At 40.8% G+C, this 144,179-nt stretch overlaps 7 protein-coding genes across 9 annotated transcripts; 6 read left to right on the top strand and 1 right to left on the bottom strand.

The window, feature by feature from the left end:
* Window positions 1–9,152: 9,152 nt before the first annotated feature.
* smtnl (smoothelin, like) lies at window positions 9,153–36,069 on the top strand. Of its 2 annotated transcripts, none has more exons than XM_078246812.1 (10): window positions 9,153–9,264; window positions 9,621–10,560; window positions 28,217–28,298; window positions 29,423–29,677; window positions 30,030–30,086; window positions 30,169–30,229; window positions 30,320–30,466; window positions 30,576–30,699; window positions 32,535–32,686; window positions 35,169–36,069. In XM_078246812.1, exons 2-10 carry the CDS (start codon window positions 9,886–9,888, stop codon window positions 35,293–35,295), a joined length of 1,680 nt encoding a protein of 559 aa, XP_078102938.1. In that variant the 5' UTR covers window positions 9,153–9,264; window positions 9,621–9,885; the 3' UTR covers window positions 35,296–36,069. The 2 variants fall into 2 exon arrangements, with proteins under 2 accessions (XP_078102938.1, XP_078102940.1); XM_078246814.1 differs by having other exon boundaries at window positions 9,153–9,268.
* A 1,118-nt stretch (window positions 36,070–37,187) lies between these two features.
* sebox (SEBOX homeobox) lies at window positions 37,188–41,038 on the top strand. Its single transcript, XM_078247116.1, has 3 exons — window positions 37,188–37,290; window positions 37,964–38,184; window positions 39,128–41,038. Exons 1-3 carry the CDS (start codon window positions 37,188–37,190, stop codon window positions 39,827–39,829), a joined length of 1,026 nt encoding a protein of 341 aa, XP_078103242.1. The 3' UTR covers window positions 39,830–41,038.
* Window positions 41,039–43,519: 2,481 nt separating this feature from the next.
* On the bottom strand, window positions 43,520–46,180 carry vma12 (vacuolar ATPase assembly factor VMA12). The gene is made up of 6 exons (XM_078246811.1): window positions 45,746–46,180; window positions 45,180–45,253; window positions 44,739–44,828; window positions 44,460–44,502; window positions 44,236–44,348; window positions 43,520–43,984 (listed from the first exon to the last, which is right to left on the bottom strand). The coding sequence occupies exons 1-6, from the start codon at window positions 45,924–45,926 to the stop codon at window positions 43,889–43,891; spliced, it is 597 nt and encodes a 198-aa protein (XP_078102937.1). The 5' UTR covers window positions 45,927–46,180; the 3' UTR covers window positions 43,520–43,888.
* Window positions 46,181–49,764: 3,584 nt separating this feature from the next.
* On the top strand, window positions 49,765–63,534 carry poldip2 (polymerase (DNA-directed), delta interacting protein 2). Of its 2 annotated transcripts, none has more exons than XM_078246810.1 (11): window positions 49,765–50,016; window positions 57,601–57,676; window positions 58,102–58,199; window positions 58,312–58,411; window positions 59,691–59,766; window positions 60,682–60,789; window positions 61,612–61,748; window positions 61,989–62,015; window positions 62,200–62,325; window positions 62,760–62,839; window positions 62,961–63,534. In XM_078246810.1, exons 1-11 carry the CDS (start codon window positions 49,829–49,831, stop codon window positions 63,073–63,075), a joined length of 1,131 nt encoding a protein of 376 aa, XP_078102936.1. In that variant the 5' UTR covers window positions 49,765–49,828; the 3' UTR covers window positions 63,076–63,534. The 2 variants fall into 2 exon arrangements, with proteins under 2 accessions (XP_078102936.1, XP_078102935.1); XM_078246809.1 differs by having other exon boundaries at window positions 57,595–57,676.
* Window positions 63,535–66,020: 2,486 nt separating this feature from the next.
* On the top strand, window positions 66,021–108,229 carry lrrc75a (leucine rich repeat containing 75A). Its single transcript, XM_078246808.1, has 5 exons — window positions 66,021–67,072; window positions 76,404–76,532; window positions 88,480–88,592; window positions 105,764–106,037; window positions 107,130–108,229. The coding sequence occupies exons 1-5, from the start codon at window positions 66,824–66,826 to the stop codon at window positions 107,733–107,735; spliced, it is 1,371 nt and encodes a 456-aa protein (XP_078102934.1). The 5' UTR covers window positions 66,021–66,823; the 3' UTR covers window positions 107,736–108,229.
* A 5,801-nt stretch (window positions 108,230–114,030) lies between these two features.
* On the top strand, window positions 114,031–124,462 carry crk (v-crk avian sarcoma virus CT10 oncogene homolog). The gene is made up of 3 exons (XM_078246806.1): window positions 114,031–114,578; window positions 115,530–116,116; window positions 119,786–124,462. The coding sequence occupies exons 1-3, from the start codon at window positions 114,359–114,361 to the stop codon at window positions 119,921–119,923; spliced, it is 945 nt and encodes a 314-aa protein (XP_078102932.1). The 5' UTR covers window positions 114,031–114,358; the 3' UTR covers window positions 119,924–124,462.
* A 1,921-nt stretch (window positions 124,463–126,383) lies between these two features.
* On the top strand, window positions 126,384–137,807 carry ywhae1 (tyrosine 3-monooxygenase/tryptophan 5-monooxygenase activation protein, epsilon polypeptide 1). The gene is made up of 6 exons (XM_078246807.1): window positions 126,384–126,607; window positions 130,760–130,959; window positions 131,680–131,786; window positions 132,157–132,363; window positions 133,705–133,841; window positions 137,447–137,807. The coding sequence occupies exons 1-6, from the start codon at window positions 126,544–126,546 to the stop codon at window positions 137,497–137,499; spliced, it is 768 nt and encodes a 255-aa protein (XP_078102933.1). The 5' UTR covers window positions 126,384–126,543; the 3' UTR covers window positions 137,500–137,807.
* Window positions 137,808–144,179: the final 6,372 nt, after the last annotated feature.

The raw sequence follows: 144,179 nt of genomic DNA, 5'->3' as shown, positions 1-144,179 counted from the left end.
CACATCCTCACAGAGGTCCAGTATCCTCTCTACTGTTGACATTAAAGGCCTGTCCACTTCCACGCCTATCTAATCCTGACGCCGTCCCACAGAGGACACCCAGTCCAGATTCATTCACTGTGTGTCTCCCTCAGTCTGCTTACTGTCTCTCTGATATCACTCTCCTCTCTGCAGAGTGCATCATGTGAGCATATGAGATTGGGTTGAAAGGTTAGCTTTCATGTTTCACTCACGATGCCACTAAACAAAAGTCAGCTGCACTTTATTTGTTTTTCCTACTTTAAACTTTGCACACTGGTTTCTGCTATGCTCATGCTTTACAAACTACAGAGGATAATCTTGGTATATCTTTTTGTTGCTCAGAAAATAGTAGTCTTCCAATTCCAATTTCAGTATTTTTCACTTTTCCAAGAGAATTTGAAAATGAGAAGTAACCAATAACTTGTTACCACCAATGCAAATTTGACTGCAACTGATGAAGTTTAAACCAAATAGAGAGCACTTTAAACTCTGATAAACTACTTTGGCTATTTTTGTAATATAACCTGTAATTCCACATAATAACATGGTTAGCTAATGACAGGCAGACCCCTTGCATTTGGTATTAATGGCAGTAAGATAGTCAGCCTGCAATGCTTACATTTGCAGCGTACATTAGAGCAGATAAGCACTTACACTTGTGATGTTGTGTTTTTTGGTTTCGGAAAGATAATTAAAAAAAGATACCTTCTCTACTCTTCAGACTCTTTAGATACTGAATGAGAGATACTCTCAATACAGCCCCATGCACCTTATTTTGACATGTGGAGAAAGTTACGGTTGCTATTTCTCAAAAAAATTGTTTGGGAATCAGTAGTGGCGTTTAGCAAATGAGCACTTTCACAGCAGCATCCCTTTACAATATCCTTTTATTCTGACTATTGATATTATCTTCCTCTTTCTCCGGGTGGCCTTACTAGCACTAACTCTACTTTCCCAAAACACTTGTGGAACTCAGTATAAACATGACACATTACATTAATAGCAACTTTGTACTAATGCATTTCTTTCTCTTTCGTTCTCCCTCTCTCAGCTCCATATGCAGTTCATTAAAGTTGTTCTTTGAAGTGTCAATGACATCATGACTTGGCTGCCATCCCCATGGCCCTGTTTAGGCCTGACAGGTTCCCATGGAAACTCTGATGTCATGCGGGGGTCGAGGTGAGTTGGAGTGGAGTGGATGATGTTTTTAGGCTTGTTTTCGGGTAAAATGTGATGTCTGTTACTGTAAAACATGGAACAGCGCTGTATGTCAGCAGACTGGGATCAAAGCCAGCAGGTAGCCTGTCTGTCAACACCATACAACGGACTGCCTGGCACGAGCTGCTGTGTGTTATTTTGTCTCACTGTTGTCCAGGCAGACAAGTCAGAGCCAAGCTGTCCTGAATTTACAGAGTGTGATTCGAAGACTGATGTAAAGAGCTTGATTCAACAACTAATGCTGTCAAGAAATTCATTTAAAACATGGTGTTGTTTCTATTTTCAAACTAAGCAAAAACGATGATAAAAAATTATGTTCCAGCACTTTTAAAAAGGAATATTTTGTTAGATGAGAAGATATATTTGTAAGTACAGAGATGGATACAGGAGGTGATTAGCTTGGCATGTAGCATAGGCAAAGGCAAACTTGACAATTTTCCAGTCATATTTAGTTTAGGTCACCCCACATAGAACAGGGACGTGAGATCCGATCACAGGTGGTCACTCAAGACTCATGTGGAGATGCCAGGTGTGAACTGACGTACTTAAAGATGTCTACCTGAGATCTGATCCCCCAAGATGCATCTTACAGTAATGCCAGGTCTGAACAGGGACTTCACGAAGAGCCACATCAGCTTGAGATAAAATACGTAAGTAGCTAATGTGGTATGCTAATGGTACATTGTTCCTGTTAAACAGATGGTTCTCATTTCAAAAGGTGTTAGTTTTCTCAGTGTCCATAGCAACAGTAGCTAGTTTAGTAATAACCTCAGCACACTCACACAGCATAAAAACCAAGAATTACTTTTATAAATTCTTTCATAAATCTTAATTTGCTTGCTCGCCGACCAGATACTGTGTGTGGAGCGGACCAACCCGGACTCCCTTGTTATTGTCCTTGGAGACTTTAATGAAGGGAACCTCACTCATGAACTCCCTAAATATAGACAGCATATTAAATGCCCGACCAGAGAGGAGAACATTCTGGATCACTGTTACACCACAGTCAGGGATGCTTATCACGCAGTCCCCCGTGCTGCACTGGGTTTCTCTGACCATGTAATGGTTCACCTGATCCCCGCCTACAGGCAGAAACTAAAGCTCTGCAAACCTGTAGTGAGGACATCAAGGAAGTGGACCAGTGAGGCTGTGGAGGATCTCCAGTCGTGTTTGGATTCTACTAACTGGGATGTGTTCAGGAATGCTACCAACAGTCTGGATGAGTACACAGAGGCTGTGACGTCATACATCAGCTTCTGTGAGGACTGCTGTGTTCCATCAAGCACCAGGGTGAGTTACAACAATGACAAACCCTGGTTCACAGCCAAACTCAGAAGGTTAAGGCTGACTAAGGAAGAGGCGTTCAGGAGTGGGGACAACGATAGATTTAAAGAGTCAAAGTACAAGTTTAGCAAGGCAGTGAAGGAGGCTAAACGACGGTACTCTGAGAAGCTCCAACGACTCTGCGACTGTCAACGACCTGAACGAGTTCTACTGTCGATTTGAAAGACAAAAGGACAGTCCTGACACCATCCCCCACGACACCGCCCTACAGCTACAGCCACTGTGCTTCACCTCCACCTCCCCCACCTCAGCAGGGTCCTGGGCCTCCCCACCAATTCCCTCCATAAAGGTCCCCCCCTCCACCCCCCACCCGCCTCAGTGACGACTCTCTCCATCCACGAGAGGGACGTCAACAGACTCTTTAGGAGATAGAACCCCAGGAAAGCTGCTGGACCGGATGCTGTCTCTCCATCCAGCTTGAAGCACTGCGCTGATCAGCTGTCTCCAGTGTTCACAGACATTTTTAACACCTTACTGGAGACATGCCACGTGCCAGCCTGTTTCAAGACCTCAACCGTAATCCCTGTCCCCAAGAAGCCAAGGACCACAGGACTTAATGACTTCAGACCCGTCGCCCTGTCCTCTGTGGTTATGAAGTCCTTTGAGCGCCTTGTGCTTTCACACCTCAAAGACATCACCGACCCCCTCCTGGACCCCCTGCAGTTTGCCTACAGAGCCAATAGGTCTGTAGACGATGCAGTCAACCTGGCCCTCCACTACATCCTCCGGCACCTGGACTCCGCAGGAACCTACGCCAGGATCCTGTTTGTGGACTTCACCTCTGCCTTTAACACCATCATCCCGGCTCTGATCCAGCCGAAACTCTCCCAGCTAGGTGTGCCTGACTCCACCTGCAGGTGGATCACTGACTTCCTGTCTGACAGGAAGCAGCATGTGAAGCTGGGGAAAGACTTCTCCGACTCACAGACCATCAGCACCGGATCCCCTCAGGGCTGTGTTTTTTCCCCCCTGCTCTTCTCCCTGTACACCAACAGCTGCACCTCCAGTCACCAGTCTGTCAAGCTTCTGAAGTTTGCGGACGACACCTCCCTCATCAGACTCATCTCTGATGGTGACGAGTCCGCCTACAGGTGGGAGGCTGAGCACCTGGTGAAGTGGTGCAAGCAAAACAACCTAGAGCTCAACGCTCTAAAGACAGTGGAGATGGTTGTGGTCTTCAGGAAGAACCCAGCCCCACCTGCCCCCATCACCCTCTGTGGCTCCACAATTGACACTATGGAGTCTTTCCACTTCCTGGGAACTACCATCTCCCAGGACCTCAAGTGGGAGCTGAACATCAGCTCCCTCGTGAAGAAAGCACAACAGAGGATGTACTTCCTGCGGCAGCTGAAGAAATTCAACCTGCCAAAGACAATGATGGTGCACTTCTACACAGCCATCATTGAGTCCATCCTCACATCCTCCATCACCATCTGGTACGCTGCTAGCACAGCCAAGGACAAGGGCAGACTGCAGCGTGTCATTCGGTCAGCAGAGAAGGTGAATGGCTGCAATCTGCCGCCGCTCCAGGACCTTTACGCCACCAGGACTCTGAAGCGTGCTGGAAAGATTGTGGCTGACCCCTCCCACCCCGGACACAAACTCTTTGAGACACTCCCCTCTGGCAGGAGGCTGAGGTCCATTAGGACCAAAACCTCACGTTACATGAACAGCTTTTTCCCCTCCGCCACTAGCCTTATTACCAAGGCCCGGAAACCACCCTGACACCCTGACACCTTCATGCCACTGTTCTCTCTCTGCTGTAATGCTCTTTGCTCTTTATTTTTTATTTATATCTTTATTTATTCTTTATTTTTAACTTAATACATACTGTGTAAATATACTTATACTTATAATGTTTGTACCTATACTTATATTGTTTAATATTCCATCTAAAGAATGTGTGACGTGCACCAACAACACCAAAACAAATTCCTTGTATGTGTTAAAAAACGTACTTGGCAATAAAACCCTTTCTGATTCTGATTCTAATGAATTTATAGATGCCTATTTACTGTAGTATGATGCTTAAAGTAATACACACTCACTACATTGCATGTTTATCTTTATGAAGTTGGAGTGAGTAACAACTGAATGAACAAGCCATGTCTAAAAATGAAACTATTTCATATGTGTTGATTATCAGTAGCAGTATTGTTTTAAGCTTCCTCAAACCTTGTCTCATTTTCATTTTTAGACAAAGATCAGTTTGGCAGTTTGCTCTCGAACAGTTCTGGTGTGTGTGCATGTGTGTGTTTATGGGAGTTTGAGGGAGCGTGGACATATTTGTGTTCTGTTTAAAGTGGCAGTGACGTACACTGTTCTCTGTGGTCGAACTCAGAGCCCTCTTGTTAATCTTTACAGTCAGTGTGTGTGCGTGTGTGTGTGTGTGTGTGTGTGTGTGTGTGTGTGTGTGTGTGTGTGTGTGCGTGCGTGCATGAATTGAATGGAGTTTGGTGATATGAGGGTAACGCTGACGCAGAGAGGATATTGTGTGTGTGTGTTTTATGTGTGTATCCTAACCCCCTTTATAATATACTGTATATATAGGGGGATGTGGAAAATAGCGTCGGGGAAATTAGAGAGGACCAAGGCAGAATGTGGTTGAGTTTGGCATCTTTAGCTGTACAGTTTCACCATGTCCATACTAACATACCTATAATTAACAACTTAATTATAAGCAACTAATTCCCTAATGACCTTCTATCAAACATTATTCATTTAAAATACAGTACTAAATTTTACTTCATGTTGCCAGCTGTGAACTGATGCCAAGAAATGTGTTGAAATAAAAGCATTGGTGAACATAAAAAAACAGAATCCAAAAAGAGACATAGTTCTTCCTCCTTGATAAAAGAACAATTTGAATAAGATTTACATCTGGCATTTCCATCCTTCCTGACAGCATGTAAACTCTAATCTAATATGACACCCAAAACAACCTATTGTAATTTCAATGACAACCCAACGTTATGACCATTCTTTAATGCATACCTTGATCAGAGGATAGTTTGTGATGATGTAAAATCATAAATAGATATTCCATATCTCAACTCAATCTCATTACCGTGAATACAAAAAGGTGAGTTGGATTCTTTTTTTGTCATACGTATGTTATCAATTTATGAACTGTATCATGCAGTCATCATATTTCCTGTAAAAGACACAGAGAAAACAGTGTGAGAACCTTCAGTACATCAGAATGTGTCATCCATTCCACCCCGTGTTTGTCTGTTCTTGTTCTGACTTATTGTACCACATTTCATGCAGCTGCGGGCATCCAAGATCTGTGTTTGGAATGATTATAGATATGTGTTCTTTCAGTTTTGTTTAACTGTTGAACCTAAAACGGTAAAGTTGCAGGCCATAAAACCAAAACAATGAGCTGAAAGATGTTCAAAAAATGCTCTGTTTAAGCTGAGGGCACCTGCAGAGTTGGGTGGTAATGCTTTGTGGCTTTGTCACTAGGACAACCTCTTTCACGTTACAGTCATTTATTCCATTGCTAATTTGAAAATATTTATTGGTACAGCTTTAAACCTAAACTGATTATGGACGTGATCATGAAGATGATAATTACAAATACTTGGGTTTTATCACTTTACAATGAAAGCAAGACTCAGTCAAAGAAACTGAGCTTCACACCAAGGGTCTGGCTCAACTAGTTTCCACTTCAGTGCCTTGTTCATGAGCACTTATGCAGTACTTTTGAAGACATGGCAGAATGTCCATTATTTACTGGCGTATTCACATTTCCCCAGCTGGTTTTGGGATTTACATAGCTGGTGATTTTCTGCTCACAGTCTGCCTCTGTAGTCTTTAAAGTGCTCATATTATGCTCATTTTCATTTTTTAGAGGTTGTACCAGGATAGGTTTACATGGTTTAATTTTCAAAAAACACTATATTTGTGTTGTACTGCACATTGCTGCAGCTCCTCTTTTCATCCTGTGTGTTGAGCTCTCTGTTTTATCTACACAGTGAGACACTTCTGTTCCATCTTTGTTGGGAGTCGCACATGTGCAGTACCTAGGTAAGGACTACTAGCCAGTCAGTTGCAGAGTATGAGGGCGTGCCACGCTAGCAGCTAGGCAAGCATTATAACGTGTGTTACAAAGTGACGCACGCTCGTCACAGAAGTAAAGGCTGGACTACAATAGAGCTGTTTGGAGCAGTTTGTGAACAGTGTTTTCTGTTGGAGATGGTAAGTCCCTTTGTGGTGGACTTTGGGCTTTTTCACTTTGTAAACCTATAACATGCACAAAAAAGGAATAATGGATAAGGGAAACGCCAAAAAGCATAATATGAGCACTTTAAAACCTGTTTCCCCCAGAACCGTTAGGATGATATATAAAGGCATATATGAGGAAATAACAATGGCTTTCTTAACTTTTTGCAGATGTTTGGCTCTTGACAACTGTGATATATTTTTGCCCATAAGTGTGCTATATATCGCAAACCCCAAATGTCTATTCCAGCCTGCTACGTGACCTAATCCACACTTAATCAGTTAAGGCAGACACCCCACACAGAGGAATATGTTTGTTTGCAAATGTCTCTGCAATATCAACACATGGTTTTACTGGTTGAAGACCAGATGAGAAGAAAATCACAGTGTGTGACCTCTCCTCCTCAATAATCACACTGGACGTTTACAACCTCAGCTCTGCACGGAGGGAGCCAGCATCGCAGAAGTAAAACATATTCAGTCATTATCAAAACAATGAAAACCAGGATTGTGGGAAGCAGTTCAGCGAGAGAGCAAAAGCTCTGTTGTTGTGACGACAGCTGAAGTTTTTCGTTACATGCCACTCTGATTCATGCGGATCATTCCACGTTACCTGCTGACTCATTGTTACTAGAAAGCAGTGGTTCTCAAAGTGGAGGCTGAAGGGACTTTCAGGGTGCCTTAAGCAAAATTAAGAATAGTTTCATTTAATTTTATAACTATAATCTAATGAGCCACATATTGATGTCACACACTTAATCATGCTTTTGCTCTGCAAACACAGGTACTGAAAAAGTATTGATATCTTACAGCAGTATTAATTGATTTGCTTTTTTAGCCACTTGGGGAACAAGAGGTAAACACAGCTTGTACCTTTACTCTTTCACTTACATTTGTCGTATACCTGTGAAATTGTCACTGTGATTGGCTTTATTTAAAAATTAGGAAGCAACAGGAAGTTGGCTATGTAATGTTGCTGCTACACAGAAACATGCATGTGAAAGGTTAACAACTACATATCAGTATTAGTGTTAGATTTTCAAAAAGCTCAACTTTCAAGGATGGAAAACAGCTTCAATAGAGGAAAACATATATTTACAGATTATCAGCATTACTGTGGACATAATAAGATACAAGACCAATGTCCTCAGGAGGCTGATGAAGCTTATACTTGTGACCACTGACCTCTACAGTGGTTTGTTGCCAGCTGTATCTTGGACAGCCCCCAGCAGACTCACATAAAACCCTGAGGGGCATGTGTGTGTGTGTGTGTGTGTGTGTGTGTGTGTGTGTGTGTGTGTGTGTGTGTGTGTGTGTGTGTGGGAGAGAGAGCGAGAGAGAGACACGGAAAGGTGGGGGGACAATCTTCCACTAAATCACCTCACCAAGCCCCCTCCTCATCTCCCAATGCTCTCTGTTGCACCGCTGTTACACACATACACACACACACACACTCACATACTGTTGACAGTAAACAGAAGGGTGGAATGTTGAAGTATTTGCTTGAGTCTGTTGCGTGCGCACACACACACACACACACACACACACACACTCTTGCTATCTGGTGTTGAATGTTTGCTTTGTTGGGGTCCAGTTACCAGGGGGAGGGTGGTGGTCCTCAGCAGCTTGTCCGTCTCATCCTGCCATTAAGCACACAACTACAATAAAATAGAATAAAAAACAAAAAAAACTATTTAAAGTGTACATCAAGGGAAACAGTGGAAGGTAAATCTGTAACACTTTCTATAGGCATTGACACGGTTATGTTGTACGTCTTTGGTATACATAAGTACAATAAGTAGTATAAAACTCATATGAACATACAGCCATACTGCGTTTCTGTAATAAAAGTGTGTTTGGATTGGCTGTGTGAAACAAGTTGATGCAGAGATTGAGACATGACTAATCTATAGTGACACTACAAAACTGAATCAGATTAGGATTATGATGAGATTATGTGTCCTGTCCATGATTCTGAGTTTTTAATTATGTATTTCTTTTGAAATAAAAGTAGGGACAAGAATGAATTAGAGAGAAAAAGAAAAAGATGGCACTAGGCAGGGAAAGGCATACCTTTGATAGAAAGGAGAGGAGGAGGAAGAGGTGCAGTGAGAAAGTAGGAGAGAGAAGGAGTCCTCCTTCCAATAGTTTACACAGTGCAAGAATATAAAACCTACCCGGCCCGCCTCCTTCCCCTCCCCTCACATTTACTACTCTGTCCATGTTGTTTCTACACTCCTCCACCTCCACTGCCCTGCTCCTTTATCCCTCCCTTTCTCCACCCTCCTCCAGGCTAGAAGAGAGGAGGGATCAACCTGAAAGTTTAAACAAACCAGAGAGCCGGCAGCACAGAGCAGAGCTCACACACACACACACACACACACACACTCATATTCATATAGCAGTTTAGCGCTGAGGAAACTCTAGTGAGCTGGACCGGAGAGCGAAGCTGAGGTAGGTGTGTTGCAGCTGTGAGTAAAGATTACCTCACTGCTATGTTTAATGGCAGTTATGAATTGCTTGGAGATGTATGCTTTCTTTCTGTTATTCTGACTCCTTTAAAAGAGATTGTCCTCAGTTCAATGCTGTCAGAGCAGTTGTGTTTGAATTAAGTTTGTAATGGTTTGTTGTAGATCTGAATTAAATCATTTAAGCCTTGATTTCATTGTTACTATCTTGCATATTTTGTAATGTAGCTGCATTTTTTTGCACGGGACATCCCATTGGCCTCGGGTTCGTTGGTTCTTTTAAGAGTTTGACAGCTGTTCACTCGCTAAAAGTCAAAAGGCTTGCCCCTTTTGTGCTTTCAGACAGAGTGAAACATCTGTACCTGAAAAGCAGAGATAATAGAAGGAGAACCAGCCCGGGACGTCCCAGGACAGAGCTGGAGGAGTGGGGATAAAACAGACCAGACCTTTGCAACCCCCTTTCACCTTCCCAACCTTTGTCTGTCCAGCCAAAACCTGACTGAAGCTACTCATTTTCCAGTGGCTAGAGGATCTCACTCTCAGACGTTAGCTCACAGACTGAGAGGCTGTCTTATCTGCTTCATCACCAGTGGCTACAGCTGCACCAATGGAAGCCCCAACCCTGGCTGAGATGGGAGACTTGTGTCACCCCCGGTCTTCCTCTCCAGAGGGGGAGACAGTGTGTGCAGCTCTAGCCCGTTATGAAAACACTCTGCGGGATGCCATTAGGGAGATCCACGTGGACGTCAGCGCTTTTAAGCTGGGCATGGAGCGTCGTCTAGAGGAGACAGCCAACCTGAGCGGGCCTCTTGGACGAGCTGTGGCTCAGCTCCAGCAGGAGAACCGGCAGCTCAGGAGTCAGCTGGAGGCTCTCACCCTACAGGTGGAGCTCCTGAGTGGGATGATGTGTGACAGGAGCACCTTGCTTAACAACAGCCACAATCACAGTCATAATCACAAGAATCACCTCAGTGACATTCAGGAGAACCATCAGGAGATAAAAGAGGTGATCTATGGGAAGGGTGAGGCGCACACTCAGAGCCAGGCTCTGGTCCACATCCAGCCCTGCAGCCTGGGGAGCAAAGCCCAGACCTACAGTGGCCTCAGCAGTCAGTCCAGTCCTGAGTCTCCACCTGCCTCCTTCTCATCCTCCCCCAGCTCCAGCAGTCCTCCTGTTGGCTCCAGAGTTTCCTCCATGATGACGGGCCCAGTGTCAAGCAGCAGCCCCTCCACTGCCCGCTTCTCCAGCCGAGCCACATTCGCCGTCTCCAGCAAGACTAACGTGAGTACTGAGTACTTCATTTTTCTGCATGCGTTTGTAGAGAAGAGATGGTGGATGCTTTCATCAGTGTCTCCAACCTTTTTTGTCTGACGTACCCCCCCCCACAGTGTCAAATGAACTCAGGTGCCCCGTCATCAACACCACCCATCACATGTATTAATTTGCATTGATTTTAAATTGAATGCTGTTTAACGCTATTGATTATATAAAAGTGTTTTTTTTTTTTTTGTTATATTTTCTTTTTTATAGTTTGGTTTCATACTCGCAGCGCTGTGGAGATAGGTCTGGCAATGCGAGACTAGTTTCGTATTAACTTTCCAGTTTGCAATCCTTCTACGACCACTGGTCGTAGAAGAAGCAGGATGTTTCAGCCATTTTTCTAGGACTTACCTATTTCAACTGTTTATCATTTTAGCTGTTTCAGCCGATTACACAATTATAATTACCAATTATAACCGTTATTTTTAGCCAGCTATTTCAACCATTTATCCGTTAATTTAAGCTAACTATTTTAACTATTTATCCGTTACTTTTTCAACTATTTAGCCACTACTTTTATAGTGACTAAACTACTACTATTTCAACCATGTATCTGTTACTTTTAGTTAACTATTTCAACCATGTATCTGTTACTTTTAGTTGACTATTTCAACCATTTATTGGTCACTTTTAGCTATTCCAACCATTTAATCATACTTTTAGCTAACAGTTTAGACTTCTCTTCTCACTTGCTCACCAGTTTTCACACACTCAGCACGTAATGTAGTTTGACTCAATATGTGAATATAATAATTTCCCTTTTTTTTCAAATTAGTTCAGCTACATCTTTTCACGTATGCCCTGGCAACTGCATAAGTAGCCCCTCAGGTACAACCCTGCTTTGCATGTCAAAAACTACCTGGATCTCAAGTCTCAAGGAAGCTCATCCAAGACAATTTGTAGTTTGTGTCCTCTTGGGCAGTTGCACACAGACGCTCTTGACATATTTGTACTGAACGACCACTTAACACAGTGCCAGATACTTTGTAACACGGATGGAAATTGAATATACAATAGCAGAAGAGATAATCCAGTAATTGTGATGTAATTGTTTTATGTTGGGTAAGGGCCACTGTGGTAATGAGGCAGAATGTGAGTTTGACTGAAGACGTGTTGCATTGTGGCTGTGTGAATGTGTCATACGAGGCACTGGCTCTGTCACTGCGGTTGCACAATAGACCTCCACCAGCATATCTAATGGATTTATGAAGTACAGTAACATGAGTCGAGCAGGCGCCTGGGAGGTGAGGTTAGTGTGGTTGTGTGGTTTTTAGACCTGAGTCAAATATGTGAAATCAGCATTGTGAAATTCAGGCTTTGGTTAGTCATTATCGCTGTTGTCCTCTTCAAACCTTGTGGCTCCGTGGCCGCGTTGACTCAGTGGGTAGACAGGCGCACATACACATAGAGGTTTATGCCTCGATGCAGAGGTCCAGTGTTCGAGTCCGACCTGTGATGATTTCCTGCATGTCTTCCCTCTTTCTCACCTATCTTTCCTGTCCATTAAAGGCGGAAAAGCCCCAAAAAATAATTAAACAAAAAAAAACCTTGTGGGTCCAGTTTGGGAGAAGTTTCAGCTTCACCTGAACGATAACATGGTTCTGGTTTGAAAAAATTCCAACCACTTTACTGAATAAAAAAAAAAAAAAAAAGGGGAGATGGGGCGGGGGTAAAGCTGTTTTCTCAGTTCCTGGAAAGCTGACATTTTTATTGATACTAAGGGTGTGTCAAAATTGGTTTAATGTTGTGTCTGTGTTACATCATAGTTAATCACTGCGTTGAGGGTGACCAGACGGCCCGTATCTGTGTTTTAGTCCTTAGAGGTTTCTGAGTTATTATCAGCAATACATTTTAACTGTCATCTTGGGATGCTGCTAATGGAAGTATGCCCTGTGGAGTTGGATTTTTAACTCTTCTTGGAGTCCCTTAAAGTAATTGTTGCATATTTGAATTTGTTTCTTTCTCCTTTGGCTTGTCTTGCTTCTGGTGAAGAGAATCTCTGGCCTATATCCATCCTGTGGTTGCTGCATCACTCAGACAGTTGATGATAAGGGGTTTTCAGAGCACAAAGGAAAAACTGTCCCATCTGTCTAAATATTTAGAAAAGTATAAACAAGCGGAAGACAATCAAGTCTTTTGTCTTCCCATTCTTAGGTGATTGAGTATACATGAGTGTGTTTCTTTGTTGTAATTCAACCCCTTCAGGAATTGCAGGAATGTTAACCAATCTCTGCATTAATTGCATGAACTTTTTAGCATGCTTGCTATGTTTTCCCAGAAACCTTGTTAAGCACTCTTGCAGTACAATCCAATTTTCTGCTCTCCATCAGTATGTACAAAACAGGAGCATTTAAGCCAATATCAGCTAAATACAGTGCTTCCATCTCAATGATGGAATATGCTTATCTCAAACCTAGTTTGGTATTTCTGTACTGTAATTTCTTGTTACCTATCAGTATCAGTACACTGATACATATGCAATAAGCTGATATTTACCGATATATCAGCCTGGGGTGTTTTCCACCAGACCGTGAGTAGATTGACCACATGTCAATCAACAGTGACTTTTATTTTATGTTATATTTATTACTTAAAGTAAACAGTGAATCCTTAGACATGAAATCACATGTCGAGCTGCTTTGCCTTACAAGTACTTCAAGTGGTCACAGTGGTTAACTCGAATGGCAGGAGGAAGTCCACAGAGGATCAAGTTATTTACTTCCAGGGCGCTCCGTCCTGCTGTGTGGAAAGTATGACATTTATGAGATATGTTGAGATTCTCTTTTTTTATTTGGAGCAGAGTTGTTCCTTGGTGAAGCTCTGTATTTAGACACACACACCTATATCCTCGCACACATCCTTTACGCATACAGAGTGTGATGCAACTGGCAGGAAGTTGCGTTCCCAATATTATACGGCACAGTTTGAAACCTGTTTTAAATAAATTAAGGTTCAGTGATTTTCCAAAATGGTACAGGCTGCAACAAAAGATGACTCCATGCACTATGTTCAGTGTTATGTACCAGCATCTATTCACTATCAAAAGTCTTGCAAGGCACAGTACATGCACACATAGTCATACAGATACAGATAAGACTCACGAAAAAATGTAAAACCACATGCACGCACATGCACACATTATGCAAATAGCTGTTAGTCCTGTAACTGTAATTACCAAACGATGTGGTGGATACAACAGAGGAATTTTATCTTCTGTGAAATCATGTGGTCAGAGCTAAACAACACAAGGGCACCTTTGTTTCCGTGTGTCTCTACTGTGGGAGATCCCCCGCTGTCAGCCAAGCACACCACTGCAGAAACAGATCAGATCAAACATGAGAACATGCTGTGAAATTATATACAAGTGCACAAAGGTTCACTGTGTGTATCCAGTTTTTTTGCTCACATCATGGTAATTAGCTTCATGGGATTTTGTTTTGGGTCTAGATCTTGACACACTGCAGTTTGAATCGTAATTGCAGCTCGCTCTTCTTGCCACATCCTCACCTGTCTGTCAGAGATAGACGTGAGGAGGAAGACACAGTATATAAAGATCAGTTGACTGTTCATACAGGCCTGATTGACATGCTACACCCGACAGTTTTACACACACACACACACACACACACACACACACACACACACACACACACTCACACACACACACACACACACACTGCAGGCTTGGATCCAAGGTGATGCTATCTGTGCTACAGAGATGTGTATAGGCGTGTCTGTCTTCCAGCCTGCTCTCCAGCTGTTGCTGTGCACATTCACTGTGACCTGCCAAGCTGCCACAAGAGGACACACACACACACACACACACACACACACACACACACACAGACACACAGATCTCTGAAACACACCTGCAGCACGTCAGCATGATCTTGCTCATAAAGAAAACACACCTGCAGCACGTATCTGCATGAATTATGAATACTTACTTTCTTTTCTGATCTGTCCGTCTCTTTTTTTCTCTCTGCTCTTTAAACAAGAAAGATGTTGTTCTCTTTCTATCAGCTGACTTGAAATATATTTATATATAGGGGTTGTAGGTTTCTTCCTCTCATTCTGCCTTTATTGATAAAAACCTTGACAGTGAATGCTTTGCAATATTTGGGATACTGATTCAGTACATCGGAATTCACATAAAAATACTTGAATGAAAACCCAGCTGTGTGTGTGTGTGTGTGTGTGTGTGTGTGTGTGTGTGTGTGTGTGTGTGTGTGTGTGTGTGTGTGTGTGTGTGTGTGTGTGTGTGTGTGTGTGTGTGTGTGTGTGTGTGTGTGTGTGTGTGTGTGTGTGTGTGTGTGTGTGTGTGTATATATGTGTGATGTTTCCATCTGGAAGGTTTTTTTAAGGTCTGTAGAGGCAGCTGTGTGGCTCTTTTCTATCCTCTAATGGTTCTGGGAAACAGGAATTAGTCAAGATTAGGATTAGACAAAAACCTAAACCTCCTCAACAATGTCTCCTCTTCCCCCTCCATTACACACACACACACACACACACACACACACACACACACACACACACACACACGTGTCAGCAGACAACGCCACTGTTGCCAATTACAGTGCCAAAGCAGCCGTCTCAATGGGTAATTGTGTGGGTTCTTGTGCTTCATTGGGAATACATTGAGTATGGAAGGATTACAGTATCAACCCTTCTCTCTTCCTCCCCCTTTTCTGACTCATTCCTCTCCTCTTCTCCATCTCTTACCCGCACCCTTATTTCACTTCAACATCTGTTTAACCATAGGCTCAGCTGACATTTTGTGCAGACATGACAAATTTTTTGATCAGTTTTGAGGAATACGTTTAAGCATCGAGCTTAAAAGTTCAGTCTTAATAGTGAAAATAGTAGTTTGACAGAAAACAACATCTTAAAATAAACGTAAATGAATACTTCACCCTCAAAATGACCATTTGTATGTGAATCAGGATATCCCGACCTCTGCTGCTTTGATTTCGACCATTCTTGTTTTAATAAGTCTGTTGTGAGTCCTTTAATCTTATGAAAATGTAATGCTATATTGCTGGATTTCACTTTTTTATACAAATTAGGCCACCGAGGCCACAGGACACTAAAACTCATTCATATTTATATGGAATAATGCATTGAATTCCATAGACAACAAATGTATCAGGGAGAAGATTTATTAGAGGATCAAATGAAAACATTATACATACATTAATTAATCATTTACATACTTACTGTGAGATTTCTTATATATTTATCATTCTTTCTCTGAATCTGTTTTCTGTCACAGAAACACACACTTTCATTGTCCTTACCTACAAATCCTTGCCAAACCACACCTGTACCACTCAAGACTCCACTGCTGCAGAGCATTAGACACAGTACATTCCTCTTGCACCGCGTGCCTGTGTTCATTAGTAGATGAACAGATCAGATTAGCGCAGTCAGGTCAGAAGGTTATCTACTGTTCTCTTTCTTTTTCTTTCTTGAGATTGAAAAGTTGAGTTTGGGGCAGTTGTGGATGGGTTTCTTGTATGGGCTCAAAGGACTTCAACGCATTAATGCAGGAAGCAACAGGATTTATGGGAAATGTGGTTTTAATTTTGAGAAACGTCTGTCCTCACAACACCACTTCTGGGAGACAGAAGCTCCCCATTGTCCAAATTGAATTACACTGTGATTACTGGCTGCTGGTGCACACGTTTACATGCACGGACCCTCCTTTAGCATTAACTTATGAAAAAGGTGAAACCACTATCGTGTGCTTGCTGCAGTGTACACACACATACTTGTTTTTGTACATGTGCAGGTACATTTTCCTACATTCTGTGATGCAGCAGCTAGCCAGTGTTATTTTGGCCCATATAGAGATGTTGCTGTCCTGTCTGACTAGAAGTGTAGCAGATTTTTCTCTGTTTAAAAAATAAATTATGTTATGGTGTGTCATGCTGAGTGGTTGCAAGTTCGCCATCCTGCAACAATAACTTCCTATTACAATAATTGCATTTGAAGTACGTCAGTGTGATCTGGTGTGCCTCACTGTGTAGTTTCTTCCATCATGTCGTTGTATTTATGTCTTTTTCATTTGATAGAGAGCTTTGCATAATGTGTCTGACCCCTTTCTCCTTATCCTTCATCTTCTTTTCACTATCAACCATCTCCACTGGCATCTGAAACTTGTAGGAGAAAACACAAGCAGCCCAAGCTGACCAATCGCAGTTCTTGTCGTCCCTCCGTGGCGTAGTCAAAGCCACCTTGGCTCCAACATGTAGTTACATTTTTAAGGAGGGGCATAACCCCTGAACACAAGAGTACAAATCCCACTGTAGAGTACAACCCAACATTTATATTTCTTTATTGATCATTGTTCATATGAGGTTAATCCTTTTTCAACAGCCAACTTAATGGTAAACTTTCTCACATGCAGTGTAATAGCATAACTAAAAAAAATGAAAAATAAAAAGATTACGTAATGGCATAAATGCCAAACTCTTTCAGATATTGAACAAGAACAGACTTACCAAAAATGGCTGCACACATGACCTCAAATGTCAAATTGATAGAAGAGGCAGTAACAATTATTTGATGTTCCACAAAGACACTAAGACTCTTTTTTATCCACCCTGTAAAAGAATGCGTTGATTTGGTGTAAAATGTAACCTCACCACACACTTCAGTCAGCCTGATCAGTGCTCTTCAGAGACTGAGACTCTCACAGTACGTCAAGTAATTGAATGAGCCGAAAATAGGATTCTTGTGCGAGAACTAATCCCCCTTTATAAAATACACGAAACATGTGAAATGTGAAATGATAGATACATCAACAGTACCAAAAGTATAGCACATATAAAGAAGGTTGGCATGAATGTATTGTATAGAGAAGTAATTAGAAGTGTCAGGTTATAATGGCAGCGCTGCACACCTACATGAATATGACTGGACCTTCCTAATCAGCTGAACCACGCAGCTGATGAATGATCCAGCGATGGTGAAGCATAAATGAAAGATCTGATGTCAATCTGGTAATTCAAGCACAACTTTCATGTTCTGCCTGAACTAACCAACACGTTCAGACACCCAACTCGTCACGTACGGCAGCTTGGTCAGGACCCCTTGGTGTCACATTTTTATCACTCTGGGTTCCCCCTTTGGCATCTTTTTTTTCAACGTACAGGGTATGGTTAGGTTCAGGAAAAAAAAAAACTTCTTGGTTAGGTAGAAAATAAGTAATTTAACTGCTTCATACTGACTATTTGGTTTGCTTTGTTTCATTGTTTTAATTTTCTAATTTCTTTTGTCTGTCACTGGCAAAGATGAAGGGAAAAAAGGCATAGACATGAGTGTGTGTCTAGATCCAGCAGATGACTTTTACAGATAATTGAATGGGTGAGAGTGTTTGATTCTGTGTGCTCAGGGTTACACTGCAGCGTAAAGAGAGCGTAGTGTAGTGTTGTTTATCTCCATGACAAAGACCTTTGACATTTACCCGCTGTCTGTGGAAACTCCCCAGGCTGAGCCAGCTCTGACTGTCTCTGATACTGTGATGTACGACCTCTGATCTCTGTGTGTACACAGATTCTAGCAGCACCCATGCATCCATCCATCTATCCATCTATCCATCCATCCATCTATACATCCATCCATCCATCCATCCATTTATCCATCCATCCATCTATCCATCCATCCATCCATCCATCTATCCATCCATGTACTCCTCCCTGCCTCTGTGGCCCCTTCCTCACCCTTTTACCCCTCCCCCAATCTCCCCCTCAGTGCTCGGCTGCATTTTAAGGCTGGATTCCTGGCACCAACCCCCCTACGTTGCTATTAATACAGCCATGAGCAGGACAGAAAACTGAGCTTCAAACACTCACACTAAAATGGCAAATATATGAACTGGCTTTTAAATCATAACTCTAATTTAAAAACCTGTCATAGATTTATTTATCATTTCACCCAATATAATTTCAAAATCAGCTCTACACTATTGCTGGGCCCTCTTCCTGTTATTAATTTGCATGGGTGGTTTGGCAATGCAAACTGTTTATCAAGGCTATTTTGAATGCTGGTTTGGCAAATATATTTTTTTTGATTAAGACATGCTTTTAGCAAGAAGTTTAAATGGATTTGGACTGATATAGAAGAAATAAACTGAAAACAGGGCACAGTTGAAGAAAAAAGCAAGTGTGTGTGTGTGTGTGTGTGTGTGTGTGTGTGTGTGTGTGTGTGTGTGTGTGTGTGTGTGTGTGTGTGTGTGTGTGTGTGTGTGTGTGTGTGTGTGTGTGTGTGTGTGTGTGTGTGTGTGTGTGTGTGCTGGGGGGTTAACAGAGGTATGCAGCCACTCCCTGGCTACCCCTGGCTCTCTTAATGACTTCCAGACAATAGGCCGTGTTCCCGTCATCATCTCTGTGGAAACAGGTTAATAACTGACTTGCCTCTTTGGCTACGTCAGCTCCATCCATCATGGGAATACTTTACAATTTAATTTAGCTGCAGTCGGATCCAGTGTTTTGGGAATAATGCCCAGAAGGCACTTTAAGAATTTCTTTTTTTTTTCAGACATTAAGTCTCCCACCACAGGAGAGTGACCCAGATATACCTGCTACTTTGGGCATTTGGGTGCTCAGGAGAAATAGGAACATGACCCAGAGTAAATCTATCGGCCCGTTAATCACTGTGAGGATGAAATTCAAAATGTAAACCCTCCAGAGGTTAAATGATGGTGTGTTGGAGCCGGTGAACAGATGTAGATGTTTCCCCAACAAGATTAAAACTATTAGTAGCCCTGCAGGAAAATGGAGGCATTGCAACAGCTACAATAACAGCATACAGTGAGGAGTAAAAAATGTAAAATAATAATATGGAAAATGGATAATATTTAGATCAAACACAGCGGGTTAATTCAACACTACAACATGGTCTGCGGAAATGTTTGAATGAAGATAATAATAGGAAATAATAAGAACAAATAGTGTTAAATATCAGAGTGTGTAAAATAAAGGCACTGCAAAGAAAACAACGGAATATATATATATATATATATATACATATACATATACATATATATGATATGATATATTATGCATTATTAATATTATTATTATTATTATTATTATGAAATACATGCAACCTAAAGTTTTCCAGAAATAAATTTGTAATTTAGTTTTTATTATTTAGCATATTATTATTATTATTATTATTATTATTTTATTTTTTTTGCATTTTTATTTAGTATTTTAGCACCTAATAACATTTTAAGTTCTGGATGAAAAGAGATTAGAGCTCGCTTCCACTCCTTTCCTCTGCAGGAGTGTGAATCTATACTCTCACGGTGATAAGATCTGGTTATGCTTCTTCTCCATCATATGTGTGTGTTTATATGTTTTGTTGCCAGCCAGGCCAGCCTCAGGACCAAGTAGAAACATGATACAGGCCATGACGTGGGCTGCCTGGGTAGTTTGTATGATGGAGATGGTTATAATAATGACGTCTGCTCCATCCGGCGTCTGATTACTTTGAAGTACTTCTCATGAGTCATCAGATCATAATGTCTACCATGTTCAGGATCTTAGTTTGCTGAGGCTGATGGGAATGCCATTAGTTTTGCAGGTTTTTGGTCATAAACCAAAGTATTGGATAGATTAAAAATGTTAATCAGTGCCGTCCCAACCCCCTGAAGTTCCTGTCTCTTTCTGAAGCTGTATTTAAACTCATGCTGGAGGCATTGCGTTTAGCTGAAACTTTAAGGTAAACAAAGATATTGCAAGCGCCTAAACACAGATGGTAAAGCCTATGATTCAGCCTATCTCTCTCTCTCTGGGAAGTATGCTAAAGTGTGGCTGGCCCTCCGACATCCAAAAGGAGACAGTCCTGAAACAAAACATGACCTTATCAAGCAGCTGTCTACGTAGACTCCTTGAAACTGTAGAGAGACAAACATAATTATACATGGTTTGGTTATTAGAGACCGACCGAATACTCTCGTCCCGTGACCTGTGACCTATGATGACCTGATGTTGTCTAAGTCTACCTTTTAGTCTCATCATACCACAACATGGTGTTTCCGTAAATTCTACCACACAAATCATTTACCATTTACCCCCATGCGATAGTCTAATCCTACCTCAGATTACTACTGCAGCAGGGATGTCTCTCACTCTACACACACACACACACACACACACACACCACCTGTCCAGTGTAGAAATGGGAGTGAAGGAAGAGGGGATACAGACCACAGCTTCTTACCTACAGTACTAAAGGATCTGCATGTCAGACTCCCCTGCGCTGTCTTGCCCTCCTCTGCCTCACTGCCAGGAACTGAGGAGGAGAGGAGGATGGAGGAAGGTACGTCGATAGGGAAGAGAGGGGAGTCACTCTCTATTGTTGCCATATGTTAGAGCTAGACGTTACAGACGAGGGAGTACAAGATTGAAAAATGATCTTTTTCCCACAGCTAACAGGACCTGTTTCTCATAGATAGTTAGCCTGGAGGAGACTGAAACCATACTGTTCTTCAATATATATATATATATATATATATATATATATATATATATATATATATATATGGTAAATGGAGAACATTTATACTGCCCTTTTCTAGTCTCAGCGACCACTCAAAGCACTTTACACACCAATGGCCCAGCATCTGGAGCAATTTGGGGTTCGGTATCCTGTCCAAGGACACTTCAGCATGTAGACTGCAGGGGCCAGGATTCGAACCTTCCGATTGGTAGATGGCCACTCTACCTCCTGAGCTACAGCCCTTTATAAAGTGTTATATATATTACATAAATACTGTGCATATATATATATTTATTTTTTTTTTTGCCAAAAAGTCACAGACTGTCATACGCAAACGTATTGTATTTAACTATGTTTTATAGCTGAGCTCTCTGAGACCCCAAACAGAAGTAATGTGTCATTTTCCAGAGTGGACTTTTTAAACATCATCAGTTAAACATTTTACATTTGCAACTTATCAGCAATTCTCATAAAGTTAGGAAAAGTCATTAAGTATTAAGGTGAAGAAACAATAATAAGCATGCTATATGTTGTTTGCAAAGCTGACATTTTGGCCATAGGGTAGCACTAGAGCAAAGATAATGAAGTGTTCAAAATAGAAAGTCTTCCTCTTCTTAGAGGCATGAATTTGTTGTTGTAGACCAAAAGAGACAGGCTGACCGACTGGCATCACCATCCATTGTCTCTGCCAACAGTGAAGAAAGAACTGTCTGTATTGCTCACATAAGCAGAGAATGCAATAGATTGTTACAGACCTCAAAAACATCACAAAAGCACACATACACTGCTGGTTTTAAGATGCTGTTTGCAGAGGAGCACATGTGAAATCATGTCTTGTCACCAGCCAAGACTGTAACCTGCATTCAGAGGTACTTTGTCTATGAAGAGAACATTTCTCTGTACAGTGGTTCTCACCTGCAATTAGGTTTTTATATCCTCTCAGTTCAAAGGCTGTGCATATTTTCCACTCTCAACCCAAAGTGGTATTCCCTGAGATTGTTCGAGCAGAGAAATTGCAGGCTGCATGAATTTATTTGAAGAACAGGTGGTTTGACTGTGTCTTTCTTCCTCCGAGAGGATTCCTCTGTAGACTCCCAGGGGGAAATTACAGAGCGGGAATCCTCTGTCACTAACTAAGGAGAACCCAGCTGATATCTTTACAGTAGCTGTGCGTACACCAGAGCATGCTTCTTGCTCCATATGTTACATCTGCTCTTATACTGCTGCTGTGTTTTGTGCTGTTTTATGTGTCCTATAGTAAAATGTAAAGTCATTGGCTGTCAGTCATTTATTACAGTTGACAGTGCTGAATGGCAGTTTACAAGCTTTGTAATAATTGATATTGTGTAACATACTCTCAGCCTGTCCTGTTACCTCTCTCATTCAGCCATCTTTTTGTCAGCACAAAGGCATCACTGTGGAAGCATGTGTGTCCTGATGGTAATCTTTGTGTTAGTGCATTTGTTTTGCAAATTAAAAGGAGTACTTGTCTCTGTACGACACACTGTCTGCAGAACAGAATTGGCAAAGGATTACAATGGACAAAGGATTTATGAATACAGTATGTAAATCATGACTTTGGTTGATGTTAAAAATAAATAAATAGACATATCACGTTATAAGAATAGACATTGCTTGCTCTACTTTACTGTCTCTCTTTATCAGGCTAAATGAATGACCATGACTAGTTAAGTGTTAAAACAGTCAGTAATATGGAATACATGTACACCATTAGCTCATAAATTGACATTGTGACAGAAAGCAGAAGTAAGGAACACCCTTAATTTACTGTAATGCCGAAAGTCGGCACATTACATTACACCTACATTGTTTAATTTCAAATGCAACGTGCTGCAGTACAAACCAACACAACAATGTGTCACTGTTCTGATACATTCTGAGTGTTTCCCAGCAGACTACAGCGTACCCTCGTCAAATAGTCACCCTCCAGCAGCCAAGTCGTCACGTCCACACCTAACCCCTACCCCTACAAAGTCTTTATTAAGGTGTCAGTGATGAAGATGCCTCTGACAGCTAAACAATGTCCTTCGACTAAACACAGGACGTGGTGCTCACCCAGCACCCTCATACCTCATGAATAGACGGGTTTCCCAGGACACGTTGTCCCAATGCACACAGCCAATACTGTGGCATCTGCAAATATTCTGGTGTTTTGTTACTATTACAAGACCAAACTTCCACTGAGTTAACGCTGGAAGAGGATTGGGAATTGACTTTAGTTTTAGTATGGAAACACTCAGGATTCAGGCGTATATATCACAAACATCTTTTTAATTGATTTGTGTGTAACATATTAAACATAAATGTTGCCATTTGATGTGTTGAGCAGAGTACAACAAAACAATACTATAGCTAAAGTACATTATCAATACCAGTTGGTAGGCCCAAGTCCAGTTTACTCCACATGGAAAGTTAGCTAGCAGCTGTTTAGGACATGTTTTGGTTTATCTTGTCTTGTTTGGTGAAGAAAAGTTTTTTTAAATCAATTTTAGTGCTTCAAGTTAGAGTTTGCAAAGCTGTTAGTGACAGAGGGCAAACAATTACAGGTTCAAAGAAACCTGTCGCCAATGCTATGCACCTGTAACCCAGTTAAGGACATTTTATTTATTTATTTAGTTATTGTTTACACCTCATTATCATTTCATTTGAATCTGGTAGTCCATAAAGGTACATTTGTAGTTTTTTCATAGGTTCAATATTTTTGCATTTATCCTCTGTTATAATAATAAATACATATATTCATTGTTATCCAGTGAAATTACTGATTTAGCCGGGGGGGTGTTAACACTTTTGCAAGGCACTGTATCCGTGTCACATTCTCATTATGGTGCTGAGCCCCCCTAAAGGTCTGATCCTAGAATCGCCCCTGCCTCAGTGAAGTACAGGTTGATATGTCCCGTAAAGATGGCAACACTTGTTGTATGATCAGTTGTAACACTTGTTGTATGATTAGTATGATCAAACTCCTTCTTTGCCTTCCTCACCCTCCTCTTCATCTTCTTCTTTCTTCTTCTTATTCCTCTGGCTCTGCTCACATGCATACCGAGGACTTTTCCACACATTCCCTGCTTTCACTGTTTTCATCCAAACATTTCATAGTTCCCCACTCATGAAGCAATGACGCACTCTCGGGGAGTAAAGGATTTGTTGTTCCCTGAAGAAAGAAAAGGGAGCTTTTGTCTGCTTACACTTCTATCACTCCATTATGAGACTGCTATGAGAAATATTGTGCATGAATTCATCGGTTGTTGCTCTCCTATTGTGCAGTAGTGTGCAGTAAGAGAGTGACAGCTGCTAATGGCAGCCCAGACTAAACAACCGGTCAATCAACTTTGTCTGATTTACTTTATAGAAGTCAGGGACAATAAGGATGAAGCTGAATGTAAACAAACCTCCTATATGCCCATTCAGGGTTACCTACACAGCTCAGCTTGGTCTATTTTAGTGTCATCTTTGCATGTTGGTTTCTACTTTTAGCCCCTTATCAGTAGGCAGCAAACACTCTAATACACACGTGTCTGCCAATAAAGAGAAACGTGACTTGTATTGTAGCTGTTTGTGAAGCTGCCACCAGCTGATGATATCTTTTTTTGATTGATCATTTAGATTGATGATTGATCATTTGATTCCTAAAAAACCCAGGGCTTTTTTTCCTTCTAGCCCAGACTATATCTGGCGTGGAGCCAGACCTTACTCCACAATGCTTTGGAGAAAGGTCTGGCAATGCGAGACTACTGTCTTGCTGACATCTACATTTTAATAAAGGGTGATAATCCTCAAAACAATAAATCAGTCCATGAAGTGCAGGGTAAATCCAACAGATATCACTTGATGTGTGTGTGCATACTCTTGAGGTTCTTGTGCCAAAATGTTTGTGTGCTTGTTTAACCGCATGCGTGCACAAATTTGATGGGTGCAGCATGTCCTCAGGTCCCTGGTCAGTACTGTGCCATGTTAAGTGTTGGGCACCAATGTGTTCTGCCAGCAGAAAAGACCTCAAGATACCAGAGAGTTTACAGGAACCTCAGCAGCTCCGCTATCATGTTTCCCCCTCTGACCCACCATGGACGGTGATCTGAGTACTTAAGCCGAGAAAGCTCCCCTCCCCAAAGTCAGACATTCTGCAATTTGTCTCCCTCCTCCTGCATGATAGCCAGCTGTTTCCACCCCACTACCCCGTGCCTCTGCCTTCTTTCCTATCATGCAATATACAACTGCTCCCCTCTACCTTTCTCACCTTTTCCCTTCAAGGTGTGTGTGAAGAGAGTGTGTTTGGGGGGGTTGTCATTTCATAAACAGTCGGGGGGGCACTGTTTATAAAATTACAACCCCCTAAACACACTTTCTTCTTGACTTGTTTTAACATACACACCCCACCGGCATTCCTATATGATGAGCTCAGCCAAACACACACACATTTACACACTCCCAGCCATTTCCTCAAGTGAGCACAGCATGCTATCTCACAGCAAGAACAGCATCTTGTTCTTTATGTGTGTGCATGTGGGTGAGATAGGAAGGGATACAAAGGTGGTTTTTGGCTTCTGCCATGCTAGAGACTTTATCTTTTGCTGGCAAAAAAATTTGTTCAAACGGGTTGATTCATGTAAACTGCAAAACGTTTTTTTCCCCCGTACCTGTAATGGTATCTAGCCATGCAGATAGTTTTGATTTATTTGTAGAGGTTTAGAGATATCCATCTCTGACATTTTGTGCCTCCAACCAAAAAAAATGGAAATGTTTAAATTGATTAAACATCTCCTTTAGAAACAGTTTCCCTGTTACTATAGATAATCCACAGAACTCACTGCTAACTGTTTTGACTTCTTCTTCAGTAGAAAGTAGATCCAATGCAAACTGTTCAAAATGAGGTCTGTGAATTATCAAACGTAACCAGGAGCCAATAGTGGTAAAACATGCTTCAACAAATACTTAGCTGCTCAAATCAACATAGTTATTTTATCAATGGATCAAATGACTAAGTATAAAGTGAAAAGGGTCGCTTGAAGTGATGAATCTGCAGCTTTAGCATCTTTTACCTCATTGTTTTAGGGCATGCAGCTTCACTGTTTTGGTTCAGTCTCACTGCAGCGATCAGTGTTGTTTCTAGTAGTAGTAGTCAGTGTTAGCTGTGACACGCCCACTGTATGCTAACTGCCCAGTACTAAACAGCAGACACAGAAAGAAACGACTAGCTAGTGTGGAATGTTTAGCAGCTCAGGAGCCAGATATCTTCATCAGGAGGCCAAAACTGAGCTAAAAGGAGAGTGAATATTGGAATTAAATTCGTTAGATGGACACAAAACCACTCCTGCTAATGTTGCTCTGTGTCTGCTGGATGTGTGAATAAGCAACTGTTTGCTAACTTGTTAGCCATATACTTTATAAAGTAGTAAACGTGTCAAAGTTGTGGTTACACCTTGTTTTCCTGCCCCTTAATGGCCCCAAAAATCTGTTACATCAGGCTTTTAGAAAATGTTACATGCTACATAGTGCCCACGTTCTGCAGACTGAACAGTGTAAAAAATGCTCAAGAACTTGTTGCTACAATGCACTTATTTGAAAGGGCCCTAAATTACTACTTTTTCATACTTTCAAGCGATTGCAGATACATGTGAAGGGTTCAGGTTGTTTATTTTTGTATGGTCCCATCTTCTGTCTGTTCGTGTAGTGGTTTCTGACAGCAGAGACAAGCTAACCAGATGCTGCGGCTCTGCTTCCAAACATGCTGACGTTATCCAAATACAGAAATGATGCATCAGATGCACCAGTGGTGAAATAATGTTCTCGGTTAAACACAGTGCAGAAATCGGCCTTGTCTATTTAATTCCACTGTGACAGCCAAGTTTGAAACACAACCAGCTGGTCAGAGTTGTTTGTTGCCAAAGAGCCGAGGATCTCCAACTTGGCTGCCTGAAGGTCTCCTGAAAGCCTCTTTTAGGGTCTGCTAAACCAACACAGATATAATGTGACATTCAGTTTGATACTAATCTGAAAAAAATGTGCACAACTATCAGCGCTGCACTATTGACCTCAGATGTGTTGTTCTGTGTCAAAGGGGCCGACTATCAAGACACTAAGCTCCATCTATCTGTCTGACAGGGCCACATGGAAAGTGACAGCTTGACCCACAACCTATGTGGGTCAGCAGCACCATGTGGTAAAGAGTTTGAGATAGAAGTATCTGCTCAGGATGGTGATTAGCTGTTTCCATGAAGCTGGTTGTGTTTGGAGAGAGGAAAAAGAGCCATCTCTGCAGGTCTGTACTGATCTCAGAGACAGGAAATAGACAGAGTTACATAGACATTGAAATGTGAACTCAAGATTGCTGATCATGTTTGACATTAAAACTTGATCGCGCAATCACTTTAGCAGTCAGGCTGCCAGATCATTCAAAAAGATGTTGGCAGTTCTCCCATCACTGAGTGTGTCAGTGACAGTGGTGCCTGATTTAAAACAAAGACTTCTTAAGTCTTATCACAGGAGGGGAGGCAGACACACACTACACACCAACCCGGTGCCTCCGACGCCTACAACAACCAGCTCATTTATCCACACACCGGCAGACTTGGAAATGCGTGGAGTTGTCTCGTGCCTCGTCGATTTATTGTTGTGTTTTGTTTTGTCTGAAGTCGTGTCAAAAAGGCCCACATGTTGGAGAAAAAAACAAAACTTGGAAAGAGTGAAATGGTCCAACAATGACTCAATGAGCAACGGATATCTGGATTTATTTTTTTGTTCAAACCAGAAGAACATGATGCCCTGAATCCAAACACAACATATTGGTTTATAAATGGCTCCAAACAGAACATTACAGGGCAACAAATACAATTATGGTAAAAGCAAGAAATACTGTGGCCAATCAGTCATTACAACTCATCAATACCACAATGATTAATTCACCTGGTGCTTAAATTGCTGGCTTTCAAAGCTCTAACTTCCCAGCTTGTTCTTTGTTTTGAAGGTTAAAAAAAACTCCACCCGGGAGCCCTCCTACTGCTCGCCAGTAAAAGGTCAAATATGACTTCAAGCACCTTTTAAAAGCAATGAAGGGTGCAAGTGTTCACTACGATTCTATGTGTTTCAGAGTATTGAGCGAGAGGAGCCAATAGAGGTGGACCCCGCCCCAACACATGCTGGATTGGAGAATGGACATGCTGCTACCACAGGTAATCACGTCACAACTGTAGCAAACAGTGAAAACAGTTGCATAATGTCTTCTGTGGCTCTGGAGGAGCTTTGTCAAGTCTGAGAAAACAACCCTGATGATGTCATCAGGGATTATGGTTAGTTAAGGTTTTTGGAGCTTGTCTCATGCCAGGGACTAAAAGTCTGAGTATCTTAGCTTCTGCTCCGTCCTTGTTGACCATTATTTTTTTAGAACCTGTCTATTGCAAGTCCCCCATCTTTATGGAGGTTCAACACAACATGACTGAGGAGAGAAACTTTATATTTGTGGAGTACTTTGTTGTTTTTAGGCTGATTTAATTATTATAAATGCATGAGGTTGGAGAGGTTGCCTTGTAATTAAGACGTTTTCTGACGCTTTTTCATCATGATGATTACAGTTGCAGTAATTGAATGAGTTTTTCTTTCTGCTGGGTCATAAAACACAGGGCTTTCAAGCAGGGAAGCAGAGCTTGTGTCCCAGAAAAACCAAAAGACTTCTACCTAGGAAATGCGTGTTCTATGCAAGTACTACCTAAGGAGACCGGTGTTTTAATTCAAACCACAATCTTTTTTTCTAATTTTAATTTAACTTAACTCTTTGGTGCCAAAACTTAACTGTCGTTGCTGCATGACGGCCACCTTTTGTCGGATAAACTCAACTGCAACGGCCCCTGAAAGGGCCATCACCTCGAAGTGCTCTGTAGCCGGCTCACAGCAACCTTTTCTCAGCTAAATTTAAATATGAAGACCGCTAAACGTAACTGTCATGTGACCATGTAAGATATGAAGGAATTGTTGTGCATAAGTTTCCGTACGTTATCGTTAACGAGAATGCGTTGTAATGCGTCACTATGTTCACCAGTTATTCCCTGACTTTGTCTGTCTGTTTTTGTGGGGTGGACACCCAAAACAATGAGCTGAAAAAGGAAAAAATGCTCCATAGAGCTGAGGGAATCTGGTGATTATTCTCTGTGGGTTTGTCACTATGAGCAACCCGTTTTACATTACACATTGTCATTTGAGCCAGTGTTAGTATAAAACGTAGATATCTTATCAAACGTTGATAAGAGCAGCTTTAAGAACTTTCATCAATGAACAATTTTACATCTTTATATCCAACCAGAACATTCAGAGTTGGTACACGGAAAAATCTCTCCACCCAATGACTTCCCACACGAGCACACAGCCCCTGTCGCCATGCGGATGCCCCACCTCCCTATCACCGCTACCACCAAGACGGCAGAAATGAAGGGCCCCGACTCTCCCAGCAGCACTGTTGGTTCTTGCTCCTCTCCAGTCCCTGAGGCCTCACTTACCAGCCAATCAGCTGCTAGCACCAACCAGACCCAACCAATAGAGGAGTCTTCAATTCAACCAGGTGGCTGATGGTCTCATTTCTAACTCAGCTTGTCAAGACATCTTTGTTTTTACTGTAAGATGTTTTATTGTTGTAATGCTGCATTCATTGTATACGGAGAACAAGAAAGACACAAGCTTCCTATTAGAAAACACAGTTTACCAAGCTTTCAGGTAATGAATTGAACCTGATTTTCTCTAATGTCCAACTTTAGACCTGCAATTACGTGGCTTTAAATTTATAAAAAAGATTCATTTGCAAGATTTTTAGAGATATTTTACATGTAAAAAAATCATCAATTTGCTTTCACCTGTTTTTGTTTTTTATTATAATACTGACAACTTTCAATTTACTTTTTCTTTGTTGCTTTTAGTGTCTTCTACATGGACCCCGACACCTATCAGAGCTCTGGGATCTCCCCGCCTTCAAGGTGAGCCATACTTTCAGACACACACATGCTATCCTGACTACAATATCATGGCTATGATTTACTGACTGCTTGTCTTTTGCAGATAAAGCAAATTCAGCCCCAGCTAAGTCTGTCACCTACTCAGGGTTATTGCAGCATGACAGGTGAGTGAAAGGTGACTTACGAAGAACATCTTTTAGGATGGGTAAAATGTGTTTTGCTTTGTCTGACCCTTCTGTGCTCCGGTCATGCAGAGACGGTGATGTAAGCGGCGACAGATCCTTTGGGCAGGTCGGAGAGAGGAGGCGGGAGTTGGTGAGGTCGCAGACTCTGCCACGCAACATTGGCGCTCAGGCTCGTCGCTCTATCTTTGAAAGGCTGGACTCTGAAGCCAGTAACAGGTAAATGAAATGTAATGCTGCATTCGATTCATGTGGGAATTATGGTAAATAGTTTCCTAAACATTGTAACTCTCTCATGTATCCTTGCCCTGCTTCTGCTTATGTACAGTCGCCCCAAACCAGTGGACTCTAAACCCAAACTGAAGCGGTCTCAAAGTTTTGGGGTGTCCAGTGCCAGCAGCATCAAACAGATCCTTCTTGAGTGGTGTCGCTCCAAGACCATAGGCTACCAGGTAAAAAACAAAGAAATTACAAACGCTGTAGACACAATTCCAATCTGGCAATGTTATCCTGTCAGCCTGTTGTCCATGTTCAGTCTATTTAGAGCCATATTTTGTAACATTTGTTATTATGCTCTTTATGTTATGTCATAAGTTGCTTTTAGGTTCCACACAAGTTCAAAGCTTTTATGACTATGCCTGTTTTTAGCTCATTTGCTACAAATTGCAGAAATATTGCATTACTGCTGACCATTTTCCAAAGCAGATCATAGTTGATTACATATCTTTTTTCTAACTCCGAGATGGTCACTGACATCAGTTGATTTCACATTATAGCATGAAAATCAACTGGCAAAAAACTTGCTTGAGAGAGGTAATCCAGTGTGTCTGGTTATATGATTGTCAAAATGATGTTATTGTTGCACAGTAATGTAGTGGAAACTGACGCTGTGCTCATGTCCTGTGGGGAAGTTTGAACTTCTGAGCTTTAAAGTCAGTAGCAGATCAGCAGCAGCACTGTTAATGCAAGAAGATAATAAACTCACGTTGTTCTTTTCGAGATGTTTTTCAGCTGGTAGTGTTTTGGGTTTGACTTTCTAGAAACATAGCTTTGTAACGTAATGCTGTTCCTCAAATTTAGATAACAGAACAGAACTTAGAGAACAGAACTTTGACAAAAACAGACAGCCAGAGGTTTAAAGATAAGTTTATGATTATAGTGATGGATTGCCTATGGATGGAATGAAACTTGGTATGTAGATTTTCAGAGTACAGAAATTATTTTGTAGATACTGATTCATTTCTTTCCGATGGGATGAGAAGATGAATATCAATTTCACGTTTGTGCTGGAGCTGGGAGCCAATGTGGTAAAGACTGAGCCTAACTCAGTGTCTCGACCACAAGCCTTTCAGACGTGTTTTTCAACCCACATCTCACGGAACTGATACAATCTCATTTTAATCTATACAGCTGTTTGCACTAGCTCTGTCAGGCTCGTGTTTCAGCCCCGTCTCACAGGGCGTAAACACGGCCTGAACACATTATTTACGCTTCAAGTCTATTTTTTCAACAAGATGTGTGTAAGCGCAAGGTCAATGCCCAATGAAGAGACCTGAATGCAGAGGTGCAGTAAAAAAAAAAAAAGTAATCTGTTTTAAATGAGCCCAACTGTTTTTCTGTTTTTCATATAACTTTGACATGTCAGCACACTGTGCAGTGCTAATGTGCTAATTATCTACAGTACCTCTCAACCGTGGAGGTGAATGTGAGTGAGGGTCCCTGTGAATATAGGGGTGCGTGTGTGTGTGTGTGTTTTGGGGGTTAAGGTAGTTTGAGTCATGGTTGAGAAGATATTGCTGCACTCTGGTACCCTTTTCCTCACAGCAGCTTGTGCCAGCCGCTCCATGTGGCTTTGGTTATAGACTCTTATTAACTGGGAGCACACACACACACACACACACACACACACACACACACAAGAGAGAAAGATGTTCATCCGATGACTTGACATGTTGTATTTCATTCAAAGCAAACTCCAGACTAATAAAGGGCAGCCTTGAAATTACATGATTTCAAAAGCATGTAACAGACCGAAAGCAGGAAAGTGGAGGAGAGAAGAGGGGGAAGTCTGTTTTATCCAGCATAATTAGGAGCTAGACAGTAAATGGGGAGATGGCTTTATGAAGCCACAGCAAGCTTCCATTCAGTTTTACAAGTCATGTTCTTCCCCTGCTTTTAATCTTTCAGCTCTTACTGCTTTCTTCCATGCACACAAAGGTCTGAGATGACGCAGTTAAGTCACACACTGCCACATCATCACCAAATCTTTTTCTCTGTTTCTCTGTAGAACATTGACATCCAGAACTTCTCGTCCAGCTGGAGTGATGGGATGGCTTTCTGCGCTTTGGTCCACTCCTTCTTCCCCACTGAGTTTGACTATAACTCTCTATTGCCTGCCAACCGCAAACACAACTTTGAACTGGCCTTTGGAACTGCAGAGTGAGTGATGGCAATATCAGAATATGAAGACAAGGCAGCTTTTTAGTGTGTTTCTGATATGATGGATATGATGCAGTTTCATTCATTACATATTCATTGTAGAATTGATTGAAGCTCTAACATTAGAACATGGTGACACATTTGGAGGGCTTTCCCAACCTGACAAGAATAAAAGTCTGCACATCAATAGTCTGTTGTAACATTACCTAGACATACTGTAACCATAGACAGTCAAATTAATTCATGAGTCTTATTGTTCAGAATTGTATAGGCTTAAATCTGACCTACATTTTTACCTTTTGTTTGTTTTGTATTCCTTTGAATGCTCATTAATACTTTGCGTTACAGACTTGGCTTTTGTTTTATAGCCCTCTGCAAAGTTGTTATTCTATATGCCAGAACACACACATTTTATATTGGAATATTTACTATTACTCGATTTAAGAATATATTATTCTACGACTGCTGCTGCAGAATTAAGCTGATTTGACTAAAAAACAATATTCCCTTGGTCACAGAGTCAATCCATGTGTAGTGGCGGCTTCAGTTTGACCTCTTAAAGAGATCACAGAGCAGAGACTTATAGATTAATTATTACATGCATAGTATCGTTCTTTAACGCCTCAAAACATGTTTGTTAGGATGTAAAGGAACAGTCCGTGTTTTCATCAGGACTATCCAAGACACCATTAGATATTAGATGCTGAAAATGGCTTGGACTGATATTACATTTGATAATCGACTAATTGTTGTTGCAAAACCACCAATCATTCAATGGTTCCAGCTTCTCAAATGGGAGGATTTGCTGCTTTTGTCTGTTCTGTAGCATTGGAAACTGAATATCTTTGCATTTTTGACTGCTGATTTTAATATGTCACCTTGTGCTTTAGGTAATTGTGTGAATGCTGATTCAGCAGCATGTACAGTATTGTTATTCGATTCTTTTGGTTTTTTGGTCGTCTAACTTCTGCATACGTTCAGCTACAAAAAACATTCAAATATCAAAATGTTCAGCTCTTTAAGCACATGATGGGACTTGTGTTGCTATTTATACTTTTTAAAATATGGATACTATATATATATATATATATAAGCTAAATAGTAGTTTGACACAGACACACACACACACACACACACACACACACACACATTTTGTATGACAGGTGTCGAGAATCAATCAGATTGGATAAAATTTAAATTTTTTAATAACATTTATTCTATTCTGATTCGTCAGTGACATAGCAAACTAATCCCAGAGGAGAAACCAATCAGAGACCACTTCAGGTCACATGGTTGCTTGAAGTTGAAATATGTATATACACATTCATTAATCCAGCGTTGCTGACCCATGAAACCACATTAAACATGATGTAGGCTACACATCGTATGAGTAAACAATTTTAATTTCAAGTTGTTCAACTAGGTCTATACATGTGTTTTTCTAGAATTGTGATGGGGGTGGCGTCCTAGCACCCTTTAATAACAAGCCGCCACTGGAGCTAAGAAATTCTGTGTATGAAATGGGTTGAGAAATGGAAACATTATAGTGATAGTCAAGAAAAAATACTGCTCCCTGTTTACTTGTTGCCATTAAAACGGACTTACTGTAGCTGTGATTGGCCTCGCTCGAGATAACAGAACCGGATTTGTTCAGGTCCCCTGTTGTATCCCCTGACCAATCGGCTATCCTAACTTTAACTATACAAGGTCAATGCCTAACTTCAACCAATCGGGCTTCTTCTTAGGGCGGGACTTGCCTAAAACTGCTCTGGGATCCATAATAACGCAAACCATGCATACTTATCTTGTGGGTTTTCCGAGGAAACCCAATTTCTGATTAGTTGACGACGAATTGAGGCAGGGTCTCTCAACTGCCGACAAATTGCCACCGTGGTGCCGCGATGTGTGCCGAACGGATGTCGCTCGTTTGCCACTGCTGTGCCACTGTTGTAAAACCTACAACTTTCATAGAATATGGCTATTATTCAACTTTTTAAAGACATACATCTAACTAGAACAATTATCACCACATTTCCTACAACTTCACCTTCTTCTTACACATTTTAACCAGCAGTCCAGTTTAGCTTTAGCCCTAGCTTTTCAAAAAAAACTTTAATTATTCCATATCTTTTTTTACATTAGTGATGTTATTCAATTTGTCAATGAAATGTATACTAAATAAAACCATTCCCACTTTTCCAACTATTCTCACTACTTAAATTTCTCACGGATTTAGGCTGTTAATCCAGTTTAGCTTTAGCAATTTAGCTATTCAGCATTCACAAGCATTTTCTGCAGGAAATGCATTTTCTAGTTGTGTTTTTTCCACGATTTCCTGACATTTTGTAGACCAAAGAACCCCGAAATGGATTTCAGCCTGACAGCAATAACATTCACATTAATGACTTTTCACAATGCCAAATCCTGTTTTGTTTGGGTTATAAAGCGTTCCCTTCTGACTTGCGTTTCTCTGTGTCTCCAGAGTAAAGGCATGCTGCGACCGGCTGATCGAGGTGGAGGACATGATGATCATGGGTCGTAAACCAGACCCCATGTGTGTCTTCACCTACGTCCAGTCCCTCTACAACCACCTGCGCAAGTTTGAGTGAAGCTCAAAAGCAAAAGGATGTAATTTCCTGCGCTCTTCTCCTTTTAGACTTCACCTTTTTGAACCTCTTCTTCCTTCTTTGTACCCATCTGTGAGCTGATTAGAGATCCAGAGCAGGCATGGGAGCACTTTGAAAAGACTACACTGCCCCCTGGTGGTAGATTAGTGAATAATCCTCCACATGCTGCAGGAAAAGTGCTCACATACACAGTGGACATTGTCTCATGGGGATAATTGTGTGTGTGTGTGTGTGTGTGTGTGTGTGTGTGTGTGTGTGTGTGTGTGTGTGTGTGTGTGTGTGTGTGTGTGTGTGTATGTGTGTGTGTCCTCTAATGTTAACTGTATACGAAGATGAATTTACAAGTAATGTCTGGGTTGGTTTGTCAACAGTAGTTTCTGTGTGTGTGTGTGTGTGTGTGTGTGTGTGTGTGTGTGTGTGTGTGTGTGTGTGTGTGTGCATGTATGTTTATATTATATATTAGACAATTGGACAAAGGTTTCAACTATTGTGTTTTATAAATCTTTATTGTCACCACACATGCACGTTTGAAAGTGAGTGTCCATATTAATCTTTAATATTTCACCAAAGGAGAGGATGTGTGTTTCACAAATGTAACTGTATAACTAAACTGTTTGTGGGGCAGAATAGCTGACTTAATAAAATGATATGTTGCTGACTGATATTTACATCCACATATGCTGTGACATTGGGTTATTGAGATAATATTGAGATATGGAAAATGACATCAATAAATTGTACTGTGTGACACCTTAATGTGGACATTGTGTATCCTTACTGGGAATGAAGTAGACACATTTCTGCATTGTAACAAAAAAATTCAAATCCAAAAACTATTATGTATAGGCTATATATTCTTTTTATTTAATAAAGAAGTTCTTTTATTATATAGTAAATACAAATTGAACACTCTTTATGATACGGGGGATCAGTCCACCATGCAAATATTATTGAAGTTATTGGAATTAAGTGGCATTATCTCTCATCTCCAGATTAAACTTGACCTACTTGGAAACTTTTGTGGAATAATTCGATGGCCAGTATCTCTAATAAAATAGGCTACAATTTTTTGTTGAGTCTGACAGACAGTTATACAATTGTTTTTATTATTTTTGATCATAATATATTAATACTGTATGTGTCATCGTGACATTTGGCTCAGAAAGCATGGGCTCCTTTTATTGATTCCAACTGATTCTCATACACTTACAACTTCAGTAGTTGGTTGATCTCATAAAACATTTAACAAATCCATTTCCTAAGCAAATCCCAGACAAAATGAGACATATTTTCAAATGAAGCAGCACAGTCATCGGCTAATTCATGGTCTAAATACCTACATTGCGCAGGTTTTCATACACCAAATATATTTTATTGGTTTTGTTTTAAAAAAACATGTTTTTATGGCTGGTCTGTTTTATTTTGTTGTTTTGTGAAGCACTTTCTAACATGGATTTTGAAAAGTGCTCTATAAATAAAGATTATTATTATGATTATTAAGTATTATTATAAACATATACAAAATAGGCCAATATTTTTTGGAATTTATGCTATTTTCCTCTGATTTTTATCTGTTATTATAATGATACACTATTGAATGTTAGAGTGTTGGCCTATTAATCACAACACCATATCCTCAAAAACTCTTCAAAAACAGCCAGAGCAGTTGAAGAAATAATACAATGCAGCATGAAAACAACTGGTGTGCTCCATTCTCAGATGGGGATTAGAAGGGCAGAGGTGAACAGCACCTAGATTTGCAGGGGTGGGTTGTGGGTGTGGGGTGTCACATCTGGTGATGTGGGTATAAGAAGCGGTCACTCGTCCTCAGCTGTCAGCACAGAGCAGTGGATGTGTGTGTCTCTGTGTGAGTCATGGCTCTATTCACGGACTCAGACTTCTCTTTACTCAAGCAGAACCAGCAGAGAGACATGGTGGATTTTAAGGCGTTATTTGGAGAACCGGACCACTGTAAAGGTGAGTGCAATATCATTTAGAATTGTCTCTTCAATTGATCATTTTCATGTTTTGCTTCCTGTAATCAATTTCCACTGGAGAAACCACACCAAATGTAAATTAAGCATCAATCAATTAAATAGGGCGAGCCAATGAAAACACCGTAACTAAGACAACATTCTCAATGAAAAAAGAATCCGAAATTAGGAAGAAAGAAATATTATCTAAATTAAATAATTAGTTAAAAACAAATGCGCGTGTTATAGGCTAAGTCAATATAAACATCGAACACAACCTCATAAATATCAGGCTATAGTAAGAAAACTAGCCTATAGCCTATTAGTACAACATGAAAATAAAAGAATTATGCAAATTTCTTCCAGGTGTAGCCTATTTGTTGTTGTTTTTTTTTTTTTTTTTTTTTTTTTACAGTAGGCTATATTTAAAAAATTAAAATAAAAATGTAGCCCTGAAGCTTGTGATTTCGTTTTAATGGCCTACAAAAACGTTACAACTCGGCGCGTTTCGACCTTAAACAATTAAATCTAAATTTAAATGATTCATTTTTATCTTCCTCATTCTTATTTATATAATATATATAGCCCAATATTTTATATTAGGCTATATAGCCTACATGTCTTTTTATTTTTATTTTTATTGTTTCACCTCCCTTTTGGATTTTCTTTATGATAAGATGCCCGGAGTGAGTGCGCGCTGTCCTCTCCGGAGCCGGACAGAGCCGCCGTCGCCGCCGCCGCCGGTTTGATGGAGGGCCAGAGGAAGAGGAAGAGGACCATCTTCAGCCGAGCCCAGCTGTCCGAGCTGGAGCAGGCCTTCGCTGTGACTCCCTACCCGGACATCACCCTAAGGGAGAGGCTGGCCGCGCACACACACCTGCCCGAGAGCAAGATCCAGGTGAGTCTGCTGCTGCGCAGGGGTCTCTGTTAAGCTTCAAAACTCCCCATAAAACCCCGGCTATAACTACTCTTTCTATATTATGAATGGATTAAATGACCACTTATGTGTGTCTCAAGTGTTGCCTGCTTAGGCCTATGTCGAGCTGTTTTTGGTGAGGAAAACTACAAAATATAATTTTGCTCCACAAAGAATTGACCCAAGTAGGATTTGAACAGGGGTGGTTCTGCAGAGGTGGGGGGTCCCATCCATATTTTTCCTCTAGTACAGTTAAAGAAAAGTGTAATTAATATCAATGGTGGAATATAACTAAGTATATTTACTCAAGTACTGTACTTAAGTACAAATTCGAGGTACCTACTTTACTTGAGTCTTCTACTCCACTTCATTTCAGAGAGAAATATTGTCCTAGTTACTTTACAAATTACGATTTTTGCACACAAAACACATGCAGTTTATAAAATATGATGTTTTATTATAAATTAAACTGGCCAACAATATTTAGGCCTACAAGTACAGCTGAAATGATTAGCCGATTAAACACAGAAGTGTTTTGATCATTTCCAGTTTCTAAAATTTGAGGATTTTTCTGCATTAAGTACTTCTACTTTTAATACTTTAAGTACATTTAGTAACAGTTTCAATGCAGGACTTTTACTTGTAACAGAATATTTTTACAGTGTGGTATTAGCAGGGGTGTCGGACTGGGGGTGGAAATGGGACTGAGTACCCAGGGCCCTCATGTGAGGAAGGCCAAAAAAGATGCTAGAATGAATAGCTGTGGATGTGGGGAGGGGCCCATAGAGAATGCCTTTCTACAGGGCCCAGAACTCTGTGCTACGCCCTTGGGTATTAGTACTTTTACTTAAGTAAAGGATCTGAATACTTCTTCCACCACTGATTAATATGACCCAGGCATTACAAGTCTTTGTATTTCCCACAGGTGTGGTTTCAAAACAGAAGAGCCAGAAGTATCAAGATTGTGAGACACCCCAAGTCCACCAAGCCTGGCCTGGGAGGTAGAGAGGTTGTAGATCCCCCCCCTGGACCTGTGAGCTCTGCTTTCCTTACCTCAACCACCCTGACAGACATATTCAGGCAAGAGCCGAACCACTCCTGTGAGGATGTCCCACAGATTTATTCCGACTGGATCCACATCTACAGCAACCCAGTGTCATCACCGCCGCCATCTTCCTCATCTCTCCACCAGCAGCCCACACTGGGTCCCTCAAAACCTTCAGAGTGTCGTCTCTGGGAGGAGGAGCCCCACCAGCGGCAGCATCTGGGACCAGCACTCCCCGGTTTCCTTCCTGGTTCGTTTCCTCAGCCTATCAGCAGGCAGCCTCACCACTCGGCCTCCGCCCGCTCCTACCAGTCTTTCAGGAACTTCAAACCCCAGACTATGGCTCCATCTGGGACTCATCAGGCCGTGTACGGAGGCAACGCTGCAGGTGGAGGTCACACCTCTGTAGACCAGGTAGTCCCCTCCCACCCTCAGCCGGTGTACTGGGAGGTAACTCAGGGCCAAGGTCCCCACCACTCACACCCCCATCACCACCCACAGATGGGACCGCAGACCTCCATGGGCTACATCTCAGACCTGATCTACAACGCTGCTATCGTCACCAACTTCCTGGAATTCTGATTAGTCTGGATGTGGAGCATGAACGTGGAAGTATTAATACTGTATAGTTACTATAACTGATTCTGTCTCCTTCGTATTTCCTGTTACAACACCTCCTGTGTCTCCATCTGTCATGTATGTTACCAGAGTCAAATGTTCCTCAAACCTCTATATAGGCTACTACAGAGTTATTATCAAGTTGTAGTTTTTATTTTATTCTTTTTTTAGTATACGCCAGTCATGTTTAATATGTTTGGGATTTATTTGATTTATATAATCCCACTTCAATTTACAATATTTTACAGTTGCTTTGGATCCGTTTTCACAACAGAGTTACTAGTGCAATGCAAAACTTTAAATGCAAATAGCCAAACTGGCTCACTAAAGTCTTCAGAACACGTTTCAGTGCTTATTACTGAGCGTACAGATCACTGCATCAATTGCGTCATCAATGTGTTTATAAGCATTTCTCCTTATTCTAACAATAGCTGGTGAGCAGCATTACAACATAATGCTAATGACTTCACCCCGACTGCCTCGCACGTCAAAAGTATGAAAGTGGTGGAAAGAAGAAAAAGGGAAAATAAATGTTTTGAATACTATCACATTTTGACTGCTGGTAGTGTAAATTGGGGTTTCATGTTATAGCTATGAATTCCAGCATTACCGTAGCTTTAGATTAGATTTATGTGTGAGTGTAATATTTAAGGTTTGGTGTCTTGAATAGAAACAAGTGTTGTGGTGGTCGATAGTAACAGTACAATCATGATCATTTTGTCTTTTATGAATATAAGATCTACTGTAGTTTAAAATTTAGACATCATCTACTGTCTATTTACAGCGATACCACATATGAATAACATCAGAGTCATTCTTACTTTTATATTATTTCAAATACTGACTTCTGCTAAATTTGCACATGTATTTCTCATTAATTGCTAGTTGTTGCTGTTTGTTGAGCAAATGCCCACTGTAGATGGTGTTTTGATGAGAACTGGCTTCTGTTTGACAGCACTATTTTATTTTAAAATGCAACAATGATTACAATTCTGCGATGGGCATTTACATACAGTGTTGTAATGCCCTGATAAATGCACTGGTGTGAAATATTACCTAATTTGATTTGTGTGCAACGTGAGATTCTGAGTACAGCATTTTGTGTTCAGAGTCTTGCAAATTGAAACTCTTGTTGTGAAAACTGAGTCAAAGCAACCGTAAAATATGTCAAGAGTCGTGCATATATAGACTTGTTCTAGTGTGTTTCTAGTCTGGTTTTGATTTTCTCTCAATAAAAAAAGACTAATGGAAGGATGCATAGAGCAGCTCACTATCCCACCAACTTGTCACACAGGTGATTCACTGATGTACTTGACATGGATTCTTCTCACAGATGCCAGCTCCTGTTTTCCTGCTCTAAGCTGAACTGTGGCTTGTTTAATGCTTCAAGTATTATCTTTCAAAACATCCTGATTAAAATGATTCTTTGTGGTAAGATACCATGACAGGAATAATTATTTTCTAAGTCAAAATATATTGTTTTCATATCTCTCTGTACTGTAAGTATCAGGAGGGTTAGGTGGACAGAGGGACGAGGAAAAGAATGAAAAATAAGAACTAAATTAAAGCCAGAGCTCAGGGGTCTATCAGCTTACAGGCTCTGTAATACTGCCTGGATTTACGTTTTGAAATATTACATGAGCGGTATAATACAGAGGCAAATATGACAGTAGTGTGCCCTGTCCAGCACTGGACAAAGATCTCTGCATATCATAATAATCTTTAATACCAAATAATCTTTCAATAAACCTTTAATCCGGGTGTCAAATCTCAGATCTTAGGAAGATACTTTTTTTGTATTCCAGATGTAGTTACAATTTTTTAATCTTCCCACTGATATGACAGGACTTGATAAGAGGAGGATGGGATAGTTTACAAATAAATATGAATTCATATCTCGAGAAGGGATCAGAGAAAACAGATCTATTGTGTCGTATGAAATAAGATACATGGTGTTACTGCTCGCAGGATGATGAGTCTTCTGTAGCTCTGGTGTACAGTAATCGTTTGTTTTTGATGCAGCCATAATTCACTTTAAACCAGATACAGTAAGCACAGATCAGAAGACAATTATTAGCACATCTGTCAGGTGGAGATGGATGATGAAATAATTCAACAACAGTTCAGTAAACAGTATTAGTAACTGACGCTACAGCTGGTGGGTTACTTATTAGAGTCAAAACAAGGGCGACTACAGGGCAAAATAAAACCAACAACTTGAAAAAAATAACTCAATCTTTTTCCAGGGATGTCAACCTTATCTCATGGTCTTCATCTGTAGATAGTTTGCTCTGTTAAGAATGACTGTGAACCACTTTTTGACAAGGTCAAGAATGAACATGCACGCTCAGTTTTTAGTGAGGTATAAAGTAGGAGGCTAACACTAATGAAGCTCAGCGTAAGTTCATTAAGGAAGACTTCTATCCATCACGTTTCTCTCTCTCTCTCTCCCAACCTAATCAGCTGCATTGTCAGCTGAATGTGGGCGTCCACTCTTTCATTTACACCAACCAGATTTTGCCACAATCTCTGTGAGATATTGCGATCAAACTTTAAATGTGTTCTACTCTTTGCTGCTGTCAGTTGTCATTTCAGGCACAATTGATGCGACCCTCCTTCACCACATTCACCTCCAGTTCTCATCATTCCCAGCTCCCAGGGTTCCCCCCCGCTTCACATCACATCCATCCAGATCTGCAGGCTTCCTTTATCCCTTCGTCATCACCACCAGTGTCTAGACTCCATGTGGGGAATATTCCTATTAGTCTATATCCTCTACGCTCCACCTCCGGGATTGCTCTGTTGCCGATGGAAATTCTGCCGGATTTCACTCATTTAGGCCGGATATCCGTTGCCTTGGGCTTTCTTTGTGTTGACATTTTAAACTCCGGTGGATTTATGAGGACTATGGTTAACTGCTCCTCAGATCTCTGCAGGGTAAATCCAGACAGCTAGCTAGACTATCTGTCCAATCTGATATTTCTGTTGCACGATTAAAACAACCTTTGAACGTTTGGTATGTTCCACCAAAACAAGTTCCTTCCCGAGGCTATTTTGCAGGATGCGCCATTGCTCCATACGGCGCTTAGTACCGTCCAAGACGATTGTGATTGGTTTAAAGAAATGCCAATAAACCAGAGCACGTTTTTCTCCAATCCCGGAATGCTGTGTGGACTAGAAAGACCCTCCTCAGCAGCTCTGCAGCATGTGGAGGATGATCTGGCAAAGCAAGACTATATTCCTATACACCCATGCCCTCTAACCCCTATAATTTAACATTGCGATGGAGTCTAATCGCCAAAGACTCTAACATATCAACCTATTATGCACCATGTTCGTTAAACTTACTGTATTTCACTCTTAAATTAAGTCTCTCCTGATTGAAATACTATTCAATATTACTTTCTGAAATGGACAGAGTACTGATACAAAAACATTAAACTGTGTCAAATCTGAAAAGTCCTCTAACCCATATGACCACTTAGGTTGTTTGTTCCTATCCTCTAACATGACCCACAGGAGAGTAAGCACAAAATATGATCACATCTAAGAACAGAATGGAAAGAATCATGAGTAAATGAGCCTTTATGTCCGGGCTGTGGTTTTGGGAAAAATCTAAAATACAAAATAGCTGTAAATAAATAAGGAATACGATTCATGTTTTAATGTAATTTAATTTAAAAAAGAAAAAGTCTGGGCAGGTGGAATGTCATGTAAAGCAGGAGTAGTTAACAAAGTCAAAGAACAGATATTCAGTCATTTTGAATTTGCTTTCTTGTAATGTCCCAGCTTCCGTTTAGTGCTATTTGTATCACTTTTTAAATTCTCAGTATCTTAAACCGTATTTAAAAAATCCACCAATTTTCCTGTCAAATAAAAAGCAAAAAGTCCACGAGCTTTTCATGGCAAAGTGAGATGTCTGTATTGAACCAGTAGGCGCCTCGGTGGGGTTGCCAAAGTTCTGCTTTGAGGGCTGCTACAGTTCACTGGTTTTGTGTTTCCCTTGTTCTTTTTGAGTAACTGCTATGGTTCCCCTAGTTCCCCTTCCATGGTCCGGACCAGCACATAGAGCTCCGCCAGGCCGACAACAGATGCAGCAATCACAGCCGATATTACACGCTGGAAGACAGGTGACAGAAACAAAAAAAAAGCCCAAGTTATGTAACCATTAGGTGGATACAAACAGAACTTAAAGAAGAAAACATCAGACAACTTTTAGTGTAATGCAATCCAATACAAAAACATCACAAAATACAGCCTCCAATATCCCCACCACATCTCACTATGATTAGTTTTATAAACGCGGGGGTAGTTGCATGGCTTGTGAACTGAACTGCACTGCCAACTACGTGTATAGCATACTCTCTTACCGCTGCAGTGTCAGTGAATAGGTACTGACTCGCCATATATGAACAGGCAAAAGCAGCAACCACGGTGACCAGGAAGTTGAATATGGTCGCCACCACTGCTTTGACTGATCGCACTGAAGAAAGAGAGGGGAAAGCATATATTATTCAGCCTCTGATTGCTGGAAGGGTGATAATATAATAGTAATAAGATATTAAACTGTACTGTACATGTGTACCAAACTAACCTTGCCGTCCAAAATCTGCTAATGTTTCATTGTGGTTGATTTTCTGAAGACAAAAAAAGATATTTATCACATGAGCAATGTACATTCAAATGCAACATGATATGATCCAAAAAACATCCTATTTTCTACACCGTTGGAAAAATTCTGTAAGTCTTACACCACGATTAAAAATGAGACAATTTAAGCAGTCAAGTACATGACAAGATCTCTATATTTATATATACATACCTCATAGCAAGACCTTCATTATTTTTAATGTTAACATATACAAAAACGTACCTGAGTGTTGACATTACGTGTGATTCTGTTGTATTCCTCGTTGGCCAGTTTGGCTTTAATCCTCTCAAGACGTTTGACAAGCTCTGGGTTCTGAGAGAGAAAAGTCACGGTTCAATTTCAGTTGTTTGCAGCAGAGATTTCTTCCCCGGGTACTGATGATATTTATTCTATTTTCTCCATCTCCCTTGGAAAGGATAACACTTTGCTAAATATTATGGAGGGATATAGGGATAAGTTGCAAAAATTGGGCTCCATCATCAAAAGTCTCTAGTTAGTTTCTATCACATCAATTGTATTTCAAGTTGTCAGCTTGTCTCTGCCTTGTTTCCTGCATGCTGTCAATGCACCATAACACTGATTGATGTGTTAGAGGTTAAACAGACAAATATAATACCATATATATATATATTCAAACTTGGGCATGTCCATGGTTTCACTTACCCTGGGAGGCTTCACAACCTCAGGCAGGTGCAGCGAGCTATCCTCCAACAACTCATGCAGGTAGAAAGGATGCCCTGTTGCAATACAGCAACAAGAAAGTGTTACACAGTTACATATTGCTGCCATGGTTTCTAGTATGAATTATTTTATTGCAGAACATCACACCACAACTTCGGCACGTGTTTGCAAAAGCTGGAAGACAGAATGTTTTTAATATTGATACATCTAGTCTCATGATTACATGAGACTAGATTAGATTCAACTTTATTGTCATTGTGCAGAATATAAGTACAAAGACAACGAAATGCAGTTATATCCTAGGGTGTTTAATTACATAAAATGATATATTGTAGCTTAAATGTTAAGTTTGTCTGGTCTTTAAGGACAAATAACAATGCTCAACTGTTCTTGCTGAAAGAAATGATTAGCATCAGAAACATATTTTGTTATAACCACCAATTCGTAATTACGAGATAGTAACTAATAATTTTGAGCTAAAGTGGTTTTTTTCTTTTGTGAATGCAACGCACTTCCTTCCATTAGAAGTTATTCTATAAAAAGTGTACCGTTGTCCTGAAGGTATTTCTTCAGTGTTCTCGCTGTACTGAAGGAGAGGGTTGGTTGTGGTGCTCCAAGAGTCTCCTCCAGTTTTTCTCTCAGTCGCTGGGGCAGAGATGAGTCCGTCTTTTCTAATAACTCCGTGACCTTATTTCTGAATTTATCTCCGACAACAAATGCAGAGGCCATGGTTTAAATCCCAATGACTCAAGACAGGATGGTCGGATTTAATGCGATGCAGCTATCTAGATAAAATATACCGTTTGTCTCAATAAGGCACGAGCTGCCAGTGAACATATGTCTACAGATAAAGGAGCCAAAACTATCCCTACCGGTCTTTATTATGATTATACACTGAAATTCGGCGTTTAAACTAACTGCCAGAGGTAAATATCTCCAAGTGAGCAGCCATGTTGTGTTTGTCTTGTGACACGATGACGTACTCGCTCACATGACCAACGAACAGCGTGAAGACGTATTATTATTAGTGCGCATTTTGGAAAATTGTCAAAACATATTTATAATCTTTATAAACTGTTAATGTTTAATCACCAGCAGACAATAATGTTTTATTCCATATTCAACTCAAATGTTAATCGCTACAGCACACGTGATTTCTTTTGGTGCATTCATGGTCTCCTCATAAACTCCGAAAAGCAAGAGCTGAGGGTTTTAACCTCAACAGACTTGACGTGAAATAGGCCTACTAAGTGTTTTGGTAGGAACATTTAAACAAAGCTACTTTTTGGAGCCAGATGTTCCACTTAAAGTCTGCACGACACATTAATACTGGTTGGTTTCCCCCTCTAATTCAATTCAATTCAATTTTATTTATAGTGTCAAATCATAACAAGAGTTATCTCAGGACACTTTACAGATAGAGTAGGTCTAGACCACACTCTATAATTTAAAAGGACCCAACAATTCAGCAACAATTCCCCCCAAGAGTAAGTGTGTGTCTGTGCGACAGTGGCGAGGAAAAACTTCCTAGACTAGAATTAATAGTAATAGCGGTGTAGGGCATTGAACAGGACCACAGCAGCAGCTGCAACCAGGATTCAGTTGCCACCCCAATTCAAGGAAATCTGCGAGGCGGAAGCGAGGGAAGAAGCTCCCCGGAGCTAAGTTAGTAACGAGCATTATTGGGACATGAATGCACACAGATGGAAAGCGAGAGGAGCTCAGTTTGTTGTAGGAAGTCCCCTGGCAGTCTAAAACTATAGCAGCATTACTAAGAGTTGGTCCAAGGCAAACCTGAGCCAGCCTACAAAAGGTTGGTATGAATCCAACAACTATGAAGAGAAGCAGAGATGAGGGGGGCACCATGTCTGCAGCTACAAACCCTCCCCCGCCGGTCTAGTTTTCTGCTACTCCTCACTCCCTAACTATATAAGCTTTATCAAAGAGGAGAGTTTTAAGCTTACTCTTAAATGTGGAGATGGTGTCTGCCCCAGAAGGTTCCATAGGAGAGGAGCCGGATAGCTGAAGGCTAACTCTGGGAACCACAAGTAACTTTCCATTCTGGGAGTGCAGTGCTTTAGTGGGGCAATATGGTACTATAAGCTCTTTAAGATATGATGGTGCCTGACCAGAAAGAGCTTTGTAGGTCAGGAGAAGGATTTTAAATTGAATCCTGTATTTTACAGGAAGCCAATGCAGAGACGCTAAGAAATGTGATCTTTTCTTAGTTCTCATCAGTACATGCACTACAGCATTCTGGATCAACTGGAGAGACCTAAGGGACTTGTTTGAGCAACCTGATTATAGTCCAGCCTCTAACAGTCCTATGATGGTCCACTCCCTTTCCATATCTGTCTTTCAGTCTCTCTTTCTACAATTAACTTCCCACCACCTATCAGCACATGTTAAACAGTTTCCCTGCAGTTAGAAGAAGAAGACATGCCTTTATTCTGCAAGGGGAAATTCACATTTTCTCAGTACAGTTTTTACACACAGGCCTGAAAATACACACAGCACACATGCTCAGGACCTATAGATGCACTAATGAAGAGATGTCAGAGTGAGGGGGCATCCCATGTTTGAGCGCTCAGAGCAGTTAGGGGTTTCAGTGCCTTGCTCAAGGAAACCATGGCAGTGCCCAGGAGGTGAACGGGCAACCCAACTCCCTACGGACTGAGCTACTGCCACCCCACAAGTCTCACATTTATCTGCCGCTGTCTATTTCATTCAAAATGTTTATTGTCACACCGGTTATACAAGTACAAACATGTAAGGTTATGCTGGGCGGCTCCATTAAAGAAAAACAGTAAGTAGAAATTGTAAGGGACATTATATTAAAATATAATAAAAAAATAAGTAAATAACAAATATAAAAGGCAATGAAGGAAAACAGTAAATATAAAAAAACAATCATAGAATAAAATTAAAGCTGCAAGCAGCGATGACTGGCCCTCGTTCCTTGCCCAGGGGGTACTAGCAGACGCAATATCACATGAAGACCACACATTCTAAGTTTCATGTAAATCGGATTAACTTTTGCCAAGATACAACCGTTCCTGTTTCGACACCCACCTACAGGAACTTGGTCCTCCATAACTTGCGCACTGTTTTAGCTATCACAAATCTTTTGATAACTTTTTGTCATGAGGGTCCTCTGGGTCTATATGCAAGTTTTCGTGCCGATCGGACTCACAAGTTAGACAAAGTAGGTTTCCCATATATCGATATTTTGCTGATTATTGAAAAAAAAATTAAACGGCGCCATCTAATGGTCGATTGCAGCCAAGTTTGGCACAGATGCTAATGCTAAACCGACCACGAGGAACAACGTGTTCAAGTTTCGGGGCAATCGGAGTAATTGTTTCCAAGATAACGCAACTTCCTGTTTAGACAGGAAGTTGCTGTAACTTGTGCATTTTTTCAACTATCAAACTTCTTTGGATAACTTTTTGTCATGAGGGTCAACAGATACTACCTGCAAAGATTGAAGAAAATTGAAATCACAGCCTAGGACTAGTTCGAAAGAATGTGAAAAATGAAAAATTAATCATTAATAATGGCCGCCTTCCAGTTGGGCGGAGCTGATGAAGGTAAATGGGAAATATGTCCGCAATGATTAGAGCAATATGTGTATTAAATTTGGTGAAGATCGGAGCAACTATGTCCAAGTTAAGCCCTTCCACGCCTTAGGGGGCGCTATGGAGCCCACTTACAGGTATGGGCCAAATTGCTGTACAGTCTCGCAAAACTCCCACGTGTTTATGTGGGCCCCAATTTTTGTGAGTTTTCCTCTAGCTCACCCAGTAAGAGCGTGCGCCCCATGTTGGCTGAGTCCTGCAGCGGCGCGGGTTTGAATTCTTTGGATAACTTTTTGTCAGGTCCGTCTCGAGATGCTACCTACCAAGTTTCGTGCAGCTCGGTCGCACGGTCTAGGAGGAGTTCGGCAAAGTAGGGTTTCGATAAATCGCGATTTTTCACGCATAAAAGTCTAGGCGGAAATGGGCGTGGCCTATAGCAGGAGATTCAGCTGGATCCAGGGAACGCGAAGATATATGGTTTTTGAATGTGCGATATACGGTTTGGGAGTTATAGGACCAAATGCGTTTTTCTGGAATAGCGCCACCTAGTGGTGGATATGTGTACTTTTTTTGAATCTTTGCAATGTTCACCAGCTGTGACATGTGTGCAAATTTTTGTAAGTTTTCGTGCATTCTAACCCCCTCAAAAATGCGACGAAGGACTCGGAAAGATAATAATCTGACCAAAAACAATAGGGTCCTTGCAGTTTCACTACTCGGACCCTAATGAAATAACATAACATAGCATTAAGAAATGTATACATTCAGGGCCTATTTATGAAACAGTGACTATTGCACACAGAATGAATATTGCACAGGGGGTTGAATTATATTCAAGACGTTTGGTAAAGTAGCATTGAGTCATGTTGTCACAGAAAAAACTGCAACGTCTTTCCTATATTTAGCTCTATTACTTCTCGCAAGTTTATCTTAAGCATAAAGTTATCGTAAATACGACTCTTCAGTTGTTCCATGAACGCGGCATCAGTGCCCTGCTAGTGCATGTTGGGTTGCATGTTAGCTAAGTGAGCTGAGCGTGCTATAGCTGGAAAGATGGCGGCGTCTGCGTTACGCCGAGGCTTGCTGAGCACTGTCAGTAAATACAACAAGAAACACACCATTAGAATACTGTCGAGTGTCGTTGACAGCAGCAGCGGGTTTGAGGTGTTCAGACCGCGGGTACAATGCCGAGCCTGCGGACTGCCCGGCGGTGTTCAGCAGAGGAGGTTCATGTCCTCACGGTAAGAGACGCAGCCACTGTCCTCAGACTTTAGCTAAGTAACGTTACAAACTCTTCAAGATGGCACCGTAAAGACATTGGCCACGTTGTTGTTGAGATGATGGCAGATGCTTCGAGATTGTGTTTGCGTTATGAGCGTGGTGGGCAAACATGAGCTGACATTTCGTATCAGAAAAAGAGAAAAGTACGGTTGTCCTCTGCTGCCCATTAGCTAGCAGATAACTAGCCAGCATGGATTGAGATCCCTGATTTGACTGCCTGTCTGCAACCAGCTGAGTCAATACATGTTAAATCACTCAGTTAAGTTATCATCCACAGTGGACATTTTTCTTTAATTATTTGGCATGTTTTAGTAAGATTGACATTAGTGATGTCACGGGATTTATAATCCTGTAAAACGGCAACACTTTGTAACATAACGTTACTGGTTATCCGTAACAGAGTCTAAATTAATTCATTGTTTGTTGGCGGTTCGTTGGGTCAGATTATGCCGCGTTCTATTTACCTCGCAACTCGGTTTTAACGAGGTCAAAGTCGTAAACACGCCCCCTTACCTGGGATTTACGAGCTCGGAACTCGTACAACCTCGCAGTAGCCCTGGCTGCCCCCTGTATCAACAGTTGTGAAAGGCTGCAGTAACAAAGTTATAAGCACTTCTGTCTTATTTGTGTCACTAAATCAGTCGTTCACACAGGCATGTTCAACTTCTATCTGTGGACATGTTGTTACGCTGTTTGCATGCACAAAAATACGGCGTAATGCGTTGTTATCAACTGGTATTGCTAACAATAGCTAACCGGGCTAGAGCTAATGAAAACAATGAAAATGCGACTTTTAAATAGAACGCATTCAACTCGGGTATAAAATGCATTTAGCATATTCAGCATTTACAGTTTGTCAAATCAACCCTTCCGAAACAGTACTGACACAAACTGCAGGTGTACTGTGTTCTACAACATGTGGGATGCGGTTTCTTTCTTACGTTTTTGTTGCTGCTGTTTTTCATAGCATACAGTAGTAGAACATATTCAGAATTGGTATCATGAATCCAAATTTCATGATTTTAAAATGTCCATATTTTAAAGACGTAATTTAAATGTAATCAAGTAATTCTTGGCAATGTAACTATAATCTAATTACACATGTTTTCAAATGTAATCTGGGTTGATTAGGCTATACTGTAGTTTCTAATGTTTTGTAATCTGATTGCGTAATCCCGATTACATGTAATCTGTTACTACCCAACACTGTTTACTGGATGTGGACGGATGTTCTTACTTTATTTTTGTCTAATAAATGTTGTAGTATTTAATCACTGTTTTTATATCATAACAAAGCACGAAAAGATAACATATTTGTGTCAATGCTGAACTCATGAAATATTGTGTCTAGTTAGCCTACTTGCTGCCACTTGAACATCAACTGATTATCACTGATTTTATGTTAATTAATTTCAGTGTTTAACGTCACAGTCATTGATACAGTCGATGCCAGTGTCTTTTGAAAATGTTCCAATCCGCATGCCAAATAACCTCTAGCCATTGGCAGGAGCACAGCCTTTTATTTACAGTAGTTTGATTGACTTTTTCCCTATCCGCATTCCGCGAAGACCCGCCCTACTCTGCCTCTGATTGGCTAGTACTCGTTGCCTTCTTCACAGAATGTGGCGCAAAGGGAAAAAAACAACACTGCCTGTGCTTGCTTGGTAGATGATGGCATGCTTAATGCTGAAATGACACACTGATTGGCAAGAACATTTTAAAATGTCTTCATAATTAAAAGGTTGCCTCCTGGTCTATGCTGGGGCATGACTCTTAAACCGCCTACACACGATAAGCGATTTGTTCTCTGCGCACCGCTAGGTAGGGCGCAGAGCAAAGCGCAGAGAGCAAAGTGCAGCGCAGGTATTCGTCATTAAGGGTGGCAAGGAAGCTATTTCCCGTTGCTAGGTAACGATAGCTGATATCTAGGGCTGTCAGCATTAACGTGTTAATCGCGATGCGATTAAGGGCCGAGCATAACGAGTTAATTTTTTTTAATCGCATGCCGCCATTTATTAATTTATTTTCACTTCACTCGGCTTTGCGTCGTGCCTAACAGGCTACTGTTTTGCCGTACTTCCTCGTAACACATCCTGCTGCTGCAGGAATAGCAACGCGGATTTCGGCGCCTCATTCTGGTGCCACTGGTATGCCTGCACTTCTCTCTGATGCTCTGAAACAGACGTTACAGGCAACAGAAACATTGCTGCACGTGACGCTAGTTAACACTATACTCGACAGCAGCTAACGTTAGCCTACCGCTAGCTAGTAGCTGGATTAAACACGGTTACAATGCTGACAGCTAACGCTAAACGGTGTAAAGTTTGTCTGTATTTCACTGTAGAGGATTCCGACACCGGGATATAACAATCTGCAGCTGCTGTTGTCGGAAAAACACAGACGGTGCGTTAAATGAAACTGGTAATTTACAGCCTCGTGGTGCATTCAAAGTTATTGTTAAATGCCCTTTTCCCATCTGCTAGTGAAATACGTTATTGTTATAGTGATTACATTATTATTAAACATTTAATTTTGACGATATGGCCTTAGCAATAAACAAGCCATTCTTTAATGTCGCCAACTGTTGTTTAGTACCCTTCTTTTTTTTAACGTTCTTAAAAAGTATCGGTTAAGGCGCCGGTACCGTTTTAAAAGTAGAGCTTTAGCACCGGTATCCAAACCAAACAATACCCAACCCTAATATTGACTCTAGATTCAAATGTGTGACTAGATTAAATATATAATAAACAAATACAAATCTTAAAATCAAGTTCATAAAGTCATTTTCTTTGCATTCATTTGATTCCCAATTAAGATACACTGGTAACAATTGCTTTCCATTGTTAATGTGTACTTAAAAACAGTTCTGAAATGCAAAATAATAGAATTTTAATCATGTGATAAAACGTGATTAATTGCGATTAACTATAGAAATTCAACGATTAATCGCGATTAAGAAAATGTAATCGTTTGACAACCCTACTGATATCATATAGGTCAGCGGCAACTAGGTCAAAGTTGAAATAATTGAAGCTTTGAGCGCACCGCAAAGCGGCAAATCCGAGTGGTGCGCAATGCCAGGGGTAGCGCAGCGCATAGTTGGGCGGCACCGCTCTCCCCATAGGAAATCAACCGAACGGCCAGCGCAGGGCGGTTTTGCCGCCTACACATGATAGGCTGACCTTTCAAAAGCACAACCAATGAGATAACAGCTGTTGTTGTTACCTTCCCTTAGGTATTGAAATTGGTATTAATTGACGAGGCATTTTTCGATACTCGATACTATGGAGGCAATTCTGTCGGTGCCTAAAAGTATCGAAGTTACCCAGCCCTAGTTATTGTGGAATGCTGTTGTAACTAGCACTTAACACAATTAGCACGAGCTCCAATGTTAACCCATGTAGTTTTGACTCAGGGTGTTTCATGAATGAAACTTACCTCACACAGCATGACCAAGCAGTTTTTGCTTCCCTCATCCTGGACATATGATTGGAGTTTACAGACTTAGTGCTCTAATTATCATGGGGAACTGGTCGGATCAGACAGAAAGTGAGCGGCAGAGTGTACTTGTAAAATATAGCCACTGTGAGCCACATTAAGGTGGGTGTGCAGGTGGGTGAGTGTCCTCTCAATGATTGGATCAGCAGCAGTGATTCAGCACCAGCTTGTATCTCTCACTTTGGTTTATGTAACCTTTGCATTGTGTAATCATATCTCCTGTCTTATTGCTGTCATTGCCATCTCTCCCCCGACATGGTGACAGCTCAGTGGCTTCACTGCAGTACAGAAAGAAAAGAGTGATGTGAAATGTTCCTGTGCTTATTGGCAGGACAAGTTGTTGACCAGGGTTAGCTGTTGGCTGAGGCTGGTTCCAGGGTTTTCAGGGTTGGCTATATTTAGATCTGATTATCTCCAGCCACACAGTGTATTGACATGTCTGAGATTGTTGCAGAGGTAGTAACAAAAGAAGAGCCCGTGTTAAAAATGTGTTTAAGAGCTGCTTAGGCCATGTGCTCCGTGTGCACATACAGTGCAGTACAAAGATAATTACACTCCTGGGGAGTTTTCATCATTTATTGATATCTAATATAGTGTTTTCTATTAGAGCAATGAGTAATAATTAAATCATTTTGATGTGAATATCATTTTGTGAAAAGTAAGGTGTGTTAAGTATGTACAAAAACACTTAAGTAACAAATGTGTTTGGGGTAAATTCAAGTAAACTGCAGAATTTTGTCAAAGTTGTCATTTGTATTTATATTTATGCAATCACATTCATATTTCCATAATTCTGAGATTTGTTGCATCAGACAAAGTGCTCCTAATTCTTCTTTAGGTTGCATCAACGCCTGTCTTTATTCAGTACAATGGAAATGATTCACAGCACCGCTTCAGGGGAGCACACAGAGTTATGGCGCTTACCCACTGCTAGCACCAGCTCTACTCGGCTTGGCTTGGCCGCGGTGCCCCGTCCTCCATTTCCCATTGCAGATTTAGTACCGCCTCATGCATTAGGGGAGCGTTGCTGGTCGTCATAGCGCCGCCGCAGGAAACTGCCGTGACACACACACACACAGAACGTCGAAGGTGTGTTGTTTTTGATTCTCGGCATGTGGCAGAAGACGCATTTTGTTTCAGAAGAAGCTGGAGGCAGCAAAAAAAACACCGCTAGCTAAACTATTTAAAAATGGCGGGTTTGTTCAGGACACCCGCGTCTGTCTCTATAGCAATAATAACGCAGTGATTAGTGACGATTCTCTCCGACCAGTCAGTAGTCTGTAGTCAGTAGGTTTTCACGTCACCTTTTGGTATCGCCTCAGCTCGCTTGGAACCTCGACGGAGGTGAAAAAGTACCAGGGACTTTTTTTCATAATGGAAAACCAAAAATGGCGAGTCGAGCAGGTACCATGTAATGGAAAAACGCCATTACTTTTACATCCTATGAATAGACACACAGATAATGATGCATTAAAGAAATATTGGAAACTCTTGATTAATTTCAGTAGAAATACAAAAAGCATGATCACTCAACACCAAAGACGTTTGACAGAAAATATCTGCCGTCTTTCCAACAATGTTCCTTTTTAACATGTTTACAATCCTCAGAGAAAACTTGGTGTTCAGGATTTTGTAATGTTAAATGTATCGCATCTTTGTCGACATTATTAAACACATACGTGCAGTATGTACTTTTTTTTTGTATCGTGCAGTGCACACACATCAGGATGCACATACTCATCCACCCGTCAGTTTCACGCTAGTCAGCTGTTTGACAGCACCAGCAAACATCGTGATGCGCCAATAAAGGCGGTAAAGATGACAATTGCGATCAAGGAAACATGGATGAATGGAAAAATGCACAGTCGAAAATTTTCAGTCTGCTTTGCAAATGTTTTGATTGATGATGATGATTGGCTGCATCGAGATATGGTCTCCTTCTAAATTGACGGATACCTAACCGTATTCTGACGAATCGATGCAAAACTAGGGGGTGCAATCAAGAAACGCAAAATTATGAAATATAAATTTCTCCCTTTTGGTTACTGATTGTCCTGATTCACAGGACACCTGATTCACAGGACACCTGATTCACAGAGCAGATATGTGTGCTGTAGCAGACAGAACGCATGCAATGATTATTCTTGCACAATACACCCACGATTAGTAAATAACCTGAAACCACCCTACTGTATAATATGAAATCCCACTGTCCATATATCCACCTCATTAATCCCTACTCTACATCTCTGTTGTGAAGATTAGCTTTGCAGTGAGCACAGAAGTATGCGTGTTATTTATTTGAAGTGACCAGGGGCCCGTTTCAGGAAGAAGGTTTAACAAACTCTGAGTGTAACCATGACGTCTGAGTTGATTTACCCTGAGATGGGAAACTCTGAGTTTTCGGTTCCAGAACAGCTGATATGAGTTGGTTCAATCAACTCAAGAGTAGGTTGACGCGCGTGCACCACCACAATAAAAAGGCAGCATGAATGGAGCCATGATACTATGGTTCACCATGGTAACATGCGCACAAACGGCGAGTTTGAACATGCATTTTGTTAAAAAGCAAGACAGCGGCTGCTGTAAAAGAGAGAGAAGTGGTGTGGGAGAAAATTGCTGCTCGAGTCAACAGAGTATTAATTTCATATTTAATCACAGTTAACTTATAATATTACTGGTGAAAACTGGAATTGTATTACACCTATAATTTCATTTAGGTGCAATCCTGCGGTCGAAAAAGTAAGCTACTACTATATCCCATTCTGAGGCTGCAGCACCATGACCATTAACAGAACTATAATCTATAATCATTTATTTCTTTTTAATGGCTCTCACTGGTTTGTCTCCAGGGAACACAACAAAAACGTTTAAAAAACGTTTCAGAGCGAGTCACACTTTTCTGACGGCTCTGCATACAGTGGCTTCACTATTACAGTGTGATCCGCATCACCAGTGTTATAAAGAAAACTGCGTAAAAACGTAATGCGACACAAATAATCTGCTTGGATGTTAATAAAGCATGTCCACGATGGTGGATGTTAGTGATATGAGGACGGATAAGGTATCTACATATCTGATGGACTGTGGAAAAAAAAAAAGAAATAGCCTACCTCTCAAATCGGTTATGTGGAAATGAAAATACATCTAGTCAGGACTCGTATCATCTCCCGACGTAAACTCTCTGTGAAGTAATACAGCTTTTTCATCAACGGGATCGTCAACAAAAGGACATGGCATGTTTGAGAAATAAACGTTTTATAATCTGCCAAACATAACCCAATACGTTTTTTTTATTCATGCAGATAACAAACTGCATTAAAATGCGCCTGATACAGACGGAATGAATGAATGAGGAAATGAGATTCTCTCAGTCTCCTCCCTCTGACAGACTGAGAGAAACTCGAGGTTTCTTGAAGAAAACCTGCTCCCGACCAGGTTAGGTTCACAGACTCAGTTACCATAGTAACTGACTCTTAACTTTAAGTTACCTCTCTTTCTGAAACAGAAAACCCAAAGTTTCCCCTCATCTGAGGGTTAACAAACTCAGAGTTTTCATTAAACCTGCTTTCTGAAACGTGTGTGTGTGTGTTTTAGTGGCTGCAGGCGAGGACCTGGAGATTAGGTCGAATGATATTCCTTGTTGACATCGAAGTCGAGGTGTTATATTCAATCTTCTTAACATTGTGATTGAGATTACAGTTGAAAGGGATCAGAGAAGCTGAAGGGAGGCATCAGGACTTTCCCTGTAGGGATAAATGTATATAGTCTCCACAGAAGGGAAAATCCTAAAGCCTCTTCTCTTCACAACTGGGATTTCCTGTTGAGGCTCCTCAGGGACTTATGCATGGTTTGTGTTTGTCCATATAGGATGTTGTTTTGTTTTCCATCCTTGTGTTTTGTAGACCTGTTAGATTGTGGTCATATGTTGGTTTTACACACAATATATCTGGAGCCACTATGAGTCGGCAAACTAAAGCATGCACGCACGCACGCACGCCCAGGGTCTAGTGTGTAATGGTGTTGCCTGTATTTGGCAGGAGCAGGCCTGAAGGGAAGATTTTGGAGACAGTGGGAGTGTTTGAGGCTGTGAAGCAACATGGCAAATATGAAACGGGACAGGTAAGTCACTTTCAGTCAACACACACACATATATATATATATATATATATATATATATATATATATATATATATATATATATATATATATATATATATATATATATATATATATATATATATATATATACACACACACACACACACAAACACACAGAGATGGGCTGGTCTACCTCCTTAGGGCCCTTCTCTCTCATTAGAAAATCCTTAAGGTCAATATTAGACTTATTTTATAATATTACAGTTCTGTCCTATGTTATCTGGTCTAAGTTTTGATAAATCATAAATAAATGTATTATGATAGCACATTTGCGGGATCTTGTCAACTGACTGTAATCCAATCTAATTCATGCTTTATTAAACCTGCAGATATAATCTCGCAGCAACTCATCCAATTTCTGCTTGTTGTTGTTGTGCTCTCCTCAGCTGTTTCTCCACAGCGTGTTTGGCTACAGAGGCATTGTCTTGTTTCCCTGGCACGCCCGACTTTATGACAGAGACATCACCCCTCCCATGGCTGAAAGGTAAACCTCCATCTCTGGCTGCAGACTGCACCAAACAGGTCCTTGTTGGCTTTATTTTGTGTGTAAGACTTGTATAACTGAGATCATTTTGTCCCTTATTTTCTTCCTTCAGCAAACCTGAGCCTCCAGGAGCCCACGGCTCCAAGGAGGTGAAGGGGAAGACTCACACCTACTATCAAGTCCTGATTGACACTAGGGACTGTCCTCACATAGTAAGTCACTATTAGGGCTGTCAACGGATATTATATGATTTGTGTGTGTATGTATGTATATATATATATATATATATATATATATATATATATATATATATATATATATATATATATATAAAAATAAAACAGGTGTTCGAATATGAAAATGTATATTTGAATGTTATTAGAGTAATAAAAAAAAAAAGGGCACTACCGTGGCGATCTGCCTCGCGATTGTTTGTGAGCCTGGGCTGCTGTAAATGTTCAGTTTCCTGTCTGATTGAACTGGTCGGGAAGAGCAAGGTTGCCGTTTCCGGAAGTAAACAAACAACCACGGCAAGGAAGAAGACAGCACAAAGACACTAACGTAAATCTTCAACTGCAGACACAACAAGAAAATAACGTTGGACAAATTCATGGAACAGCAAGAGATTCGGTTGCTAACCAAATTACGAACGACTCCGTGACGGCGGTGTATTGCGCGGCTTGTCCTGTCTGCTGCACGCTCCAGAGAGAGGGAGAGAAAGAGAGAGGACTAATGATAAGCAAGTATTTGTCGCCCGTTGTATTGGTTTGCCCTCTTATGGACATAATGCGCAAAAATAGATATTCGAATATAGTCGAACCGCTGTGGTTTTTTTAGAACGAATATTGGAACGTCATTTTTGGGCAATTTTGACAGCCCTAGTCACTATACAGTATGTTTTTACTTTAGGACCACCAAATACTACCTTGCATTTCACATACATCTTTATTGCCCCTAGAGACCCTTTGGAGTCCAGGCAGGCAGGCAACTTGAGATGATGTGCTGAATATTGTGTTGGAGCTCAATAACAACAGATATTTTTTTGTTTTTCTTGTACAAACCATATGAAGGTTAGTCAGCAAGTCCCCAGTCCAGATCTCACACCCTAATCCTCTGTCCCTTGTGGTAAACAACAATTAACAGTAAGCCATAATCAAGTTGCCAAAAAAGGAAATATGAATAATAAGCACATTGTTCACAAACATTCTGGTATCGATGAAATTCTGGTATTGTAGTTGTTACTCTCTCTCTCTCTTAAACAGACCTGTGGGACAGATATTTGTTACGTCACTACGTGACTGGTCTTTGGGTTAATACCTTGTAATGTATGTACCTTTACTTGCCCTGAGCACACTTGTAGACACCCTGTTCACGTACGTTTTGATTGTCTGGACATGCAGTGCAATGAGTGGAGATGGTATTAGGGAGACAAAGCCACCACTTAGTGTCTGAGGCAGCAGTGTGACTGTTGGTTTGTGTTGCCTTTTACAGTCTCAGAGATCCCAGACAGAGGCAGTGACGTTTCTGGCCAACCATGATGACAGCAGAGCCCTGTACGCTATCCCAGGTATGGACGCGAGACTTCATTGATACGTTACTGTCAAGTCAACTTTATTGTCAATTCTGCAATATGTGCCAGACATACAGAGCAATTGAAAATATGTTTTTCTCTCTGAAAAAGATAAGAAATATATACAAATAAGATAAAGAAAGATAAGTTATATACATACAATTAAAAAGATAAGTAATATGTACAATACAGTAATACATTCTAAATAGTGCAAATGTAAGGCAAAATCAAACAAAGTACAGAAAACTAAAGATAAAGATATTGAAATGTGCAATATAAAAGGAAGTGTTCGTGAATGTCTTTATTATAAAGTGGCCGGTGCTGATCCTGATGGGGGTGGGGGTTCCAAGTCCAGAGTTCTTGGCTTCCTCTCGCACCGCTTTCGGCGTCTCCTCTCTGGGGGGGAGGGGGGGAGGGGAAGCCGGCAAAGTCATCCGAGTTCCTGGAGCTCGTGTCTCAGTCTGTCGGGTAACGTTAGTAGGCCAGCATAAACTGACGGCTGTACTTGTGTCCGGCCGTGGAAAAACACAAAGAAAAGTCAAAAGAAGAGTTAGAAATAAAAGAAAACGCCGCGCTATCGGGACAGAGAGGGGCCGCTGCGTCCATACACGCCGCCATCTTGAACTACTGACATGTTGGCTGCATAATATCATTGGTGGACCCTGTATATCCCATTTCTAACAGGCTTTTTTTTTTTATGATAAATGAAAAAAGATGGAAGATACTTCCACCCTACTCAGGATATGGTCCAGCTTAGCACTTCATTCCACTTCAGGATTGTTTGACCTGAGTTCAGCAGAGCTGAGTTTGATCCTAGTCACCGTTTCAGCTCCCACAGTATAAAACATTTGAGGTGGTAGTAATTGTTCTGTCTCATCCCCATGTGACCGTGTGTCTGTTTCTTCCCTTCAGGTCTGGACTATGTGAGCCACGAAGACATCCTGCCCTATAACTCTGCAGAGCACATCCCTATCCAGCACGAGCTGTTTGAGCGCTTCCTCACCTTCAACCCTGCCAAATGTAAACCCTCTTCTGTGTCCTTCAGTTTTCAACATCATTCTGCACACAAACCTTTTATAGTGCCTTACAGTGGACTACGCACAACAGCACGCATGCTTGGTTTGCGTACAGTAAAGGCAATGAGTCTGTTACCTTATTTGCCAGAAATCTATATGCATTCTTTCTGACAATTTGATAAACAAAATGCCTATTATGCTTGAGTAAATGAAGCCCAAAACTGCTTAAATAAAATATTAATATTTAAATACTACCATTAAAATCATTGACAGTCCGGTACAGCCCGACTCTGGGCAGTAAAACTGAGATTAGTGCTCCTATTCAAGTTTATGTTCTGCTTGTTCAACAGTTGTTGGGTAAACTGGTGATAAACACACTTAGAGAAGATTTGAATTGCTATTGTTTCTCAATTTTTATTATTTTAGCACTGGTGGTCCTTTGGGGCTGGCTAAAACCTATTTAGGGATGCCAAAAATTCTTACATGCAGGAAAAACCCTGGTTTTATAAGTCATAAATAATACATCTCTGCAAAGATGACGTCATGTAGATTGTCCATGCAGTTGATGTACGTTTGGGTGTTATTCATTTCTGTATTTTCATAGTGATTAATAGCTGTGGTGGTTGGTTGTGTAGTTGAATGTTTTAGATGTTGTCTTTTATAAGCCAATGTTACCATTCACCAGATTCATAAAAGAATGTATTTCCCTGAAATACAAGTTGTATGTAATTTCACTTTTAGGTTAAGATTTGACCAGTGACATTGTCGAAGTAACAGAAAAACAAGGTTTTCAGTAAATATTTGTGTGCTTTGTCCTTCTCTGTAGCTCCTCCGTTTACAGCCAGAGACACCCTGAAGGCGTGGCAGGAGAAGAACCACCCCTGGCTGGAGCTCTCAGATGTCCACAGGGAGACCACCGAGAACATCCGAGTCACTGTCATCCCCTTCTACATGGGCATGAGGGTAAATGACCAGCGCAACTCTTGCATGCATAAAAACAGCATCAAACTTCAGAAATATGGCGCGGTTGCTAAAATTCTTCTTTAAACACAGCCTGTAGCCACACCAGCTTGAAGCTTGCCTACATTGCATAGATGTCATTTTGGGTCTGCCAAGCAAGACCCTGGCCGTTGGGCTTCTCGTGGCCTTTTCATGTTTCGGTTGGCTCTGTAAATGCTAATGGAAATTCTGTCTTGTTCTCAGGAGGCCCAGAACTCCCATGTTTATTGGGTGAGTATCAGATTTTTCTTATCTGTGGGGACCGTCACGTTGAGTGGTCCACAAGGACAGTCACTGTGGGAAATTAACACCAGCTACAAGCCAGGCACTGGTATATTTCCTAGTGACTATTAGCCTTTGCCTGTGCCAGCAGACTCAGTGTATTAACATGTTTGTGTGCGTTGTCTTTCTGCAGTGGCGGTACTGTATCCGTCTGGAAAACATGGGCAACGAGGTGGTTCAGCTGAGAGAGAGGCACTGGAGGATCTTCAGCCTGTCAGGAACCCTGGAGACGGTGCGAGGACGAGGAGTCGTAGGCAGGGTTAGTACACCACACACCGGTCACGCAGTGTCCAAGATCTTGACCATCTGGAGACGGTGTCCGTTCACCTTTTTTTTTCTTTTTACAGCAGCTTCTTCCTTCATCAACGGCACACTAAGCAGTCGACCATATTTACTATGCATTCTGTCTCGTTTGACTTTATTTTGCCATTTTTTCAGTGTGAACATACTACATACTTAAAACCTGCTGAATCAGTATGCAGTCTGGATTTAGGATACGGCAGTAGTTTATATCTCGCTCCAATCAGCTGCGTTGTAGACATTACTTGTGTAGTTCTACATGTATAGCCTACCATACACACAAATTACACTATATACAGTATACTAATACAGTATACTATATCAGTGCACCTTGAAACACACATATTTTGTGTAACCTTGTCACATTGTACTCGTCTTTGTGTGCTGTCACAGGAGCCAGTGTTGTCTAAAGAACAACCAGCCTTTCAGTACAGCAGCCATGTGTCTCTACAAGCCCCCAGTGGTCATATGTGGTGAGTTTACATTAACACAGATCCCATCACTGCTACATATTCTACTATTTAGTACATCCTCCAAAGGCTCAACATATTACACATAAAATATACAATAATATACTCTATTATTTGTGTTTAGGGGGACGTTTCGTATTGAAAGGACTGATGGCTCCCACTTTGATGTTCGCATTCCTCCTTTCTCCCTGGAGAGCAACAAAGATGACAAAGCACCCCCCGCTGGCTACACGTTTTAAATGCGAGTAGTCACCTTCCCCAGTAACATTGCCTCAGCCTTGAGCATAGGACTAGCCCTCCATGTTGTGTTTGAAGAGACTTGCACAGTCAAGTGGAAGACCATTGGGAGTTAGGGAGGAGAGTCAATGTTGCCAAGCTGAGCTGGACATGTTGTGCTTTCAATAGCTGAAATATTGAGCAGGTTGTTTTAAAGTGGAGAGATTTCCTGCTGAGCTCTGTGGTCATGAAAAGAGCAACAACTCCAGCTGAGCTTCATACTGAGGCCTCAGTTGGATACCTCAAGTCAACATGTAAGACAACAGTTAAACTACATGTTAGAAACTCCTTCTTGATATTGTTGTTTTGAATTCATGAAAACATAACGCATGACTTTTATTCTGGACCCTATTTTTCTTTCATGTTTTAATTATAATTATTACAGTTATGTCAGACCTCTGTGGGCCACTTACGAGAGGGAAATCGGCCATAACTGGCCCAGTTTTCAATCCGAAACCATAACTAGTGCTGAAGTTAGTGTTTTACAACATTGAAGCACAGTGGATGGAATTAGGGTCTGTTTGACACTGATCAAAGACTCTTTAATGTCAAAATGAAATGAAATCTCTACAAATGATTCTCAGTAAATATATAAAACAATAATTTTTATATTCACCTTTTGTGTCATTTAGTAGATTACACCTTTGGCAGCACTTATAGCCTTCTACAGTCTGTAGAAAGGTCTATTAGCTTTGCACATCTTAGTATACAGTCTCAGGTCTCTTGGCGGTCTCCCTCAGCTCCCTTCTCACATGGGAAATGCAGATTTTGAGGATGGCTTACCCTATGCAGATTTATAGCTGCGCCATATTCTTTACGTTTTTGTATGACTGACTCAGCTCAGTGATACAGAAATGCTCTTGTATCCTTCCTCTGAGTCGTAATTTTTGATAAACCTTTTACAAATTTGTGTGGAGAGTTGTTTTGTCTTCATGATGCCATTACTGTCAGGAAGAGAGAAAAAAACAGCCATCGAACCTTGCAGATATAGATTTATTTAACCCTAAAAGCACTCGGCACATCTTGACTACTTACTGATCTCCATTCAAAGGGTAGTGTGACTTATAAAAACAGTTAGCTGCTCCAGTTATAATTTAGTTGTGACACTGTAAAGGGAGTGAATACTTACACCATCAAATCATTTTGTAATTGCATTTTTTTAAGAGATCTGGTTCCCCTTTGACAATTAACGTCCTATTCTCTTGATCAGTGCTTCATTAACTCGTAATTCCATCCACTGTGATTTAATGTTAATAAAGTCCAGGGGGCCTGAATACTTTTCATATGCAGTGAACTCTATGTGTTGACAGCCCAAAAAATAATGTGAGAGTTGGGTCTTGGTTATCTTTGAATAACAAATGCAGTCTACAATAAAGTAATTAAACAAAGCCCTTGGCAGCCATTGTTGGGGCTGAGAGGAGATGAGTGTGTGTAATTCTCTGCTCTCTGGTAAAAACCAGAATTAAGTCTTTATCCTGTACACATGCTGGATGTTGTTTGTTAAGGCTGACTTTGCAAGCTCTGTGAAAAGAAAAATGATGAGCCTAGAATGTCCCTCTAGTAAAGTGAGGAAAGAAAATAACATCTTTGTTTTAATAAGTGATTTGAAGAAGCGATAATTACTACTGTAAATAGAGATGTAATTAAAGGCAAAAACAAATAAATACCTTTTGAAAAGTACATCTTGACATTTCTTGTGTAAGTTTTCTATTTAATTTGTCAGGCTGTCGGTCTCAAACTTGCCCCTGCAAGGTCAATGCAGCTATTGTTTGCTCATGGAAAGAATATAAACAAAAAAGGACTGTATATCTACTTCATATACTGTAGCCTACTACTGAAAGTGTGTTACAACCACATTAGTTTATGAATTCCAAACAGTCACCACCAGAGGTCAGTGCAATCCATTCCTTGGTCACTGGCTACTAATAGATCACTGGATCACATTCACTCAATTGATTTATGCTGATTACATGGAAACAGGGCCGTTGAACTGGGGGCTAAAAAGGGGACTGAGTACCCAGGGCCCTCATGTGAGGAAGGCCCAAAAAGATGCTAGAATGAATAGCTGTGGATGCGAGAGGGGCCCATAGAAAATGCCTTTCTACAGGGCTCAGAATTTTGTGCTACGCTCCTGCATGGAATAGGCTAACTCAAGTTTATTGCATTTAGAAAAAATGGACTCATCCATATATGTTTCAATGTAACTGGAAATGATACTAAAGTGTTCACTTTCACTTGATGGTCAGGTAAAACTGCATCTATCCATTACTTTATCCTATAATTCATGTTATGGAAATTAATAGACGAGTTTGACAGTGTGCCTTGTTTCTTCCATGCAAAATCTGCCTGTTTAAAAAGAAATACAAACCTATTTACAGCCATTTATAAATTACTATATTGATTCTAGTTTTCTATGAGGTAAAATCCATTGCGCAGTAGCCTAGTGCTGCGCCTATTTGAATAAGAACTGTTAAGGTCGGGTTGTGGCCTTGTGGTTATGTGACCTTCAGCCACAATATGCTAGCCAGCAACATACACCAATTAGTTTATATTTAAGATTTCTTTTTAAATAATAATAGGCTACTTTGACAACCAGCTATATGCCGATTTTACTTGAAGACCATAACGGTTTTGAAAAGGTATGAATCATATTGACCAGATGTAAAGGTCTAGATGTGTGGAAAAGCAGCAACGCAACATTAAACTGACACGTTCATTTAATGGAGATTGGTACATCGCATTCCCAGAGAAGACGAAGTGTCGTGTCTAAGAAACCGCAAACTTGAGGGCTCGTGCTGCTCCCGCACTGCCCTCCCTCTCTCCTGGACTTGTGCTCACGTGCACTCGCTGCGCGCCCTCTTCAGTTGAACAGAGGGTGTAATACATAATTCAGTCCCAGCCAGGGAACACCTCAGTCTCTCTTCTCCTGTCAAGCCGCGAGGCTGCAGCCTCTACGCAGCCTGTGGACCGAGCCGCAGATGCGGCTGCTTCCTGTTCTGGAGCGGATAGAGAATCAACCTTGGAGAAGGACGAATGCGGGCTTAGTTTCAGCGTATGCATGACTTCCAGCGGCGGAGGAAGGACGGGGCAGACAGTCGGTGGTGAGACGTAAACATTGCCATGCCCTGCTTCATGCACCACCTCCTCGGATTCGTTTCCTCCTATGGGCTCTGTTTTAGAGGATAACTGCAGAGGAGAGTAAGAAAATTACACCGTTGTCGAAGGTAAATATTTTGGAGATGTGGTGAAGTTGTGTTTGGGATAGGAGGCTGCTGCGGGCCACGATCTGCACTGTAGGTAGCCTACACAGCATCTTGACTTTGCTGTGTCCGTGTTTTCCGGGCAAATGCCGCAGGCAGCATCCTCCGAGCTGAGCTTCACTCTCTGGGATTAACAAGTTCTCAGAAGCTAAAACCTAGTGGTTCAACTTCTTAATTTTTTGGAGTATTATTTTGTAGGCTATTGGGCAATTCCCTCTGTGTAACAGGGTGATGATGAACGTTTTTTTTTTTTACGAGGAGTTTGGAATGGTATTGCTCACAGTGCTTCACATATCAGCCCCAAACTGCAGGCTTTTAGAAAGATGTGATCAGCTGCAGCCATTGTGATTAGCAAAGAATCTCAAACATTAATCAGACCGGCCTCTGCATGACTTCTTAGTGGGACCAGTCTTGTAATTATCACAGTTCACATTAACTCAGTCTCAGCACCATGGGCGCCAAGCAGACCAAAGCCCAGGAGCCTGGAGGAGCCAGCCCTCAGCACGGCTGGAAACGAACGCCCACAAAGGAGCGGGGCGACATCTTGGCTTCCCTCATGGTGAAGTCAGGGGACCGGCTGAGCCGTGGCGGGACACCGCCGCCCTACCAGCGGCGCATCGGCATGATCCAGGAGATGATGCTGATGGCCAAGCAGGGCAAGCAGGACGAGGCCACAGAGATGCTCAAGACACTCCGACAGGTAGCAGCTCTATGTGTGTTTGTGTGTGTGTAAATGACTGTATGTTGAAGAGTAAGTAAAGCTCTCAGGGGTCACAAGTTCACATTTCTAGTACAAGACCACAACATCCCTGATTGCTTTCTTTCTTTTCCCTGCCTCTATTCATTTCTTTCTGTGTAAGCATGTCGTTTGATGTCATCACTGATGCTGAAACAGAAGCCAGGCTCAGACTGACTGTTGACATACTGACTAAACTAATTCAGATTGACTGCGCACATTGCTGATGAATTGTTCGTCTCTCTGCCTGACTAAACACGCACCCCCTGGCTGGCTGGCTGGCTGGCTGGACCTGTTGTGCTCAGCCGGGCTCTGCTACACTGGTACCGTGTGGAGATTTATAGCCTCACTATGTCTTTCAAGACATTTGCAGTACTTGGCTGGCTGACTGGCTGCTGCTGCTGCTACAGAGAGAAGGTAAAGGCCAGCAGCAGACTGAAAGAACCTGTTGTGGTTAGAAACAAAAGAGAAGCAAAAACATGAAAATGCCACCAGTTGAATTGGAGGATATGTAGAGCTGTAAAGAAAGGGAGGATCTGAGTGTAAAAGGAGTAATACATGTTTATCATGGAAATGCAGAGAGAGTAGAATAGCTAGTGAAGGGAGAAACCAATTTATACACCCTCATCCCTGTTGACAGCCCTGCACACAATCCATATGCTGCTCACTGTTTATTTCCCTATGACTCAACCACAGGGAGTCTCCCGCTTCTACAGACATAGCTTTCATAGTTTATTGTTTGGGCTTTGGAGATTTCCATCAGCTCCTTTCTGTTATTGTTATTTTTCTGATCACCCCCAATCAAATTGTTAATCCTTGAATCAATGGCAAACAGAGGAGCTAAGCAAGCAAGCTTAAAGACCAAGGACACCTCTCCACCCTTTACCATCTTTGACGCTGCTCTATTAAGCTGTGATGCAAGGAGGAGAATCACAGCCTGACTGTGAATGCAGAACAACACAGCAGTGTGGTTATAGAGTCATTCCCAGTAAGCACTGATTCTGAGGTTTGGCAGCGATAGCAAAATATCCACTTTTTGATACCGTAGTTTTAGAAATATACTTGTTTTTCCATAAAGCCCTCATGTCACCAGAAATTTGAAGCCAAATTGCTATGAATACATTTAGTTTGATACTGAGTACTGAGGTGCGATACCCATCAACATATACCAGTAGTATAAGTGTGCTTCAAAACAAGATGACTCGTATGATCAAGTTTTTTCCACTCAACAGAATGAGCTACATTGTTTTTACATGCGATTGCCTATTTTGATAGATATTTCCCACTTGACAGAATAAGCTACTGCACTTAAAGGGGAACTACGCCCATTTTCCAAATTCATTCATGGTAATCCTATGATCTGAGACAGTCCAAAAGTATTAGTAGACATTAACAAATCTTCTAAATCCCAAAACTAGAGTGATACAACTCAAATATGTGATGTCATCAAATATAAATTGTGGAACTGCTCCATAGACAATAGTAGCCTGACAAGCCAGACCCACATCAAGATGTTGGGTCTGGGAACTCAGTATTGGCAGGGCTTAATCCGAGGGGCGGGATAAACGGTTGTCTTTCAAATTCCCTCTGCACACAATAGGATAGCGCTACAACCAATCAGAGCAACAATAGTTGATAGATTCAACTTTTGCTGTATCCGGTCGGCAAAACTCTGAACACATCTTCCTTTTTTAAGAATGATTTCAGTGACGTTCTTTGTTCTTTTCTCAAAGAAAAGCTTAACTCCAAGTCTTCCAGAGTCGCGGCCAAACCCAATTCGAAAGACCGCTGTTCGCCAGCAGCAGCAGCCATCTTCTTTGTTTTCAAGTAGCAGGGAATTCACGCGGAACCGTCGTAACTCTGCCGTCATTATGTTAAGCCCGCCCACCGACTCTATACACGATGTGATAGGCCCGGCTAGAGTTTGGCTTTTCCAGCTCGCAAGCCAACAGAGAGTTGCTAGACCCACTGGCTGCAAATTACATTTGCTGCTGCTAGGGTGCGTCTAGATTTCTAGGCTAAGACAATAGGGCTGTTGGAACAAATTCTGGGAGTCGAATATAATAAAAAAAAAAAATCAAAAAAAAAATCAAATACTTCGAATGTTGAAATTACTATTGTTAGTGTATTTTTTTATAAACGGGTTGGCTAAAGTTAGCGAATCTTGCCCTTCTCGCCTTGGCCTACCTGCATGTGAAAACCAATTGCTTTCGTCAGGTGTGATGAACAATAAAGTTATCGGGAGTGAGAAACACAAGGCATTGTGAGATCTTACGGTAGAGAGACTGAGTAGTAGTAGGAAGGAATGAGGATGGAAAATACTGACATCCGCAAGTCCAAGTGCTTATGTTATCATCTGCCATTAATTAGCTTGTTCTTGTTTCCTAACTGCATCAGCTGAGAGCTTCATGGAAACGGCTCATGTTAATGTTAGCGGCCCTTCAGCTGTCAGTCAGCTTTGACTTCATATATTAAATTAAATCTGTAGGAGGAGTTCGTTAAAGTACAACCCCTGAAAATAGTCAAAATTGTCCATAATCTGAAAATTATTTTCAATATGGCGGACCTGCTGTTGGGTTTAGGGGGTGGGTCCATAAGGCTTTTTTGTTTTTTCTGGATATGTTACATATGCCAACCAAATGTCATACCTCAACGTGAAAGTTAAAGGAGGGGGCTTTAACTTTGAAAACTGATAGGGGGCGCTATCGAGCCAATTTGCCAAGCCCAAGCCCAAGACCCATATCAGATCTCCATTTTCACCAAGTCTGACTTGTGTATCAACAGTATGTATAGAGTGTGGTCTAGACCTACTCTTTCTGTAAAGTGTCTTGAGATAACTCTTGTTATGATTTTTTTTGGGGCATTTTAGGCCTTTATTGACAGGACAGCTGAAAAAATGAAAGAGGGGGAATGACATGCAACAAAGGGCCACAGGTCGGAGTCGAACCCGGGCCCGCTACGTCGAGGAGTAAACCTCTATATATGGGCGCCCACTCTACCAACTGAGCTATCTGGGTGCCCTCTTGTTATGATTTGATACTATAAATAAAATTAGAAAGTAGTAGCCCAAGCACCTCATATTGGGGTTCACAGCGATACAATAAATATAATAAGAAAAAGAATCCTTTGGAATTCAATAGGGCCTTCGCCCCAGACGATGTCGGTGCTCGGGCCCTAATAAATTAAGAAAACGAACAAAATCAGTTTCCCATGCAAAGTCTATGGAGCAGCTCCAGACTTTGTACTTGATGACATCACAAATGTGGGACTTCTCTGGTTTTTGGCTTTGAGAGAGAGTAGCTTAAATTAGGTGGTGTTCCCCTTTTAATAGAACTTTTATTCTACTGGTAGCTCATCTGAAGAAAGCCACTTAAATAGTCAGTTTTAGGTATCTTTAATTCATCCGGCCTCATTGTAACATATTTAGGCATTATTTGCAAACAGCCACTCTCAAATTGGACCTCCATTATGGCACCAGATAGAGCTGATGGGAGATTTGTGGTAATCTATGAAGCCTCTATCAGCACTTAGGGGACACATCCTGTCATTAAGAGACTTGTACACAATTTACAAAGTTAAGATGTTTCCGTATCTCATCAGTGCGTCCATTCTTCATATGATTCAATTTACACTGTTGTTTAAGCACCAAACAGTGTTGCTTGTGATGTAGCATCAACATAAAGTTTAAGGTTTGAGTGTGTAAACAGCAGTCCACATTGGAAACGTCCCCAAGCACAATGCATTCTAACTGGGTCAAAGTTGATGATTTCGAGAGACACTATATTTCAGATTGAAGGAAAAACAACAGGTTTTCATGATTGGAAGAGCTCCAGTGACATAACCATCAGTCAAATTTGGCTTTATATCCTGGGGGGTTTTATGCTCTGGTAGAACAATACATGACGGGCAGATCACACGAAGAATTGGATAAAGACAATTACTGAGGAAAGCAGAGAGGGGGGAAAAAAAACACCATGAGGGTTAAACTGCAACAGACACTGAAGAAAAAGAGAGGAAGCAGTGGTGAGTGATTTCATAGACATTAGAAGATACTCAGAAGAAAAAGAGAGGAGAGAGCTTGTTTATGAGGGGAGTCACTCTTCGCTGGTTACCAGGTTTTTCCTCCATGTTGCCCTGAAACCATGGCGATGGCCGGAGGGCTCGGACTAAATAGACATTGATTAATCAAGCGGTGGGCTCTGATAGGAGCTAATGAGGAGCCCACCTTCTTATTCACCACCATTCAATTAACTTGACGCCAAAGTTAGCCTCTCTTCACCACTTCCACCTGGGCTGCCTCAAAGCTGATCGCTAAACTACAACCAGCGTCAGTGGAAACCTCCACAGGCTCTAAATGTGTCCTCAGTGGTTCCCTCTGCATTCTCTATTTTGTGGTAAACAGTTACAGTGTGTGGGATTGTTTTGTTGTTGATTACATCTTATGGTATGTGACTAGTGTTTAGTCAGATAATGAGAGGCTAATGTTGTGTTATGATCGCCATTAATATTTTGAGACTGAAGCTGCAAGCCATGATGAGGATATTTTCATAATATATTAATTTTGCATGAGTTTTATTTTCGTCCCATTGTTATTTTTGCCCATTATCTTTGGGCAGCTGTTTTCAAGCTCAAAAACACTATTGCAAGGATTCAGTGTTCTTCAGAATATAATTCTCAGCTCAGTACTGCAGATGTTCCCTGTTGTAAACCTCTTTAGTTGGAAGTTATTGCATAAAAGACTACATCATTTTACATACATTGTACTGTTAATTGAACAGCCTTCTTTTTCTTTGGTCTTATCAGCACTTAAAGGGCAGTGTCTCAACATGGTGCTGTTTGATTGATTCAGCTTTGTTTTGGCTGCACTTTGAATCACAGTGGTGCAAGTGCTGCCTGCTGTCTGTACAGTCTGTTCCATTACCAGCTAATTTAAGTTCTTTTAAGTGCAGTTTTCCTACAGAAATACAGTACATTCAACTTTGTGCCAGGTTTTGTATACGGTCACCTACTACGATGGTGAGACTTTGACATGATGTTCGAACTACAGCCAAAATGTCAGAGCCATGTTATTGATGTAGCCACATGGCTAGCACAAATTTCCCACGTAAAAAATACATTTTCCACCACCAGGTTTTAACACAGACCGTTGCTGTGCTCGGTCATATTGTTCAGGCCATAATCATGACATGACATGACATGACAATCATGGCAAAGGAGCCAAGTCGGAAAAATGCATAGTTGGCTTCCTAGTCTTAATTCCAAGTTGTAAATATCAGATTTCTCTCGATTAAGCTAATGAAGGAAATAGTTTGACATTTTGCTAAGGACACTTTTTCGCCAATGGTTAGATAAGAAGACCAATACTGCTCCCATGTCTGTATGCGAACTGTGAAGCTAGAGTTGGGAGGCGATTAGCCTAGCTGCTGGAAGCAGTGGGAAACGGCTAGCATGGCTCGTTTCCAAACCGAAACGACAAGACTAGTAATGGGGGAAACCATCTTGGATAATGTGTAAATGCTCCCAAGTCGGTATGGTTTTCCCATTCTTCCCATTGATATTGCTTGAATGCAGCATAATTATGACTTTATGTCAGCATCGCAACTTATAGTGCAACATGCTGTCAGATAAGGTGGTATAAAGTGGTGAGTGGATTTTGCTTCTACACTGTAAAAGCTTCTAAACCAATATTTACCCTTGACTTTTAATAATTTCTGTATTGCTCTGTGGCTGCTTTGCTGCCTTGGAAAGATGCTTCTTTTTTGATAGGCATCTCAAAAAGATTTAGTTAAATACTGCAATATATTTGAATATGGGTTTAAAGGTTTATTCATTCCTCATGTAATGCTGTTACACAAGGTATTACACTTTATATAATGATGTTTTAAACCATGAAGAATTAATATTTATAAAAAATTAAGGCTTTTTTCCCACGATGACATCTCAGTCTATGAGCCCGGTGTGAATGGCAGGGCTAGAGGAGGAGACACTACAGACCCTTTTCATTGCACACATTTTGATGTGTCATATTAGGAAAGCAACAGGTGGAACTAATAACCTTAATGATGGGCTAATTCCATCACAGTGTCGCAGTGAGCCATGTCAGTGTGTAGTGTGCATAATACCAGGAACCTGGACCTGGAACAGCCAAATGGAATGCAGCCATCGTTTATAGTTATTAATTACACCTGTGCTTTTCATCCTACGACATATCTAAATGTCAACCTGAGAAGAGGTCTAATCAGCCAGAATATAATTGACGACACCAGTGTCACTGCACAGACCTTTAATATGAAAATAATCCCAATAATCAGAGATGGATGACACTGTCGGGTCAGTTTGTGATCTTCAACTTAGATCAATATCAGCTTCATATATGGGTCCTTCTGCCCTGGTTGCCATTTCCTCTTATTTACCCAAGAGCCTGCACTTAAGCCCTCATGTTTGCCATGTCTCAAGCTCCGTCTTTGTTCGTGTTCAGCCGGTTTCAGACCAATACTTTGATGCGTTCCGGCACTAATTAGTGTGGGTGGTGCTTTCTAATGAAAGAAAAGCCCACACTCTTCCTCATAGCATAAATGTTTTATGTGTGTGTGTAGGTGTGGGTGTGTGTACGCACTCAGCACACTATCCCCTTTAAGTTCAGTGAAGTAGTGCGTTTTTATTTTGTCCTCATCATGAATATTTCACGAGGGGCTACTGTTAATGTATGGCTGGCTGGAGCGTGAATACCATTTATGCAATGTTTGCAATTTCTTTATGCTCCACAATTTTTACCGTTAACAGACATACTTTTTGATTGACAGGTGATAAGTGCTGGTAACGAGGAAGGTTAGTCACACACACAAACACACACACACACACATGCAAATGATTGGTATTGAGAGAGTTTATCATAAGGCATTCAAATGTTGCAGATAAACTGAAAGAACCAATACATGCCCTCATGTAGTTGCATTTGAACCGCACAGCAGAAACTGCAGCTGATAGAAAAAACTTTTCTCAGTTGTCTGTATTCATCATCCAAGCATCATGGAAAAACTATTAAAGATGATGCACCCATAATGCATCTCATGTGATTGTGTGATCTCAACTGGAAACTGTGAGTCTGTGTATCATATCATAACATACACCTGTTGATGCACTTATCATAGCTTTCTCTCACCTGCTATGTTGCTATTAATGTTACTCATCTGAAAATACAGCAGCTGATTGTGTGTGTGTGTGTGTGTGTGTGTGTGTGTGTGTGTGTGTGTGTGTGTGTGTGTGTGTGTGTGTGTGTGTGTGTGTGTGTGTGTGTGTGTTCGTTCAGTCAAAGCGCCTGTCATTATTTACCGCCCCAACAATGCAAAACAATAGGGAGCATGGAAACCTCAGTGAGTCATACCTTTCTCTTATTTCAAATTAAATGGGGGCTTTATTGGCGTGAAAGTTTCAATAACAATGTTGCCAAAGTATCAAAATACAATTCATCCAAATATTCGGACTCTCTCTATTGCTTTCGTTCTCTCATTCTCTCATTCTCTCTCCCTATTTCCCTATCTCCGAACATGGTTGGCCCTGTTGCCACTTAACTGGCTTCTACAAACAACAACACACAGAAATATATCTGCAGCCACTATGAATTCACATATGCACACACACACATACAGGCACGCACACACTGTTTCATCATTAGCAGTAAAAACAGGTGTGTAGATAGAAAAGCAGAGCAATTACATGTACAGTGGATGTACACACCTGTTCATATACAGTATAGGTGTCTCATTAACCCAACAGCTGGCGGGGGGAAAAGAGGGAAAAATCAAGAAAGTACAAGTCACAATATAGTTTATTAAAGTTGTTTTAATTGAGTTTGAATGTTAATTCTGGACCTTGGAAACACACAAACTCACAAGGTCCAACTTTTTTTTAACCCTTCTCAAGTGCCACCATCAAGCTAAATTTTCGAATTGTATATTTTAGAAATGTCAGTATCTTGAGCAGAGTACCAAGACTTTTACTGACCACATTCATTCTCCACAGAAGATTAAACCTTTCCATTTTGCACACTGTGTGGGCGAGGACTAAATGTCAGGATTTTTAATTCCAAATTCCATGAAATGAGCACTTTCATACTACCATTGGGGCCCATGACCTTTCCATTACTACCACCCTCAAACTTTATTTTATTTTTTTTGTCCGACTACAATTAAAGCTCTATGAACAGCTTCTTAAAATGTCTAATCCTGTCCTGTGTCTGTCTATTGATTTTAAGCAGAGTTGTCAACAAATGTTCATGTGTGAAGCTCTGCCAACAGGTTAATGATTCACAGGCTTCGATGGTGCTTGAGATGTGACATATGTTAATTTTCCCTCACCAGGATGCAGACAGTCAGACAGTGGAAAACAATGCAACAGGCTTTAAAGGGGTGATAGAATGCAAAACCGATTTGACCTTGTCATAGTTGAATAACGACAGTTTGGTGGTAAATAGGACATCCATGAACCTCAAAATCCCATTGACACCTCTTTCCTATGCAAATCTCACAATTTGAAACTTCCTCTGAAAACAGGCAAATCTCAACAAAGCTAATAGTTGATGTCAACTCGGTGGCTCCTCCTTATTTGAGCTTTATATAGTTGATTTCTCGCATAAAAAAGTCTCAGAAGTGAATTTAATAACGAAATAGCAGACAAACTATGTATAACGTTGCAGTGTCTGAAATATGAGACCTGCTGTCTCATCTCCAATGTATGTGTATGTGGTTGGCTCAACCAATCAGCGTGCAGCTCATCTAAATATTCATGAGCATTTAATTGTTCCAAATAGAGCCATATTCACAGGGTAGTTTAGGGCCCATAGAATAGAACTTGGGCCATTTTCAGCCCAACCAATGTTACATACCTTATTAGGAGACATTAAGGAACAGTGTGAAATACCCTATGTAATCATTCTATCACCCCTTTAATTTAATACTTTAGGGGGTCAGTGAGTTTACAGAGCAGCATGAAAAATTTCGGTTTGGTCCACATAGACGCCTGTTTCGCAGACTGCGTGAAGAGTTTTGACTGTGATTTCATGTTAGCAATCGAAAAAAACTAATTTGTACTTTTTGCTTATAAAGGGGAGAAATGTAGTGTATGTCCTTTCTTTTCATTTTTGATTTAATGTAAAGCCCATTGAGTTTTCCCATGTGTATGACATCTGGTATATAAATAGATTGCCTTGTATGTGTGTTGCCTATATAATTACTGTATGTACAATTGCGTTAATGAGAATATGATGGTCTTATTCAATGTTTTTCCGTGTGTGTAGGACCTGGGCATGGAGTCAACATCTCTGGATGACGTGTTGTACCGCTACGCCAGCTTCAGAAACCTGGTTGACCCCATCACGCATGACCTGATTATCAGCCTGGCAAGATATGTCCACTGTCCCAAGACGGTAGGACACGTGCACACACACACACACACACACACACACACACACACACACACACACACATTAATTAATTAATTTCGTTTCAGCTATCAGCTGATCTTCTGACTCATTTTGTCTGACACTATTGGGTTACGGAAGTGCTCTAAGTGGTTGTGTGGCTGTGTGTGTCCTTGAGGGAAGCACTGCTCCTTGTGTTTGTTCATTCATGTAGTCCAGCATGTCACTGAGAGAGAGAGAGAGAGAGATGTGTTGCGAATCCCAGAATGCATCGATGGAGCTGATGGATGTACAAGCCACATTCTGCAAGAAACTCCTCACACTGAGCTGCAGATTGAAGATATAGGCTAGGGTTGTGTGTACAGTTTATGATAAGTGAACAGAAAGAGGCTGAGAAGAGCAGAGCAGGAATGATAGAAACGCAAGAGAGGGTGTTGTTATGTTCGGAGAGAAAAGCAATAAGAGAGAGGAAGCATAGAAGGTGACAGCGAAGTGTTTTATTTCCCTCATTCTGCTTCTTCCGCCTGTCTGACACGTTTGATTGCTATTGTCTTTTACTTTCCTGAACTTATTTAATGTTTAATGTTCATGAAATGTTAATGCAGCGTCTATGAATTTCGTACCTCTTTTTCCAAAATCAAATAAAAAAAAAAGTATAATCTCCATAATTTCGACACAGTCATCTAATATTTGCAATGCTGTCACTGGTGAGGTTATGTGGTAACATTTAGCTTGGCATAGAAAGGTGACATGACTTTAAATTGATGTCCTCTTTCAGTTTTTCAGTTGGTACTCCAGAAAACAGAATTGATTGAATGAACTTTACCCAGCTCAGAGCTTAATGAATCTGTCTGTTTAATATGAGCATGGCCAAATTGCTGGAGGATTAATGATACCTTTCCACTATTAAACAAATGGACTGAAAACATCTTTAGTCAAGAAAATTTCATTCATACATTACATCGGTGTTAATCCTCTCTATATTGCATGTATTGATCATTTAGGAAGATAAAAGGAGAAAGGAGACACAAGCAAAAATGTCATTATATGCCACAAACGACAGCAAAATATTCTGTATTTCAATATCTAAACACAGCTGTTTTATCCAAAGTATAAAGTCATTGGTCGCAGTATTACACGTCATACATTATACAGAAAACACTACAGTTCATTCTTGGATAATGCTGCTACTATCAATAATAAAAGACACTGATGCACACTTGTGTGTAATTAGATTGTAGTCAATCCAGAATGAGTTCTTCTCATAGACAGCCGGGGGGGTATTGATAGATTCTACAGTAAATATGAAATCAATCAAACTGCATCATATCCATGATCCAATTAAATGCAAATAACTGTTGTTTAATTAAAGGTCAATATTTGGAATTAATTTCCTGGGCATGTTATATTCTACTTTCATATAATATCACAATGTTATAATGTAGAAAAAGAATAGAGGATGACATGAACACAATATTGTCCAAAGGGGTGTCTCTAGACAGACGGCTAAGAAAAGATGCAGGCATGGACAGCATTGTAAAAGGTGTTGTTTACCTTGATGATGTGTTGGAGGTTTGTTGGTCTGTGCTGTGCTGTCGTCTGCAGGTCTATATCTAACCAGCTCTCTGTTGCTGTTTCTTCTTTTATTCATCCTCCCTGCAATATTTAACACTGACCCACTGAGAAAACGGGGCCACATTAGTGGGGTTTCCAACGTATTTTTATGATTTTTATGCGCATTTTGAAGTATTGCATTAGAAAATGTTGATGGAAACGGCAAAATTCGTGGTTTTTGCCTTTTTCAAAAAAAGAGTTAATGCGCAAAATGGGAGATGGAAATTCGCTTAACAATTAGATGGACACATGACTGTTGTCCATGTCCTGTTGTGTAGCTGCATTTAAATGAACAATAGCAGTCAGCAATTTGCCTTTATTTTGAAAGTGACACCTGGCCACTGTATTTTCACTTACCACCGTAAGTGTTTTTTTTGTTTTTTTTTAATTCATTTGTAACATTTCATTAGTTTTTTTCCAAAATGTCAAGAAGAAGTCAAAATGCCAGCAACACTTGTTGATTTAAGAACTTATTGTGAGAAATACTTTTCGGGTTTTGGCCTCCATCAGGGGAACTGGCTTTCATATAATAGAAGCAAATCTTGTTCTGCGTCTGACATCCCTCATTCACTACTCCCTATGTAACAGACACTTGTCGTTTACTCTATAGTAAATGGTAAATTGAGATTTGTGAATCATTGTCATTTTGAGTCAGCACACAACAGTGATTTTTGCATCTATAAAATGCAACTCATTGCATCATGGCATTGCTAGCAGAAAGTAGTATACATGCCATTGACACTGTTACGTTGTGCACTATGTAATGCAAAAACTCCACCCTCGGGCAGTCATTAGTTAGTCACTACAACAGTAGTCAATAGGGGGTGATTTCCCAGCTGCTTCACAATAAAAGCCTGTCTGTGGTTCAATATGTATGTAGTATGTGAAACTGCAGCAGAAAGAAATTTGCATTAGTAGGTTGCAAATACAGCTCTAATCAGTGGCGGTTCTACATTGAATTACACCCAGGGCGAGACCCCCCTTCGAGCGCCCCCCTGCCTGCCTCTATGGGAATTTAACACGGGTGTACTTACTTATGCCCCCTGTATTTTAAGGAAGAACATTTATTTATTTATTTATGATACATTATTCATTCACAAACAAAATTGGTGTCCTTAAAGATTGGGTTTTTCCTCATTTATTTAATTAAGGCATTAAGATTAATTTGCAAAAGATGATTTTTTATATATATATATATATATATATATATATTATCATTTCAAGAGGCCCTGTGCTTTAATTTGAAGAGGTCTATCATGAGTTTTTGTCTGCCTAAGCAGGTAGAAAAGCTCAAATTCTCGTTAAGAAAGTTTGCATGATGTGCATGAACGTTTATATAGGCTACTAATGCAATCATACAGTAAAGCATGCCTACGTCTTTTATTGTTGTAGTGTTATCATCAACAGTTTGTCCACCACTCAGTTTTTGGCTCAGTTTTATCAAGGGGCTAAGTGTTTTAAGGGGAGTTTTGCTTACCACTCCCTCATCTCTGTCTCTCTCCTCCTGAGTCTCCTCCTCACTGTGTGCATGCCACCGTCACCGACACCACCACGACTAGCATCAGCCACGGGAACTGATGAAGGTCCTGCTACTGCCGAAAACATATCTTCTTTTTTCTTTTATTTGAGTCGCTTGGGTAACTTTGTTTGATTTTCGCATTTAGACCATTGCCATAAAAGAAAGGTTTAGTCTTGCTCCGTCTCTGTGTACTTCCGAGTTCTCCTGTGACCGTGTGTTTATCTTTCGCTCCGGGCCCCGCCCCCCGCAACGTTACGGACTAGTCCATTTCATTGTGAAAGTAGGGGGTGCAAGCAGGGCGCCGATTTGCCAATTCCCCACACAGTGAAATGATAGATAATAGAAAACTGCTTCGCGGAGCAGAGGAAGTGCTCGTTGTCCCATGACTCATAATAAAATGCCGCCCCGGGTGGCCCGTGCCAAAAACCGCCACTGGCTCTAATAAAGCTGTACGGGAGCAATCAGTAAAATCTAACGGTTTCTATCTGTTAGATGAAAGTAAGAACAGGAATGTAGAGGTGTAACAAAACTTTAAACCCCTAAAACACTTACATTACAAAGGAGATACTAACGCACTAAAAACCTTTCACTGACTTTCTTTCTCTCTGGTCGCCTGAACGACCACACCTGTTAAAGCAATCAGTTTCATCTCGTGACACTGCTCAGTTGGGGGTAGAGACCATCAGTGTTTGGGTGGGTCAGTGATATCACCGGATGTGAGGCTAAAGGGGAAATGAATATGATTACGACACAGGTAAAATATGCTGTGTCGGGCCCAGAGCAAAGGACAAAGGCCAACCCAGAGCTTTTGGAAAATAATCTGACTTTCAGTTCAACACATCCTGTTAACTCACTAATTCACACTCTGGTAGAAGAAAAATGCTCATACACACACAGTTACTCCATCCTGTACCCCCTTTTACAAAAAAACACGCTCACACTGGTAAACACACACACACTTTTCTTCTCTGTCTCACACAGACACACAGTGAAAGGGTTAGGGTTGAAAGGTCTATTAATTGCAGTGTGACTCCAGCTAAAAGCAGGGCGTCTTGTAAATCTACGTTTACAGTAGCTGAAAACTTTGCAGTTTTGTCACTGCAGCTGCTGTGACTCTCTCTGTTATGTTCTCTTTTCTCCTTCTTTCACCACTTTATTCTTCCCATTTCACACCTCGTCTGTCTCGTCTCTGCAGTTTTTGTGTCATCTCGGCTTCTCACTGATCTTCTGTGTTCCATTCATCCGTGTGAATCCTTCTGCTCATTGCTCAGCTTTCCTTGGCTTAAAAAACTGTGTCTTTATGTGTTCGACCATGACTGATACTGACCGTTCACTATTACATGTCAATTATCAGCCAATCAGCACTGAGCCCACCATGTGATTTGTGACAGTGAAGGTCATGTGGCATGAAATGCATTGGTCCAAGGGAAGAGTTGGGCATTGTTTTGATTTAAACAATTCTGATTCCAATTCCGATTCTTCCTTTTGATTGCGGTTCTTATCGATTCTTGATTCTGATTATTTGAGGGGTGGAGTTGAAACTGGTCACATGCTTATTTCACAAATAAAAGGAAACTTTTATTTTGATTCAATGGTGGTTTACAGTTTTTACTGGACTTTTTCAACGTAAAATAAAGCCATACTTTAGAGTGCCACTTACTGTGCTCCGTGGCTGCAAGACAACAAGCGCCTTGAAGTACGGTGGTCGCTATGGAAACCAAAACTTGCGTGTGTTAAATTTGGAACCGATGATTGGATTTGAATCCAAATTTTCTAAACGATTCCTAGTTGGAACCAGTTCTGGAGTTTGCTTTCTGTCGTAACCTTGCAATTAACATTTGCCTTTTTTATTAACTATAACCACTTCTCTTCTTATACCATACTTTAGTAGCCATGTGCAGATCGTATTAAAGTGAATTTTTTTTTTTTTATATTTTTGTATGGCCCCCCAGGGGTCATACACTAATGTACATAAAGAAAACATAATATGGAATCTATGCAAGCTGATTAATAAGCAAAGGGTATGGATTGCTAAACTATGCCCGGGGAATTAACTTCATGACCTCAGCCTAGACGGGCGTAAGCAGTAAGGGTGGCGCGATCTGCCAGCAGCTAATGTTAGAATGTTTTTTCTACCATGTTATCCACACAAAAGGGTTCCCAGTGTGACAAGTCAATTAAAGATTAATAGCTTTTTTTTCACGCTTTTGATTGGCCAATACAGTGGGGCAAAAAAGTATTTAGTCAGCCACCAATTGTGCAAGTTCTCCCACTTAAAAAGATGAGAGGCCTGTAATTTTCATCATAGGTACACTTCAACTATGAGAGACAAAATGAGAAAAAAAATCCAGAAAATCACATTGTAGGATTTTTAATGAATTTATTTGCAAATTATAGTGGAAAATAAGTATTTGGTCAATAACAAAAGTTCATCTCAATACTTTGTTATATACCCTTTGTTGGCAATGACAGAGGTCAAACATTTTCTTTAAGTCTTCACAAGCTTTTCACACACTGTTGCTGGTATTTTGGCCCATTCCTCCATGCAGATCTCCTCTAGAGCAGTGATGTTTTGGGGCTGTCGCTAGGCAACACGGACTTTCAACTCCCTCCAAAGATTTTCTATGGGGTTGAGATCTGGAGACTGGCTAGGCCACTCCAGGACCTTGAAATGCTTCTTACGAAGCCACTCCTTCGTTGCCCGGGCAGTGTGTTTGGGATCATTGTCATGCTGAAAGACCTAGCCATGTTTAATCTTCAATGCCCTTGCTGATGGAAGGAGGTTTTCACTCAAAATCTCACAATACATGGCCCCATTCATTCTTTCCTTTACACGGATCAGTCGTCCTGGTCCCTTTGCAGAAAAACAGCCCCAAAGCATGATGTTTCCACCCCCATGCTTCACAGTAGGTATGGTGTTCTTTGGATGCAACTCAGCATTCTTTCCCCTCCAAACACGACGAGTTGAGTTTTTACCAAAAAGTTCTATTTTGGTTTCATCTAACCACATGACATTCTTCTAATCCTCTTCTGGATCATCCAAACGCTCTCTAGCAAACTCCAGACGGGCCTGGACATGTACTGGCTTAAGCAGGGGGACACGTCTGGCACTGCAGGATTTGAGTCCCTGGCGGCGTAGTGTGTTACTGATGGTAGCCTTTGTTACTTTGGTCCCAGCTCTCTGCAGGTCATTCACTAGGTTCCCCCGTGTGGTTCTGGGATTTTTGCTCACCGTTCTTGTGATCATTTTGACCCCACAGGGTGAGATCTTGCGTGGAGCCCTGGATCGAGGGAGATTATTAGTGGTCTTCCATTTTCTTATAATTGCTCCCACAGTTGATTTCTTCACACCAAGCTGCTTACCTATTTGTCTACAATTTTGTTTCTGGTGTCCTTTGACAGCTCTTTGGTCTTGGCCATAGTGGAGTTTGGAGTGTGACTGTTTGAGGTTGTGGACAGGTGTCTTTTCTACTGATAACAAGTTAAAACAGGTGCCATTAATACAGGTAATGAGTGGAGGACAGAGGAGCCTCTTAAAGAAGAAGTTACAAGTCTGTGAGCCAGAAATCTTGCTTGTTTGTAGGTGACCAAATACTTATTTTCCAGAGGAATTTGCAAATAAATTCATTAAAAATCCTACAATGTGATTTTCTGGATTTTTTTTTCTCATTTTGTCTCTCATAGTTGAAGTGTACCTATGATGGAAATTACAGGCCTCTCATCTTTTTAAGTGGGAGAACTTGCACAATTGGTGGCTGACTAAATACTTTTTTGCCCCACTGTATGACTTTAGGGTTAGTGTTATATCACCTCCTGTTGGTTTGGCATGCTCTTGACTGTGCTTCAATTGTGTTTTTGCGTTTTCATTCAGACGGAGATTTTTTTTAAATAGTGCTTGTGTGGACAGGATTATTTTTTTAGATCGAAGAAAGGAAAATCCCCATTTTTAAAAAATACCTGTGTCCGTGTGGACTAATAGGCCTCCGTTTTTAAGTTAATACAGAATCTTTTATTTTTTATTTAATGTTGTTGGTTTAAAAGCATTGAGTGCAACAAACGCTGAAATAGCTTTTCACACCCTGTGTAACTTTCAGTTAAAGGTAACTCCCACCCGACCCCAAACCCCCCACAGAAGACATCAGTGTCATCAGGGCTACCTATGCCCCTGTAAAGCACGTAGAGTGATTCCTTCCTGAGATCTGAAATCCGGCCATGATTATGAGTCAGCTGTCTGCCAGGTCTTCCCCTGCACCTCCTGACCGCAGAAACGAGAGCAATAAGATTGAATTATCCCAACAATTCATCTGCAGAATAGAGTTTTCCAGCAATTTACCAGAACATTCAAGGCATGCAGTGAAAAATAGGATAAGTAATGGTTCCATTTGTACTGTGCAAGATAACTTTATTAACAGGCAGACCTGAGGGAAAGGAACAGAGATGAATCAGACGGATAAATAAGACAGAGGGATGGAGACAGTCATCAGTTCTCTGGAGACTGGAAAGATTCATAGATGTGTTCTATATCAATAATGTAATGAGAGAGGGAGGGAGGGAGGCAGGACAACAGAGGAAGAAGGAGAGAATAAAAGACAAACGAAGGGGAGGAAGAGATAGGGACATCGAAAGAGGAAAAAAAGGAAGGGGATGAGAGCTGGATGCAGTGAAATGTAGAAAAGGCCACAGTGAAGCCATGAGGCTCCAACCGGATGCTGCAGCTGCTGTTTTCATCGACCCAAGCGCTCTCTTAATACACTTCAATACAATTCAATTTATGAAGCTTTATAGACATTATGAGACTTGTCTTACTGGATATTACCAGCAGCGTCGGTACAAAACACATCAATGCATCTCAACTATGACTACAGGGTTACAATTTGGGTCTAAATTGTTTGTCTAAAAAATAAAATTTTGTTAAAATGCCAGTTATTGGTTAGATATGAAATTGACCGTTAAAATGTGCGTGTGTGGTGCAAACTAGAAATTCCAATTATACAATCATATATATATATTTATATATATATATATATATATATATATATATATATATATAGCATACAGTTTATATATATTATATCTCTGTCTGATGAAAACCTTAGAATGTTCATGTTTCTGCAATGAGAACATTGTATTTTTAGCTTGACATTCATGCATATTTAAGTTTATCCACTGTTTCTAAAAGGTCTTCTTCAGACCAGTAGTTAACAGGACTTTCACAACCCTTAGAGGATAACTGGAACTGGGAAACAGCAGAAAGGTATTATGGGATTACAGGAAATTACATCAGAATACGAAACCAAATTCACCAAGTACATGTAAACAAGGACTTTATTGCCAATGTCAGGGCAGAAAAAGATGAATCAACTTAAGATAAGAATGGAAAATGTTTAATAAAAATGAATATTTATGAACATCATATGATAATATAAAGATATCAATATACATAACAGTACATATATACAACTGAATTTACAGGGGCAGTAAGGTTCTGTTAAATGTGTTATATGAGTGATGTGCAGAAGTATTTGGATACAGTGTATATAATGTACAGAGAATGAAGGAAATGTGCTTTTCCTGCTATGAGAAGTAAGAGTGGCATAAACAAGTCCTGTGTATCTGGTGCTTCACATTAATCTATGTTTTCTATTTTCTTTTTTATGATTAACAATTTTTATTTCTTTATTAAAAGGTATACAAAATACACCCCCCAAATATCCCGATCTCCCATTTGCATCACCACTTAGACAAAAATCAAGAAAAGATGACATAATAACCATGACATTGAAGACATCACAACAAAATAGCAACAAAATAGACAATAAACTGTAAAACAAATAAACATATGTATATGTGACAACAAAAAGCACATAGTATACGCTTCACCCCAGCACATAGCTTCTTAGGAGCCCTCCAGAAAGCGTAACTACATTCCCCATGTTCTAGTGTAGACATTTAATCTGGCAAACCCATTTATATAGTATATCTTTTCAAATGCTTCCACTCTTGCCATCTCACAAACCCAAGAATCTGTCTGGCTATCATTAAACTAGTTTGGACCCAGCTTCTTATGTGCTTATCCATCCCACTTAGGATTGACTCATCTCCCATGTTTTCTATTTTCAATGCAACTTTGTTAATGCCAGTCACAATTTGGATTGCACCAGTGCACATCATGGGTCCTGTGTGTTACGTGCTAAGACAATGTTATATAAATGAATAATCTGTTATTTCCAAATGTAGATTAAGAGACATTAAGTAAACTGTCTTGCCTTTAGTATGTGCAACCTGTTGGTGTTTAGCTTTGTTGCTAGTCAGCAGGATTATTTAGCAAAGCAACCAATCGTGATGTTAAAGTTGCACTTATCAGTTTTTGGTCTAAATGAGGCAGAAAAACAACCTAACATACACTGCCAATCACCATATTATCAGCGTTATATGTTGTCTTTGCTAACATGTTGGCAAACAGTTGCCTAGTTTCATATCCAGCAAACACAGAGCAACATTAGCATTTATTGTGTTTTTATCCACCTGGTGAATGTACGTCCAATATTCACTCTGTTTGGGTCTCCTACCAGTCCTGGAGAAAATCTCTTGCATTCGCCGTGTTGATTTTATTATTTGGGATGTAGTGGAGGGTAAAGGCACATAACCCATCTGTTATTGTGTCCAATTACTGTTAATACATCAGGCTAATTTGCTTCCCCCATTCTCCCTTGTCCCACAACACAACAACAGACTAACCTAGAATAGTGTTTCCCTCTTTTACAGAACCTCTGTTACAGTAGAGCATGCACCTCTCGTCCAGACCAGCACAACTGGCTCAAATCAGTGCAACTCTGAGCTCAGCACACCAGGTTAGCTAAGACTGTGGTTGGATGGGATGAAAACATTTTGGACATGGGGTAGGCTACTCCAGGAGCGGTTTGACTCCTATGTTGACTAGTGCAGGTGGCTGTTTCGTGAGGTTAGTTGGTGTAGAAAATGCAGGGAATTTGTTTTTAATTCCAATTTTCTATAGGATAATACCCCCAGAGCCCCCATCAATGATGTATCTTTCCAAGTTTGCTCTCCAATTTTAAAACATTTTTTTTTAAATGCCCATATATATAACAAGAAAAAGCAGAGCTGAGTACTGAGACAAGATGAGTGAGTATATGAAAAATCATGAAAATTAGTTATTTAATGTGTCCTCAACTTTTTTGCAACGTCTGACCACACAGACACATTTACAAGAACATCTTCACAGTTTCTAGATGGGAATCATTATCGCCTCATTTAATTAAAACAAATGAGAAATTCATTTGGAATCATCATCCTCCCTCTGGGTATCAATTCGTCCACTTTCTGTCTGCTAGAAAATTGTTTTTCTGCTTTATGATCCAACATCTGCCCCTTTAGTATTTTACCAAGCAAAACATACTGATTCTCACAAACACTCTGACGTAAACAACAATGTGGTACCTCACAGTTACGGAACTGAATGTCTTTGTTGATATCACTTCTTCCCCTCACCATCTGTTTAAGACTGGATACTGAGGACCTGCAAACCTGACTCACCACCTGAATAAATGCATTTCGATATGGACGCCACACACACACACACACACACACACACACACACACACACACACACACACACACACACACACACACACACACACACACACACATGCAGTTATGGTACAGTGGATAATTGTGGTGATATTAAGGCAGTGAACAGCACTGATGGGTGGAGTTGAAGCAGTGCGTCGTTATCTCAATAGCTGTTGTCTGAAATTGCTCCCTCGTTCACTGTTCCCTACATGATGAAAACTCTTAAAGGTTCATTACATTAGGTAGTAAATTGAGATGTCAGACATTTATTTTGGGTCACAACCAACAATTGTATTAACTGTAATTTACATGTCAGTCATCTGAGGTTCTGAGGGGAATCATCACATTGTGGGAAGGTTGTGTACATGCTTTGTACATACATTTTTTTTAAATCATGTTTAAGTGCACTAATGGGAGCATAAACATACAATTCAGACACTTAATGGTACAAGGTGAATACTGGGTAGCAAATGGGGAGTGATTATTCACACAATCAATGCAGCACGTAGTGTTGAATTCCCCAGCTTCACTAACAACTATTTTAAGAAGCCTGTAACCTTTATTTCTCAGGGGGGTAAAAAGCTCTGACGCAGAATCATGGGCATCATGTGTCATTAAAACTCCTCAGGTTAGGGTGACCCAGCCAGCCAAAACTGTGTGTGTGTGTGTGTGTGTGTGTGTGTGTGTGTGTGTGTGTGCGTGCGTGCGTGTGCGCGCTCATTTCCTGTCAAAACATTACGTTGACAGGTGTGTTTGCTAATTCTTTGCTCCAGTGGTCCTCTTTAATGATATCTTTGTGTCTTTCTCCTGTCTCTTGCTGCTGTAACACTTCACTGCACTGTCTTGTTCTGTCATGATGTCGTGTCCAACATGACATTTCCCCTCCCTTACCCTCAGTCTCTGTTTACTATAAAGCCTTTGACTGACAATAACAAAACCATATGTTACATATACAAAATACATACCTGTCACTTATTTGTTTTAAAATAAGTAATAAGTATGGATTACTTGTTGCTCATTTCCACAATAGTCTGAGTGATTTTACAAGAAAATATCTGAATAAGGGATGACTGTCTAGGATAAATCATGCATCAGTCTATCAAGATATAACAGGTCCATTATTTATCATGTACATTTGAGATTGGGGTGTTATTTGATATTAGATTTATGCTACAAACAAACATAAATTTGAGCTGGTGGTTTGTGTGTCTCTATCTCTGTGTCCAATAGGAGGGTGACTCTCTGGGGGCGATGGAGAAGGTTTGTCGTCAGCTGACCTACCATCTCAGCCCCCACTCACAGTGGAGGAGACAGGGCCTGCTGAAGAGGAAACCTCAGTCCTGGTGAGTGTGTGTGTGTGTGTGTGTGTGTGTGTGTGTGTGTGTGTGTGTGTGTGTGTGTGTGTGTGTGTGTGTGTGTGTGTGTGTGGGTGTGTGTGTGTGTGTGTGTGTGTGTGTGTGTGTGTGTGTGTGTGTGTGTGTGTGTGTGTGTGTGTGGCAGGTGCCCAGGAAGTGTGGCAGGCTTTAAGGCAAATTGAACATACAGTAGCGGGGCCCAACTGTGGAATTGCAACTCCCCGCCCGTCACATGATGCTTTCTCACCCAAAAATACTTTTCCAATAGACTGACATGGCGAAACAAACATCTGTAAATCAGCGGATACATTTTTTGAGCATCACACCCCCCTGCGAAATGACTCGTTTCACTATCAGAATTAGATCCGTTCGGTTCAATAACATTTTCAAATATTTCTAATTTAATCCGCATTCAAGTTAGCAGAGCACTTAAGTGGAAGTAGCCGTCTCGGCCAGTAGAAGTCTGTAGTGCGCCTGCTCTATGGGCTGCACAGTGCCAATCATCCTGGTAATTTCCTATAAGGTTTTGGCCCCATAAAGGCTTCATGCACCACTGAGCAACTCTTATAGGAATGAACTGGGCTCTGCCTCAAACACTTATCCGGTAATAATACATCCATGGTGTGTGGCTATGGTACGTACGTCTCTTCTGTTTTTGTTAACATCTCAGTGAGTCACCAATGTGTCATCGTCTGCTGCCACTTTGGGTGCCATGGAAAAACCCACTGATGTCTCCGTCTCTTATTTTCTCAGCGACACAGTTGGAGGTGAAATCAGTTCCTTCTGTGTCATCATCAGTGCCTCTCTTTGCCTTTTTGTTTCCCTCTAACTGTCAAATAGTCCTCATCTTTATGCATACATTATTTTATCATTTTTATTTTCTTTGCATTATGTTGTTTGGGTTTCAGTGTGACTTTCAGCACCAATCACATAGATAAATGTTGCTCGATGAGTCTGCATTTGAGGTTTTGTATGTGTTGTATGTGCTGTCATTTTTATTCACTTTGCATTGCAGCACTTGGCTTGGTCTTCCTCTTTGCACCTTCATTATGTAGAAACCTCATTTTAAAAGGTATGCAGCCAAATCGAATGGATGATTTGGATGGATTTGATATATACAGCAGTATTACACAACATCCACATCAGTTATGAAAAGCATCTATAAACTAATCCACATGATTCTCCAGCGCTGTAAAGTACAGCTGAGAATTATCTTCCGACTGTTGAAAGCTGTTCTCAATAGACAGTAAATGTGTGTGCAAAACACTGCGTTCAACTTGCAGTCGCAATAAAGCAGTTTAATTGAAAGCATCTGCCTTCTTAGGAAATGATTTGTTGGTACCTTTAGGGAAATTAATTAAAGGGTAAATCCACCACATTTTCATATTACTGTGTTTACAGGTGTCGGGGAGTACTACTGCCTAATGGGAAAATAAATGTTTAAACCTGTAATTGTCTCCAGAGGGTGCTTTGTGAAGTCTGATGCATTTCCCCAAGTGATGTCACTTGAGTCAGAAGACAACAAGTTTGAAAATGAGAAATATCTGAGGGTGTTAAGTTAAAAAGAAGGGGGTTACCCGACCTCTGTAGCCCGCTCCTCATCTCTGCTTGAGGCTAGCGGCCTCTAAGCTACATTTTCAGCGTGTAACGTTAGCTTGCTAGCTTAGGGGTTGTTGTTTCCCGTAGCGAAGGGATTTTGACGCACAGATGGCAGCACGGGAGGCTTATCCTGGCAATGTACTTCCGTTGAACCAGACTAGAAAGAAAAAGACATTTAAAGTGATTTTTACCTGATATGATGTTATGTATACAATAGTCTATATCCACGACGTTCCACTTCTGGGATTGCTCCATCGCCGCCGGAAATTCCAATTGGATGTCACTCTTTTCGTGCGGATGTCTGTTACCTTCTGCTTTCTTTGTGTTGGAATTTTCAACTCCGGTCGATTTATGAGGACTATGGTTAACTGCTCCTCAGCTCTCTGCAGGGTAAATCCAGACAGCTAGCTAGACCAATCTGAGTTTTCTGTTGCATGACTAAAACAACTTTTAAACGTACACAATGTTCCACCAAAATCAGTTCCTTCCCGAGGCTATTTTGTAGCGGCACTGCGGCTCTGTCTGGCGCTTAGTGCCGCCCATGGCGATTGTGATTGGTTTAAAGAAATGTCAATAAACCAGAGCACGTTTTTCTCCCATCCCGGAATGCTGTGTGGACTAGCCAGACCTTCCTCCGCAGCGCTGTGGAGGACGGTCTGGCAAAGCGAGACTATGTATACAATAACTTAAGCCATGTTTTTGTCTGATACTGTATGTGGGGATAATTAACATTTAAGAGAGAGGATCGGAATAGGATAAAAAATATCTTCTCTTCAGCTGTTAGCATGAACACCAGGTGTCAGCTCCTCTACAAAACAGTTTACAGACGAATGCTTGAGTGTAGAGGGGGGAAAATGACAATTCAACATGGGCCAAAAGATTGGATTGACTGACTGAGTGTGTTTGGGTGTGTGTCATTGCCTTCACAGTCAACAAAAATGATAGGTTGCTTTTGTTTTATCAAATGGCAAGCTAAAGAATTGCTGTTAAAGCAGGGTCTCCTATAATGGAAGTTAACGATAGCTGGAGATGAAAATGGAAATTAATTATTGTAATTATCTTTAGTAATTCTGGACTGGTGGGTGAGATTTAATCAACGTAGTGCTGCAGTCGGCACATCAGGCTGTCATCAACTCCAGTCAGAGTGATCAGTCGTAGGGCAACAGATGAGATTGAAACATCTTTTTGCATGGAACACATGTTATTAATGTCCTCACCACACACACACACGAAGAACAATTCATTTGTAAATTTCTTTTAAACATAATGTGAGGAGAAATTTAAATGTGTTTGGGATTATCTCTGTGAGACAGACCACCTTATTTTTGTCTTAATAGGATCTCCATCAAGCCAACATTGGAACCTTATTCAGTATGTTGTATTACATTTGAGTCAATCTAGATGTTACAGACAGCATGACTCCGATATTTTAGACTCATATCTGTTTCTGGAAAAATAAAGATAAAGATGCACAAACGAGAACGGAGAAATGACTAAATAGTTAACTTACTTATTCAAATGCAAATAATTCCTGGATTTTTTTTTTATCAGCATTGAAATACTGTACGCAGAAGAAGTTGGAAAGTGATCCTCCCAAGGATATATATTGCCATCTTCTGCAAAACAAACAGCATTTCACTGTAATTTGTCTCCTTTGGATGAAGACTTAGAATTAAAAACCTGTCTGCTCACTCCCAGATTCAGGTCTGACATCATTGACAGTGTATTGGACAGAGAAGGGGGGCGTTATCAGACCCAGCTGTGCCTGGCAGCTCTGGATCTGATCTGAAATTGAGATCACAGTGAGCAAAATCAGAAAACTTTAGTTGTGAAAACAGCCATCATTCCTTCTAAGGATGGAGCATATACAGTATAACATGTAAATCAACTGGTCGACAGTTTGTTATTGTCTATTCAACAAGAATAGTTGTGGTTGTGAATCATGAAAACAAAGCAGGATTAACAAGGCTTTCTGTTCGTTGTCTGGCTGCTTAACAACGACCCCTTTCATTGTGCTCAACAAGTCTATTCAGTGGTTTGAAATGAGGCATCTGCACAGCTGAATGTCTGAAGCAGCCTGGTCTCCTCTCTGCTTTACAACCCAGGTCTGAGACCCCTGCCGAGAAAACTGTGAGGTAAACAATGTGACAGCATATATTCTCAGGGCAGGGTTACATTTAGCAGAGACAATTCCCCTAAAAAGGAATTAGCTTTATTTTTGCCTGTCATTTTGCCTGTTATTTGTAACAATCTTGTTTTTGTAGTTTTTTTTTTTGCCATCATTACTAACTCAGTAATAACATCAGTGTAAGTCCAACGGAGCACTGGTTGTAAACAAGCTCCCAGGTTGGCCAAATGTGTCAGTGCAGCTTTAAAGTTACAGTTCAGCATCATTACTGTAATGGGTACAGGTGGCCACTCCATGGTTTGTGAAATACTGATAAAACCATTCTGCTCCTCAATCTGAGATAATTACAGGGTAGTTGAGACGTCTCCTATAGTAATGTTGCCCCCCAGTTTTGTCCACCACGCTCATACTGCGTCTGGAAAAGGTCCAGTAAGGCATCCACTGGCTTTTAGGAGCAGTGAGCCAAAAAGCTTCAGCAGGCAAGATGTTGACTGACAACCAACGAGTAAACAACTGCCTGTCTGTCAACCATTCTGCCCATGACCTAAATCTGTCTGTCTGTCTGTCTCCTCCTCTGGGTCTTGCATCTTTTTCTCTCCAAATGGCTCATTTAATTTTCATGGTGTTGGAAAGGAAATAATGAGGTCTTGCCATGGAAACTCATGACGTTATACACCCGCACACACACACACACACACACACACACACACACACACACACACACACACACACACACACACACACACACAGACACACAGACACATACAAATGATCACCCTACACCTTAAATAATAATAATAAATTTACCTTCTTGTACTGTCTGTCTACTGTCTACTGCAGCTCCGAAAGATTTACCGGCTGCCTCCCACCTGTGTTCTGACCGCCAGCAGGGAGAGAAGTTGAGTGTAGATGTCTGTGCCTCGTCTGCCTCGTCTCACCAGCAGGCAAAACCAAGTGGAGAGGATATTAGCCCTGATATATATTTACATTTGGTTTGTCAGTGAAGGACAGGAATAATTTTAAGGTGAATATAGGGTTCCATTAGTATGGGCCACAGTTTTAATATGAAGCAGCTAATGGCTGATATTCAGAAAACATTTATTATTGTGATATCCTAAAGCCACTTTAGCCAGAGACATGTTAGACAGAGAATCAGGCAAAAAGCAGTTATTGGAAATGTAGCATTGCTAGTTTAGAACCCATTTTCCTGCCTGTAGGAAGTCATTTATTGGCCAGCTTGTACCCTGCTGCTTTTGATGCGAACCTCTCACAAGCATTTCTTTACGCTGATCAGCTCCTGGAGAAGGCTCTGACTGTACAGGAAGTTAATATTATGTATTGATGAAAGCATGGTGAGGCAGTGGAAGCTTTCCAAAGACCTACTGATGCGGAGCAGCTAAAACACCTGGACTGTGGAAAGGAGAAGCTACTGTATAATATATATCTTTGTCCATTTCAGGGAATGAAATGAAATCATTTTTGGTGATTATCGATTAAGCCATTAGTTCAACACATAAAACTTAACGCTTAAAGGGAATAGTCGGACGTTTTGAAGTAGGGTTGTATAAGGAACTTATCCATAGTCATTGTATTACCAACAGTAGATGGCGGTCGGCGCGTCAGAAGTACCGACAGGGATGCTAAGAAATGTACTGCATGCAATTTACTGCTGTAGACAGGGGCAGCCGCACAACTAGTTTTAGCCACCTAAAAAAGTTATTAACAGTTTAGTGTACGCTATTTTTAGAACATTTGTATCGCTTTACCTTGCTGTCAGTTCCTTGTCGTTCCTTTTTGTCTTCATCTTTCCCCTCTATTTTCCCATGCTATTGTTTTCACTGTAAGGCCCTCCTTATGTCTATAATTTCCGAGTTGATTTTTTGTCCTGTATATGTTGTCTTGCTGCTTTCTTCAGTGCACAGCCCTTTTCTCCCTCAGGACTGGTATCCACAGAGCGGGTAGACCTGTATTATCGTGCATAGAAGAGGACTTTTCCCTTTGTCTTGACACAGTTTTCAGTCCCTCTGATTTGGCTTCACTTGAACTCATTGCAAAAATAATGTGTATCAAAGGATGTAATCATAAATGTCTGCTTGGAATTTGAGCAGCCCACATGCTTGTAGTTTTCAAAATGATTTAGAGTGGGAGCGTCAACTTAAGTCTTATTTGTCTAATATTAATGCCAGCTATAACTAACATACTAGAGATAATAAAGGTTCAGTTTCAAAATTAATCTGAGCGCTTCAAAAGCAATTGGATTCATTTTCTTTCTCTCCCTTTTCTCATTTTAATCCAAATCTTTTTTTCTCTTTCCCTTGACTCGTCCTCTGAATCATTCTCTCTGCCTCCCGGATTGTACACTTCTGCCTTCCCTCACTGAGCAGCATAGTCACCCTGAGGCTGTTGCTAGCTTTACAATAACTGTTACAGAACAGTGAAACACCCATTTCTAAAAATATATGAGATTATGAGAGAACCAGCGGTGATGCTGTGTGAGTAGGAGACAATGAAAGATTCCGTAGAAAAGGTGATTCAGGCTTCTGATCAATTTGAATGATATGCTCTCAGAGGGCTTATAGAGAAAAATTTTGGCGAATTTTGAATGTGAGCCCAGATGGTTTAGTGGAACACATGTTTAATCCCACCACTTCCTTCTTGCTTCAACATGTCTCCAAAAAATTATAAAAGCTGTTGACTGTTCACTCTCATCTACAAAACATATGCTTGCTTAGAAAAATTATAGTTCCTCCTCGCATCATGCAGCACACAGTCATATGAAGAAATTTGAATGTAACCTTCGCTGTGTGTGTCCATGATGTAAAGCTCACCGCTGCAACGTGACATGGGGCCACACCAGTCATCTACTTTGAATGCATCGGCATGACTGAATATAAATTCATAAGGCCATTTGAATCAGATAATGCAGGGCTGATGGTTTGCCATCTCCAGCCTCCTCCACAACACAACACCGTCATTTGTTTGTGCCTCAATGTGACTCATGTTTACTCCCAGTGGACCAGTGACCCCCTTTAGCTTTGTGAATAATGGTATTACCCACTGGGCTGCACTGCTGCCTGACGCAGATAAAGACACTTTGTACAAAGTAACTCTTGATTGTTCCCAGCGGATTCTGTAGATGAATAACTGAATAAAGGGCCACATTTTCGGTCACATTTTCTTCTTCACATTATTCAGCTAAATTGACGTTTCTGATGGTCTAGGAAATTCTTTTCTTTAAGATAGAAGTTTGGGTTGACTCATTTTCCCATGGATTATATGCATGTTCACATATATGGATAAGTTGCTCATTTTCCTGCCTCTGGTGGACAGTAGACAGTTAACTATGCTGCTCTTAAAGATGTAGGAAACAATTGTTGGCCACTAGGGGGCAGAGAAATATCAGCAGGGATCAACGTATTTAACTGTTTTATACTAACATGAAATGATACTTGTGCTCCCAGAGATCGATCAAACTGCGACTTTAGGATGCTATTGCCAATTAAACTTCAGAAAGATACAGCAAAAATATGTCATTTATTGTATTCTGTGGCGTTCCTGGAGTTGTTTCACTACCATCCATAATTAGTTTTAATTTTAGTACTGTACCTCCACAGCACACTCAAAAATGGGTTGTTTGCTTTTTGACTCTTTGGAGTATACTTCCTTTTTTCCCCCCATTTTCAGTGTGACCCTAATACATAACTTAAAACCTGCTTAAAATGAGTATGGAATATGGCACCTTTGTGCTAGTGTATCAACAGGAAGGTGCCTACATCCAGCAGACATGGATTAGCTTTAGCATTCATTTGGTTGTGTTTCTGGCCACACAATAAATGTAAGCTCAATATTCACTCTCCTTTTAGCTTTGGTCTCCACCAGCTCCCTGAGAAAAGAAATCTGTCTCTTTAGCTGCTAAATGCTCCACTGTGTTCACCAACTCGTCGCTAACTCTGTCTGACAGCAGTTTGGTGCTGGGAGGTTAGCAGTTTGCTAATAGCGTTCTATGCATTATAATCAACCGTTTCACGTTATTCATTTGGGTCATTGCTAGCATCAAGGGTTTCACAAAAAGTGAAAGGAAAATGCAAAAGAGCTGCTGGTTATTCTGCAGATCAGCCCTCAAAGTAATTAAATATAGTGTATTCAAGTAATTGAATTTGTTAATAGTTTTCTCCTAATTTCCGTCTTCATTCAATGGACCTAAGCTTCATATGGGTCACCTGGATTTAGCAGTGGTGGAAAGTAACTAGGTAGGCTACATTTACTCAAGTACTGTACATTTTTGAGGTACTTGTACTTTACTTGAGTATTTTTATTTTATGCTACTTATTACTACACTACATTTTGGAAGCCAATATTGTACTTTTTACTCCACTACATTTCTTTGATAACTAGTTACTTTTCAGAGGGAACAATAGAAGTGATGTTGCCTCAGCAGGAGCTGATGTACCAGCTGTAGCAGCTGGGCAAGTGGCGTCCAACCAGTGCCATGGAGAACAATGCGTTTGCTGGATTTGTTATTCCACCTGAACACTCGAGCAGCTAATTTCCCAAGCTCCTCCTCTCTGGTAATCAGTGTAATCAGATGCTCGAGTGATTGCTTAGAATGTGACTAACTCTGAATAAACACAGCTCCTGACGGCACATGATTAGATCAAACTTCTGCAGAAACAGAAAGAAACACAGGCAGACAGGGAGAGGAGAAATAAGGACAGCATTTGAAGCCATACACCATATACTTTTAATGCAGTGTATTATCTCAAAACATCCCTGTATAATCTTTCTCCAACCACCTCATTTATATACATTTCATGTCTGAAGAGAATGCGGCTGGAGACACGTAGTCACTCTCACCTGGAATCACATGTGAGGCTGTTTCAGGAAACAAGTGGGTGGTTTCAGATCTTTCTGAGGGAGAGACGTGGATTTGTTGATATATATGGCTGGACAAATCATATAGAAATACAGAGACAGACACAGAGGGATGGAGGAGAAATTGTGATAAGCCTCGTGGTGATGCACTCAAGAAGAGCTGAGACAAAAGTGGAATTTTCAGAGATGCAATATGAAATCCAGGCTGTGACGAGGTCCCTGTGTCTTTATGCAGACTGCATTTCTGGGGATAACTGGAGAAGTAGCTTATGACTCACAAGATATTATTTTGTCAATGTGATAATGAGGCATGCGTAGATCATCAGACTATCAGCATGGGAACACTGGGCATGATGAGAGAATTATCCCTTTTGGTTCCAGAATATATTTCTGAGAATATCTGGTCCATCTCTTCCCTCCATTATAATACTAACAGTATCATACTCAGCTAGGCCATACCAGAGGACCTTCTGTTCATGCCTGAGAAAGAAACAATAGCAGAAAAGTGGTAGCAAGGTAAATAATGATGTCGTCATAGAGAGTACAAGCAGAGTTTTAGAATCTTACCAGTAAGGTTGTTATAAGCATGGATACTTTGATAGTTTTTTAGATTGCATTGAAAGTAGTAATTCATAAAAATAAAAGATTTACAATCACATTTTCAACCCAAGGCTGCAATGGTGAAACATATTTTAGTTAAACTGATGTTGCTCACTCACTGTCAAGCTACAGTTCTGCACTGTCCATCAATTAAAATCTCTCTCTGAGAACTTCTCCAGGACCGACCGTTCCTGCCAGTCCTCCCCCTGTGTCTCCATCCAAACCGCCTGGAGCTCCACATTTCTAATTACAATAGGCTACAGGTAGACGTGTGGCTGTGATGAGCAACAAGGTGTGAAAGAAACTGTTAGGGTTACATTTTATAGTGGTGTTTCCAGAAAGTGTGTAATTTTAAAAATGCTAATTTGTTTGTGGATCATTACCAGGAACACATTTAAGTCATAATATGAAGATTAAAGTGTTTCTTTCCCAGATTGACAGATTATCTAGTCTGCACTAGAATGGGAAGCCTGACAGGCATATCAACAGTAACTAACTGTTGAACCTCTGATCATTTGCAAAGTAACAATATAATATGTGAAGAAGTCACAGTTGATGACATACCCAGCCCTCCGTCCCACCACCCTGCTGGTTGTTGTCCAAACAGGGTTTGGTGACCTCAGTTTGGAGCGGGGGTGTGTCTCTCTCTCTGTAGCGTGGGATTCTGGTCTGAAGCCAAAAACATCATGAGCTCTCCAAGTGTCTCATCTGCTATTTATTTGCACACTACTACTCTTGCCTAGTCTTGTTTATTGCTTTAAACTGAGGACGGCAGAGTGTTGTTGGACAGAAGTAGTAGATTGTCTGGGTAAAGCGAGAGAGGGAAGGGGTGGAGCATGGGAAAAAAAACATGTTTGTGGCACATCAGATGAAGGTCGAGATGTGAGTGATTTTACCTTTCTGAAATAATCAACACGAAGAGACAGAAAGGAGGAGCAGCCGAGCATGGGAGGAGAATATGAGCTGTCACAATTAGATCAGTGTTCTAAAACCACGCGTCACGAAGAGCCGAGGGCATTGCTGCACCAGCTTTGTTAACTAATTAGCGCACTTTGACTCATGGGATTCTGCGTAGAGTTGGGTTGGTACACACAAACCTCCAGGGCCTCTGTGGGAAGTGGTTGTAGACTACTTACCCAGACAGTTAGAGGTAGCCTCATCAGCCTCAAGGTGTTTGTTTTCCTCCTCAATTCATTTGGATTAGCTAGTGACTTGTTGCAAAGTAGTGGAAAAATACAAAGCACATGTGGGAAACAGGTGGTCAAAACCAACAATGTGTGACTATTTTCAGATGCAGATTAATACACATTTAGTGCACCACTGAGTTCGTACAGCACCAGGATGGGGTAGGTTGTGAAATACACAACAGTGAAGCTCTATCTGAATCTGAACCTATGGCACAGAGGAATAAGTGATATCACACTTTAAATCAAACCTTTTCTTAGGATCAATTCATTGTCATTCTTGGTCTTTTATGGGCGTTGTTGCAGTAAAAAATATATATCACCAGTCTTATTTTTTTTATCGGAATTTGTATCTCTTTTGGGTTTGTTCTGCTTCCCTTAAATGACCAAAACATCAATGAATGTACTGCACATGGTTGTTTGTTGTGTGTTTTAGGGCCATGTACTGTAAAAGTGTGAGCACATCCTGATGTTACAGAGAACAGCTGTGCTTAAATATCCAGCTTTACCACAGGGATGTGTTAGGGTAGTGATGGTGACAATGATGCAGGGGTTGGGGAATGGAGTGGAACAAGACAACCTAATTACTTTCAGCTCCGTGGAAAGCTAGTTACTGTTTTTTATTGGCCAGTTTGGTTTAATATGCAACAAAAATAGTACACAGACATCAACTGGAGCACAAATGGTATGTTTTTAACAGAAATATGTGCCCTGATCATGAAGTGCTGTAGGAACCAGAGTTTTTTTGTTTTTTTTTATCACATTTGAACTGGGGATGTAAGTGATTGCAAAGAAACTGCAGTGACATGTTAATTTCTGTTGAGATCACTGACTGTGTAGTTCAAATCCCATCGAAGCGAGGAATGTCCATAATAGGAAAGTAATGTGAAAGGGGCATCAACCAGATGAGAGCTATCCAGACTACTAACATGCTTTTAACAAGATGTAGACATGGACATGGACTACAGTTAGTTGTAGTATGGAGTAAGTAGTGTATCCCATTGTAAACCCAAGCTGTGTTTTGCAGATAACCCCTGAGCTTCCAAATAAAATAAAAGTCAAATCACTAAAAGGTGTGTTAACAACTAACACCAAACCTTGTTGCCACTCATCAGTATGTTAGTGTTGATGTTGCAGGTCTCATATAAAGTATGAGGTAGTGTGGTTGTCCAACAGTCTGTAAAGATGTGTTCTGACTAAATGCGAAGCAAATTATTGCCAAGTACAGCGCTGGAGTGTTTTTTGGAGTATTTCGCAACTTCGCTCACTGTTCTCCAAGCCCTCTCCTATTTTGTCTGTGCAGTACTGACATTGAGTCGTAGAGCTATGGATACCCACAGACGGCGGCAATAAGTTTGTCCTCCATTTCTCATACTAAGTGACGTCTCAATGCTGATAGGCTTTCACATGGACACGTATTCACGCTGCTCGGCGCAAATTCATGTATTCGCGACTGTATGTCATTGCACCGCAAGGAATTTGCGCTTTGCTTTTGGTCAGACTCTGAACACCTTAATGGGACAGTTAGAACATTCATGAATTAATTATTAACTTCATTAAAGTTCTAACAAATATATATAGGCCTAGTTGTTGCAGGAAGTGATGGGATTCATTCAAGTCATTTCTCAAGGAAAAAGAAAAACATTCTTAAGTTCCAGCTTCTTAAAAGTGGGGATATGCTGCTTGTACATTTCATATCTTTGGGTTTTGGAGGATAAGGGGGCATTTTTTGCTGGATGAATCGATAAGTGTTATATTTTAGCCTAATTAAGACTTTGATTTGTCTTGTAGTATGCACGTTGTCTCGAGATGACCTCTCAGACCTCTTATATTGCTTGGAACGTCTCTAGTCCAGGTAACAAGAAGCAGACTCAATAGGATTAAAACAGGGTTTATTTGGACAGGTTCAGGTTTGGCAACACGTAGGCAGACAGGAGAGGCAAACAAGAGTGAGGGGCAAAGCCAGCCCATAAGCAGGCCCTTTATGCAGGCAGACAGAGAGACAGATGGCTGGAAGGCCATGACGCACAATAGGCGATCTGGCAGAGAACTCTCTTGGCTAGATGGCAGGTGGAACTCTGGAGGATAATCCACGTAGCTGCAGGTGTGTAGGCAGGTTGAAAGTCAGTTAATTGGAAAAAGGCAGGAACACAATGATGACACTGAACATATTTGGGATTTGGACTGTTGGTTGGACAGAACAAGACATTCAAAGTCATCACAAAGGACTCTGGGAAGTCTGGCTGGCGACCTTTGCTGTGTTTCTCTCTCCCTCATTTTCTATCATCTCTACTATTTGTAATGAAGGCACAAACATGCCCAAAACAATAGGCCTACTTTCACAACAATTTCGGCATGCTAACATGCTTATAAGGGCAATGCTAACATGCTGATGTTCAGCTAGTATAGTGTTGACCACTAACCATCTTAGTTCAGCATGTAAACATGCTAATATTAGCTAATTAGCACTGAACACAAAGTGCAGCCGACCAACCAACATTGCCATCCAAAAATCAACACAATTTCTACCTATTTTAGCTACCCAATTCCAAATGATGTTGGTAGATTGACAGCAAGTTGCATGTTTTGACCCCAACAATCAAAACAAAAATATAACATAGTGACAGATCACTCTGTGTAACCCTTTTGCAAGGCTAAATTTGACCCAAGTCCACTGCTTTGCTTTGGGCTGCTCTGGCCTAGATTCCTCTAAAGTCTCTCTGGTATGTGAATAGATAAATATATTCAGCTGTTAACTGATGATAATAGTTGTCCCACAGTCTGTACCACAGTCACCTATTTGGCTAGCTTTGTGCTGATCAGAGCCGTAGGTCTCTGCTGCAGCCCATGTTCTGTCAACGTACAGTAGAAGCAGATTTACTGCCAGACGGTTAATCCTAAATGAAGTAGCCTGGTGTGTGTGTGTGTCTGTGTGTCGTCCATATTGAAATGCATTTATTCAGGTGGTGAGTCAGGTTTGTAAGGTCCTCAGTATCCAGTCTTAAAGGTCCTATGACATGCTGCTTTTGGATGATTTTATATAGGCCTTAGTGGTCCCCTAATACTGTATCTGAAGTCTCTTTTATATAGGCCTTAGTGGTCCCCTAATACTGTATCTGAAGTCTCTTTTATATAGGCCTTAGTGGTCCCCTAATACTGTATCTGAAGTCTCTTTTATACAGGCCTTAGTGGTCCCCCTAATACTGTATCTGAAGTCTCTTTTATATAGGCCTTAGTGGTCCCCTAATACTGTATCTGAAGTCTCTTTTATATAGGCCTTAGTGGTCCCCTAATACTGTATCTGAAGTCTCTTTTATACAGGCCTTAGTGGTCCCCTAATACTGTATCTGAAGTCTCTTTTATATAGGCCTTAGTGGTCCCCTAATACTGTATCTGAAGTCTCTTTTATATAGGCCTTAGTGGTCCCCTAATACTGTATCTGAAGTCTCTTTTATATAGACCTTAGTGGTCCCCTAATACTGTATCTGAAGTCTCTTTTATATAGACCTTAGTGGTCCCCTAATACTGTATATCTGAAGTCTCTTTTATATAGGCCTTAGTGGTCCCCTAATACTGTATCTGAAGTCTCTTTTATATAGGCCTTAGTGGTCCCCTAATACTGTATCTGAAGTCTCTTTTATATAGGCCTTAGTGGTCCCCTAATACTGTATCTGAAGTCTCTTTTATATAGGCCTTAGTGGTCCCCTAATACTGTATCTGAAGTCTCTTTTATATAGGCCTTAGTGGTCCCTAATACTGTATCTGAAGTCTCTTTCACAAAATTCAGCCTTGGTGCAGAATTATAGCCACTAGAGCCAGTCCCACAATGAGCTTTACTTAGGATGTGCCATTTCTGTGTCTGTAGCTTTAAATGCTATTGAGGAGGAGAGAGGGGGGGCAAGGTGCAGGGTGGGGGTATGGCCTTGACCAACTGCCACTTTGCTTGTTTGCAAGCCATGATGTCTCTCTCTTTCTCATGGGCGGGCCAAATGCTCTGGGCGGGGGAAAGCAGAGAAAGGGGAGGTAACCTTTCCCCTTATGACATCATATAGGGAAGATTCCAGATTGGCCCATCTGAGGTTTCATTTTCTCAAAGGTGGAGCAAGATACCCAGGGCTTGGTTTACACCTATCGCCATTTCCACTGGGGGACCATAGGCAAGCTGGGGGAACTCATATTAATGTTAAAAAACCTCATAATTGAAATTTTCATGCCATGGGACCTTTAAACAGATGCTGAGGGGACTAAGTGATGTGTGTGTGTCCCTAAACCTCACTGTGTTATTTGTAGGGGATAATCGACTTTGGCCCTCATGTCCAGTGTGTATTTCAAGTATTGTTTTTATTTGTAAGCTGGAAAAATTTTACTTCTGATCTCAGTTTTTCTTTTTGTTATGGACCAGACCCTAGATTTGTCCTTTGTGCTCCGCTCAATCAATTCTCTTCCAAATCCAGGCGCCCTACTGGGTTTATTTTTAGCTTGGACTGTGTGGTTGGAGAGTATAGCTTTAAGTGTTTCGCTGCCCAACAGACATTTTTCATTCCCCAAACTTCCGTTTCTTAAACCCTAAATCCCCTTAGTGGCCCCCTTCTTTGTCTGTGTCCCCAGAGCTGCAGTGTTTGTGGTTCTCAAATGTGTGTTTATGTAGTTTCCATTAGCTGCCAGGTCGGTGCATACTTTCTGCAGTGTGCAGTGTGGGATTTTCTTCATTTTTTCTCCCTCTTTGTGTATAGTCTCCGACACCACAGTGGGGTACACCACAGGGCTTTGATAGGCAGCTGGCATTGCTTTTGAATTTTTGGTTTGAAGTTGCTGATATACCTGATGGTTCCACCTAAAGGAATAGTTTGACATTTTGGGAAATACGCTTTCTTGCCGAAAGTTAGATGAGAAGATCAATATCACACAAAAATGTAAATTAGTGAGCTTCATAAGATTTAGTTTTACCTCTGGACAGAGTCAGGCTAGCTGTTTCGCCCTGTTTCCAGTCTTTGTGCTAAACCTAGGTAACCAACTGCTGGCTCCAGCTTCATTTTGAACAGACAGATATAAGAGTGATATTGATCTTCTTATCTAATACATGGCAAGAAAGCCTATTTTCCAAAATGTAAAACTATTCCCCTAATGGTGGTTCTGTTTGTACATCAAGCACCAAAATTTACTCACGGAAAGCATATCACTGGTTGGACCTGTGTTGGGTCAGGGTGTAACATTGATTTGATTTATTGGGATCTCTATTAGCCGCAGCCATAGCCACAGCTATTCTTTCTGGAGTCCACCCAAAACGTGTGCAGCTATACATTGCCGTGCATAATTACATTAAAAACAACCACCAAACAAAACAACATTCAATACATCACAGAAAGAAAAACAACCAAAATAATAAGACATAACACAACACAGGACCTAGTTTAAATTATTCACAGAATGTAGAGATGAGATTATGACAAAGTCAGACCAAACAAAAGCACACATAAAACCCTTAATGAGACTGGCAGCATTAATTGAATATTAGCAAATGCAGAGAACTGCTCAGCTAGGAGATGTTCTTTAAGTAATATTTTGAATTGAAATTTTTTATTTTCTTGAATGACATAATTAGGCATGGTGTTCCAGTTACTCGTGGCTCTATATACTAGTGTTTTTCCCTTTATTTGTTCTTACCTTAGGTAATGTGAATCTGCCTTGCGTGGCATGCCTAGTGCTGTAGTCATGTTCATCAGAACTAAGACAGAAATGCTGATACAACACCCTCGTCAGTTTAGTCATTAAAATATTTCTAGTAAAGTTGAGCAATGAGGCAGTTAATCTATTCCTTACACTTAACCAGGATAGGCAGCCATGCATTACATCAACGCTAGATCTATATGGGCACCGTAGTAAACGGTGTGCAGCCTTATTCTGAGCAATTTTCAATTTTTTTATATTTGATATGGCAGCACCTGACCAAACCTCTGAACAGTAGTCCAAATGGGATAGGACAATTGTTTTAATGACGTTTCCCATTACATTTTTAGGGAGAAAATTTGAACATCTCCTTATAACTGAGAGACCTCTGCCCATTTTATTCACCACCCCATCAATATGTTGAGACCAGGATTATTTACTGTCTACTTTAACACCAAGTAGCTTGGTCCTTTGTACCTGTTCAACTGCCATACCTTCAACATATACATTCAATTTCGGTTCATTAAACAACAGATTTTTTTTGTTCCACATACAATGCTTGTAGTTTTAGATACATTAAGAACCAGTTGGTTATTTGTTACCCATTCCAAGGTTAATTCATTGGTAAATATGGAATATAGAAATGGCCCCAAACAGCTTCCTTGTGGAATTCCTCAGCTTACTGATTTTACTTCAGAAAAACTCCCATTAAAGTGCACAGTCTGTTTCCTATTTGCAAAACAAATTGTAATCAATGATATCAAAAGCTGCTGTGAAATCCAACAGCACAGCTATAGGTCACCCTTCCCACCATTTCACCATTTTTTTTAAGGAACTTAGAAAGAATATCTTGGCAAAACCTTTTTTTGTTTCACCTGTTCCTAAGTCATAAACACAGGAGAGAAAACAATATAGATCAGACTAATAACATTCTCACTTGCCTTTCAGGGCTTCTGTAGAATTATCTGATTGACAGAAAAGAAGATTGACAGAAAAGAAATCAACGTAATCAGATGCATAATTGGTACAATATAAGCTAAACCAACAATCTTACTGCTGGCCCTTAACAGCATATTGGCTCTAATGTTTGCTCATGTGTCCAACTCCAGTTTGAAGGCGGTGCTGTCGGCCCCTCTGTCCAGCGGGGCGTTGGATCTGTCCGGTATCCCTCTGGTGGCCCGGGATATGGAGCGTCTGTGTGCATACCTACAGCGCAACGCGTCCCTCGTGGTCAGCCTGGAGATGGGCTTCACCGACCTGATGGATGAGGCGTTCCTCCTGCTCCTGCCCACGCTGGCCGTCCTGCCACACCTGGAGACCCTGGCACTGAACGGAAACAGGCTGACCAGAGCTGTTCTGAAGGAGCTGACTGACGCCCTGAAGGTCCGCAAGTCACTTATCTTTTTAATGTTTTCATATATTTGTCAAATATAATTCCAATATAGTGAAATAATATTAGTGTAGTTCCTGTAAACGAGATCCCTCGCTTTCTGTTACAGAGAATGTTGTCACCTAAATTTAGGAACTAAAACTAGAAACTAAAAAGTACCTTTGTGCATTTGTGTTTCCACCGCATCTAAAGAACCGTGAAAATTTGGCACAAAAAATGACAGCCAGGTATGAGATGCAGTGTTCACACCCGGTTCACACTGGGGGAAACAGCAACACAGATGCATGATGTTGTTCTTTATATTTACTGTTGAGTGACTCTGATGTCTGATTGGATGTACCAAATGGATGTAAAGGAGACATACAATACAGAGGTGCTGCACAGTCTTTCTTTGACCAATCACAGACGTTCAGTATTGCAAACATCGCCCCAGTAGTCCCTGAACCATCAGAGAGTACTAGCTCCAGATAAGGGCTTTTTTGGCATGTAGAACTAGGTGAAGTGAGGTCCTGCTACTTTAGATCCTGCTGGAGGAACTACATCTAGTTTCTGATCAAAACGCAGGTAAAGTTTCTAAGTTTCTCATAATAATAATAATAATAATAATAAGATATATATATATATAATGTCCTTGTTAAAAGCATTTCTTTCTTTGGCGCCAACTGCTGGAACTAACAAGGATGGTGGTTTAGCAGACTATGATGCTAGCCACATTTATAAAATAAAATAATTAAAAAATATATATATATGAAATATATTTATATAATAAATATAGATTTTCTAGTTTTAGAAAGCTTTTCTAGCTTTAATACAGTCTGAGTCTTGAAAACAGCACCTAACAGCCATTAGAACATGTGGCTCAAACATTTAACTGTGTTTGCTACTGGCTGGCAGCAACACAGAATTTAAGCTCCATTTGTCGTAAATAAAGACACCTCTTTCTGTATTTCAGGTGTGTGTAAGAGCTGGTAGATGTGGACAATTGTCGTGACAGCGATTTCATTAGCTTGCAGTAATTTACTTGTAATAAAATGAGATGATGATGATGATATTTTTATTCAGTATGTTGATATTCTCGACTCTAGGATCCCGGCAGTTTCCCTAGCGTGACATGGATAGACCTGGGCAACAATGTGGACATCTTCTCCCTGCCGCAGCCCTTCCTGCTCAGCCTGAGGAAGCGCTGTCCCAAGCAGGGAAACCTGCCCACCATCCTGGAGTTCGGGGAGAGTCAGGCCAGCGACCCCCCCGAGAGGCTGAGGGGGCTCGGGGAAGAGGAGGAGACAGACGACAACCGAACTGAGAGCATGGGTGAGCTCCGGTCGGAGGTGGAGGAGGAGCTGGATGGAGAGATGGAGATAGAGGAGATGATGGAGGAGCTGCTGGACTTTGACAGGGAGGTGCAGGGGAAGGAGGACGAGGATGAGAGCATGTGGACAGTGGAGGAGCAGAGGAAAGGGGAGAGAAGGAGGGGGTGGAGAGGGGAGGAGGCAGAGAAGGAGTTGCAGAGGAAAGAGCAGCGGCCGGGGAGGAGGGCAGCGATTGCAGACGATGATGACGACACACAGAGCCGCTCCTCCCACCGGTCCCGCTCCAGCCAGTCACAACACTCCTCTGCAGCAGTTGAACCAATGAGAATGGAGGAAGTCGACTTAGATGATGTGACAGACCAATCAGACCACTTGACCTGATTGCTGCTTCCTCCTCTGCTCTGCTTATGTTTCCCCTCCTGTGTCGAGTCCTGTGTGGAAGGAGACAAGAGAAGACTTTGTCTCCTGCAGAGGATAACCAAGTGTGCTCGAGGTCAGACAGGCTGCAGTGTGGGAAGGATGTAATCCATATGAACATGCCACTGGATACTCCATCCACTGATCTGATTTGTGACCAGCCACCAGAGCGTTCAGATACTGGCAGAGTGACAGCTGAACCCAGGTGACTCTCGGTGACTGTAACATGAGAAGACAATCCCCAACAGGACGTCCGTTTTATCGTAACTTTCTGTTTTTAAAGTACGAATAGATTAGGGATGCTATTGCATAGAATAGACTGAATAATTATATTACATGAGACTTTTATATATAGAATGTTATTTTATTTTTATTCGGGTCCTTTCCTCCTGGTAACCCTGGTGATACCTACATGTGCCTGTGACACGTCCCGTAACTGGTTAAGAGTGTTGTTGAAAGATTAAAAAAAAAAAAAAAAGAAGAGAAAAGAAAATATAAAAACAGAGATCGCACAAACTAGTCAGGGCCCTTAAACCTTTTGAAAAATGTGTTTGCCAAAAACTAGACATGGTAATGTATAAAATGTTTCCCTCCCACATACGTCCACGGCTAGCCAGATGGTTTGGAAGACAGACAGAAATCAAAAGCCGACTGCTTCGTGGAAATCAGTTGCTCCTTAAAACATCAACAGATGCACCGTGTGCGTTACTGGAAGAGAAGTGCTCTGAAGATTAAATTAGTCCGCTGAAACCAAAAGAAAAAAGCAACTGAAAAGGAGAAAGGCCTGATGATTGTAAGGAAAACTGTAAAATAAAGTGTCCGGTTTTGGAAGGACAAGGACTTGCTTTACAGTGGCTAGATGTGATAATTATTGCCATGTGTCCCAAAGCAAAGTGCTGGGGTATCATGTTGAAATATTTAGAAGCCTTGTTCTCATAATCCAGGTCATGCTTCACGGTACTTTACACTAGTGTGCACCACATGCTTACAGCGCTGTGTTTATATATAGGCCGCAGCTGATCACATTCACATGTCTGCTGGGTTACAACAAATATATCTTTTTGAAGTATGTAGCTCTCACCCGGCCTGTGTTTTTCATTCCATGTGTCTCTTATAGTCCATGCAAAGCTTTAAGAAACAAACTTTATTTTTGGATGTATAGTATATATAGCATAGTTTTTATCTGTGTATTTGTTTAAATTGTAGATTAGCTATTTAAAGAGGAATACCACTCAATTCAAGGATTTATGTATGTTACTTTTGTGGTCTGGGATAGTTCAAGCTGTGTTTGTGTACATGAATAATGCTTAAAAGCTGGGTAAAAGGTGAACCAGACTCTTAATTAGAATATATATATATATATATATATATATATATATATATATATATATATATATATATATATATATATATATAGAATAAACCATCATAAAACATTGAAAAAACAATGAATAAATGCATTCATACTTTTCCCCAAACAGGTGCCTCAGGCGCCAATACATTCACCTTTGGAGCTGTTAATGTGTGTGGCATAAAAAATGAATGCCTTTAATGGCATGCTGATGCATGCAGTTGCAACACATCATCAGGCAAATTTCATATAGACCAGCATGTTTATCTACACATCTGTCACATAGACTTTTCAGTGTGCAAGAAGCCAGTAAATTTCCGGGTCTTAGCCTGCTGCAAATCCTCCAACTTTATGGATGTGTAATACTAAATTGTTGGAGTGCCTCTTTACAATACGGTATTTGTTGCTTATTTATGCAGAATTCAACCAACAGACACTGTCTTTCTGCTAGCAGGATATATTACCTCTGAAAGGATTAGGACTTTGCATAGCATTGGCAGAGATATGTACTCTACTGAATAACATGCAAAGCTGTTTTCTGTCTGAAAGATTTTATTGAAACCATATTCTGATAAGCAAGAAACAATCTCTAGAAACTCAAATTAAATGGAAGGAGAATTTTATATAACTAGTATAAATAACCTTCTGTGGGTTGATTTTATTTAAAAAGGTGACTTGCAAGTACGGCATGGTGTCATTAAAATGAATGGATTTGTATTCAGAGTTTCATTTAGCAGAGCCACTAAAAGCAAGGCAAGTAATCATTTAAAGGTTATCCAATACATTTCTAATAGGAATCCAGTGACTTCACAGCAAAATCAACAACTTAGCATATGCAATTTTGAAAACAACTGACAAAAAGCAACCCTTGTTTTATAATACTTTTTTTCAGTCTATTTTAACCTACAGAGTATTGTATCTGTTTATCGCTGTGGGAGGGAATTGTGAGAACTTAAACTAAATTCATTGGCATTCCTCCTAAAGCCGATTACAAAGAGACACTTCCCTTTAAGCTACCTTTACAATAAGCTATTAATGCATTGACGCTGCAAAATCAATTTTTACAAACAGCTCAGTGCAATGAACCCTTTAAACAGAGAGGCAGATGGGTTGTGATGCTGAACAGTAGTGGGCAGGTCAGCTGAGTGCATCATCACTGGCATCATCATCACATACACAGTAGTCTCGCATTACCAGACCTTCTTCTACAGCGCTGCGGAGGATCACAATCACCATGGCCGGCGCTAAGCGCCAGACAGAGCCGCTGTGCCGCTGCAAAATCTCTCAGATTGGACAGATAGTCTAGCTAGCTGTCTGGATTTACCCTGCAGAGATCTGAGGAGCAGTTAACCATAGTCCTCATAAATCAACCGCAGTTTAAAATGAAAGAAAGTGCAAGGTAACGGACATCCTGCTGAAAAGAGTGAAATCTTTTTTCGTGGATATAGACTACATACACAGTGAATGAGACAGAAAAATATTGATTGCTGTATTGCTGTATAGTGAGTTCAGATTGTGATGTAAATGTTTGCATACCATCAACTAATTGGTCAGTGTGGATCACTGGCTTCACATAAAGTATACAGTCAGTGGTTAGACCCGATGCTCATGTTCAAACTGACTCACTGCATTTGACTTCAACATCAAGAACTCTTGAATGAATGAATAAATAAATGAATGAATGAAATCTATTCCAAACGATTTAAAAAAAAAAAAAATATATATATATATATATATATATATAAAATTTAAATTTGTAGAAGCATATAGTTTCTATTCTCAGGTTTACTGTGGTTTGTAATGTGCTAAAGCCATGCACTTGTCTGCTTTTATGTTAAAGCCACTGCAAATCGAAGCAAAGAGATAACAACCGGAATTAGACTAACACATCAACATGGATGTGAGCTTTTAATTGGAAACATTTCATCACTCAGTGTCACCCACCTTTGATAGGAAGGATTTAGTGCAGTTTGATCTTAAACTGATTGGAAGCCATTAACCGAACTGATTCAGCATTTTGATCTGATTCCACTAGTGAGTTTCTTCTAACTTTAAAATCAAGCTGTTTCTCTCGTTCAAAGATCTTGAGAAAGCCATCCACACCTTTATATCGTCTCGCTTGGAATACTGCAACTTCATGTATACTGTACATTATGTCTTTCCTGTCCCGACTGCAATTGGTTCAGAATGCCACAGCCAGGCTCCTGACACCATTCCTTTACTGTTGCAGCCCCTAGACTGTGAAACAGCATTCCCCTCTTTATCAGATCTGTGCCCTCTATTGGCTCTTTTAAGCCCAGGCTCAAAACACACTTTTATTCACTAGCAGATCCTGCTGATGTGTCTCTGTCTTAGTGTGCCTATGAGCTGTTTATTTGTGCCTATAAGCTGTGTGCAATAGCCTACGTGTTTATGTCCTTTTTTGTGATTTTAGCTACCTCCTCTGGTCTGTACAGCACTTTGGTCAATGTGGGTTGTTTTTTAATGGGCTTTATAAATAAATTTGACTTGACTTATTCTTACCATTACTGGTAATGCATTGTAGAGATGTTTTGTGGGGCGGGCAGCACTAGCTGTCAAACGTGCATGTACTATAACAGAGTGTAGTAGCCTGAATATAGGGCCTAGTACATTCCGTATTTTGCAAAAAGTAGCAAAACTCGAAAGGACACAAATCAATCTGCCCATAACTAGATTCCACACAAGAATGCATGAACATGGTTTCTTGAAATCTTTTCAAAAGTCGTCCACCCTAACAAGAAAAAAGTGTGTTTGCAGCACGGACTAACAGACTAACTTGGCCGGAAAATGCTTGAATATAGAGATATGTAATTCAGATTGTAGCTATTGTTCTGTGATGTTCTCTCCCAGAGTGCTCTGTATGTCTGTTTCACCATTGTCTCTTTGTACAAAGAGGCACAACGTTTCTCTGCTTGTCATTACATGCAAAGTAACTACAGTCCTTTCATATGTTAGAGTAAAACGTAACGTTTAACGTTGTGTTTACCTTGGACTCATGGAGCAGGACAGGCTATGAATGCTTTAAGTGACCAGAAGATGTGAAGATGCCGTTTATGTATTGCTCAAAGACTGCTGATATGTTGTGAAATGTAAAAAGAAACATGATAATATGAATCTGAAGGCAGAGTATCTTGAGTCTTTTCTCTCTTCATGAGTCTTTCTTCAATATATGTTTCTCAATATACAGTATACCTCTGTATTATTCTCTATACAATATCTTCTTCTGTCACCCTTTACCTAAAGCTTATATGGCTCTTTAATTTTCATGTCTATTGCAAAGAATGCTCTGTGCATTCATTTACAGATGAAATTGTAAAACATATCATTTTCTGTTTTGCCATGGATCCCAATAAATTCTATGATACAAAAACAAATCCTGCATTTCTTACTTTTGTGATTGAATATTATGACTGCTGGAGATCTGTCATCCACAGCAAATGTTTGGATATAGGAGTCAGCTATATCCAGTGTTGGCGCCCAGAGAAGAGACTATTTGCTAACTATGGCATAAATGTGTGCATTTAACTGAGTTGTCCTGCTGCTTTAATGTTTGGTAATCCTCTCAAAAAGAAGATTGAGATCCTGAAAGTCTGTTCTTCTGCTAGCTAGCAGCAATTTTTTTTACCAGTGGTTGGTTTATAACAATATCCTGCCGAGGTGGCCACAGAGGTGTCAAGTTTTTTCTTTAAAAGGCAGACTATGCGCTGTAGATAATAGCCTACTGGTGACCGCAGTTACTATATTCTTTAAAAGAAACGCTAACATCTGCCAACTATGAGCAAATGAGGTAGAAATGCTAAGCAACAGTACTTGGCAAATAGCCAATCAAATTGCAGTGAGGGAATAGGCAATCAGCCCTACATGGCATCAAATGTATGGCATCCAAAAGGCTTTGGGCGTGTCGTGTATTGTTGTTTTCCAACACTCCTTTGATATTGCGAGCATGGGGCTATCCCCACATAGCATTCCCTCGAGCCAAGCACATTTAAAACTATTATATTTAGCCATTGGCCTTACGTTGTAGAACAAATAACAGCAGCAACCGAGAAATATTTATGTCATGCAATAATCCAAAACATTTTTGAATTTCTAGGTTACTCAGTACCACTAAAACCACTTTTTCGGTTGCAAGCATTGCTTTGCCCCACTTGCCCTACTTGGCCCACAAGACCAGTGGCCTCAAAATGTGATTGATACAGCATGATGATAGTTTTAGTTCAGTTAAATAGTGCATTGGTTTTTGTCTGCAACTATAAGGTAGGCCTAATCATTTTATGTTATGTTGGTTCTATTGGATATAAGACCGCAACATTCAGCCATAACAATATGGATATTGAAATGATTAAGGATTTCTAATAGTCTTTGGCTGACATCTAGTGGCCAAGCTTACAATTTGCAACCAAGCCGCTATTTACTGGGTTAAATGTGCTAGACATGTTTTTGAGAGCTTCTAAATGCTTGTGGGAGCAAAATTGGAAGTGTATTTGTCCCCAGTGTAAATACAGCACCTTCGATATTGAGGCAAAGCTTTTTTGACAGCAACCCACCAACATAAAGGACAGGGCCGTCAAGTTAAACAGAGTTAACAGGAACTGGAAGAGCAATTTACTCCAAAATTAGAGCTTGCAAAATGTGTCACCTTTAAAAAGGAAAATATACACCTAACTATTTGGTAAGCGACGCCAAGTTTATAATAGAATAATCACCAAATGGCGTTGTTGCATTCAGACTTTTTCTGATGATTAAAAGTGTGTATGATTAGCAATATAATATTTTGCCGCTCTAAATGGTTTTATTTTGATAGTTTTTACTTTCATAGATTCTGACTAACTTGACACTGGTGCGTCTGGTGCACATAATTACTGCGTCACATCCGGTGAGAGGTGTCTTTTTTTGTTTTCCCGTATCCGCCATTTCAGTTTTTGAAGTTAGTTGTCATCGGTCGCTGGATTGTAGCTGAAATTCTGTCGCTTAAACGCATTACATGATTATTAGAGCTTAATTCCGCTCATAAACCGAATAAGAGTCCTTTTTATTTCGTGGTTGTGGTTCTATATCGGCGAATTGATGTCCAGACAGCCAGCTGCGGATGTCGCCTGTTTACTAAACGTGCTCTAGGCGCTAAAGTTTTTGTATGAGTTGAAGGCTTTGCTTGTGGATAACGGGAGGGAGAGAAGGGAAGGCCCGGTGAAGCCTCGGCTTTGGAGTGGTTATCATGGCCGGAAATTTTGACGCTGAGGACCGTGGCAGCTGGTACTGGGGTCGGTTAAGCAGGCAGGAGGCTGTGTCTCTGTTGCAGGGGCAGAGGCACGGCGTGTTTCTGGTCCGGGACTCCATCACCAGCCCCGGCGACTACGTGCTCTCGGTATCAGAGAACTCCAAAGTCTCGCATTACATAATTAACAGCATCAGCAACAACCGACAATCCGGTCCAGGTAAGATAACAGAGTGGTTTGGAGGGCCTCGGTATTATAGAGATGCTAAAGTGACCATTCTTGCATGACTTGCACCAAAAGAGATGCGCAATAGTGCCTTTCCACTCTCTTGTATGGAGAATAGGCAGGCCAGACACATTGACACATGTGTCAATTTAATGTTGGGTTGTTACGTTGCAATGGTTTCAGTCCTTGCACAATACATTGGTTCAGTAAATCACAGAGATTGGTGCACGTTTTTGTCACTAAAATACACCTTGTAAAGTGAGCCTTATTTATCAGCTGACACTGACCCTGAGAGAGTTCTAAATGTTAAAAAGTCTGTCATAGTGCCAGGTTTTAATAGACTTTGACCAGCCGTTGTCCCCTGCCTCTTCTGGGGTTTTCCTGTGTGGGCATTGCATTGCAGACGAATATTTGTTGTATATCCTCATGCTTTTTCAAAACTACACAGACCTTTAACTAGAAGGAACAAAACAAATATGCCTGAGAAAAGAAATGCAAAATAAGGAAACAAAAATCCTTCCTGGTCACTCTGGAAAGCACCACCATCATGCTTGGTTACATGAATAGATATGCTTCAGATCTTCCAGATTTGAACATGCAAGAGCAAGTAATATGTTGAATAAGAAATTTATATGTTTTTTTTTCTTCCTGGACTATATGCCTGACCATTGCATATACTAATTATTCTGAACTTTTGAACACAACGCCCTCAACATTGTTGCATATCCTGCACTAAACCATACAGCCTTCTTTTCTTATAGTTAGACAGTTATATTGTACATATTTAAGTTTATTGTGTCTTTTATTATTAATCATTTCCTCCATTTCCATTGAATATGTTAATGTATGCACCATCCATCTAGGCAAATTTCTTGTGTTACTTGCTTAGCATTAAATCCTATTCTGATTCTGACTCCTCTTCCATCCTCCCCTCATTTTCACCAGTTTTGGCCCATCCGAGGTTTCGAATCGGTGACCAGGAGTTCGATGCTCTCCCTGCTTTGCTAGAGTTCTACAAAATCCACTACTTGGACACCACCACCTTAATAGAACCCATTAACAAGTCCAAACACACTTCCTTCATCAGCCTCGGCCCCGGCGGTCCCCCGCCTCGCCTGGAAGACGAGTATGTCCGAGCACTTTTCGATTTTCCCGGCAATGATGAGGAGGATCTCCCATTTAGGAAGGGCGATATTCTCCGAGTTCTGGAGAAGCCAGAGGAGCAGTGGTGGAACGCCCAGAACTCTGAAGGCCGAGCGGGGATGATCCCAGTGCCGTACGTGGAGAAGTACCGACCAGCGTCTCCGAGTTCGGTGGCAGGGCCCGGCGTTCCTGGCGGGCCGCCGGGAGGAATGGGAATGCTAGGGAACTCTGACGGCTCTGCAGCACAGTCCGGCCCTCCGCTGCTGGGAGACCCCAGCCAGTACGCCCAGCCCACCCCCCTGCCAAATCTCCAGAATGGACCTGTCTATGCCAGGGCCATACAGAAGAGGGTGCCTAATGCCTACGACAAGACTGCCCTGGCCTTAGAGGTAAATATGGACGTGTGTGTGTGGTGTTTTTTTCCTGACTCTATGCATCCTCTTAACATGTGCTAGAGGAGAGGAGACAGTTAGTGAAGAAGGATGTAGGGCCAGCCCTTTAAGCCTATCAAGACTGAGCTCGCATTCTTTCGCTTTCTTTTTCCATTACTACAAAACATAGTATTTGTTGAGCAGGGTGAATAGAAATCATCAAGGTTAGAAAGTGCACAGCCAGATCTCTGTAGTTTCTAGATAAGTTGTTCATTTAATATCTCTTTTGCGGCGATCAGTCCAGTGACATTAAAGAAACATCTGCATAAAGTCTGCCCAAAATGTTTATTAGCTCATTGGCTTCATCTCTTTGGAATAGAAAGAAAGATGATTTTAACATAGGGTGCCCCAATATAAAAACTGCCATTAAGCTTTGCTCCCTGCTCACGGTGGCTGGGCTGTTAAACTGTCCGGAAGCGAGAGCGGGGCTCCCACGGAGCAGGTCGTTGGGGGGGAGGAAATAGTTTGTGTTTGGGAACAGTACCATTTCCTCTGGTCTCTGTGAAGCCAGGAGTCAAGCTGAGCCAGGAGTGGGACTCGGAGGCAGACTAGTCGGAGTATGCTCTTGTCTCTCCTGCCCTGCAACGCTAGTAAGATACGAAATACAGATCCATCCTTGGACTCCTCAAATCTGTGCCACAAGTCTGCTGTTGGTTGATTTCTTTCCCCAGCTTTTGTCAGCCAGAAAAACTTTTGTTTATTTTAACTTTGCTCCGTTACATATGACCGATGGATCCTTTTGTATGAGTTTCTGGCACTCCCACCTGTGAAGGACTTGTCTGACTTAGACCTATGTAAGGCTGCGTGTTTTCTCCACTCCAGTTGGCTAGTAGTGACTCAGCAAGGACAGTTAATAATTAGCTCATGTTTCCTTGTCTCGTTGTCTTCAGAAAACCCTCTCTGATTGTGAAGATCACTCCTTACCTGTGGTAAACGAGACTAACTTAAAATCATGTATTAGTTTAATGATACTGTGTATACTGGCCCCGCCTGTCGTCTTAATAACACTGTCAAGTCCATAATGCTGAATCCCTGTTTCAGGTGGTTATATGCATGTGTAATGCTGTTACTTGTTTTTGAAGTTTCGAGACACAGAAAACTAGCCTGACGTCGTCATACTCAGATTCTAGTCAGAATATGAACTTCCCGACCTCAAATGTTGTGGGCGGGGCTACGTTTGGCGATGAATTGTTTTATGAAATGTCCCTAAAATTAAAAAAAAATATCCATCATACTTTCCTAAAGCCTAAGGTGAAGTCTTTGAACCACAGTTTGTTTCCAACCAACAGTCCCAAAGATATTTACAATCATAATAACCAGAGAAATGCAGTAAATCCCTACATTTAAGAAGCTGGAACAAGGTTATGTTTGGCATTGTTGCTTTGAAATTGACGCAAACGATTACTCAGTTACCAAAAGACTGAGGCTTATACTGTTCAGTTTTTGTATGAACCGTCTCAAAGAAGTGTTACTTTAACAGTGTGGTAATTTAGAGGCCATAGCTTGAGGTTGTGCTGTATTGAATTGCATCTTAATTGTGTTTATGGTATTTTGCCCTCTATACTATAGGGAGCCAAAATGGCACCAACACCTTACAGTAAGTTGGCTGGGACTAGTATTCAAATGGCTGTGGCTTGTTACATAAAAATGAAAAAGTCTTCATGCTTTTCATTATGCAGACACATCGGCACCTCTAGTTAAAGAATCCTAAATGTAATGCCTAGGGATGTCCGTAGTCGATCCTAAGGACATTTTGAATGCATTGATACCTGCTGTATTAAAGCCTTATCCATTGCTAATCCTTTGCTCATCCTTTGCTCACTGTGCTTCAGGGACACCTTTTTGTGAAAACGCTACATTTTGCTTCATTAACACAATGTTGCGAACGAGTGACCTACAAAACACACAAACAAACGGCAGCCAGCAGTTTAAATTAATGATATCCACAAGCTACAGCAAAGCATGCAAGCAGAGTCACTTGTGACTTGGTAGTTGAGAATGCTGTAATCAGTCATGTTTCAAGCAAAGAGGCCAAATATTTTCTGGCTTCAGGTTCTCAAATGTGAAGAGTTGTTGCTCTTTGTCAGATAGCAAATGAAATATGTTTGGGTTCTGGACTGTTAGACGGACATCAAAATGAAAACGACTGCACACTCTCTTCTCCAGTACACCATGCTTTATTCAAACGTTTCAGGCTAGCTCGCCTTCTTCAGAATGGTGTCTGATGTTGTTTCTGTTTCCAGTTTCCTTATATACAGCCATTGATCAGTCCTGTGACTTATGAATCACCGTACCTAGGAGGTATACTAAACTACATAATCATCATCTTTTTTTATAATATCTTATTTTAAGTCCTAGAGGATTTAGAAATTTACTAGAAAAATGTAAATGCAAAACAGAATGTTACAACCAGCTTTTAAGAAAATTCTTAAGCGGGTGCCTGGGTAGCGACCTGGTAGAGCGCGCGCCTATATACAGAGGCTCAGTCCTCGACCCAATCTTTGCACCTGAATGGCTAAAAAAATGTTATTAAAACCAATACAACGTTCCGAATGCTGCTCTTTCATTTTTCCTTTTTTAAAACCTAAAATAGTTATGGATAACCAGAACTTATTTAAAAAAACAGTTTTTTTATATTTTGTTTATAAACATGTTCTTCTTCAACAAATGACCAATCGAAAACACTCTGCAGATTAGTCGACAATGAAAATAATTGTTGTTGCATACTAAACAATTTGGACTATACTAAATACTAAAAGAAACCATTAAAGGAAATGCAGAACCATTTAGCTGTCGAACATACCTAAATTGTGTATCTGATTTTAAGTGTGCACTGTTGAGCTGCATTAGGTGGGAAAAAGAATACTAAAACTGCACCAGCAACAGAAAAAAACCTTGAAAACCTTGATTCAGAGTCAGTGCGGCCAGTTACACATTGATTTAACACAAGGAAGATTGTTTTAACTGGTAACGGGTCATCAAACTGATACTATGTGCCCTGGAGGAGTGTCGGAGTGTAAGCTTTAAGCGTGCCCACACCACTTTAACCCCTGACTATTTAGTCGTCACCCACATTGACTTGAACTTTGGAACTGTCGGTTAGTCCTTGTTTGCTCAGTTTCAGTGACACTGGAACAACCAATGCGCTCCCTGTCCAATTTTAATCATACATGCTTGCACCTGGCAGTAGGGCTGCAACTACTGTTTAGTGTTTTGGGGGTTTATTTTTCATTACATTTTTGTTAATCTGCTAGTCATTTAGTCTATAGAGTGTCAAATAGTGAAAATGCCTAGCACAAATTCCCAGGATCCAACAGTCTTTAACCAAAAAAGTCAATTTATAGTGATACAAAAGCAGCAAATCCTCATATCTGTGGAACTGGAACCGGTGGATATTTGGCGTTTTTGCTTAATAAATGACTGAAACAATAAATAAATGATCAAAAATGTTAATATTCTGTTGATCCAACAATTTCTTCAGCTTTCTCTGGCAACGATGGATTCGAAAGATGTCAAAGTTGTCTGTATTTTTAATGCTCACAAGAAATCTTGTAACCTTTTCATCTCTTCACATAATGACTCCTCGCTGCTGAACTCTCTCACACCTTTTCGTCTCTCCCTCCCCAGGTGGGCGATATGGTGAAGGTGACCAAAATAAACGTGAACGGCCAGTGGGAGGGTGAATGTAAAGGCAAACGTGGCCACTTTCCCTTCACACACGTCAAACTGCTGGACCAGCACAACGCCGAGGATGAACTCAGCTGAGAGCGGACAGCCAGGCCGCAACCTGGACACTAGTATTAGACCCTTCCTCACCCCTCCCTACCTCCCTTCCAACCCATTCCACATGATCACCTGCTCCCCTCACGGCTGCTCCAGCTTTTAACCAAGTACAGTTTCAGAGAATCACTGAGAACAAAACAAACACGCCCTTGCCAGATCCTTGTAACGCACACACCCTCCATTTCTACCCCTCTGAATAATCATGCCCACCCTTCTCCACCACCTGCTCTGACTGACTAACTTAAAAAAAAAAAAAAAGGGGGGTCATATACTCTACAGTCAAACTATAAACTGTATCTCCTGATCCATGGATGTGGCACCACCCTTCAGAGATCCCCTCGTCATGTCCCTGCCGTGGACACGTTATCGTCACTCGCTCCTCAGGAGACTCCTCGCCGCAGAGTTCAACCACTTCCTCTTCCTGCGTTGGAGCCAGTAGATAACTGCTCAGTGCTGTGTCATTTTTCATCCTCATCTTCATCCGTCGCCATGGTTACAGCGCTGTAGGATCACGGGTGCTGCATTCATGTCAGATGGGAATACAGTAACAACTTGAGGGGGTAACAACACAGTTTTCATGTGTTGTTTTGTGTAAAGCTGCATTATTGAATTTCTTTTAGGAACTTTGTTAAAAGCATAGTTTGACATTTTTAGAAACTTGCCTATTCATCGTCTTACCAAGAGTTACATGAGGAGATTGATACTACTCTGTGTCTCTACGGTAGATATGAAGCTACCGCCAGCAGCTGATTAGCGTAGCTTTGCATAAAGACTGGAAGCAGGGGGGAAACTGCTAGCCTAGCTGTGGGTGAACGTAACAAAATGCTCTTACAAGACCCTCTAAAGTTAAAACTAGTTAAAACATTCTATTTTGTTTGTTTAATTCCTAGGAAAAAGTTTAAAAAGACAGTTCAGTTTATAGAGATTATGTGCTGGACTATTTCTTGGCAGGGACCAGTTGCCAGGCAACCAGTGCCCAGCCAAGCAATAGTCCAGCACATAATCTGTATCTCGACGTTTGCTGTAACTCTCTGCTGGTAGTAGGGCTGTAACGATGTGAAACCGAAATCGCAACACTCGGATCCACAAACCTGTGTCGCGGTGTGAGAAGGCAGAATCGCGACACACCCCTTCCAACTCCCAGAGTTATCCTTCCCGTCCAGATCCAATGCTACCACATCTTTAAGTTACTATTTGGGTTAGTCATTTTGGTGCCTTATCCCCCTTTTGTCGGGTAAATTTAGCCAACTGTAAAGACGGCTAAATGGGAGGGGTGGGGGCACCGGTAACGCTAACGGAGGTGTAAGGTTACGAATGGCCGCTGTTCTGACTCGGGTGCCTGGGTCCGTTTCCCGACGGTTCAGTAAACTGCCGTTAGCGTCCTTAGCATCGGAATTAAGTGCTGACCGGGTTTGGATTGCTGTAATGATAGTGGCTGGCTGCTAGCTGGCTGGGGGCTGACTGTGGATGTGTCCCCGGGGCGGTTGTCCGCTCTCATCCCGACTGAAGCCTTGCAGCGCCGGGAGAGTGAGGCAGGCAGACGGGGGTGTGCTAGCTGGCTAAATTACCATTAGACTAGTCGTCTATCTGTACAGTTAACGTTACTGATGAATTCGTGGGTTAGCCCAGAGTTGTTAACCGTGGTCGAAACAATCGTACTAAAAATAACGGAGCGTGTTGAGCGATGTCGTAATCTTATGTTACCCACCAAGAATTGGCTAACGTTATAGACCAAGCATTAGCATTAGCTACTTATCAACCAGTGCCTTTTATACTAGGCTAACCTTAAAGCAACACCAAAGCACTTTTCCTCTTCTGCCCCCCTACAGGTTGGAAGCGGAATTGTCCATTACTGTTAACATTATTCTTCAGTCTCATTCGAACTACAGATCCGCTACCCAATCTGGCAAACTTGTATAGTGCGGTTATAGCCGGTAGAGAGCCGCAAAGCGAATGCAGAAGTGCCGGTCACCCTGTTGATGAACCACTGAAACGATTTTGGAAACGTTATCTTGAGGTACAAAAGAATCTTTGGTGTTGGATCGATCGATCGATATTGAAATCAATCAATATCAATAAATAAGGTCTCTGTTGTATTACTGTGTTGCAATGTGTAATCAATGACAAAACGATGCCATGTGGCAGAAAAAAAGTATTACGTTTACTGAGTATAACTCTCTGGATCGTGCAACAAGGCAGTCCTCCTTAGTTCTTTCGGGAAATGATTGTAAAGATTTACAAAGAATAGGTTTACGACATTTACTCTCTAACTGGGACGTTTTGGGGCCAATTGGCGGGAATTTGCTGTTGACAAAATACACACGGCGATACACTGGTAAGAGCAAATTACGTTTACCCATGTAATTGTATACCACTGTATTGTGTAACCAGTTAGCTTCATTTAATATTGTATGTGGTGTAACAAGTTCCTTCCAGAGACCATTTTGCAGATCCCCCTTTTGTGCGACCAAAGATTTGTTTGTACGAGTTTACAACACCAAACATTTGCATCTCCAAAACTTGACGGAACATCTAGTTAAACGTTTGCATCTACCATTTTTCTTATTGGACATGAATGCAGCATCATTCTAGGGTAACCCAAGCAGCGAATGACGAGATCAGCAAGGCTCGAATCCCGCAGCAGCATTTTATCACTGGGAAGATTTAACAGGAATAGTGTGTCTCAGAGAAAGAGCCAAATCAACTGAAGGTGTACAGTTCTCAAGGAGCGGACCAAGGACCAGTCCAGCACCCATACCAAATATCAAATGGAGAAAACAAAAACCGAGTTGAGACCAGCAGCGACTTTATGTAGTTCTAGCCGTAGAGCAGGCCCCAGCAGAGAACCTGAGAACCTTCAAGACAATTGTTGAGGTGGACATAAAGGCAACACTACATTCATCCTCTCCACACCTTCCACCTTGGCTCACCTCAGCCCTATCCACCCATGACCAAGTACCACCAAGTAGTCTTTTGTAAGAAGAAAAAAAAAAGAACATATTGTTATGAAATGATGTACTATGTGATTATCATTACATGCTAAAATATTGTTTATTGTTTGTACTTTGTAGTTTTCTTCATAGCTGATTTTGTCTGGGAGGAATGTTTCGATGTACACGTTTCACTGCTGCGTGTTGGGAGGGAGCATTGGGTAGCTGGTGCAAAATGGATAAACTGACATCTGTTGGCCCCCAGCTCTCACAAGGCCACGTGTGTTCCCATACATCAGCCAAGTACATGAATGAAGTTGTACAGAGTGAATGTAGACTGTCCACTATGTTAGTTAGTACTGTCTTCTCATATTTGTGCTCTGCATTCAGCTCACTAAATATACCTTAGAAAACAGACTGCTCTGTGTTCAAATCTCCTCAAATGTGTCCAAGAAAAGAGAAAGTTGTATTATTTGGGACCTGCCCTTTTTGTTTTTAACCTTTTCAATAATCTTACTGCCACCTTGCACCGTTTTGTTCTTTTAATCTTCTGGCTTATCGGCCTGCATTTCCTTTGTGCTTCCTCACTTAATCCTCTGCCACTCTTTTATTTAAAGACTTTTTTTATGTCACAGTTTTCCCCCCCTGAAGAGGTTGTTTTCTGTTGAGATTGAATCAATCTATTTGTTGACACCTGACAATCATCACCCTCATATCATAATGCAGACTGGTTTAGACTGAAGGAGGCTGGCTAGATTAGACCTTTGCCAGAGTTGAGCCACTTTGAATTTGAGCTGTGAGAACTCGCAGTCTCTTCCAAGCGAGGGGTTCCTCTCAGAAGTCACAATACAATATTTCTGTCCAGCACACCATGTCACCTTTAGGTGGCACTATAACAGCATTCAGAGAGATGGTGTCCTTCTGAAAGGATATTCTGCCAGTGTTTATGAGATTAAAGGAGATGACATTTGATTTTTAACAGAATGCACTTACCGCTTTTACACTAAGTTTGCATTATATGCCCACCTTTTTTAAGGTTTTTTTTTAAATTATCCTGGATTGCTCCCACTCATTAGTTTCCATGATCTTATAGCTTTGCCTGACAAGCTCTGTCCTGCTCTCACATTTTATTTTCAAGTTGGCCATCTTCCAAACCAATTTAATATTTACTATTTAAAAAATATTTGGTTGACTTCTCTGAGAAATCTGGCCATGGAAAGAAACATTTGTGTACTGCCAGCTTTTGACACAGTCCAGTTTTATCTGTAGTTATGATCAAATCAAGCATCTTTGTCACTCGCACTACACATGGCAGGTGCTTAGCTAAGAGAATCATTATCTGATGAATTGCATTGCCAATGAAGCCACCAAGAAGTATTTTTTTTTTTAGTAGCCCTGCATGAAGTCATTCATTTCCTTTCATCCAGAAGTAAGGGATGGCAAAATGCCAGTGGAAATTGTGTTAATATCAAAATGTGCCATTTTATTATAACACTATATTCTTTCAAGACAATTGAAATTACCTTTTTATTTTCTGTAGCATGTAATGTGTTAATATACTAGTAAATAAAGTCAAACCCATGACAAGTGATTTGTATTGACTATTTTGTATGTTTGTGAAAACAATGAGCAGAGAAGCTTAACATAGCATATCAAAACCACTTCAAATTACTGGGAATATGTTCAACAAATGTTTTAATGCTGTACAATTTATGACCAAAAACCATTTTTCATTCATGCTGCACATGGCAGTTGCCTAGCTACAGAAATTACTGCCATTCATATTACCATGGGATATTTTTAGTAGCACTGTATGAAGCTGTGTAACTGTAGTGTCAATGTACAGGAGGAGTGTAGCCAAACAAGTTACTGTATATGCATCAGCCTACTAAAGCTAAAGTGCAGCCAGCAAGAAAACTGCCATTAAATATGGTCTAATGGCAGATGAAAAGACATCTCATAATATTCTTCTAACCGCATTGTTTCACCTATTGACAATCACGAACAAAATGACTTCAACATAGCAGCAGTTTCTGTATAATTGAGCAGTGTAATTGTAATTTAATTCCTGTTACACTGCTCAATTATACAGAAACTGCTGCTTTGCTAATTTAATGGCAAAAGACAACTTGGCAGTGAAAACATGTTTTAACGTGTCTATTTTTTCAATCTCCTTGCCTTTTACTTAACTGTTCTGCTATTGACAATGTTTTTGTTGTCATGTCATAAGAGACATGTAAATTAAATAATGATCGATTAAAAGGCACTCGAAAGGTAAACATAAGGTCATCTATTGATATATATTTTGAGAAGTAATTATAGAAACATCAGTCAGCACCCCAATAACAGAGGTAAATATTTCATTTGTGCTGCTTAATATTTGCTCCAAATATTATTTCCTATACTCTAAGCTCCATGTACATGGCAACATCTAAGATGTTGGTTATTCATTTTTTTTCTGAAAAAAGACTCAAATTAATTTGTCTTCACAACAGTTTAAATGAGCCCTTCTAACCAACTAATATTTTCCATTATGGACTGCCTATATAAGCAACCAATATTTTCCTTTGTCATGCTAGTATAATAAGTACTGTATAACATTGTTTTTTTTCTTGTTTTATGTGTGTTTATTTTCTCCTTTGTCTTTCTTGTCTTGTGAAGAAGACTCTAGCAATGTCACATGAATGTATGATCTTAGTCTGTTAACAATGGTGTTTGTGTATACTTACATATATTATGAATCAGTGTCCTTATATGTGAAAAATCTGAATCAGCTTTAATGGCCAAGTAAGTGTGAACATATAAGGAATCTGACTCTGGCTTTTTGTTGCTCTCAGTCTCAACATACATACACAGAAATAGACATACAGCTAAAAACAAACATCAAAGCTGAACAAGCTAAACATGAACATTCGACTACTATGTATAGATATACGTTTGTATATAAAAACAATTATATTATACACACAGACTACATATGCATACCCATTCGTACACACATTGTAAAGAGTAACACAATGCAATGCAAAGGTGCAAATGGTGCTGGTATAAATAAATAATTATTAATATAACAGGCTGCTTACATATCTGAGGTAGGTGGATATGACAGTATATATGGGGTATATTTGACAGATATTTAAAGGACAATTATTGATAGATACATACACATGTATATTACATTGGAGTAATTATTTCCTGTAATATAATGCCTGGAGAAAGACACTTTTCAAGTCCTTGGAGGGTTTTTACTAGGCGTTTCTCTTTTACATTACCTTGCAAATTATATGTATATTGTATCTTTTTATTTTTTATATGTATAAATGTAAAATGTGTAAATAAAGAAACAAACTAAATTATAGAAACACACAATGAATGTACATGTATATAATTTACAAAAAAAAATGCATTTAGTGTTTGTTACTCTAAATGAGCTTGCAGAGATTCTGACCTTACAAAAATAAAAATTACTGGAGGGGAGGTATCAGAGCTGGTGATTCATGTGCAGTACTCGGATGAGGCTGGTCGCCATCTTTACTCCATCCCAGCACATCGCTGCCGGTGGGGCGGAACACCACTCATCGACCCAGTTGATTTCTAGGAACCGCCGATAGACCTTCACTAAAGATTTGTCACTTTGATTAGTTCGTCACTCTACCTGCATCTCAACACACAATGGGAGAGCGAGAGGACCTAGTTTATCAGGCAAAGCTCGCCGAGCAAGCAGAGAGATATGACGGTAAGACACACTTTCAGGGCTGCAAGGAGGGAGACATGTTCGCCGCAGGGATTTTGTTCTGCGAGCTCTCTCACGTTAACGAAGCAGTGCTCAACTAGCCGCGGCTAACTAGAAAGCTAACGTGACTACGGCCGTCGTCTTTCAGCTAACTAGTCATTGACATGGCAGGTGGCTCCGTGTTGGAAGAAACTGATGCGACATTAAAACAAGTGCAAATGTCAAAGTCTCTGTGATTAAGGGAAAGTGTACGGATGTGACTGACAGTGGCTAGCGTTAGCGAAGGGGCCACAACAAAATGGCGGATTACTGGAGCTGTGTAGATGCTAGATCGCATCCGATACAAGTGTCGACGTCGACACGGGCTGCGCATGCGTCAACACTTTAACATCATCCAACAGACGTTACTGAACTCTTGGTTGCCGATGTTGTTAATATTTTCTCCCAAATTTCTAATCACATTCCTTTTGGAATATGTTCGATTGTGTAGTTTTTGGACGGGAAGCCCAAGTGTTGACGCCTGCGCAGTGTGCCCGTGTTGAGTCGTACGTGTATCGGGTGCGATCTAGCATCTACCAAGCGTTGCCTCCCCTGCACCATGCTATCGCTGTAGCTTAGCTACTGGCCGGTTAGTTACACCCACTGTCATCTGTCTATGTACGCACAATAACGTACCAAGTTTTTGCGTGATTCTGTCACCGATGTTAGCCAACTTTCACATTAACGAGGCGTTAGCTGAATTACAAGTTATTTATTGTCAGATGCACAATAATTACAAAAGCAGTCGTTGTCACTGAAAATCCTAGTTTTCAGCCTCCCTCCAACAACTGTTAACGTTAATTAAATTACTAAATGAAGAAAAAAATGTATACCACTAAATGTGAAGTTATTATGGGTACATATGAACATAATAAAATGTGAAATAAGGTAATATAAATTTGTGTAATTGCAAATGAATAAGCTGACTTTAAACATGAATGTTGTACATGTAACGTTATGCACAATGGAAAATAAATAAATAAAAAATAATTTAAAAAAAATATATATATGTATAGCTTATGTGTAATACGGTATGTAAAAATATATAAAGATAAAGGTTAGCTACTTGAAGCTTGCTGTGTATTAGCAGTGAGTGGGAGGGCAGCTGTTCACTTAGGGTGTTCCCCTGCAAGCAGGCTATACGGATCGATTGGCGAAAATGACTCCCTCTTCCTCTCTCTGGTACACTCTGTCAGATTGTCATACCATTACAGGCCTTGTTGAGGCTGTTTTTAGACGGAGCCTTTGCCACTGGTCATACGTTGCCCAGTAACGTTAAGTGAATGTGCCATGACTCATTCACGGGATTTGGACAGAGTGTATTTACAGAGTGATGTATGGTTTGCTGGCTGAATGGTAACCTTGCTGGAATGTAGTCGATTCATATTGTTATTCTCCAGTAGGTTATCTGATGTTTAACATGCCAAGGAAAGATGAATTTCTAAAGAGCTTCATAGATTGGCGTGGGAGAAGTCATATATTAGCTAATTAATGTCAGCCAGCCACTCTCTCAGATTCCGAGAGAATCTAGCTTGCACGTTTGAACCATTCAACCCACAAAGTTAGTTATTTTAAAAAGTCAATACCCTGCAAGCCGCCAATGATGCCATACAATTCAACCATACTTTGAACCTGAGAAGTATATTAGCTACAGATCAATGAAATGAGAAATTGGTTTATGTGTGTGCAGTCCCTTAGCCAAAAGAAACTTATTGGATGGGAATCTGACCCCCTCTTTTTTATGTCTTTCATTTAATCATTAAAACCGGTAATGGGGCATAATGGCAATGTCGCCGATATTTACATTTTATTAATCTTTTTCAGTATATGTATTGTTGTACGGAATTTAGGCAGAATTGATAAAGTTAATTTAATTTTAGAGTGGCTGTTTGTGCAAGAAACAATATTTTTTTGATGTGGTTTTCTTAATTTATGTATGCAATGCATTTGTAATTTAGCTAATAAAGCCCACAGCATGACATTTTGACTTAATTGTACTTTTGTGCAAAATACTCAATACCCGTGCATCATTGTAAATCACATCTTGACAGCACCATGCTGTATGACGCCTGGTCAGCGAAACAATATGACAGTATAAAAAACCCCGCATAATTCACTCCATATTCAGAACATTAATATAGCAGCGAAAACCTATTTGCTATGTCAAGATAAGGGTGGATTAATGCCGCCCTGAGCAGAGATTGAAGCCACACGCCCTCTGTGTGTGTTGTAATCCGAGCATGCGAGTGCCTTGTGCGTCGGTATCTAACGCCGATGGCCGTCACAAAGCGTCGGTATCTGACAAGTTGGGGAACGGTCTGTGAGAGCCGTGTGGAGGCAATCCCAGACCACTTATTTTTTTCTGAATATTGAGTACAGCCCCTTTTTAAGAAATGTAGGGTACTTTAGTCATCAGTATAATTAGGCTACACTGACAGCACAGAGTCGTCACTAATGACAAACATATTTTTTAAGTGCTGCTGATAGTTGAACGCTGCATTTGAATTATATTTTGTTAATGCTAGAGAGGCTGTCTGAATCCGGTCCAAACATTCCTACCACACATTGAGCGAGAGCCCTGCAGCCAGGAGCAGGGAAATGGTCTGCAATGTAGGCTAATCACTAAAGGTGCTTGTTTTTGTCAATGACAGGCTCAGATTCTTAGTCTAAAGGCAGTTACACACCAACCAGACGGCCGACCCTCGGCAGAAAAGGCAGTTGGACTGATCAAGCTCCCCGATGTTGGTCAAAAAAAGTGCCTCGGAACACGCCAAAGCGACGAGACATAATACGTCTCCATAACAGCACTAATCTGTATTGTCACCCAAAAAATGAAAACCGGCAGCCGATTGGACGAACGCGTCACGTGGGTCTGGTTTCTCCGGAAATTCACAGCCAGACTGTCATGGCTGCTTGTTCAGAATACGATCTCATATTTTACTAAAATAGTTCACTGAAACGTGTCTCTGAAAACATTTTAAGCGAGAAATAGGCCATGCAGTTGCTGAATCTGTCTTCATTTCAGATCAACAAAGGTCAGTTTAAAAGATTTTCGTCAGATTCCGGGTGAGTCCCAACTGCCCTGTCTTCGACCTCGCATGTCAGGTCAGCCAAAACGAAGGCCGACGGCCCCTCGGACGGACGACGGCACGGAGCACACCGAACAGACTCGAGTCACTGACCTCGCCAGACTGTCCACAGGCCGATTATCGGCCCGGTGTGTAGCTACCTTAAGTGTCTAACAGGATTATTGAAATGACCCTACAGAGGAAATTAAACCTTTTTCTTTACCCTTCGCTTGGTCTGTTTGTAATTGTGTTTAACCAGGTGTCGCTCACAAAGAAGTCTCGTTCTCAAATCTTGCGAGAGGTGACTTAAATCCACATTGTAGTAGAGTCTTTAGCCATGACATGGAAAATATTTTAAATAACACTAAGCTACCAAAAATAAGCACTGTTAGGGGACGTACATTGACAGTTGACAATCGCCCAGAGCGATTACATTGCAGCGTGTTTTCGTGGCTGCCTTCTGCAGGGCTCTCGCTTAATTCTAGACCAATTTCAAAAATTGTTGTCCCCATTAGTCACTTAGGCACAAAAATCAAATAGGGTCCAGGTTAAAAAATACAGATGCTTGCCTTTTAACATTTACTCTAAACACCCTCTGTCATTTCACAGTTAAAACCTGTCTTGCATATTCTGTAAGCTTTAAATTATCTGAAGGCACAACATCCCTGACGCCTGAACACTTCATCCATAATGCAAGTTTTTTTCCCAAAAGTCATGGATTTGTGAAGCATATTTATTTGCTTTCAGATCTGCAATGCATATAGTCAAATTACAATATTTTAAAGTATGTGGAAATGGCATACTATTGCTGGTTACCTGATTATATTTTAATCTCTGTTTGCCACTTGAAAGCATTATGTCACAGCACAGTTAGGGAATTGACGCTTTAGTTTGAAAAGCTCAGACATGAAATCTCAAGTTTTTAGTCAGACAACATGATGAGAAGATCTACAACTCGTTTTTAGTGTGTACTCTCAAGATGTTAGGTTGATGATAAACATTATTTGAATGAAATATCTGAGGCCTGTTACATGTGTCTCCTCAACAGAGATGGTGGTGTCTATGAAGAACGTGGCAGGCATGGATGTGGAGCTCACAGTGGAGGAGAGGAACCTACTATCAGTGGCCTACAAGAATGTGATTGGAGCTCGGAGAGCCTCCTGGAGGATAATTAGCAGTATCGAACAGAGGGAAGAGAACAAGGGCGGAGAAGAGAAACTGAAGATGATCCGGGAATACAGGCAAACGGTAAAGTGCTCAGCAAAGGCCCATAAGCAAGCTTAGCATATGTATTTAGACAGTGTCTGTCAGGAACACTTACATGAATTCATGTAAGTCCATTTATGTCCCATTGTCCCAAATATGATATACAGTATGCCATTTCAAAGTATCTCAGATTTGCTGTGCGAATGTGAGATCCCTAAGTAATATAAATAATACACACTATAAGCAGCTATCGGAACAGACTGTGTCTGAGTCATAGTTGGCAAAATCCTACACTCTTGTTTTATGAAAGTAATAAGAGCTGGCTGTTAATCTGGGAGAGGCCAGAGTGTGTCAGAGAGATGGGAGAGGCAGTTGGGCTGCAGTCAGTGACCTAATCGGATTCAGAGATGGGTAATCCTGCTGTTGTACCATCATTTCTTTTGCCGTTCTCTATCTCCCTTGGGCAACACATTTGTTACAGGTTATTAGCATTGGGCAGATATAGTCCCGAAAAGGACACAGGCAGCTACAGCGGGCGTCTACGTACATGGACGTAGTCACACGTTTGTTGGCACATACAGCCCAAGCAGTTGCACGTTTGACCCTCACAAACATAGGCAGATGACTAAATTTAATTTACATAGACTTTGTACCCACACAGAAGCGGAAAGTATCATTTGGACTTAGAGGAGAACTTGTGGAAAATGTTTCAAATGTTTTGCTGATTGAATAATCCTCCTTATTTTGTTTGTTTGGTGGCAGGTTGAGAAGGAGCTGAAGTCAATCTGTGGTGACATTCTGGATGCACTGGAACGGCACCTACTCCCCTCTGCTGTCATGGGAGAGTCTAAGGTCTTCTACAACAAAATGTAAGTTAGTAGATGTATAAATGAACCCTCTCCAGTCCTTAAACAGAATGATGAGTATGTTTTTGTGTATGAGCATTATTTGACATAGTTGTATGGTTAAAGGAATATTGACAGGTAAATTGCAGACAGCAAATGTCAGGGTCGGGATCTGAGGAAACCATAGAAATATATATCAGGAAGGTTCACAAATGGGACACTTTTCAGGAATATTTATAGTGCGAGCTTGTATAATAAGTTGCACTGCTGCTCCATCAAGACCGTAAACACACGAAGCATAACAATTAACTTGTCATTTTATCATACACTTAAGACAAAGAAAACACTATAGTTACTGAATTTGGTGCCTAATTTAGTTTTTCTCCAATTCCAGGAAGGGTGACTACCACAGGTACCTGGCAGAATTTGCCACTGGCAACAACAGAAAGGAGGCAGCAGAGAACAGCCTGGTGGCCTACAAAACTGCTACCGATCTAGCCATGTTGGAGCTGCCACCCACACACCCCATCCGCCTCGGTCTTGCCCTCAACTTCTCCGTCTTCTACTATGAAATCCTAAACTCTCCTGACCGTGCTTGCAGGTTACTGTTTCCGCAATACACTTCCTCCGTTTCTCTTTAGTTTGATCAACAATGGTAAACCAGAGTATAATCTTTTATTTACATAGCACCTCCCAAGATTTGATCAGCAGAGGGTTTTTTCTTAAGGATCCAGGGTGTTGGAGCCCTGACTATAAAGAACCTAGGTTCAATCCCTCAGTCCTACCTTCACTAATCTTCCCCAGTTGTCATGCATAACTAGAGGTTCTTGCCTTTTCCCCATCAGGGCTGTTGTTCTGACAAGCTCAAGTTTTAAACCCTGTGTTCATTTTCAAAAGTAGTCACCATTCATTCAAAGTATTGACCTCTTCATGTTTTTTTCTATTATAATATACATTTTTTAATTAAGATGTAAGTAGGCTTCTTTTGGCTTGGATCAATCTAAATTAAGCATGTAAAGTCCCTGACACACTAACCCGACGGCCGACCATTGGTAGAAAAGGCAGTCGGACTGATCAGTCGGCTCCCCGAGGTCCAAAAAGTGCCTCAGAACACACCGAAGCGACGCCGACTTGAGCGTGTACTACGTCTCCATAACAGCAGGACTTGGACGACCGCGTCACGTGGGTCTGGTTTCTCCGGAAATTCAAAGCCAGCCACGATCTGATATTGTACTAAAATAGTTCACCGAAACGTGTTTCTGAAAACATTTTAAGCGAGAAATAGGCCGTGCAGTTGCTGAATCTGTCTTCGTTTCAGATCGACAAAGGTCAGCTTAAAAGATTTTCGTCAGATTTCGAGAGACTCTAGCCACGCTCATTCCGCTCGTCATTTCCGGGTTAGCACTCCACCAATCAGATTGGTCATGGAGTCCGACTGCCCGCCCTGCGACGCAACATGTCAGGTCGGCCAAAATGAAGGCCGACAGCTCCTCAGACAGACGACGGCGCGGAACACACCGAACAGATTTGAGTCACTGACCTCGCCAGACTGTCCGACGGCCGACTATTGGGTTGGTGTGTCACTGCCTTAACACAAAATGGTTAATAGTATTCACCCCCCTCAAGTAAGTATTTAGGTGTGGCTAGTCTCTGACCCAACGTTAACATTGTTGGTTTGAAGCCATTCCTGTGTGGCTTTGGCTTTGTGTTGACATGTGCATAATGTAATATTAATAGAAGCCCATTGCAAGCAAACACAAATTAAGTTAATTGAGTTACTTAATACACACAATCTCTAACACAAATGGATAATGTGGAATATATCCATCTTATCCTAATGTGATGGGCTTGAAAAATAACCAGTAACATTTTTTTGAGTGTGAATACATGTTTTGATACAGTTAAAGTACGAAGTGATTTCAACAGAAGTGTGTTTGCTCAGGTTGGCAAAGGCTGCATTCGATGACGCCATCGCAGAACTGGACACTCTGAATGAAGACAGCTACAAGGACTCTACGCTTATCATGCAGTTGTTACGTGACAACCTCACACTATGGACTTCAGATATGCAGGGAGAGGGTAAGAGTCTCGTATCGTGGTGCCCCCATTCATAATACTAATCTAGAACAATGTACTGCATCTGCAACCTACCTGTTTGTCACTGCAGAACCTCTTTCAAGGGCTAGATGCTGATACGCTGATCTCCCATTACCGCCTAAAACCTTGTCACACTGGATTTAAAACATCTTAATACTGTGAGCAGCTTGATTGATGTTCTGATGCTAACGTATAGTATTGCATTTCCATTTTTACAAGGAAAAGTAAGCCGTACATCCAAATTATGATTTTAGCTTTGTCATTGTGAGTTATATCACGATAGCTAACTGCAGCAATCGGCTAAATAGGAAATCAAAATTGTCGTGTTCATCAAAAGAGTTTGTCACTTTGATTTCTGTTACCACTGGGCTCAAAAGGCTTCATTTCTAACCTGGCTCTTTATGCAGCTTGGTGTATTGGACTCCAGTACAATTGGTTAACAGTCTAAAGTAATTAGTTGCAATTGGGTGTGATTTTGTTTTTACTTGTTGGGCTACGTTGTTCCAGTTCCTTTGTCTTTACCTTTACTCTGCTCATATGCCCAAGATGAATTAGTTTTTGGCTCCTCCTGCTGAAGTTGTTAGAAAGTATTTGCACTTATAGTGTTGGGACACTCTAAAAAGGCTACGATGGGTCTGCTCCTGTCTCATCGTGATCCAAGTGAAGCCATGGTGATGTAACTGATCTTTTAGATTTAGACGTTTGACAGAACTGGGGGGGAATCAAGTAACAAGGAAATCTGGTTGTTGAAGGTCAGAGACGGTGAAAAGTTAAGCCATGACCTAAAAAGCCACACTGACATCAGACGTCAGGACCTGGATCACGCTGCTCATAGTTTGCATGCCCAGCTACAGACTTGGTTTGTTACAGAATTTCTGTCTTACTGTTGTACATGTGGCTGAGCTGAATCGGCCCTCTAGAGCTAAAAGTCATAACCATCCTACCTAACAAAGATTATCTGCTTTCCCCAGCCAATATTGTGATTGTAATTGCGATTCATTTACATAGACTAAACTACACTGGAATAAATAACTACTAAACTACAGATAGACAAATACAGTTGCATGTAAGGGTCAGTCAGAGAAACATCAAAAGTTCAAAGTAAACTCGCCTAGTTAATATTATGGAAAAATGACCTGTTCAGCTCACATTTATTAAGACATTACATTTGTGGTATATGTGACATTCTAAAAGTGGTGTTATATTTATTGAGAACACATAGTTGAACAGTTAAACAGTAATTGCAAACGGTTGGTTAATCAAATCTGACAATGTTTATATCGGACTGACAGCCCCCTAATGCTACTGTTGACACCTAGATGCTTGAGCTAACACTTGCTTTACACACTGACGGGACAAGCTGCTTCACAGCCCTGAAAACTGGAGGTCCTGATTTTGAGCTTTTGTGGTTATGAGATCAAAATGGTATATAGCTCTTAAAAATTGACTTGGGAGATTCCGACAACTCTGTCTACCAGCCGTCTCATTTAAAATGTATGTTATGTAGAAAAAGACACACCACTCTGTTGCTCTTTTTATAAACAGTCAATATGTCTCTTCTGTTATTTCACCAACTCACTGAATAAACACTAGGCTACTAGGCACTAGGTTTGTTGATGTTGGGGGGGGAGGGGGTTTCAGGCGTTGCGTGATATCTCTGCGCCCAAGTAGCAGTGCTTCGCCTCAATATAGTCCCAAGTCAATATCTGCCTAGGAAATTGCCTAGTCTTAATCTGCATTGCTATTTGTACTCGTGAATATGCAGGCCACAACAAGTAATACGTTTTCTTTTGGCTTACTTTTACTCACAACATGCTATCCGGCAACAAAGGATTCCATTCACTATGCTAAGCTAAACTAGCGGCGGTGCTGCCGGACTAAGACAATGCATTCACTGAGACAAAAATGCGTTTTCCCACCTATCTACATCTAGGGGAGATGGTGAATAACCATATTTCAGAAAAACGGTGGCGTGTTCCTTTAAGCTGCTAAATTGTCACCACCACAAGCTGCAGCTGGTTGAGACTGGAAATGTTCAAATCGCAAGAGCCGTGATCTTATTAACAATCACAATTTCGATATGAGGAACGATAAACCATTCAGCCCCATTTGATTCATTCTTTCTATTCTTGCATTCCTTTGGGCTGTTTGCATTTGCTGCGTTGCAGAGCATCCACCGCCACCTTTTAATTCTCAGTGACTCGTCATGTCTCTTGTCTTTTTCTCATTCCCTCTGCTGTAGAGTCCTAACGGAAACAAACCTGACTGTTCATTTCCCATGTTAACTGTACTTTGTAAGTGTTGCTCACCCAAGCCTTGCTTGTGTGTGTGGCTGCCTTTCTTCCCCTTCTCAACACTAACTCACCCCTGGTTTAATAATTCAATTCCCTCACCTGTTGCTTTGTCACTCGCTCATTCAGTTGGATTTTGTATTGACTATGGGTAACCAGCTGTAATCTTTGCTCTTCCCACCAGAGCCAGTTCAAACAGGGTTTCTTGAGTTACATAGTTCAGCTGATCTTGACTTATGTTTACAGAGTGTGAGTTATCTCTTAGTTGCCTCTAAACGTTTTATGTACATCATGTAGCAGAGATTTCAATCATGTTATTTGCATGCTGGACTGCTTGTACACTCAGTCGAGCTCCACTGACTTCATGAGTTTTAAACACTGTTCACTCTGAGTTTTGTTTTCTTCTCACTTTTTGAGCTCTTAAGTCTTCACCCCTTTCTGTTTTCCAATTACTGTACTTGAATGAGTGGCTGCGATACACAATTTGATACCACATTTCACTCAACCCCAAACACTGGTGAAAGTTACATCTGGGTTCAGCATGCATTGTGACTGACGCTTCCAGCTAATAAGGAATTTATTTTAAAGATTTCCACTTGCAAAAGTCAAGATTTTTTAGAAATGAGTATGTCAGTTTAAACAGATTTTTACCTGGACTGTAGTGTGTATGTTCCCACGTATCTAAGTATTTTCCCCACCGTTAACCAGCAGTGGTGGAAAGTAACAAAGTACATTTTCATAATTCTTGTACTGAAGGACGGTATTTGAGGTATTTGTACTTTTATTTATGCTACTTAATACTTCTACTTCTCTGCATTTCAAAAGCAAATTTGCAAAATTGCACTCTGTATTTCAATTCATTTATTCGACAGCTATAGTCACTAGTTACTAAAACAAGTTTTTCAGAAATGACTGTGAAATTGGGGGTTGCAAAATAAACTGCCTAACGGTTTATAAAGCTGCAACAGTACAAGGCTGCGTCCACAATAATGCATCAGTAATAATAACACAACATAATCTCTATGTATATATGCAACACCATCAAACATGCATAATGAGTGCCTTCACTCACGTGTTTTTTTTTTTTTCATAAAGAATGGAAAACAACGGCCCAAGCTTTGTTCCTGGCCATTTTCCAAACGGAATTTCCTGAAGGTTTTAAATGTAACGGTGTTTGAGTTGATTGGCTTTTCTACGAAATGTTAGGCCTCGGTCACCGTTAGGCCTGGGAACCTTGTTTGTGAGTAAGCAGTCAGATGAAAACCAAATGCTGACCGTGTATTTTCTCTTGACCAGGTGAAGAACAAAACAAAGAGGCACTGCAAGACGTTGAGGATGAGCCCCAGTGAGACTATGCCACCAACAGCCAACAACCTGAGACCCTCCCTTCACTTCCTCACACTCCTCCCCCCTCCACCTGCAGCCTCCCCCCCCAACTCTTCTTTCCTTTCTGTGAGTCACCTTCCTCTCCCCTCCTTTTTCCTTTCTTCCACCTCTGCAGCTCCATGACCCAACAGGGCCACGGAGTTAACAACTTTATTTTTCTCTTTTTTATTTTTATATTAGTCCTTACATCATTCAAGTAAATAGCACTTAATTGAGACAGGAAATACAATGTTAGAAAGACAAATATAAAGAGAGTCCCTGGGCTCTTCTTTTCGTTCTCTCTCTCTGGTACAAGCGGTTCTGAAAAAAGTTCTTTGTTTTCATTATTGTATTTTTGTTTTGTTTTTTGCTTTTTCCTCAATATTTTTATCAGTTGCTGGATGTATTGAGAATTTTTTTTCTTAATGTAATTACAGAAATTAACTTTTATTACTGATAATGTTGACTATTAGTTACGGGAGCTATTTTATCTCTGTTTTTAGTGAAATGTCATGCGAATCGTTTTACCTTTTTAATGGGCAATTTAGAAAACTACAAGTGCCCTTTTTGTTGACTTAGGTTTTCAGAGGAAGTTGGCAAAAATTTGCGATATCCACGTGGGGCAAAAAAGTGCTTAACTTTTACACCATAGTGATTCTGTTGTCATGTTTTTGTAGTTGTCCTTGGACTGTACTTTGTGCTAAAATACTGTAACTGTGCACACATGCTGAATCGCTGAAGGTTGACTTGTCACTACCTGGTGGTTATAATTTAAAAAAAAAAAATTTAAAAAAACCTTGGGAGATTTCACACTTGTGTAAAAGACAAGTCTCAATTTGGCCCCGCTTTTCGACAGAGAGCCTTGAAATGGAAAGGATTGTCGGTGCTTGCATGAGTTAACACATACTCTTTTCTGCTGCTTCTCCCCTACTTTTTACTAAAGTTCCTCTGGGTTCAGAGGTTTTCTTTCTTTGCCGTTTCCGTTGTTTCTCTTCTTGTTTTGCTTCATTATGTGTAACTTGGAGCTGATTTGTACTACTGGATATCTGACTGGAGCCACAGACAGGGAATCTGTATTGTTCTTACTGAAACACAGCATGGAATTAACATTAAACAATCTAAATTAAACATTACTAACTGACTTGTTGCGTTTATTGGTCTTAGAAGACAGCTTTGCTCAGAGTTAAGTGAACAAATAAAATTCATGAAAAAACAAACAAGGTAATGAATTCATTAAAAACAGTCCTGGTGTTAGGACCCAGCTCGTGAGGGGGGGAAAGGGAAGCAGCATAAAACCAGGTGTCTGCAAAGGGAAAAGGGCTGTGGGTGCTGCTTCAAACAAAGAAACAAATATAACAGAAGACTCTTAAAATCAGAGCTAAATTACTGAATTACAGAAACAAACGGAAACAAAACCTCACTAATTAGATCAACGTTAAAACCAACACAAGTCGAACAGCACCCCTAAACCTAGTGTAACTATCGACAAGTGTGACAGTTATCAGTTTTAGAAACTAAAGCCTGGCCCAGTCTCCCATGTAGGTCTCGCAACAAAGTACCTCAATCTTAGCTCTAAACTAGTATTTGACGTTTAACTAAACGGAGCGCAACTAGAGGCACGTTGGCAAACTGGTCAAGTGAAATCCCAGCCCTGGAGTGACAATTTGACTATATAGCAGGTGAGCTTGATTGCTCCTCCTGGTATGGAGGGTGATGCCGAGTGCCGATCCAATCGGTGTCCTCAGAGCTGTGGAAGGCATCGGACGTAGTCACGCTTTGCCAGACCTTCCTCCACAGCGCTGCAGAGGAGGGTTTGGCGAGTCCACACAGCATTCCGGGATGGGGAAAAAACGTCCTCTGGCTTATTGGCATTTCTTTAAACCAATCAATCAGCTTGGGCGTCATCCCGTAAGTGGGACGTCGTGGATATAGACTACATCGGAGGAAACATGTCGTTATAATTATAATACATTTTATTTGTAGTGCACTTTTTATTGTTGACATGTATCCCAAAGTGCTGCAGAGTAAAACAAGATTAACCCTGAAACCGTAGCAAAACGGTGCACTCCGTTATGAGATTGAACGTGCCCCTGGAGCTACTTCTGCAGGCCATTCAAATGTGCACTACAACCTTTTTTTTTTTTTTTTTTTAAAGGAGTATACATTAGCACAAGTGTTTCTTCATCCAGTGTCAATACTGGCTTTCCAAAACTAGAGGAACCGTAGCACACAGTTGCCTCACAGAGCAGATGTTGCCACTGGAATCTGAGATGGAAACTGTGAGCATAATCATAAATGTATATGTTCTATATATAGTGTTTGAGAGACAAATGCAATCTTGATGCCTGCTGTGGTTCTGCTGTGACCGTGTAGCTGCTGCTTCTGCGTGAGCAGCTGATGGAAGCGTCAGCCGTCTGGTGACGTGCGCGGTGTAATCGTCAACACTGACACAAATGTTTCTGTGTGGCTGAGACAGATGCTGTCACTGTATCGTGTGTTGCCAACATGATTTGTCATAGGTTAGTGACTAATACATGCCATTATGTTGACTGTGTTCATAAAACCCACCTTCCCCTCTTACACAGTTTTTTTCAAGCCTTCATACAGTGAGTGCATGTCCATTCTGGGAGGGCCCTGTGGGGCCTCCCTGGTTTCAGTTGCTTGTAACCTCTGTAGCAGTTGATCATCACCCATTATCCATAATAACAGCCTGAACTCAGTGCCTAGCCTATATTTAGACTCACAGGTGAAAGTGGAGGAGCCTGTCAGACAGAAAGAAAGCGGGCAGCGTGCAGCCAATCAAAATGACTTCCTTCCTGCGGTGTGAACTGCTGCGGCTGCCTGCAACTCCTGCGGAGTGCGATCAACACAGATCAGAATCCGTCTGGGGGGACCCCCTGTCCTTTTATGTACCCTCACTGTCACGTTAGACTTTTTCGTTGACCAAAACATTGCTCCATGACAAGGTAACTTGAAACAAATAACTGTATTTAAGTTACATTTTCTGTGAATATTCCTGCTCCCCAGAGGATGAAACTTACTGGTTTGGGTGCCTCAGTGACCTTTTATCTACTAAATCTATTTGGTCAAAGTTTCACAAGAAATTTCAAAATCTGTTAAAAATGTCACTTACCCGCTGAAATATCTCAACGTTTACGAGACAAATTGGCTCAAAATTTTGGTGCAGACATTCATGGTGCTTGTGAACGTTGATGATTGCCCGACTTTTTTTCTAGCGCAATCGCGAGGTTTTATAATTTCAATTTGTCAAGAGCCGCTTTATCTATTCTTATAGTTTGGATTTCTTTACAATGATTCACTGAGTGGCTCTAAAAACTTAGTTGGTCTAAACATCACTGGTAGGATTTTTTTATTGGAAACCCATTCATTGTAATTACTTTTCCTCAACAGAAGGTGTGATAATACTGATTTACAGTCCAGCAGAAAGTGGCTGCAACGTGTCATCTAAAGTCCACCTCTTTCCTTGTCATACCTTTAAAGACATTCCATCCTCATCTGACAAACATCACAGGAGCTCAGTAATGATTCTAAAGTGAGTGACAGCAGGAGTGCTGATGGAAGAAACCAAGGCAGACAAGATGATAGGGGTACAAATGCAGAGATCATCTTTCCAAAAGGCAGACATTCTAGATTTCTTCTTTGATTTAGGGGTCTGTATATATGTGTGTGTGTGTGTGTGTATATATATATATATATATATATATATATATATATATATATATATATATATATATATATATATATATATATATGTATATATATATATATATATATATATATATAGAGGTACACCCCTTTTTAATTATTTATGATTAACACTAACATCCATCTTGCCCCTACTAACTCAGTATACTGTAAATAGTAGTGCCATTATACCTGCATACAAGAGAGACTAAGATCTGAGACAATGAGACAGTTTTAGTTTATTGTAAATTGTATATATTTATTTTCTCATACAGCGATCAGAGGAGACTTTACCCTCTGGCAAGATGTTTGTGCAGCAGCTTCTGTAGTGCCCTCTGCAGGTCACATCTGACACGCACAACAAGAGGACGTTCCCACACATCACTTTCCAATGCTGTTGCTTAATGAGGTGTTGTTAATATGACAAGTCGGGAGGGTCAAACGAGATCATATATCAGCCCATAGCATTTAAAACTGAGGCCAGTGATGAGATGATTGGGAGCACTAATTAAGTTTTTGTGCAATGTTCCCATCAAGTGCTGTGCACACTATACATGGCAGCTTTATTACAGTTTGCATTACAGAACAAGAAACCAACCGGTCACACTTTACTTGAAGATATCTACGTAAGAGTGACATGACACTGTCATGAACGTGTTATAAACATTATAAACCAATCATAAATGTTTATGACATAACGCTTCTTTTAGTAAGTGTCATTCGTTTTTTGTCATGACAAGTTATGGTTAGGGTTAATGTGTCATGACAGTGTTATGTCACTCTTATGTAGATACCTTCAAGTAAAGTGTTACCACCCAACCAGTACTAGAATACTACCAGGCCCGGTATATTTTAGGTGTCAGCTAGTTGGTGGTAATTTGATGAAACACAACTTTTTTTCCCCCACATCTACAAGATTGGGCCACACAATAACATGACAATTCAGGGCCCAGTTGATGTTGTCTTTCAGGCTGCTTTAATATTGAACACATTTGCAAGTAATCAAATGTCCAAAAGCCACAGACTTAACAGTCGGTAATCTAGCCTTGAGTAAAGGCTTTTAATGATCTCAGAAATTGTGTTATCAAAGTAATAACTATTAATGATTTATTGATGTCTCAGTCTTTGGTCTGCCGTTATAGTAAAGGTTGCCGCCAGACATCAAGGTCTGTAGCAAGATTATCTCCTTGTCACACGTCGATCTCACTTTCAACATATTTGTTCCATTTCTCTGCTCTGCATCATCACCCCCCCCCCCCAGCCAGAAGCTCTTCTTTAACAAAACAAGAAGATACTTTGTGCTTTTCCTCTGGCGATACTAATGATCTGGAGTATTTTATAGATTGTCAGATGGTTCTTTAGAACCTCATCTACATCTACTATGCAATAAAAAGCACTTTTGGGAGCATTTGATACCAGGGTTTGTTAAAATCCATAGTTTCTGCTCAGTCAGGTAATAGTGCAGAACTTCTCAGTCGGTGATGTAAAACGAATGAAAGCTGTCACACAAACAGACCCTCGTGAGCCTTTGGGGGATTGTTGACAGTCAGGTTACCATGGCACCTTATGGTTTCTCTTCCACTGAGCAGCTTGTCGTAACATGACACCTCAAGAGGGCAGCAAGTTCCAGCTAATCTGACGATACACCACTCACCCTAAAACAATTACTATATTTCCACAGGAGATGGTAGAGGATATGCAACACAACAAAGGGCATTAGCTTAACTTTCCATTCATTATATCTGAAGACCCTGTTCTCCAGTCAGAGGGAGGGTTCTGGATGTAGAGTCAGCTGCCTCCTCTTCTACATCTGCAGCCTAATCGGCGTCCTCTAGCTTCCTCTGCCTTCCTGTGGAAACTAGAAACTGCTGCGGTGCAGAGAGCGACCCGGCGAACAAACGTCAATGAAATATTATGAACTTCCTCCTCTGCTGCAGAGACAGCAGTTATAAATAGCCATGGTTATTTTCAGGCAACACTTGTGAGATTTACTCAGCCCCTGGACTGATCAGGTCTGGGCTGAGGCTCCATGTGTGATCTGGTTGCAGGACTGTACCACAAATACACAGCAGGATGAACCTGTGAACTAAAGCTAGCTTGCTCTGTCCTGCCCCACACACCCTTCAAGTCGCCCTGCATTGCCCTCTGTCCATGGAACAGACATTTAGGTGTGTGTTTCAGTGTATCCGTGCATGATGAGCACGCGGTTATGCGCCCACAATCCATCTCTCTCTCTCTCTCTCTCTCTCTCTCTCTCTCTCTAGCAGACAGGATTGATTCCAGGAAAGGTGTGTTCCTTATTAGAAATCTGATACTGTATCTGTGAATCACTGTTGTTCGTCACAGAGGTAATGGATGCAATGCAGCATTTTGTGACAGTGGTTCTGGTTCCCAACCATTTTAGTCTGATGTACCCCAGGCCCACATATACTGTACCTTAGGATACAAATACCCTTGGTCCAGGATCATAAGGTGATATGCACGTTATATGTCATACACCTTGTTAAAATGATTAAACCTGCTTTAAAGCTGCATGATTTTAAATTAAAAGTTAATTATTTAAACCAACTAAAAACTTCTTGTAACCAACTGAAAAATGGCATGCCACTGTGACTAAATACAGTACTATTTTTTAATGATTAATCATAAAAAACATTATTAAATAGCTATGTAATTATTCCTGAGAGGTTTGGAGTTTAAACATTTCCAGCAACACAGACTTGGTACAGGGAGAGTATAACTAAAATTCTAGTTACACCCACCCTTGCTTTACAGCATGATTATAATTATAGTGTGAGTAAGATCGTTCTGTACGGGCCTTGAAAATCCCACAGTGTGTGTGTGTGTGTGTGTGTGTGTGTGTGTGTGTGTGTGTGTGTGTGTGTGTGTGTGTGTGTGAGTGAGTGAGTGAGTGTGAGACACTGTCAGGTTGTTCCCAGAGTCTCTGGCAGAAGCTGCC

This window comes from Sander vitreus, chromosome 3, assembly GCF_031162955.1.
Source record: "Sander vitreus isolate 19-12246 chromosome 3, sanVit1, whole genome shotgun sequence".
Lineage (NCBI taxonomy): Eukaryota > Metazoa > Chordata > Actinopteri > Perciformes > Percidae > Sander > Sander vitreus.
The sequence above is the reverse complement of the archived record's forward strand: the minus strand, read 5'-3'. Positions and strand labels throughout refer to the sequence as shown.

Coding starts and splice junctions, on each gene's coding strand:
- smtnl (XM_078246812.1), top strand. CDS start 9,886: ATGGAAGCCCCAACCCTGGCTGAGATGGGAGACTTGTGTCACCCCCGG. Junction 28,299..29,422: donor TGGACATGCTGCTACCACAG/GTAATCACGTCA, acceptor ATATCCAACCAG/AACATTCAGAGTTGGTACAC. Junction 29,678..30,029: donor GGAGTCTTCAATTCAACCAG/GTGGCTGATGGT, acceptor TGTTGCTTTTAG/TGTCTTCTACATGGACCCCG.
- sebox (XM_078247116.1), top strand. CDS start 37,188: ATGGCTCTATTCACGGACTCAGACTTCTCTTTACTCAAGCAGAACCAG. Junction 37,291..37,963: donor AGAACCGGACCACTGTAAAG/GTGAGTGCAATA, acceptor CTTTATGATAAG/ATGCCCGGAGTGAGTGCGCG. Junction 38,185..39,127: donor TGCCCGAGAGCAAGATCCAG/GTGAGTCTGCTG, acceptor TATTTCCCACAG/GTGTGGTTTCAAAACAGAAG.
- vma12 (XM_078246811.1), bottom strand. CDS start 45,926: ATGGCCTCTGCATTTGTTGTCGGAGATAAATTCAGAAATAAGGTCACG. Junction 44,829..45,179: donor AGGTTGTGAAGCCTCCCAGG/GTAAGTGAAACC, acceptor TTTCTCTCTCAG/AACCCAGAGCTTGTCAAACG. Junction 44,349..44,459: donor AGCAGATTTTGGACGGCAAG/GTTAGTTTGGTA, acceptor CTCTTTCTTCAG/TGCGATCAGTCAAAGCAGTG.
- poldip2 (XM_078246809.1), top strand. CDS start 49,829: ATGGCGGCGTCTGCGTTACGCCGAGGCTTGCTGAGCACTGTCAGTAAA. Junction 58,200..58,311: donor ACCCCTCCCATGGCTGAAAG/GTAAACCTCCAT, acceptor TTCTTCCTTCAG/CAAACCTGAGCCTCCAGGAG. Junction 58,412..59,690: donor CTAGGGACTGTCCTCACATA/GTAAGTCACTAT, acceptor TGCCTTTTACAG/TCTCAGAGATCCCAGACAGA.
- lrrc75a (XM_078246808.1), top strand. CDS start 66,824: ATGGGCGCCAAGCAGACCAAAGCCCAGGAGCCTGGAGGAGCCAGCCCT. Junction 67,073..76,403: donor TGCTCAAGACACTCCGACAG/GTAGCAGCTCTA, acceptor CCGTGTGTGTAG/GACCTGGGCATGGAGTCAAC. Junction 76,533..88,479: donor ATGTCCACTGTCCCAAGACG/GTAGGACACGTG, acceptor TGTGTCCAATAG/GAGGGTGACTCTCTGGGGGC.
- crk (XM_078246806.1), top strand. CDS start 114,359: ATGGCCGGAAATTTTGACGCTGAGGACCGTGGCAGCTGGTACTGGGGT. Junction 114,579..115,529: donor CAACCGACAATCCGGTCCAG/GTAAGATAACAG, acceptor CATTTTCACCAG/TTTTGGCCCATCCGAGGTTT. Junction 116,117..119,785: donor AGACTGCCCTGGCCTTAGAG/GTAAATATGGAC, acceptor CTCCCTCCCCAG/GTGGGCGATATGGTGAAGGT.
- ywhae1 (XM_078246807.1), top strand. CDS start 126,544: ATGGGAGAGCGAGAGGACCTAGTTTATCAGGCAAAGCTCGCCGAGCAA. Junction 126,608..130,759: donor GCAAGCAGAGAGATATGACG/GTAAGACACACT, acceptor TCTCCTCAACAG/AGATGGTGGTGTCTATGAAG. Junction 131,787..132,156: donor AAGGTCTTCTACAACAAAAT/GTAAGTTAGTAG, acceptor CTCCAATTCCAG/GAAGGGTGACTACCACAGGT.